Source organism: Balaenoptera borealis (genome assembly GCF_965194805.1).
Source record: "Balaenoptera borealis genome assembly, chromosome: 1".
NCBI classification, from domain to species: Eukaryota; Metazoa; Chordata; class Mammalia; order Artiodactyla; family Balaenopteridae; genus Balaenoptera; species Balaenoptera borealis.
In genome coordinates this window covers 181,526,647-181,665,320 of record NC_138860.1, presented here as the reverse complement: position 1 = coordinate 181,665,320, position 138,674 = coordinate 181,526,647, and the positions used below count along the sequence as shown (strand labels likewise).

The 138,674-nt window shown below is 51.7% G+C and overlaps 5 protein-coding genes across 24 annotated transcripts in view; 3 read left to right on the top strand and 2 right to left on the bottom strand.

Moving 5' to 3' along the window:
• Window positions 1–12,571, top strand: part of SZRD1 (SUZ RNA binding domain containing 1) — a 27,002-nt gene extending 14,431 nt beyond the window's left edge. For 2 of the 6 annotated variants that reach the window (XM_082393725.1, XM_082393727.1), the window contains 3 exons: window positions 5,675–5,724; window positions 7,476–7,727; window positions 9,363–12,571. In XM_082393725.1, the coding sequence (XP_082249851.1) occupies window positions 5,675–5,724; window positions 7,476–7,727; window positions 9,363–9,465 (405 nt within the window). In that variant the 3' untranslated portion in view covers window positions 9,466–12,571. Of the gene's footprint in view, window positions 1–5,674; window positions 5,725–7,472; window positions 7,728–9,362 lie in introns of all 6 variants that reach the window. The other 4 variants (XM_082393724.1, XM_082393726.1, XM_082393728.1 and 1 more) reach the window with 3 other exon arrangements.
• Window positions 9,899–47,458, bottom strand: SPATA21 (spermatogenesis associated 21). The gene is made up of 15 exons (XM_082353618.1): window positions 46,447–47,458; window positions 44,643–44,783; window positions 43,158–43,164; window positions 42,818–43,062; window positions 42,236–42,682; window positions 38,233–38,528; window positions 37,799–37,847; window positions 35,158–35,624; window positions 34,323–34,411; window positions 31,156–31,293; window positions 28,864–28,935; window positions 28,628–28,745; window positions 14,845–15,020; window positions 13,851–14,028; window positions 9,899–13,334 (listed from the first exon to the last, which is right to left on the bottom strand). The coding sequence occupies exons 1-15, from the start codon at window positions 46,573–46,575 to the stop codon at window positions 13,277–13,279; spliced, it is 2,610 nt and encodes an 869-aa protein (XP_082209744.1). The 5' UTR covers window positions 46,576–47,458; the 3' UTR covers window positions 9,899–13,276.
• Window positions 47,459–55,244: 7,786 nt separating this feature from the next.
• On the top strand, window positions 55,245–69,418 carry NECAP2 (NECAP endocytosis associated 2). 3 transcript variants are annotated; one of them, XM_082393702.1, is made up of 8 exons: window positions 55,245–55,400; window positions 57,981–58,081; window positions 60,356–60,460; window positions 60,546–60,627; window positions 61,585–61,693; window positions 63,912–64,089; window positions 67,266–67,350; window positions 69,169–69,418. In XM_082393702.1, exons 1-8 carry the CDS (start codon window positions 55,309–55,311, stop codon window positions 69,179–69,181), a joined length of 765 nt encoding a protein of 254 aa, XP_082249828.1. In that variant the 5' UTR covers window positions 55,245–55,308; the 3' UTR covers window positions 69,182–69,418. The 3 variants fall into 3 exon arrangements, with proteins under 3 accessions (XP_082249828.1, XP_082249827.1, XP_082249829.1); XM_082393701.1 differs by having other exon boundaries at window positions 68,169–69,418; XM_082393703.1 differs by lacking the exon at window positions 67,266–67,350.
• Window positions 69,419–85,421: 16,003 nt separating this feature from the next.
• Window positions 85,422–128,680, top strand: CROCC (ciliary rootlet coiled-coil, rootletin). 9 transcript variants are annotated; one of them, XM_082402590.1, is made up of 38 exons: window positions 85,425–85,565; window positions 86,164–86,305; window positions 86,926–87,080; window positions 87,676–87,728; window positions 92,520–92,733; window positions 92,832–92,915; window positions 92,991–93,052; window positions 93,149–93,314; window positions 93,906–94,012; window positions 96,747–96,983; window positions 97,424–97,520; window positions 98,210–98,293; window positions 98,743–98,976; window positions 99,578–99,777; window positions 101,536–101,718; window positions 103,120–103,264; window positions 103,937–104,083; window positions 104,462–104,692; window positions 105,425–105,618; window positions 105,890–106,017; window positions 107,105–107,274; window positions 109,152–109,331; window positions 110,099–110,233; window positions 110,627–110,770; window positions 111,558–111,796; window positions 112,259–112,418; window positions 114,434–114,601; window positions 115,802–116,174; window positions 121,466–121,635; window positions 121,744–121,864; window positions 122,153–122,316; window positions 123,760–123,975; window positions 124,630–124,854; window positions 125,285–125,434; window positions 125,758–125,958; window positions 126,166–126,297; window positions 127,022–127,177; window positions 128,033–128,680. In XM_082402590.1, exons 1-38 carry the CDS (start codon window positions 85,506–85,508, stop codon window positions 128,117–128,119), a joined length of 6,114 nt encoding a protein of 2,037 aa, XP_082258716.1. In that variant the 5' UTR covers window positions 85,425–85,505; the 3' UTR covers window positions 128,120–128,680. The 9 variants fall into 9 exon arrangements, with proteins under 9 accessions (XP_082258721.1, XP_082258716.1, XP_082258715.1 ...); XM_082402589.1 differs by having other exon boundaries at window positions 85,426–85,565; window positions 86,926–87,068; window positions 127,022–127,198; XM_082402587.1 differs by having other exon boundaries at window positions 85,426–85,565; window positions 127,022–127,198.
• Window positions 128,681–129,906: 1,226 nt separating this feature from the next.
• Window positions 129,907–135,988, bottom strand: MFAP2 (microfibril associated protein 2). 5 transcript variants are annotated; one of them, XM_082403111.1, is made up of 10 exons: window positions 135,846–135,988; window positions 135,328–135,405; window positions 133,482–133,559; window positions 132,371–132,460; window positions 132,167–132,193; window positions 131,970–132,056; window positions 131,800–131,844; window positions 130,959–131,046; window positions 130,674–130,747; window positions 129,907–130,426 (listed from the first exon to the last, which is right to left on the bottom strand). In XM_082403111.1, exons 3-10 carry the CDS (start codon window positions 133,516–133,518, stop codon window positions 130,323–130,325), a joined length of 552 nt encoding a protein of 183 aa, XP_082259237.1. In that variant the 5' UTR covers window positions 133,519–133,559; window positions 135,328–135,405; window positions 135,846–135,988; the 3' UTR covers window positions 129,907–130,322. The 5 variants fall into 5 exon arrangements, with proteins under 5 accessions (XP_082259237.1, XP_082259240.1, XP_082259236.1 ...); XM_082403114.1 differs by having other exon boundaries at window positions 132,371–132,457; XM_082403110.1 differs by lacking the exon at window positions 135,328–135,405 and having other exon boundaries at window positions 135,846–135,981.
• Window positions 135,989–138,674: the final 2,686 nt, after the last annotated feature.

The following is a 138,674-nucleotide window of genomic DNA, read 5'->3' as shown; positions in this document are numbered from 1 at the left end:
TTTGAACTTGACAGTGATCCTGAAGCATCACTGTAAAATCAAACCTGGGGTGGTATGACTTTGGGTGCTTTCCTCCCTGTTGTTAGTCGGGGGAGGTAGAATAAGCAGAAGCATTGGAGACGGCCAGCCCCACTGGGGCAGGACAGTGTCACTGCCATGCCACTGATGTAGAGAAACAAGGCAGGGATGAAGCACAGAGTTACACAAGTCGATATGAAGGTTGTTTGGAAAAGTCTCTATGGATTGCACATCTGGACTTGAAATGACCAGTGGTGCACTTTAAAAGATACAGAGACCTTTTTATCCGGTTTTAGACCAGATTTTGCTGGTTGTCCCCGTGAATTCTTTTTGCTTTATTCCTGAATGAAATTGAGGTCCTCATGGAAGGAGCCAGAATTCCATCCTTGTGTGTGGTATGGAGACACCAGTGCCTTTCTGGGGAGACTGCTCTCCAGGAGGCCCTGACACAGGCAGTCTTTTAGCCAGGGGAATGGGCCCTGATATCCTGCCCCAAACTTAAAAGAGATTAGGCCCCGCTTGGGCACTTCCTGCTATGGTTGGAGTTCGGGAGCCAGAACGTACTTGGAAGGTGGTCTCACCATCTACTCCTTGACAGCGTCTTCTCTTTGCTTTTCATCAGGACCTGTCAGGCTCTGGTTCTGAGAGAAACACTTGTACTTTCAGGACTCCTATCTCTTCAGATCCCCCCAGTGGTCTGCTTGTAGATGCATGCTCCCCAATTTGGGACAGCTGGACGAGACCAGATGAGCCTGTGGGGCATAGTGGTTCACAGGGAGCCCAAGACCAGTCATTATTCCTTGAATCTGAGAGGAAAATCAGAAAAGATCCTCTTCTGAAATGGAAACTGACAAAGAGAGACAAACTGTCCCGGAAAAGTCACTTAAATAGTAACTGTTGCTGATAAAAAGATGTTATTTCCTAACTCAGAGCCAAGATGTCTTAGACCTCCATTCAATACAAGATTACTTGGATTCTTTGGAGTTGTGTTGGCTGCATTGGTGACCAGAGGATCTGGGTTATCAGAGAGAGGGGTGCTGTGGTGGAGCAGGACACGGTGCGGTGGGGGCCCTGGGGAGCTGGTAGCAGGAGGTCAGGCTCCGGAAAGGACAAGACACCTCCCCCTGCCCCCCAGTGTAACAGATCAGGATTTGAGTTTGTTCACTCTCTCCTGCGAGTGTGGCTAGTATGAATCAGCTTCACCATCCCTAGGTGAGCTGATAAAGTCTGTTTTTTGAGACAGTAAGCTGTAATGGTGCTGTATTTGCTGTACTTTACACCGAGGCCCAGAATAACCTGTTTCTCTCTTCTGCCTTTTTTTCCTCACCTCTTACCTTCTCACTTTTCTTTTTTCCTTTCTCATCCGCCTCTTAGTGTTACAGGAGTGAGGCTCTCACTGTAGTCTGCCTGCCCTTGCACATACATCCTGGTCCTCTTTGTTGCTTCTGCTCCTTTTGAAGGTTGTGGCTGGGTCACGGCTTAGGCTGTTTGAGGCGTCTCCTCCCCTCCCATGCTTCCATTCCCAGCTCTCTGCTGGAGGTTCACGTGAGCATAACCATTACAAGACTAAGGGCCTCGGCAGCCAGTGAAGCTGTGCTGCTTCCCTGGGTGAGCTGAATTTGCAGATGTTGATGTCTTGTGTCGCTCACCCGGTGGCTGTGGCTGTGGCTGTGGCCTCCCCTCTGCCTCCCATGAGGACCAGCCCATCCAGAACCACCTTGCTCCCCACTGTGGCTCTTCATGACCTCCTGCCCCCATGCTTGCTTTCTTTATGGTTTCGCTTGTTCTCTCAGACCAAGAATCATGTACCTCATTTTTGTAGAGGGGTAGTTCCACAGGAGAAGTGATACCTGTGCTTGGTAACAAGAGATCTTTTGTTTAGGATTTTGACCCAAAGAGAGGAGGCCACCCCACTTAGCAGAGAACATCATCTTCTGGAGTCTCTTCACTGCTACTTGACAAAAAATAAAGAGCTTTTCTGGAAGGAGAAGCCATAGGAAATCAAACTTTCTTAGCACCTCCCCTCTGATTGCTTATGCCCTAAAACTTGCCTTGTGCCCCGGTGACACTTCCTCACTCAGAGCTGAGTTATGAAGTGATGAGCTTATGGGTTTCTTTCACTAACACAGAAGTCCTTGGTCCTCTAACACAGGAGCCTTGACCTTGGGCCGGGCCTCTGTGCATCCTTTTAAAAAGAGAAGGTGCCCTTAGATAACTAGACTCTTCGTTGGGGCCCACACCTAGATGCTTCCTCACACATTCTGAGGCCTGTTTAATTCCTTTGGGCTATTGCATCTCTGGAGGAGACAAGCATTCTCCTTGTAGTGCACCCTGTAGGAAAGTTTCCACTTGGTCCAGCTCTTCAGAGCATGAGTCTGAGAGCAGATTGATCGCAAAGCCTTGTCCAAGGAGAGAATGGACTGACTCATGATACCTGGACACACTCCATAGTGAGATGCAGTGCCCTCTCCAGCTGCTGGCAGAGCACCCCTCTCCTGCTTGGACGGCTCTGAGCGTGCTGCTGTACAGCTGGCCATCTGGAGATGGCCAGGATCCGCGCTCCACCAGAGAGCTGTTGGGTTTATATCTTGTCCTCTCATCTGATGGAAGAATTCCTCAACTCTGATAAACCATCCTGTCTGACGCGATGGAGATTCATGGGAGTATTAGTTATTGGAGTGCCAGGGAGCAGTGTAGGATTCAGGGGCTATATGGAAGAGGGGATCAATATCTAATGGCTTTAGCAGCATTTCCAAGGGTTTGAGCACTCGTGGGGGTGTGGCAGCACGGGACAGGGCCTCCAGAGGCCGTAGTTCTAGGGCTGCCTCCATGATGTACTACCTTGTGACCTTGGCTAAGTTCCTTAACCTCCCTGAGCAACTTGCCCTCATCTGACAGAGAGGGATACAAGCTACTTTGTTTATCAAACACGGTTGGTATGCCAGTAAATGAGTGTTTGGGAGTGTATTGACAGCCATTAAGCATTATAGTCCATATGCCCTCTTGAAGGGCTTCTTTCCACCCAAGCTGTATTTGCTAGGCTTGGGCAGATTCCCCGTCTTCCCTAAGACCCTAGAGAAAGAAGGAAGCGGTTTGCCTTCCTGAGAGGAAACCCGGATGGGACCTCTCAAATTCAGCCACTGTAATGTGTATTTTTCCACAGTGTTTTAAAAAATCAGCTAACGTATTAGGCCCATTTGCCTCTTATGTCTTATTTGGCCCTTACGGAGATATGAAAGCCAGAGTTCATGTAATGACGTTTAAAAATTTAGAGTTTTCCTATAAAAATCTCCTAAAATAGCAGCTCTGGCCCTGTCATCCAGGGCTTGGCTGCCTGTCTGTAGGGGGAACGAGTGTTCTTTGGTACCTCATAGTCCCCTCACCTCCTCACTGTGCTCCCTGCATATGGAGTTTGGTTCCTTGCCCGCCTGTGGAAGCATTTGATTTTGACCCTGTTTGAAGACACCTAAATCCCACAGATGTGAAACCTTGCACTTATGATGGAGAAACTTGAATAGGAAGTCTCATCTTCAGATTGGAGCAAAATGATAGTGTGGAATTTTAAAACTGCAAGTTATTTGTGAAAAGCCCGTAAAAGGTAGTGGGCATTAGACTAATGTGAAACATAGTATTTCCTCAGGCAGTAACACTGTTATTAATACAAAAATTTAGAAGAATTACATTACTGACTGTGCTGTGGGCATAGATTCTCTTTGAGTGCATGTCTGTCTGTTCACAGAAAACATCTAGGTCATTCTCTTACCCTCCGTGCACCATTTCTATTCAGTCATTAAACAGCCATTGGGTGCCAACTTGTGTTCCATGCTTGAGTGAGAGGTTTTTGTTCTTGTGGCTTCCTACCCCCTCCCTAGAGTTGATGGTGCCCTCAGAATACAGTTTGTTGTGCTTGCCTAAATATACTTTGGGTCTTTCATAAAAACGAAAAATTTTAAACACAACTCAGCATCAATCATAATGAGTGTCAGTGTCAGACTCGATTTAAATTCAGCTTCATATGGTTAGGCTAGCTTCATCTTGCTTACAGGAAACAAAAATAAGGACATGGAGAGACAAGAAGTAAGAGAGGAAAATATATTCCAGGGGATACTAACCAAAAAAAAAAAAAAAAAAACTGGCATAGCTTTATTAATGTGAAATAATAGAGTTTAAGGCAAAGAAAATGACTTCACAATGATAAACTTTAATGTATTAGAAGGAATAATTCTTGATTCTTTCTGTAGTCCATAGGTCAAACCAATCAGTAAGAATGTAGAAGATTTGAATAATATGGTTAACCAGCTTGAACTGCACAGGAAATACAGAGCATTTGTGAAAACTAGCTACACGCTGGGCTCTGAGATGGAACTCAGCAAATTTCAAAAACTTTTTACTAAGGTAGTCATTCTTAACATTTTGCAAGTAACAGACTCCTTTGAAAATCCCATCCATCTTATAAGTCAGGGTTTCTCAGCCTTGTCACTGTTGACATTTGGGGCTAGATAATTCTTTGCTGTGGGGCTATTCTGTGCATTGTAGGATTTTAGTGGCATCCCTGGACTCAACCCACTAGGTGCCAGTAGCAGCTCCCCTCCAGTAATGACAACTAAAAATGTCTCCAGACGTTGCCACACGTACTGATGGGCAAAGTCACCCCTGGTTGAGAACCACTGTTATAGATCTACTCTCCAGAGAAATACATAATTTTGCATAATCCAGTAGCTGGGTGGTCTTGCCCTTGCTGGTTGGTGGAATGTTTTTTAAGAAAAAGCAGTGGGACAGCCAAGGAGCCTGGAGGTTTGGGCTGTGCTCTGCGCACAGCTTCCCTGTCCCGTGCATGGAGGCTCGTACACTAGGCTGTGGAGGAGTTCCTGGTGCTGAGGGCCTGAGGACTCTGACTTCCATTCACTTCCACAGATGTTAGCCTTCTGTTTTGTTCTAGGCCTTTTGCTAGGTGCTACTCACAGAGTTCAATCCATACGAGTAAGAAAAATAGATCATAAAATATGTGACACATATGATCATGAGGGAATGTGAAAGGGAGAGCTTATGTCTGAGGAGCAGGTGATTAACTATGGGATCAAAGAAGACTTCAGAAAGAAGAGGTGGACATTCAAGCTGGGTTTTGCAGGATAAATGGGAGTTTGCAAGGGGGCAGAGATTGCAGGCAGGCGGATCAGCACGCTGGGTTCTGGGGGTTGCCACAGTTCGGTTTTGCTGTGGTGTAGCACAGGAACAGGGAATGTGTGGGCGAGGCATGCTTAGGAGCTTGGACTGGATCCGGCAAACAGTTGAAGTGTTTTAAGTGGGGAAGTGACACAGTCAGACTTAATGTTTGGAAAGTTGATACAGGTGGCTCTGTGAAGGACTGATTGGTGACCAGACCAGGAGACTAGTTGGAGGCCATGCAAAGAACCCAGCTGAATGATGAGGTCTAGAACTCTCACCGCAGCCACGGGGATGGAGGGAGATGAACCTGCAGGGAGTCAGGGCCCCAAATCCCAGAGTCTCATAAAGGGAGGGCTGCATCCCTTACTTCAAAGGACACAGTAATGTCCCTGGTCAGAAAGGATACTGCCCTTAGCTCTGAAAATAAAGACGTAAGTTTTTATTTGAGAGAGATTTTTTTCCACTTTTTATATACATTTTTTTCCTCTAGGAAATAGACAGACGGTTGGAAAAAAAACTGAAGATCACACAAAAGGAGAGGTAAGGCTGCTGTCTGGTCTGAGGGCTCATGCTCTCTGCCATGAGAGCTGGGCAGTCAGTGGTGTTCTCCAGCTGGCCGTTAGATACCGGCAGGTCAGGCTCCTGGGCAGCGAACCCTTCCCTTAGGGACACGGTGGCTGCGGCTTTGGCAGTGAGGCTGGAGTGTTGCACCTGCCTCCTGCCTTAGTGGGCACCCTGTGTGAGGTGGGGGGTGACAAGTCAGAAGGCTTGGGCTTGAGGCCTGACTCTGAGGTTTGGAGCAAGTTGTTTCCCTTTTTGGACATCACTTTCTCTCTCTGTGACACGAGGAGGTTGGACAGAAGATTTCCCTGGGCCCTCCGTGACTTGGTGGCTTGGGGCATTACGAGGGTATCCTGGAAGAAAAGATTCTGGGGAATTCTTCAAGACCTTTAAGGATAGCTTTTTTCTCCCACCCAGGCAGCAGAGGAAGTGGGTTTCCGAAGCAGGTGAAAGTTGACTTCAGCAGTCTGTCTTTGCCCTGGTAACCTGTCAGCTTCCCGCAGGGACAGGCGGCAGGGAGGAGGAGGAGGGGAGGGCCTCTCTGGACTTGCCTGATGGGCTGCACAGCCGTCCCCAGGGAACTGGGGGTGCCCTGCCCGTCCGCTGACTTTTCCTGGCTCCCTGCCTCTGTGATCCGAGTGCTGGCTCCTTATGTGTCTGCTTATCTCAGCAACCACACTAGCGCCTGGTTGCAGCCCCCTGGCCATGCTGTCCTGTCCCACCCAAGACCTGTTCCAGCTCCCGTGGCAGCAGCCCTCCAGTACCTACTCCTCCTGACAACCACGGCTCTGAAAACAGGCCCCTGAGCGCTGTTTGGTTTTGAAGAGAAGCTAGTTGACTGCTCTGGGGAGGGTCTTTGTGGCTGTTGAGGGGTGGCCGTTCCTGCCTGGATCCCTTGTTCTCCTGTGGCTTTTGTTTCTTTCCCTTCCTGTGTCGTTTTCCTCCTCCCCTTGTGGACACATTGCCCGATGTGCACATCTACCAGCCTTGGACAGTGCTTTTCCTTTGAGCACTGCCAAGCACTGTTTCCAGGGTCGTCCTTGACCCCAGCCCCGCCGCGTCCAGCAGACCGGAGAGCCCTGGTGAGGGAGGGGTCTCTGCTCAGAAGCTCTTCTGAAGAGACCATCCAGTGTCTGGAGTAGCTTGTCTCTGGGAGGCACAGGACACTCACCAGAGGCTGAGGCAGTTTGGTAAATCCTGTCTTGATGCCAGGCAGGGACGGCGGAGCTGGCTCCTTTGAGTGTTCGGTCTGAGCGCATGTCGTGGGACCTTGACTGGGAGTGAACACTTTGCTGATCCCCAAGCTAAGGGGCTCCCACCGCACCGGCCTGTTACACGCGGGTCTGTGTAGGGAAGCTGGGGTTTTAACTGAGGCCATTGGATTCTGGACAAGAAGTGTTTTGCCACAGAGGCCCAACAGTGGTTGATGTGACTTTGACGAACACGGGGATAGAAGTCCCAGAATGAGGTGATGTTCCTGCCCCCCTTGCCTGGGGTTCGGTCTGAGGAGCAGACCTGTGGGCTGCGTGAGCTTAATGGGCAAGGTTGCTCTTTTGAGAAACCCTTCTTGAAGAGTGAGAATTTTGATGTCTGGTCAGAGGCCAGAGAATAACGAATAGAATTCGGAGGGGGAGGGAGAGAAAAGTGGTGAGGGGTGGGTGTGGGACATGGATGGGGCCTCTGTAGTCAAGGGTAGGACTTGTGAAGCTGTGTTTGCTCTTTGTCAGCAGGAAATCCAAATCTCCTCCCAAAGTGCCCATTGTGATTCAGGACGATAGCCTTCCCACGGGGCCCCCTCCACAGATTCGCATCCTCAAGAGGCCCACCAGCAACGGTGTGGTCAGCAGCCCCAACTCCACCAGCAGGCCAGCCCTTCCCGTCAAGTCCCTAGCGCAGCGGGAGGCAGAGTACGCGGAGGCCCGGAAGCGGATCCTGGGCAGCGCCAGCCCCGAGGAGGAGCAAGAGAAACCCATCCTCGACCGGTGAGTGTAGCTGGCAGGGGTGACCTGCCAGCCAGACCTGACCACTCCATCAGGCCACCTTGAGGAGGAGGAGGAGAGTGGCCTGGCTGCCTGCAGAGTAGTGAGAAGCAGGCAGAATCAGGGCTGGAACCATCGTGGCTGCAGCTGCCCACCCCGGCTGGTAGGGCTGGTTTGTTGTCTGCACTGGCTCGGGGACTGCTCTGAAAGCTTTGCTGGCATGCTGCCTCTACAGGCACCAGGGGGCAGTGTGGCATACAGGGTAAAGGCATGGACTTTGAGTCAAAATCAGCCAGTTTGAGCCCATCTCTGCCACTTAACTTCTTTTTTTTTTTTTTAATATAAATTTATTTATTTATTTATTCACTTATTGGCTGCGTTGGGTCTTCGTTGCCGCGTGCGGGCTTTCTCTAGTTGTGGTGAGTGGGGGCCACTCTTAATTGCAGTGTGCGGGCTTCTCATTTCAGCGGCTTCTCTTTGTTGTGGAGCACGGACTCTAGGCATGTGGGCTTCAGTAGTTGTGGCACGCGGGCTCAGTAGTTGTGGCTCGAGGGCTCTAGAGCGCAGGCTCAGTAGTTGTGGTGCACAGGCTTAGTTGCTCCGCGGCATGTGGGATCTTCCCAGACCAGGGCTCGAACCTGTGTCCCCTGCATTGACAGGCGGATTCTTAACCACTGCGCCACAGAGGGAAAGTCCCTCTCTGCCACTTAACTTCTGCTTAACTTAGACCTACTTAACCCCTCTGTGCCCTCGTAGCCTAGTCTGAAAAATGGGATAATGATCGTACCTGCCTCGTCCATTTGTTGTGCAATTAAATAAGTGGGTTCTGGATGTTATCTTTTGGGTCTTACAGTGGCCCACTGTGATGTTTCTGTGAATTTTCTAAATTCTTTTTTATTCCTGGCATTTTTTATCTTTGCAGTCCTAGAGGTTGTATTATGTAAGTTTGTCACCTCCTGGTAAAGCAGTATTTGTTGAAACAGCCTCTTTCTAACTTTGAGAATCCTCCTTGGAGGATTCTCAGCCTCGGTATATTCTGGGACTTGAAGTGCTAATCTGTACCTTATTTCTACGCCTTCATTATTTTGATGGACTTCTGTTATCTCTCCTGTAAGCCTTCGTTTGGCAAAGTAGAAAAAGTCCATTTTCTTTTAGTTTTCCATAGTAATATGAGTCAACCATTAATCCCATGATTTGGAGAGAAGCAGGAGAGCAGCAGTGGCGGGTGCCAGGTCACTCTGATGAGCTCTTGATTAGAGGTCTTTACCTTGGCCCGACCTCTGGGAAGTCTGTGCCATGGAGTTCTGTGGAAGATATGCTATCCACGGTCACTGCCTCTGTACAGGATGGGCCCTTGAGCACTTCCTCTGCCTCCGGGTGAATGATGGCGAACCAGCCTGTGGGGAAGAGTGCTGCAGGCACTAGAGGTGAACATGGACCGTCCACCCCACCTGCTCTCAGGGGCTTTCCAGCTTGGAGCTGCACTGAGTCTGCTTGCCAAAGAAGCAGGCTCAGAGAGCCAGAGTTGGCTAATAGCCACTGTGACTTCTGCCGCAGGTGCAGAATTGGTTGATTTTAAGATTTGCGGGCCTCCTTTATACCCTTTTTCAGGCCTCACTCTGATCTTCTTCCCTTCAGGCCAACCAGGATCTCCCAACCCGAAGACAGCAGGCAGCCTAACAATGTGATCAGACAGCCTTTGGGTCCTGATGGGTCACAAGGCTTCAAACAGCGCAGATAAACGCGGGCAGGGAAGGATGCCGCCGCCACCGCCGTCACCACCTCCTGGGTCGTCCGCTGCGGGTCGCACTGCCGTGGCAGACAGCTGGACTTGAGCAGAGGGAACGACCTGACTTAACTTGCACTGTGATCCCCTTTGCTCCGCCCACTGTGACCTTGAACCCCATGCACTGTGACCTCCCTTCCCCCCCCTTCCCACTGTGATTGGCACGTCTACAAGGGCTGTCCCAAGTCAAGGGAAAGGGAAAGGGTGGGGGTTAGAGGAGGGTTGGGGGGACCCACCAAGGACTCAGAGTAGAGTCAGACAGTGCCACTTGGCCGCTTGGGGTGAAGCCAGTGCCAGCAATAACAGTTTATCATGCTCATTAATTTGGGATTTCAAACCACAAATGAGAACTCCCATCCACCCACCCTCAAGTGCATGTCTTCATCACTTAAAAGCAAGTTCCATTTTGAAAATATCCTTTCTTTTTTTTTTTTTTTTCTTTCCTTCCTATTTTTGTTTGTTTATACAAATATTTGATTTGCAAAAAAAAGTACCTGGGAGGGGTTTTAGCAGTTTAATGAATTTTTAATTGAGAAAGGGTAGTTTGGTAGTCTACTTAAAAATGTTTCTGGGCAATCCACTAGAAACATTAACCAATAGGATTTTGGTGAGCTTAGCTTCTGTATTCCTTCTGCCGCCGAGAAAAGGGGCAGGGCTCTGCAGCCCAGGACAGATGAGCACCCCATGCCTATACCTCCCTCCCACCAGCTAAGTCCCAGAGCATCTGGGCCCTACCTGGAGACTGGGCTAGCTCTATAGGCTCAGAGAGCCTGGGGAGGGTGCCAACCCCTCACCTTTAGTATTTTGGGAGATAGGGAAAGTGAACAGACTTTCCCTTCCAAAACCCCTCAGGGTGGTTCCCTACCAGCTGGGCTTACTACTTCTAGAAGAGGGCAGGGAGTGAGGCTGCACTCCCGGGCTTTAGGAGTGAGGCTGCGAGCCTTGCTCAGTATTTTGCTGTCAGCACAAGGAAAGCCAGGAGAGAGTCTGACTCCAGGACTCTGAGCCTCCTGCCGAGTGTGGTCAGAAGGTAGGTGGGTCCTCCCACTCCAGCAAGGCTTAGAACTCTCAAGGGTCTGTGGAGCGCCATCTCTGTTGATGGCATCAGCTCAGTAACTCTACCCGGTACATTTCCCTTGTGAAATCACTGCCTTGGGAGCAGACCATTCTGAATAACATTTGGGGAAAGACAAGCTGTGCATTGTAAAGATTGGTAATGACAGACTGGTTCCCCATAGGCCTAGGTTACCCTCGACCCCTTTTTCCAGAGCAAGGGCCTGGAATGAAGGCAGTTTCCCCTCTGTCTTTGGAGCCTGGAGATTTGCGTTGGCTCTTTGAGGTGGAAGAGGCTTAGGGGGCCCAGCCCAGAGCAGCTGTGTGTGTACAATCTGGCCCCTCTCAGGCTTTCTGATCTCTTCCGTTGCACTTCGCCTTATGTCCCTCAGCCAGCCAGATGGCCTCCTTGCTCAGCAGATGAGTTTTGGAGTGGTTGGTGTGACATTTGTGATTAGGGCAGCTCGCGGTGGCCAAGGTGGCAAGCTAGGTCTTGCAGGCTCACTCCGCCTTTGGTTTGCTGGCTCTCAGCCTTGCCCTGTGGGGATGTCAGCCGGGCCCAGCAAGCCTTGGCCCACTACATCTTCCCATTAGGAGGAAAGGTCAGCTGTCGGTTAAGTCAGTAATTAGTCCATAGCACAGGCTTATAACTGTGTGAAGCCAGGATATTGTCCGTGAGCAGAGCTGGAACAAAGCTTCAGTCAGTAAGAACCCGCAGAACGTTGAATGGTGCCCACATGCTGTTCTGAGGGGAAATGACCTCCAGGAGTGGGCAAGGGAGAAGGTTGCTGCTGTCTTTACAGTTCCACTGCCCTGACCAAGTTTCCGCATTCTAAACGGATAGTGTCCGTCCCTCATGTAATAGTGGTTTCTGGCCCAAGATGAGACTCTCCTTTTCAGCTGGAGAAGGTACAGAGGTGGGCCAGGTGGGAAGGCCAGAGTGCTGATTGCTCAGCTGTCGGGACCACCTGTTCTTGCTCCCCTCCTCTAGTGGGATCCAAGGGGAGGCTGGCTGATGGGTGTCTGTGGATCGAGGATGTAGTGGGGACTGATGCTCCCACCTCCCTCCGGCCAAAGATGGGGCTCTGCCCGCTGTGTGCCTGCCACCACCCATCAGCGGTCATGTCCTGGCTTCCCAGATGGAGATGTGACAGGCAAAATTTTAAAGAGAAAGAAATGAAAACAGGAAACTATTGTGTTGGGGGGAGGTGGGAGGGGAGATGAGAGAACGGTTTGGATTTTGTGTGTGTGTTTGTGGGTGTTTTGGGTTTTTTTTGTGGGGGGGGGTAGTTGTCTGTAACTTTCCTTAAGTGCTTTTTTTTTTTTTTTTTTTTTTTTTTAAGTTTTTAAAAGTAAGCTGCAGGCTTTGGCTTGGAAAACCCCAGGGGAGTGGGGGGCAGAAACCTGAGGCTGCTGCCCCTTTATCTGCCTTCACGGTACTGTCCCCTTCCCCCAGCTCCTCCCTGACTCTGTGAGCCAGGCCTCAGACCTTCCAGCTAACCGCTTCCCATGAGCCACTACTCTGATGTCAGCCTATAACCAAAGGAGCTGGGGGTCTGGGCCTGGTGACCAACCCTTCTCCGCCCACTCAGTCAGGGTGCTCCCCACCTGCAGGCAGGAGGCAACACCCTATCTGCTACCATCAGCCCCTTCCAGAGCCCACTGCCTCACCCCGCCCTGTCTAGCCCAGCCATACCCTGCTCTGCCCCATCTGGGGATGCTCTGCTCAGGGATGGGCCGGCAGGGCTGCCCCAGCCTCCCTGGTAGGCAGAGGCTCTGGAAACCTCTGGGGTCCTGTTTTCGGCCATGTGATCCTAGGGGTGCATATGGGCCCCTTGGGTATCTGAACAGAAGGGCATGGGAGGGAGGGCCGCACCCCTGCAGTCCTGCTCTGCTGGTCTAGCGGGTAGCTGCCCACCCTACCCCACCCCGCACCGCGGGCTCCTGAGTCGGCAGATTAAGCATTTTATAAATTGTATTTTAAATACATGTTTTAAACTTGTCAGAACCTTGTCCTCATTTCAGTTTCTGGCCTCCTAACCTCTTGCTCTGGCTGCTTGTTTAACCACTGGGAAGCTATCTCTGCTCAGTCCTAGGGAGGGGCTCTCTCTTTGAGTAATAGGACTGGGGTGGTGTATGGATTGGGGCCACAGACCCACATGCTTAGGCTCCAAGGGAAGGGCACCCCTGGGTCCTGGCCCTCTGTTGGTGAGAGTATGGCTGAGGCCCCTCCCGCCCTTCCACAGGGTCTGTCTGTTTTAGGGGCCAGGGTCTTTCCCAGGTACTTCCCTTATGTTCACCATTCCCTTCAAGCAAGTGGGAAAGAGAATTCCTGCCCTCATGGGGCTCCTAGTCCAAGGCGTGGAGACACCCATCTGAGGACAGTCCCAGTTCTGTGCTTTGAGAGTGCACAGGAGGTCAAGACTTTGAACCCAGGGCCACCTCTAGCAGGACTCCTGACCCTCGGCAGGGTTTTGAGGCGAGTCTTGCTTCAGAGGCGCTGAAGCCTGAGGGAGGCTGAGGCCCTCCGCTCTGAGAGCCGAGTGGAAGGGAGAAAGCCTGGGGCCTTCCCTGGCACCAGGCACAGGGGCTGAGGTTCTTGTTGTTTATTGGCTTACCAGGCCACAAAAGCAAAATCCAGCAGCAGTCCCTGCCTGATGACCCGTCCGTCTGCAGGCCCTGAACAGCTGCCCAGAGTCAGGATTCCGCAGGATCAGTGGGTTCGAGCCGGCACAGAACTGAGCCACTTTCGGCTGTCAGAGCTGGGTTCCCTAGGGAGAGAGGTGGAAGAGAAGGGTGGGAGGAAGTGAGCCACCCCATGTGCCCAAGGGGAGAGGAGTCCTTCCCAGGGAGGTGATGGGGCCAGCAGTCGGGCTCAGAGGCCTGATTCCAAGTCCAGTGTTCTTTTATCCCAGGATGCCTGGAAGAGGACTGCTGCAGGGGAAGCTTCCCTCCACCCAGCTGCTGAGCCTGTTTCCTACTACTCCTAACATGGAATCAGACTCGGGCAAAGGACTTAAACCCCCTGCATGAGAAAGGCAGGTAGTGCTACCGAGTCCCGGGCACAGAAAGGCGTAAGTACCCTGACTTAGGAACAGTCTACCTGGTACACAGACTCTCAAAGGTTAGTTTCTTCCCCCTTCCATCCTTTCCCCTTTTTCCTCCCTGGAACAACAGTCTCTGAGGCATCTCTTGGAAGGATGGATTCCCCTTGGGTTAGGCCAGGGACTTCATAAGGAAGGAGGTGGATGGGCCTGGGCTGGGGTCCCTGCCCTCTGGGTACCCACCTGCTTCTTTGAGATCCAGTCTGGAAGAAGAGGCTACGGGTGTCAGGGCCCAGGCTGGTGGGGGTACACAGCTCCAGCACATAGTGGCTGCCTTGCTTCCGGCGGACCGTATTCTTGTCCAGCCGCGGGCAGAGCGGGATGCAAGGCACCTGGGCATAGGGGCTTTGCAGGTTGGCAGCTGGCAAAGGTGGAAGAGGCAGGAGAGGGGAATGTTTCAGAGCACGTCCAGCCCTGGGAGGCACGCAGACCCATGTGAAATCCCAGCTTTGCCACATAACGACCTGGGTGGGTTTGGGCAAGTCACTTAACCTCTCTGAGCTTCTGCATAAGCTAGAGCTGATGGTGGTATCCACCTCAGAGTTGGTGATGAGGATTAAAGGGATAATATATGCAAAGCACTCAGCTAAATGCTGAGAACAGTGTAAGGGCTAATACCTGCTTAAAAAGGAGCACATGTCTTTGGGATGAGTCCTGGCAGAGTCTGATAGGCACACTCTAAAGACTCTGGAAAGCTTCTAGCCCATCACTTGGCACACAGTAGAAGTCTACTATTATGGGGAGGCAACCTTGCCCAGAGAAAAGGGCACAGGTTTTGCAGTCAGACCTGGGTATAAACTCCCCTTTCTGACACATGCTAGCTGTGGGGCCTTGGGCAAGTTGCTTAAACTTCAGCTTTCTCATCGTGAATACGTGGGGTAAATATGTGATTATAAGGATTAAATTCTAGCACGTCTGCAAAGGGCTTAGCACAGTGAGTGACCCCAGAGGGTGCTCAATAAATGATGAGGTGGGATTGCTAAGCACTCTTCCTTCTCAGTCCAGGCTCTTGGGACCAACCTGTGCTCAGGGCTAAGGCTCAGGGGAAAGAGTGTGCGAAAGGCTGGAGATGGGTGGTGATTATCAGCCAGCTGGCTGATGGCACACAGTTAAGCCCAAAGTGGGAAACCATGTCTCAGCTCCTGGGCCTGGCTGTGTGGGCACCCAGGGCCCTCACCATAGTTCTGCTGCTTCAGCTGGCTCAGGATCCTGAGGGCTCTTCGTTCTGGGACTTCCAAGGTGTCTGCCTGCTGCGGGTTGTAGGGAAGCTTCTTCCGGGACCGCAGCCGGCCAATGGCCGGTTCCATCTCTTGGGCCTTACAGGTGCCTTCCTTCAGCTTCTTCTGGTAATAGCTGGGGAGGCAGTGCCACCCAGCTCAGCCCGGCCGTGTTTAATTCACCCTCCTCCTCCCTTACTCTTCCTGAGCCCCTGTTCTGTCTGGCCAGCTCAAGAGCAGGGCCACAAGAGATCTGGGTTTTAGTCTTGGCTCAACCATTAACTTCCTGTGACTGTGGGCGAGTCACTGCCCTGCTCTGGGCCTCAGTCACCCCTATGTAAAGTGGGGGGAAATGGTTATCTCTCCCGGTCACTGGAAGTCACTTGACTTCTCTAAGCAGATCAGTCAACGTTTTTATAAGGTTAAAAACAAAGATTAAATAACAAGACCCATTAAGCATTCAGCAAATTGACTCAAGGAAAGAGCATGGTAAATGTTGCCCATGATTTCTGTCACTGGTATTTTTACTTAGATGTGCAAGTGCTTTGTAAGCCAGCTGTGCAGTTAACTTCTCCTCATCTTCCAGATTGCAGCTTAAGGGCCATCTCTTCCAGAAAGTCCTCTCTCCTCCAATAGACGAGTTAGGCTCCCACTATAGGCCCCCTGACAACTTGTACTTAACCCTATCACAGCCCACTTAATATTCTTAACTCATCACTACTTGCCTTTTCCCCACTAGACTGCAGCACCATTCATTCATTCATTCAAATATTTATTGAGTGTTTACTCTATGCTGGCCACTCACCTAAATGCTTGGGAAAGAGCAGTGCAGGAGATATTCATATAAGGTCCTTGTGTCATCTCTCAGCCCCACCTCTTACTCCAGCCACTGTCACAGCAACCACTTCTACGTGGGCCTCAACCAGCTCTGCACAGGGACAACCTGGCACAGTCTCACATCAGGTCTTACCTCCTGCTGCTTGCTCCAGAGCCTCTCTGACACATATGCGCCCCAGAAGTGCAGGGGAGTTAAACACCTGTGTGGGGCACCCTTGACAAAGGAACCAGCAGCTGAGGTATACAGGCTCCTCTCTCTTCCCCTGACGGTTCTGAGCCACCATTCATAGTCTCCTCAGAAGAGCCTGGGGATGGTTGACTCAGTAGTACATCATTGTACTGGCTTATCCTCCTTCTGTGTTCATGTCCCTTCCCTCACTTCTGCTCCCTGGTATCACTTTCTAAATCAACTACCTAGGCACATATCTAGTAGGAGAGTCAGACCATGAACAGGTAAATAAATTATGGTACCATGTGAGGAGTGATGGGTGTTCTGAGAGAAAGTAAAAGCTGAGTAGGAGGTAGTGATGAGCTATTTTGTCCACAGTAGTCAGTGAAAGTCTCGAGGTGGTGGCATTTGAGCAAAATGAGGGGAGGAAGCAAGCTAAGTGGATATTGGGAAGAAGCCTCTTTCAGGCAGAGGGAATGGCTTGTGAAAAGGCCAGGAGGTGCGAAAGAGCTTGGTGAGCTCTAGGAACAGAGGGGCTAGAGCTTGTGTGTGAGGGAGAAGGGGGTAGAAATGGGCAGCAAGATGGGAGGGCCAGACTACCTGGGACTTTGTAGGCAGTGATGAAGGGTAGGCATGCTACTCAGAGTGTCAGGAAGCCCTTAGGGCTTAAGCGGGGGGCTCTGCTAGGGCCTCTGCCTATCCCTGAAGCCTGGAATTTTGGGTTTTAATGAGCTTCACACAGAGAAAATAGAAAATGAATACCAGAGCCCTCAAATGGAGATTGGCTCTAGACCCCTGTGTAAAATTAGAACCTGAAAAGGCAACATCCTGAGTAAAAAGATGGATTAGAAAATAACTTCACCCCACAGGTGCCAACAGGACATGAGCAGAGTGTGTGTAACTTTCTCGGTCACAATTTTAAAGGAAATTGCTTGCTCTCTACTTCCTCTCCTTCCCCTTCTTGTGGGCTTGAATTTAGATGTGTTGCTGGTAAATTGGCTTAGGATTGACCTAGGGAATGGTGGAAGAATAAGTGGGAAAGAAACTGGGTGCTTGAGCAACCTTGCCTTCCTGCCTGCTTCCTCCAAGCCATCAATATGAGAGAAATAAACTATATTGTTTTAACTATAGTACATTGGGGTCTATTCCTTAATGAATACACTAATCTAGAATTCTATACCTAGCTAAACTATTCAGTAAGTGTGATGGTAGAATCAAACACTTTTGTAGACATACAAAATCTCAAAACTCTTGCCTTCCATGCATCCTTTCTCAAGAAGGTACTGGAGGGCATGTTCTTCCAAAATGAGGGCATAAACCAAAAAAGAAAAGGAAGATATACATACAGAAAATAAGAGATCTAACACAGGAGAAAGACAAAAGTTAAAGGAAGATGGTGAAGGGAGATCCCACAATGGCAGTGCAACTGCCATAGAGGACAACCAGTTTAGATTGGATCACTATAGCTTAAAAGACAGAAATTTCAAGGGCTGGCATTCCCATACCTGTCGCTGAATTACTGCCTTTCTAACCCCAAAAAGCTACTGGTGAAACATGCTTCCATTTTTTTTAAAGCAAATCAAACCAAGAAAGAGTAAGCAAACCAAGAAAAAGTAAGACATGTGATCCAGTAGACAGAATTCCAGAGGAAAGGAAGAAAGAATTCCTAGGATGACAACAAACTCCCAAGATGACGGCTCTGTAGCATGCCTAAGAAGAAATTAATCCAAAAATGAGAAGAATGGAATTACTTAGAAAATGCCTCCAAGGAAAACAAAGCTCTAGGAAGGTACAAGAATTGTCAATGAATACAAAGAAAAACAAAATCAAGGCAATTGTCAACTTTAAGGAAATAAAAAAAAAAACAAGAAAGGAAATGAAATCATTATATAAAAAATGCTCAGCTATGAATAATTGTGTAGCCATAATATTAGAAACCCCAAACATTTAGTAAAATTGATAATATATTTGAATGGGGAAGGAGGAGCTGAGGGGATAGTTGTATCAGACAGCTAAATTCTTACCATAACAAGAAGTCAGTAGATACAAGTCTAAAAATCATTAACCAAAATATTGTAGTACATCCATATTATGTAGAAGTAACTGCCAAAAATACCCAAGAAGAAAGAGAAAGCCTGGAGAGGGTGTGGAGAAAAGGGAACCCTCCTACGTTATTGGTGGGAACGTAAATTGGTGCAGCCACTATGAAAGACAGTATGGAGGTTCTTTTAAAAACTAAAAATAGAGTTACCATATGAACTAGCAATCCCACTCCTGGGCATATATCTGGAAAAGACGAAAGTTCTAATTTAAAAAGATACATGCACTCCAATGTTCATAGCAGAACTATTTACAATAGCCAAGACATGGAAGCAACCCAAATGTCCATCAACAGAGGACTGGATAAAGATGATAAAATATAAAATGGAATTAAAAAAGAATGAAATAATGCCTTTTGCAGCAACATGGGTGGACCTAGAGATAATCATACCAAGTGAAGTAAGTCAGAGAAAAGACAAATATATGATATCACCTATATGTAGAATATTAAAAAATGATATAAATGAACTTATTTACAAAACAGAAATAAACTCACATAGAACACAAACTAATTGGTACCAAAGGGGTAAGGGGGGGTGATAAATTAGGAGTTTGGGTTAAAATATACACACTACTATATAGAAAACAGATAAAGAACAAGGACCTACTGTATAGCACAGGGAAATATATTCAATATCTTGTAATAACCTATAGTGGAAAAGAATCTGAAAAAGAATATATGTATATATGTAACTGAATCACTTTGCTATACACCTGAAACATTGTAAATCAACTATACTTCAATTAAAACAAAACAAACAAAAAAACCTCCCCACAAAGAAAACAAGGTCCAAGCGGCTTCACTGTAAGTTCTATCAAACCTTTAGAGGAGACTGAATACCAAGATTTCATGAACTCTTTCAGGATATGAGAACACGTAACTCATTTTATGATGCCAGCATTATACTAACAGGAACGCTAGATATCACCCAAAAAGTAAGTTAACGACCAATATCTCCTTTGAACATAGGTGCCAAAATTCTTAACAAAATAGCAGGTTGAATCCAATAATATATTAAAAGGGTAATACATTACAACTAAGTGGAGTTTTTCCAAAGAATACATTTTACATTGAAAAATCAGTTTTATCTACTATATTAACAGAATGTAAGAGAAAAACCTTGTAATCATCTCAAGATGCAGAAAAAGCATTTGACAAAATTCAACTCCCATTCATAATAAAAACTCACAGCAAACTAGAAATAGAAAGGAACTTCCTCAACATGATAAAAGTATCTACAAAAATCCTATAGCTAAAATCAAGCTTAATGGCGAAAGATTGATTGCTTCCCCTATGATCAGGAACAAGGCAAAAATGTTTGCTGTCATCACTTTTGTTTTACTTAAGGTCTTAGCCGGTGTAATAAAACAAGAAAAAGGGGGCTTCCCTGGTGGCGCAGTGGTTGAGAATCTGCCTGCCAATGCAGGGGACACGGGTTCAAGCCCTGGTCTGGGAAGATCCCACATGCCGCAGAGCAACTAGGCCTGTGAGCCACAATTACTGAGCCTGCGCGTCTGGAGCCTGCGCTCCACAACAAGAGAGGCCGAGATAGTGAGAGGCCCGCGTACCGCAATGAAGAGTGGCCCTCACTTGCCGCAACTAGAGAAAGCCCTCGCACAGAAACGAAGACCCAACACAGCCATAAATAAATAAATAAATAAATAATTTTAAAAAATAGCCTTTATAATGAGAATTTGGTTAAAGAAGGGGTTTCAGCAGCTTTGGCTGTAAAAAAAATAAAAAACAAGAAAAAGGAATAAATGCTAATGGATTGGAAAGGAAGAAGTAAAGCTTTTTTCACAGATGACATCATTGTGTGTGTAAAAATCTTAAGAAATCTATTATAAAAAGCTACCAGCACTAATAAGTGAGTTTAGCAAGGTCATAGGATACAAGATCAATATACAACAATAAGCTATACTTCTATAATACCAGCAATGAGCAATTGGAAAATGGAAACATCTACAACAGTATAAAATATGAAATACTTATGGATATATATATATATATATATATTTTAAAGCTTCTTAACCATGAACTCTCATGCTTTGCAGAGGTCTTAACTCTCAGCACCTTATCACTACTCATGGATATATTCAACAAAACATGTAAAAGATCTACATCTTGAAAACTACCAAATCCTGCTGAAATTAGAGACTTAAATAAGTGAAGAGTTATACCATGTTCATGGACTGAAAGACTTGTTATTATTAAGATGTCATTTCTCCCAAAATGAACATATAGATTCAATGCAATCCCAACAAAATACCAGCAGGCTCTTTTATAGATTGACAAACTGATTCTAAAATTTATATAGAAATGCAAAGGACCTAGAATAGAACAGGATCTAGAACTCTTTGAAAAAGAACAACTTGGAGGACTTACTCTACCTGATTTGAATACTTACTATAAAGCTGCAGTAATCAAGACCTATGTGGTATTTGCAGAAATATAGACACAGGAAGAGAATAAAGAATCCAGAGGTAAACCCAAGTGTATATGGTCAATTAATTTGGGGGGGGTACCTTCTATTTATAGTGTATTTTTTTTTCTTAACTAAGTTTTTTTTGATAGACTTTTTTAGATTCACAGAAAATTGAGTAGCAAGTACAGAGAGTTCCCATATACCCGCTGCCCTTCCCCGACACACACCCACAGACTCCCCCATGATCAACATCTCCCACCAGAGTGGTACATTTGTTACAACTGATGAACTTACACTGACATATCATTATTACCATAAGGCCATAGTTTACCTTAGGGTTCGCTCATAGTGTTGTACATTGTATGAGTTGTGACAAATGTGAAACGACATGTATCTACCATTATGGTAATACAGAATAGTTCCATTGCTCTAAAAATCTGTGCTCCACTTCCCTCCCTCTCCCCTCACTCCAGTAAGCACTGATCTTTTTACTGTCTCCATTGTTTTGTCTTTTCCAGAATGTCACATAGTTGGAACTGTAAAGTATGTAGCCTTTTGAGATCAGTTTTTTTCACGTAGCAATATGCATTTAAGTTTCCTCTGTCTTTTCATGGTTTGATGGCCCTTATTAGTGCTGAATATTCCACTGTATAGGTGTAGCACAGTTAATTTTGTGTGGACTAAGTTTTCAATTCATTTGGGTAAATACCAAGGAGCACAATTGCTGGATCATATTGTAAGAGTTTGTTTAGTTTTGTAAGAAACCACCAAACTGGAACTTCCCTGATGGTACAGTGGTTAAGAATCCGCCTGCCAGTGCAGGGGACACGGGTTCGATCCCTGGTCCGGGAAGATCCCACATGCCGCAGAGCAACTAAGCCTGTGCCCCACAACTACTGAGCCTGTGCTCTAGAGCCCGCATGCCACAGCTACTGAAACCCACGCACCTAGAGCCCAAGCTCCACAACAAGAGAAGCCACCACAATGAGAAGCCCGCACACCGCAACTAGAGAAAGCCCATGTGCAGCAACGAAGTCCCAACGATGAAGACCCAATGCAGACAAAAATTAATTAATTAATTAATTAATTAAAAAAAAAAAACCCACCAAACTGTCTTCCAAAGTGGCTGTACCATTTTGCATTCCCACCAGAAATGAAACGAGTTCCTTTTTTTTAATAGATTTATTTTATTTATTTATTTATTTATTTTTGCTGCATTGGGTCTTGCATGTTTACGTATGCATATATATATATATATATATATATATAAATATGTATGTAATGCTTTTCTACTCCAGATGGTATTGATAAAAATTAACTTGTAAGAGAGCTGTATTTAATTGGCTTAAAGAAAGGGAAAAAAAGCTTATATAAATTAAGACTAGTTAAACAAGCATATGTTATCTCTACCAGATGTTTAACATTATAATGCTATGAATTCAACCTAAGAACAAAATGTACAATTAAAGTGCATTGTTTGATGTATGTCAACCATGACAGTAAATTAAAAGTAAAAAAGAATGGAGAGAGCCATATGTTTAACTTTCTAGGTTCTTTGTCTCTGTGATTTCTTTTTTTCTTTTTTAATTTTTATTTCTTTTTGTATTTTGTCCGCGCTGTGCAGCTTGTGGGATGGTTCCTGGACCAGGAATCGAACCCAAGCCTCCACAGTGAAAGCGCCAAATCCTAACCACTAGGCCACCAGGGAACCCTTTGTGATTTCTGATACTTTACTGATTTGTCCACAAAGAAACTAATATATATATATATATATATATATATATATATATATATACACACACACATACACACACACAGACTAATATATATATATACACACACTATTATATATATTAGTATGTGTATAGATCTGAATCACTTTGCTGTACACCTGAAACTAACACAACATTGTAAATCAACTACACTTCAATAACAAAAAAAGTTTTACAAACAAATTAGTCTTACTCTGATTATCCGATAAAAATGGAACTGATTGTGGAGAGAAAAATTCTATGTTTCAATAAAAACTATAACACACCTTTGTAGGTTGTTGAACAGTTCACTTACTTTGAGCTTTTTGTCCTCTTTATAAACTGGCTCCTGCCACTTTGTGTATTCACAAAGTGAATCAACGTTTCTAGTAATCAACATTTCTAGTAATCAACATTTCTAGTTTCCCCCCACCCTCCTGACCTGGCATCACTGAAAACTAGAACTGCCCTTTTCTCAATGCCCTGCAAGCTAAAGCGACTTAATGTAAACTTCAAAAAGAAAAAATCACTGCAACAGATCATGTATAACAACCCTGTATGCCTGCTGCTGCTGTTAGTTCACTGGAACACCCAATGCCATCACCAAAGACATTCAAACAGCAAGCCAGAAAATTCATCAGAGAGCCACCAGATAGCCTCACTCCACCATCTTTTTTTGGCCACTGTGCGGCATGCAGGATCCGAGTTCCCCAACCAGGGATCGAACACGTGCCCCCTGCAGTGGAAGCGCAGAGTTTCAACCACTGGACCGCCAGGGAAGTCCCTCAATCCACCATCTAAAGATGCTTTGAACCTGACATGTAAGAATCTCACAATTAACTGCCCTCTGGCCTCAAAAACTGAGTTTACAATTTATTCTAACCATTAACCCCTGTTTCTCTTTTGTTCCCAAAGAAATGCCCCTCATTAAATGCTTGCTAGCAGCTCACCATATAAAGGCCTAAGTTAGGTGGGTGCCCTACTCCCACCTGTACCATCGCCTCCTAAAATGAGCTCCGACTGTCACTGAACTGACCTGTTCTCAGGACTAAGCGATGGATCCAGGCAAATACAGGATCATGTGCTTAGATTTGTTCTTTTCTGCTTGTTGCGATCTATGTTTTCCTCCCCCTTTCACAGATCTCTTTGCAACTTCTAACCCGACTTTTTCTCCACGGCCACCAACTCAGCTTTTAATAGATGAAACTTCTAGGGAAGTGCCAGATGGAGGAAATGAAGGCGTTTAGGACATGCCACCCCAATATGTGCCACTTCGGCATGTTGGTTATTTTGAGTTAAAGGCACTTGAAAAACAGTAGATGCAAGAAGGGTCCACTGACTTTTTCTTTCTAAAAGCAGGAGACAAAAGTCCCAGGTGAAAGCTGCCCTCCCTGAACCAGGAGGAAGAAACATTCTTATCACAAGAGAAGAGGGAATTTCGCGGTGGTCCAGTGGTTAGGACTCCGCGCTTTCACTGCTGTGGGCCAGTGTATACGTGTGGTGTGGCCAAAGAAAAAAACAAAAAAAAGAAGAGTCCAGGCCAAGAGAACTCTACAAACAGACATGGTTAAAATAACTCTTATCTTCCTCATTCTGCATATATATATACATATATATTTTTTATTTTTTTTATTTTTTTATTTTTTGGCTGCGCTGGGTCTTCGTTGCTGCGTGCGGGCTTTCTCTAGTTGCAGTGAGCGGGGGCTACGCCTCGTTGCGGTGCGCGGGCTTCTTATTGCGGTGGCTTCTCTTGTTGCACAGCACAGGCCCTGGGTGCGCGGGCTTCAGTAGTTGTGGCACACAGGCTCAGTAGTTGTGGCTCGTGGGCTCTAGAGCACAGGTTCAGTAGTTGTGCCACACGGGCTTAGTTGCTACGCGGCATGTGGGATCTTCCTGGACCAGGGCTCGAACCCATGTCCCCTGAATTGGCAGGCGGAATCTTAACCACTGCGTCACCAGGGAAGCCCCTGCCCATATATTTTAGTTACTTTTCTACAGTTGCTGCTCATTTTTTAACCTTGTATGCAAGCCCCTTGGCCTTGTCAGTTCTTTGGGTCTTCATTATTCTTGTCAGGGCTCCCATGTGCGTGTAAGTTAAACTTGTATGCTTTTCTCCTGTTAGTCTGTCTTACATAAGTCCCAGCTGGAAGCTCTAAGAGGGTAAAGGAAAATTTTACCTCCCCTACACACTAAATGTCATTTTTTACTTGAAAAAAGGACAAACTATGGTTATGCAGCCTTGTGTATTTTGGCGGATATTTTCTTGAAAATGGATGAAGTTAGCCCATCCTTTCAAGGAAAACAACTGACAACATTTGTTACCTATGACAAAATTAAAGCTTTCAAGTAAAAAATTAGAATTTGGGAAAACAAATCCATTATCGTGGGACTTCCCTGGTGGTCCAGTGGTTAAGACTCCGAGCTCCCCATGTAGGGGTCCCAGGTTTGATACCTGGTCAGGGAACTCAGATCCCCACATACTGCAACTAAGCCCAAGTGCTCTAGAGCCCACACACTGCAACTAGAGAGCCCGTGCACCGCCACGAAGAGCCTGAGTGCCCACGTGCCACAATGAAGACCCAGTGCAGCCAAAATAATATAAATAATAAATAAAAATAAAATTTTAAAAAATCCATTATAATAAGCATGCATCATATGCATGTTCATACACAGAATAGTTTATAACAGTCAAATGAGTGAACTGTAGCCTCACACAACACTTCTAATATTTAAAAAAAAATTTTTTTAAAGCAAGGATGACTTTATTTTATTTATTTATTTATTTTTGGCCGTGCCACGTGGCTTGTGGAATCTTAGTTCCTCAACCAAGGATCCAACTTGGGCCCCAGCTGTGAGAGTGCCAAGTCCTAACCACTGGGCCGTCAGGTAATTCCATAAAGACTTTTCTGACATTAGGGGTGATATTAATAATTATACGTATAATATATAGAATAACTACAATGAAATGTGTCAACATTTAGAAGATACGCAATATGTTCTAAATGAACAATGCATGTTACAAAAGCCATTCATGGGAAAAGATCCATTTAAACTACAAAACAGACCAATAGATTTTTATTTAAAAGAGTACGAGGGTACTTCCCTGGCAGTGCAGTGGATAGGACTCTGCTCCCAATGTAGGGGACCTGGGTTCGATCCCTGGTCAGGGAACTAGATCCCACATGCATGCTGCAACTAAGAGTTCTCCTGCCACAACTAAGGAGCCCTGGAGCTGCAACTGAGGAGCCTGCTGGCCGCAACTAAGACCCCACGCAACCAAATAAATAAATATTTTTTTAAAAAAAGAGTACAACGAACAGTTCACAGATATGGCTTCAGATTCCATATTGCAACCAACTTTTAAGACACTACTGCTCGTCAAGTTTGGTGTACTATCAAAGAAAAATACCTCCATGATATGTGGGATATTAAGTGAAAAGGCTATTAAAATACTTTTTCCAATTACATATTTGTGTGAGGCCGGATTTCTTCATATACTTCAACCAAAACGACAGATTGCAACAGATTGAATGCAGAAGCATATAGGAAAATCCAGCCAACTTCTTTTGTTCCAGACACTGAAGAGATTCTCAATATTGTAAAGTAATGCCATTCTTCTCATTAACTTTCTTGTTTGTTTGTTTTGGAAAATATTGTTATTTTTTCATTTAAAATTAACATTAACATGTAATGGGATTATCTTTGTTAAATAAATTAATAGATATTTTTTAGATCTCTCAGTTTTAAGTTCATATATAGAAAATATTGACTGTTTCCTAGACCAAAAAGTTTTAAAACTGCTGCTCTGGAGAAACTCTTGCCCAGGTATCCTGGAGACATATACAAAATATTAACACTGTTTCTACCATGGCTGGAAACTGAACATAGACCTAATAATGTCCATCTGCAGAACAAATACATATATTGTGATGTAGTCATACCAGATAATAGTATGTAGCAGTGAAAATGATAAATGATCTACAGCTATGCATAAGAACATGGATGAGTCACAAATACATAACACTGAGAAGAAAAAGCAAGTAACAGAGGACTTATGAGTCCACTCCGATAGAGGTAAAAAATATGGAAAGCTAAACAATAAATTATTCAGGAATACAAACAAGTGTGAGTCAAAATTTAAAAGTGCCACTGCAGGGCTTTCCTGGTGGCACAGTGGTTAAGAATCCGCCTGCCAATGCAGGGGACACGGGTTCGAGCCCTGGTCCGGGAAGATCCCACATGCCACGGAGCAACTAAGCCCATGAGCCACAACTACTGAGCCTGTGCTCTAGGGCCCGTGTGCCACAACTACTGAGGCCACGTGCCACAGCTACTGAAGCCCATGTGCCTAGAGCCCGTGCTCCGCAACAAGAGAAGCCACTGCAATGAGTAGCCCGCACACCGCAACGAAGAGTAGCTCCCGTTCACCACAACTAGAGAAAGCCCGCGCGCAGCAACAAAGACCCAACGCAGCCAAAATAAATAAATAAATAAATATGTAAATAAAATTTATTAAAAAAAAAGTGCCACTGCATATCCACCAGACTGACTGAAACTAGCAAGACTGACAGTATGGATTTGCACAAGATGTGGAGCAACTGGAACTCTCATACATTGTTGATGTGAGTGTAAAATGGTAGAATCACTTAGATAAAAAAGTCTGGCGGTTTCTTGTAAGTAAAATACACCTATCCTATGACCCAGCAATTCCATTTCTGGGTATTTACCCAAGTAACAAAATATATGTCCACACAAAGACTTGTACAAAAATGTTAATAGCAGCTTTACTCATTATAACCCAAAACTGAAAACAGCTCAGAAATCTACCCATGAAAGGATGGATGAATGAACTGTGGTATATTCATCCAATGGGATACAATAATAAGGAGGAGTGAACCGTTGCTGCCCACAGCAACGTGGATGAATCTCAAAAGCATTATGCTGAGTGAAAGAAGCTAGACACTAATGACATATACGGTTTGTTTCCATTTATATGAAGTTGTCAGACAGGCAAAACCAATATGTAATGGAAAAAAAAAATTAGAAGAGTGATTGCCTCTGGGCGGGGGGGCAGTTCAGGGACCAACTGGGAAGGGTCATGAGGGCACTTTCTGGAATGATGGTAAAGTTCTGTATATCTTGAAAGGGGTTCAGGTTGCTGGGGTGTGGGCATGTGTTGAGACCCATTCAATGATACACTTAAGATCTGTGCATTTCACTGAATGTACATTATACCTCACAATATGCGGGGGGGGGGGGGAACTCTATACAAATATTGATCATTAGCTAATGCCATGTATGCTGAAGTATTTAGAGGGAAATAACTATCATTTACTTTGAAATGAATAAAAAATAATACAGATCGATGGATAGAGGGATAGAAGCATGGCAAAAGAAGTATAGTAAAATGGCAACAGTAGAATCTAGGTGGGTATATAAATGTTCACTGTAAAGTTCTTTTAACTTTGCCATATGTATGAAATTTTCAATAAACGATAAGGGAAGAAATAAGCAGTGAAATTTTAAAACAAAAAGCAAAGGAATAAGGGTTGGTTCTTGTTAGGGAGAAAGTACTTTGTGATTGGGGTAGGGCACACAAGGGCTTCAAGATTACTGGAATTATCTATTTTTAAACTGGAGAAATTGATAGCTGGGAATTTGTTTTATTGCTTTTAAAATTATACATTTGTCGTCTTCAGAGTTATATATGTTTAGTGATTTATAGATGCCGGGAGGAAGAAAGATCTCTTGTCTTTGGGGTTTGCTAGGTTGGTATTAGTGGAACAGCCTGCAGTCATTCTCCCTCCTCCAGCCCCTGCCGAAAAAGCCTGGTCTGTTGCAGGAGAAAATGATCCAACTTTCTGAGCGATAGGGACAAGCTTCTGTGTGCTGCAAGCGAGACCAGGTGGGCCATTCTGCCTTGACCCTCTGCTTCTAGCCCTCGAATGTTCATGTTGTTTTTGTACACAGCCGTCTCTTCCTTAGGTGAACCGCTAACCACCCACTAGCCCACTCTGGCAACGCGGGGAGGCTTCCACCTCGTGTTCTCTAGCCCTAGACAGGCCCTATCACATTCCCTTTCTGGGACTGCTGTATGAGTACTGCAAGAAGGTATTCCTCTTGCTGCTGAGGTTGCAAAACAAGGAGGGTATGAGTAGAGTAGAGGCTGCCGGTTGCCATCCTTCCCACTGTGGGAGGAGCCTCGCTGAGCTTGAAGCTAATGCAGAGATGAGCGGGAGAGATAAAGCCTGAATGGTATCATCTGGTCTCCTAGATCCAGCCATTCCTGAGGCCCTGAGAAGTGATGCGAGCCAGTACATTCCCCTGTTGTGTAAGCCAGTTTTATGTGGGTTTCACTGGCAACTGAGAGTCCTAATTATCGAAAGTCCTCAGCTGCCAAAACGCTAGGTGCCATTTCTGTGTCCGCAACCCTCCACTCCCAACAGCCAGTCCTACTCACCTGGTGATCTCCTCTAAGGCTGCCTCAGGTAAGGCCAGCATCTCCACCAGCAGGGACAGGATCTCAAAGAGCAGAGTGCGGGGGTTTGGGGGAGCCGTGTCCGTCAGGGCCTTCTCTTCTGGGGACGTGGGATGGTGGCTGCCGTTACCACTTAACAGCCCTGGATGCCTAACGGCCCCAGCAGCCACCTGGCCCCTACCCCCAGCTCTGAGTGCCCTGGGCTCACCCCTGCTCACCCACAGAGCAGAAGAAGCGCTTGGTGTCTGTCATCACAGCCAAGAAGTCTTTGAAGTTCACGTGGCCGTCTCCTGTGGAGGCCCGAAGAATACAGGGTGGCCAGGGGCCTTTCAGAGCAGGCTCGGGCATTGCGACCCAGGCACGGTTATTAGCATTTACTCATTGGGTTTGATTATAAAAGTAACGCATATTCAATGCAGAGAGCATGGTGCACACAGGAAAGTAGAAGGTGAAAATTAAAATCTCCTGGGTTAGAAGCTCCCAGAAGTTCCTGGAAGCAGCAGACTGGGTTCATGTCATAGGTGTACCACTTACTATCTTTGTGACCTTGGCAAAGTCTCTTAACCCCACTAAGCCCTAGTTTTCTCATCTATAGGGTGAGGATGACCATAACACCTTTCTCATGGGAGAGAAATTGAGGCAACGTGCTCAGAATAGGGCCATGCATATAATATACGCTCATTAAATGTCAGCAACTCTTATTACAGTGTGCTAGTCTCTGCATGACAACATATTTGTACCTACAATTTTCCCACTTCGGCCTTCAAAGCCCTGCTAGACCTGCCTGTTACCTGTCTCCAGCCTCACCTGGTACCAAACTCCTTAACGCTAACCTGCTCTCCCACCAGGGGCCACATTCTTCCCTGTTGCGGGCCTTTGCGCGTGCTGCTTCCTCTTCCTAGAATTCTCTCCACCACCCTCCAACTCTTTTTGTTTGTTTGTTTGTTTTTTGTTTGTTTGTTGTGGCCGTGCAGGATCTTAGTTCCCCAACCAGGGATTGAACCCGGGCCCCGGCAGTGAAAACGCAGAGTCGAAAACGCGGAGTCCTAACCACTGGACTGCCAAGGAATTCCCTCCAATTCATTCACTTAATGCTCCCCCTTGACCATCACTTCCTTAGGGAAGTCAGACCAGTGCAGGTCAGACCCCCTGTTGGACACTCTCATAGAACCCTAGTACTTGAACCACACACTCATAAGATCTGGGATTTAACTGAAGCTCTGGGAGACAGGAACTGGCTGTTTTGTTCTGCACTGTGTCTTCAGGGCTTAAGACAGAGAGGTGCTTGGCAAATGTTCTCTGAACTACTTGACAAATTAATGAGTGGTCTCTAATTCTTAAAGCCACCCTTGCGGGGGTGGGGGGTGGGCACCTAATACTCTTATCCCCATGTCACAGATGAGGCCTGAGGCATAGACAAAAGTAGGCTGTTGCCTGGGGTCATGTAGGGGCCGAGCTGAGGTGAATTCTTAGCTTGTGCCTGAGGATTCGAGCTCAGGCAGTGATGGAGGAAGCAGAGCTGACACTCAGAGGTCAGGAGCCCAGGCCCCCTACAGCTCCGCTGTGTTCCCTGCATCTAGCCAACCAAACCACATGTGATGCTTCTCACCCTGTGCCCTATTCCCTTTGTCCAGGTTATTTCTGCCACCAGCAATGCCCTTCTTCCTTCCTCTCTCCCTGCCTAACTCCTGCTTCATCTTTCACAATTTGGCTCAGGCATCACCTCCTCCAGGAAGCCTTCCTTCCTGATCCCTTCCTCCAAGCCACCTTAAGCGCTGCTTCCTTTGGCAACTCTTCCTTCTGTGTCATTGACTGTGTGAGCACCTCGAGGGCAGGTCTCATAGGTCTTACACATGTCTTTATTCCCAGTGCCCAGCACAGGAATGGACACACAGTAGGCAGTTAATAAATATTTAGTGAATGAATAATACCAGCAGTTAATGTCTCCCAGATGCATGCTGTGCACCAAGCGTTGTGCTCCATGCTTTGCCTAGATTATCTCATTTAATTATTTTAGCAGCCCAGTGAGATGGGTATTGCTGTAAGCCCCGTTTTACAGGTGGGGAAACTGAGACTTGGTGAACTTCAGTGATTTGTCCAAGGTCATACAGCTGGTAAAATGAGTGACCAAGCCATGGAGGAATGTCCGATGAAGCACACGTAAAGCTCCGGAAGGAGTGATCTCAGAGATCACCTACATCTTAGGTCAGGAAATAAGTCTTGGTCATCTCTGGGTCCCCAGAACCTGGCACTGAGTAGGTACTCAGGGAGCCCTAACTTTGGGGCCAGGGACCAGCTACATCATTTGTGGGGCCCAGTTCAAAATGAAAATGCAGAATAGGGCCCCTCTTTCAAAAATTATCAAGAATTTCTAGACTGTAACAGCAGCAGAGCATTAAACCAAAGTCAGGACCTTGTAAGCGCAGAGCCCTGTGTGACTGCACAGGTCTCATGCTGCCCATGAACCTGACCCTGCCTGGGGTTCAGGATGAAGCCTCCCCCCAACTCACCATCGATGTCAGCACTGCTCAGGGCATCCTCCACCTGGGCCGGCGTCAGGGAGATGCCCACGCGGAGCAGGATGTTCTCCAGGCTCTGTGCATCCACCTCGCCATGACCACTGACGATCTCAAAGTAGCTGCGGAAGGCTGGCGTGGGCAGTGGGGTTATGTTTCTACCATCCATCCCATCCGCTCCAACCAGCCCCTGTCCAGCCTTCTCTATCACCATGGCTGGGTGGAGGGACAAACTTAACTAAGAGTGAAAGCGGAGGGGTGTGGGCCCATTGACTCACTTCACTCTCTAGTACAAGGTCAGACCAAGGGCTCAGCTGGTGTGGCAAAAGCTAAGCTAGTTAGCCGCCTTCACCTTGCAGCAGAACATGCCCACTTTAGGGCACCCCTGCTGTGTGCCAGGCACTGTGCTAAGCTCTTTATAGCCATGTTCTCATTTAATTCTTACAGCAGCCTGGTACGAGTAGAATGCTTATTCCCTTGTAAAGATGGGGAAACTGAGGCTCAGAGGTTAGAGGACCAGGTAGATCTTTCTGACTCTGAGTCTGTGCCTTGGCTTTGGGGCTCTGCAGTTACTTATCTGGATAGACATAGGCTCTAAGACACCTTCATTTGTCTGGACCAGAGCAGAGGACCAGGAACAATGCTGGGAAAGTCCCAGAACAGCACCAATTGATAGAAAAGTCGTGTCCTGGTCATAACGTGTGTGGTGTCTGGTTTCACAGCCCACAGCAAAATCCAGGTTAGAATCAACAGACCTAGTGATAAGACGGGCTCTGCCATTTACTAAGAAGCTGGGTTGCTGTTACGAGCTAAATTGTGCCCGCTGCCTAAACTCATATGTTGAAACCCTAATACCAGCCCACCCCCATATCTTAGAATGTGATGATGTTTGGAGATAGGACCTTTAAAGAGGTGATTAAGTTAAAATGAGGCCATTGGGGTGGCCCCTAGTCCAACCTAACTGGTGTCCTTAAGAGAAGAGGAAACTTGGGCACACAAGAGACACCAGGGATGTGTGTGCACAGAGGAAAGACCATGTGAGGATACAGGGAGAAGGCAGACGTCTGCAAGCCAAGGAGAGAGGCCTCAGAAGAAACCAAACATACCAACACCCTGATCTTGGACTTCTAGCCTCCAGAACTATGAGAAAATAAATTTTAAGCCACTCATTTTGTGGTACTTCATTATGGCAGCCTGAGCAAGCTAATATAGTTGCCATGGGCAAGTCACTGTACTTCTCTGAGCCTCAATTTTCTTATCTGTAAGATGGACAGAACAACAGTACACCCTCCCAGAGAGGTTGTATTAATTCATTGCTTGGCACATCGTAGACTCAGTAAGTCTCTGATGAACAGAACTGAAATGCGGGGAAGAGGTAGGGCTGGGATTAGGGTTGGACTAAGTGGTGAGCTGCCACAGGCGGGCACGCTGAAAAAGGAAAACTGAACAGCTCTCAAAGGTGGTAAGATCATCCCAAATGCAGGGTGGTTTGGACCATCAGAGCAGGTAGCCAGCTCTTTCCTCACCAGACAGGGCTGAGTCTTGGGGACAATGCTGAGTCTCTAAGCCAAAGTGGCACGTTGTCCATGAACTCAGCTCAAGAAGATGGGGCAGTGGGCGCGGGACCTAGAAAAGCCCCTCCAAAAATGACTAGAGACTTTTCATGCTAAAAGGAGTGAACTTCAAGGATGGGGTCCTAGGGAGCCAGAGAGCGCATTCAGGGAAGGCAGAAGAAGGGGCCGCTCTGGCCCTTCCTGGGGCCCAGACTTTGGGGAAGAGCGGAGGGTGGAAGGAGGGCACACACCTCCTCATCCAGGGCCAGAGCCAGGTGTGGCTGGGTTGGCAGTGGATGTGGATGGCTGATTAGGCCACCTCCAGAGCCCAGAGGAAGTGGCAATCACTCCTCCTCAAAGCGCAGGTAAGTGGAATCACAGGGCCCAACCCCAAGGACGATGGGGAGCAAAGGGCACAGTGCCTCGCCCAGGGTGGATGTTCAGAACTTTTAAATTTTTTGGTGGAGGTGGGATGTGGTGGAAAGTGGGGACCTGTGTGTAACTGAGCAGGACCCTATGGGGTCTTCCTGGGACGGACCCCCCGCCACCTCCCATGTCCTCTGCCTGCCTCTTCTTGTTTGTAGAAAAACTTTAGCCTCCTAGGCCTTCCCCGAGTTCCAAAGAATGGATTTAATCAGGGAAGTGAGAAAATGCAGAAAGAAAGGAAAACAGTCAAACAAGACAAAATAATAATAGTTCAGACATTAAACAAAGTTAAAGAAAATAATAATAGTTCAGACATTAAACAAAGTCAAGGACATTTAGTTCCTCCTCAAGGGCTATAGATAATATTCTGAGCCATGTCCTTTGAGCTGTTTTGCAGATACTGAAACCCCTACCAAGTGGAAGAAGTTAACTGTATGCTGACCAAGAGCACGTAGACCCCAGGCTGGTTGGAACCAGGTTGATAATGTCAACTCTCAATTACCTCACCACCAACCAATCAGAAGAATGTCCGTGAGCTGATCACGCACCCCACAACCCTCTCTCTCACCCTCTCTTTAAACACCTTTCCCTGAAAGCCATCAGGGAGTTTGGGCCTTTTAAGCGCTGGCTGCCTGGACTCCTTGCTTGGAGCCTGCAATCAATGCTGCCCTTTCCTTCACCACAACCCGGTGTCAGTAGACTGACTTTACTGCGCGTGGGCAAGCAGACCCCAGTTTGGTTCAGTAACATGTCCAGGGCGGGTGGTCTTGTTAAATGGTGAGGGATGGTCTAGGACAGGTGGAGGCTCTGGAGCCCTGCGTCCCATCCAGGTGGCCTCTGCAGAGGACCAATAGCGTGGGCTCGGGTTGGGGTAGGCACAAACGTCTCCAAAAACGAAAGAGCTTTGCAGGGCTTGCTCCATTCATTCAGACAGGTGGCTCTGGAACAGGGAAGAGAACTGGACCCCAAGTGAGAGGACCCAGCAGGATTCTGGCTCCCCGACCCAGTGGTGTGTGAGAGTTTGGGTCAGCCTCCTACCCCACTAGCCAAGTGCAGGGCTGGGGTGGGTACCAGGGCAGCAGCATGATCAGCAACCCCATCTCCCACCCCGGGCTTATAAACCCAAGGACTGAGCGGTCTGCCTGCCCCGCAAGGGGCTCCCCTGGCCAGGCCCGCCCTCACCTTCCTCTTGCTTCAGTGCGAGGTGCTCTTCCGACCTCTCCTCCCAGGTCTGACGCACCTTCAGGAGGCAGTGTTCTTCCAGCTCCTGCCTGCAGAGGACAGAGCCCGGGCAAAGGGCACACATCTGGCCACCCACCCCGGCCCTGCACCAAAAGCTAGGGGCGGGTGAGGGGGAGCCGGGGCAGAGGGGGTCATGGGAGGAACCCTGGGGGAGGCTTTAAGAGGTCAGGAGAGTCTACGAGTGACCCAGAGGAGGAGCAAGGCAGAGGTATGGGGAGTCTAAAGGGGGTTAGAAAGAAAAAGGGGGTTGGCAATGAAGAAGGGGCCTAGGGGCTTCCCCGGTGGCACAGTGGTTGAGAATCTGCCTGCCAACGCAGGGGACACGGGTTCGAGCCCTGGTCTGGGAAAATCCCACATGCCGCGGAGCAACTAGGCCCGTGAGCCACAATTACTGAGCCTGCGCGTCTGGAGCCTGTGCTCCGCAACAAGAGAGGCCGCGATAGTGAGAGGCCCGCGCACTGCGATGAAGAGTGGCCCCCGCTTACCGCAACTGGAGAAAGTCCTCGCACAGAAACGAAGACCCAACACAGCCATAAATAAATAAATAAATAAATAAATAAATAAATTTTTTTTTAAAAAAAGAAAAAGGGGCCTAGATATGAAAGATCAAGAGCTGGGAAAGACAGAGAGGAGACAGAAGTGAGGGGAAATGGAGGGGGGACACATGGGAGGGAACAGACAGGTGCAGTGACAGGGACAAGAATCTGGAAGAGAGTAGCCAGGGGCCCTGGGACCAGGCCCTGATCCCAGACACCCTTTCTGGGATGGCTCCTACCGTGCCTTGGGGTAATTCAGGCTCCTCTCCCCGCTGTGGTGCAAAAGTTCTGTCCTTCTCCAGCCCAGGTCTGATGCAGGGACCGGCAGGACCGTGACGGGCACTGAAGCTGGGGCTCCCATGGGGGCAGGAAGTGGCCCAGGGGCTGGCGGTCGGGCCCAGCATGGGGCCATGGCAGGAGCCGAGGCAGGGGTCTGAGGCAGGGTCAGAGGCAGGATTGGGGCTGAGTTGCCAACCGGGGCAGAGACGAGCACGGGGGCCAGGGTCCTGGGGGACTTCCGGTTTGGCAGCGCACGGGCCTTGGTGACACTCCAACGTGTGGCCTCCTCCTCTTCCACCTCCAACAAGCACTTCATGAAGCCCGGCCGGGGGTTGCCAAGGTTCTGGGCCCCCGTGGCCCCCGCAGGCTCCTGAGGCTGCTTCTGAGTATGGTCCATCTCCCTCCTCTCTCCAATGTCCCTCGCCTCCTGGGAACAGGACCGGGGAGGGGATTTGGGAGGCCTCCGGCCAGCCAGATTGTCCCACAAAACTTCTCCCAGCCACCCACTCTGCAGCGGATCCTCACCCTGCCCCTCCCTCTCTGGGCCCCTGGGGAGGCCCACCTCTCTCCTGCAACCTACTAGGCTCCCACCCCATGTCCTCCCCCACCCCTGACCTGGGCTCTGCCCCCTCCTGGCTGTCTGAGCTGTGGTCTTGAGTGAGTTACTCCCCGTCTCACCACTTGTTTATTTGCTTCACTGCAATCAACACAATTTGCAATGGCCCTGCCCGTGCCTGTTGTTTGCCTGTCTGACCAGAAGTAAGTTTCCGGAGGGCAGGACCTCGTCTGCCTCTTTTATCCATATTGACCCAGCAGCCAGCTTGTGGTAGGCACTCGATAAATTCCCACTCGTTCATTCAGCAAATGCAGCACCTCCTGCATCCGTCCCTTTAGAGGGATGAGCTGTCCCCTGCCCACCTCCAACCAGGCCACACGCCACGCAGGCTCCAGCCCAGCCCTTTCTCTCGTTCAAAGATGTAGCTCTCACCACACACCCGCTCTTCCTAAAGTATCAGCACTACCCTCTCCACCAGGTAACTCCCGTCAGCATGGACACATGCTGTATTATCTTCCTTCTTTAAAAGAAAAAACTCTCCCGACAGTACAAAGCCTTCCAACTACCATCCCAGGTCTCTGCTCTTCCTTTAGAGCAAAATTCCTTGAAAGATTTGGCTGTACTCCATCTCCACTTTCCTCCTATCTCCAGTCCAGCTTCTGCCACCACGCCCCAACCAGACTCTTGCAAGGCGGTGGTCAGATCTCTGCCCTCCTCAGAGCCTACCACTGAGCGGTGATAGACCCAGATGACCACTCCATCCCTCTGGAAATGCCTTCTTCTCCAGACTCCCACTCAATCACCGGCTGGCTCCCTCCCTGAGTATTCGTCAGCCTCCTTTGCTGGCTATTCCTTGCTCTCGCTCCATTTCTTTTTTTTTTTTTAATGTATTTATTTATTTATTTATTTTTGGCCGCGTTGGGTCTTTGTTGCTGCACGTGGGCTTTGTCTAGTTGCGGCGAGCGGGGGCTACTCTTCGTTGCCATGCACAGCCTTCTCATTGCGGTGGCTTCTCTTATTGCGGAGCACAGGCTCTAGGCGCACAGGCTTCAGTAGTTGTGGCACAGGGGCTTCAGTAGTTGTGGCTCGTGGGCTTAGTTGCTCTGCAGCATGTGGGATCTTCCCGGACCAGGGCTTGAACCCGTGTCCCCTGCATTGGCAGGCAGATTCTTAACCACTGTGCCACCAGGGAAGTCCCTCCATTTCTAAATGTGGTAGAGACCCAGTGATTTGTCCTCAGATGCCTTCCTGCTCTATATTCACTCTCCTAGATGTTATCCCCATTTTTTTCACGTTTACATCTCCCATCCTGACTTCTCTGTCCTTCCTAACTCCAGACGTCCTCCTGGCATTTCTTTTTGGTGTCTAGAACATGACCAAAGCAGAACCTTAGGTTCTTCCTGTCTGCTCCTTCCCCAGTGTCACCACCTTGGTTAATGACACCACTTGTTGCTCAGGCCCCAAACCTAAAGCCTCTTTTTTTAAATTGAAGTATAGTTGATTTACAATATTATATTAGTTTCAAGCGTACAACATAGTGGTTCAATATTTTTGTAGATTATACTCCCTAAAGGCTCTTTTGATTCCTCTTTTTCCAACCTACCTTTCCACCAGGCAGACGATGACTGTATATTCACAGGTTGCCCAGTCAAACCAAAGAACCAGGAAGTGGCTGGGAGGGGGATGGGAGCCTCCCAGGTGTTCAGGGAAGCTTTGGGTTGTGTGCTGTGACTGAGAGCAAATGGGTGGAAGAAATCCGTGCTGATGTGGAAAAAGCCATGACCTGGGGTGAATCCAAGGACTCCAGAGTGTAAGAGCATCCTTGACACCCACCCAAGATGCACACACATGGGTACACACACGCACATGTGCAAACACACACATACACGCATGCACATACATGTGCACACTCATGCAAACACACAGGCACACGCTCACACCTTCCCCAGTTAGACTCCAAATACTGTCCCATTTCTGCCTCTGCCCGCTTCATCCTCCTGACCCCCACCCCACCCTGTCCCCGTCCCCGCTGTGGGTCTACTTACAGGTGGAGGAACAGGCCCCAGTGCTGCCTGGATCTCCACAGCCTTGTCCCTAAACAAGGGAGGAACTCCCAGGTGAGGGAGGGGCTCGGCTCAAGGCTTGCCCCTTGCACACTCCTTCTCTCAGCCCCCAGGACACTCAGGTCCACCACCCCAGCTTAGTTCCCCTGGCCTTCTAATCCCAGACGGGCTCCTCATACCCTCACATCCCCTGTGGGGACGTGGCTCTTGAAGAATAGGCCCATGGAACAAAGAATTCTGGTATTAGAGCTACTATACAGATGGGGAAATGGAGGCCCAGCAGGGCATGACTTGACCAAGTTCTACATCATATCAGGAGCTGTCAGGACTAGAATTCACCTCCCCTGTAGCTTAGCAGAAGAGCAGTCTTGTTGGGGTCAGGGAGCGGGGTGGGGGGCCATCAGAGGATGCCTTACCTTTCTTTGGGTGTGTTAGGTCTTGGCATAGATGGTGGGGAAGAGTGGGCCGTCTTTTCCTCCAGAGTTGCCGTGGGCATTAGGGACATTGCTTCCTGGGAACTGTCCTCATGTCCCCCTGAGCCAGGCTCTGGCAGAGCCCCCTGTGGCCTGATGGGTGGGGTGTCCACTTCCTTGGGGGGCTTGTCCCCCAGTTGCTGTCCACGGCTGTCCAAGGCGCAACAAGGCTCTGTTGGCTGCACTATGTCTGACTCATTGGCGGCCAGGTGACCTGGGAGGGGCTGACACTCTGGGTCCTGTCAAGGACAAGGACATCAAGATGGGGAGCCCCATCCTGGCTCTCAGGTGACCCTCAACACTCACCCAGAGACCAGCTGTCAAACCCTTACTCAAGCAAGCACTGCAAGCATTATCTTACTGAGTTCTCCCAGCACCCCTAGAAGGTTGCCCACTTTCCCTCATTTTGAGGGATGAGGACACTGAGGCCCAGAGGAGGCAGGGCCTGCCCAAAGTCATAATCCAGGCTTCTCTGTGCAGGTAGAATGGGAACCTGGAGAAAGTGAGATGATCCTCTTTAAATGGGATTTCCCAAGGGATGTTTCAAAGAACAAGAGTCCTTCACGGCACTCCCTACAAAGGGGACTTTTACACTAACTGATTTCAAGACTTTAGTAAGTTGCTATAATCAAGACAGTGTGGTGTTGGAATAAGGATAGACAAATAGATGAATGAAAAAAAGTAGAGAGATAGACTCACACATATGTGGTCAAGTGATTTTCGACAAAGGTGCACACTCAGCAGAGAAAGGATAGTCTTCAACAAATGGTGCTGGGATGGTTGGACAGCCATATGCAAAAAAATGAACCTCAACCCACCACTCAGACCATATGCAAAAAATTAACTCAAGGTGGATCATAAACCTAAATGTTAAACCTAAAACAATAAAACTTCTCAAAGAAAACATAGGAGAAAATCCTATGTGACTTCAGGTTGAGTAAAGATTTCTAAGAAATAATACCAAAAGCACAGCCATAAAGAAAAAGCTGATCAATTAGACTTCATCAAAATTAAGAACTTCTGTTCTTTGAAAGTCACTGTTAAGGACTTCCCTGGTGGCGCAGTGTTTAAGAATCCACCTGCCAATGCAGGGCACACGGGTTCTAGCCCTGGCCTGGGAAGATCCCACATGCCGCGGAGCAACTAAGCCCGTGCGCCACAACTACTGAGCCTGCGCTCTAGAGCCCACGAGCCACAACAACTGAAGCCCGTGTGCCACAACTACTGAAGCCCGTGCACCTAGAGCCTGTGCTCCACAACAAGAGAAGCCACTGCACTAAGAAGCCCGTGCACCGCAACGAAGAGTAGCCCCCGCTCACTGCAACTAGAGAAAGCCCGTGCGCAGCAACGAAGACACAAGGCAGCCAAAAATAAATAAATAAATAAATACATTTATTTAAAAAAAGAAAGTCACTGTTAAGAGAATGGAAAAGACAGCTCCCAGACTGGGAGAAAACATTTACAAATTAACATATATTATAAAGGACTTGTATTCAGAATATATAAGAACTCTCAAAACTCAAGAATAAAAAAACAACCCAGTTTTGTAAAAAAAGGCCAGAAAGTGAAATGACAATCCATAGAATGGAAGAAAAAATTTGTAAATCGTAGATCTGATAACAGTCTCGTATCCAGAATATATAAAGCGCTCTTACAACTCAACAATAAATTGACTAATTCAATTAAAATGATGGGCAAAGTATTTGAACAGACATTTCTCCAAAGATATACAAATGGCCCATAAGCGCATGAAAAGATGCTTGACATGATTAGTCATTAGGAAAATGAAAATAAAGACCACAGTGAGATTCAACTATACACCTATTAGAATGCTTAGAATTAAAAACTGACCATACCAAGTTTCCGGGAGGATGTGGAACAAGTGGAATTCTCATACATTGCTGATGGGAATGTAAAATGGTACAACCATCTTAGAGAAAAGTTTGGCAGTTTCTTAATAAGTTAAACATACAAATACCATACGGTCCATTCTACTCCTAGGTATTTATTTGCCCAAGAGAAATGAAAGTACATGTACATATAGACATGAATGTTTCTACAAGTCTTATTTGTAGTAGTCAAAAAGTTGAAACAGGGCTTCCCTGGTGGCGCAGTGGTTAAGAATCCGCCTGCCAATGCAGGGGACACGGGTTCGAGCCCTGGTCTGGGAGGATCCCACATGCCACGGAGCAACTAAGCCCATGCGCCACAACTACGGAGCCTGCGCTCTAGAGCCTGTGAGTCACAACTACTGAGCCCACGTGCCACAACTACTGAAGCCTGCGTGCCTACAGCCCGTGCTCCGCAACAAGAGAAGCCACCGCAATGAGAAGCCCGCGTACCGCAACAAAGAGTAGCCCCCGTTCACCGCAACTAGAGAAAGCCCGCGTGCAGCAACGAAGACCCAACACAGCCAAAAAATAAAAATAAATAAATAAATTTATTTAAAAAAAAAAAAAAAAAGTTGAAACAAACCAAACGTCCATCAATAGATGAAAGAATGAAGAAACTGGTTTTTGTTTATTTCCACTGTACAGCAAAGTGATTCAGTTATACATATATAAACATTCCTTTTCATATTCTTTTCCTATATGGTTTATCACAAGATACTGAATATAGTTCCCTGTGCTATACAGTAGGACAAGAAATTGTGACATATCCATACAATGGAATATTACTCAGCAATAAAAAGAATAAAGCATTCATCCACACAATAACATAGCTGGCTCTCAAAATAATCATGATAATTTAAAGGAGCCAGACTAAAAGAGTGGATACTGTATGCTTCTATTTATGGAAAATTTTGGGAAACACAAACAAATTTATAGCGACAGAATGCAGATCAGTGGTTGCCTGAGGCTGGGGGTGAATGGGAAGAGAGATGACAAAGGGGCACAGAAAATTTTGGGGGGTGACAGATGTGTTTGTTTTCTTGATTGTGGTGACGGTTTCGTGGGTATACACATGTGTCCAAAACATCAAATTGTACACTTGAAGTATGCGCAAGTGTATGTCAATTATACCTCACTGAAGCTGTTTTTTTTTTTAAAAAAAAAAAACTTAAATCTTAAAATAAAAATAAATTAAAGGATATTTTAGGGGCTTCCCTGGTGGCGCAGTGGTTGAGAATCTGCCTGCTAATGCAGGGGACACGAGTTCGAGCCCTGGTCTGAGAAGATCCCACATGCCGCGGAGCAACTAGGCCCATGAGCCACAACTACTGAGCCTGCGCGTCTGGAGCCTGTGCTCCGCAACAAGAGAGGCCACGACAGTGAGAGGCCCGCACACGGCGATGAAGAGTGGCCCCCGCTTGCCACAACTAGAGAAAGCCCTCGCACAGAAACGAAGACCCAACACAGCCAAAAATAAATAAATAAATAAATAAAGATATTTTACAGTCAAATAAGTTTGGAAAAGGCACCATACTCTAACCACGTCTTGCAGGGTCCCATAGTGCTCAGCAGCTAAGAAACAGATGCTAGAATATCCTAGCATTAAAAAAAAAAAAATTGAGCTTTGTTTTTGTTGTTGTTGTTGTTTTATAGTGAAAACTTTTATATTGAGAATTGGCCAGCTGGACTCAGTATAGATGATCCCAATTTTGTTGGCAACATCTAAAGCATCATAGTCAGGAGCCAGTCAAACATATTCCTTCTTCTCTCCATCAGGCCTGATCAGGGTGTGGACCTTAGCCACGTCAATGTCATAGAGCTTTTTCACAGTCTGTTTAAACTGGTGCTTGTTGGCCTTGACATCTGCAATGAACACCAGTGTGTTGTCGTCTTCTATTTTCTTTTCTTTTGTTTTCTTTTTATTTATTTATTTTTGGCTGCGTTGGGTCTTCGTTGCTGCGCGCAGGCTTTCTCTACTTGTGGCGAGCGGGGGCTACTCTTCGTTGCGGTGCGCGGGCTTTTCATTGCAGTGGCTTCTCTTGTAGAAGAGCTCGGGCTCTAGGCGCGTGGGCTTCAGTAGTTTGGCGCACAGGCTTAGTTGCTCCAAGGCATGTGGGACCAGGGCTCGAACCCGTGTCCCCTGCATTGGCAGGCGGATTCTTAACCACTCCGGCACTCCGACAAGGAAGGGAAGTCCCTTGTCGTCTTCTATTTTCTTCATGTCTGACTCGGTGGTGAGGGGAACTTGGTGGCACAGTGGTCAAGCTTGTTTCTCTTAGGGGGCTCTTCTGAGGATATTTGGGCTGCCTCCTGAGCCGCAGTGTTTTGGGCCATCGGAAGGTGAGTGACGTCCGGATCTTCTTTTGTGTGTGTGTGTGGCTATGGACGCCTTTCCACACTGCTTTCTTGGCCTTCAAAGCCTTTGCTCTGGCTTTGGCTTCGGGAGGGGCAGGGGCTTCCTTCTTTGCCTTCGGCGCCATCTTCGTGAAAAGCTGTCTGAGCTTTGTTAAACCCAGCATGTCCCGATTTTAATTTTACACAGAACCCCCCATCTCCTCCAACAATTCCCTGCTCCCTCACCTCCCCTGTGGGTCAGTCATTCCATACCCTCCTGCCCAGGTCTCCATGGACATTACCTGGCGGCTCTTGGGGAACTGACCCTCCACGGCCCCTAGGTTCTGCTGGCTCCCCTCTTGGTCCTCGGTCTCCTTCCATGAGCTCTGCTGCTGCAGCCTTTCCTGTGCTGCAGGGACCCTGGAGGGCAGCACCTCCAGCTCACTTCCTGGCGTGGCCTGATCCTGGCCTGCTTGCAGCTCCCCGGGCCCTTCCTGGGGGGCCAAAGATGACTGCTTCATCCTGGGGAGAACAGACAAAGGGACACCTCAGCTCCCAAACTGGGGCAGAGTTGTACATTCTTATATTTCTTCATAGTTCCCAGAGCACCTGCACAGGGCTTGGCACACCGTAGGTGCATACTTAATGCCTAGGAGAAAGAATAAAGGACTGACGTGAATTCCCCCAATCACAGACACTTTGATGTCAATGTTTAAGAGAGTTAGGATGTAATATTTTTATTATTACTTATTGCTTTTTAGAAAAAAAAAAAGAAAAATCAGGGAGAACTGAGATTCAGAGAGGTCAGAAGACTTGAGCCTCGGGTCATTAAACTGAAGTTGACAGGTCCGGATTTGAATCTGCACCTATCTGATCTCACTTTAATATTCTGGAGTATTTCCTGCAGGCTTCTTCCTAAGGATATACATACATATTTTTAATGGGGATTAATTTAAATACCATCTTCAATAATTACATAATTTTACCTAGTTATACCGCAAATACAATTTTGCAATCTTTTTTCAATTAACAGTATAATCTAAATTTTTCCCATGCCAATAATCTTTCATAAGCATGCTTTTTAATGAAAGTATAAAATTCTCTCTCTCTCTCTTTTTTTTACTTTTTGGCTGCACTGTGTGGCATGTGGGATCTTAGTTCCCTGACCAGGGATTGAACCTGCACCCCCTGCAGTGGAAGCGTGGAGTCTTAACTGCTGGACCGCCAGGGAAGTCCCCTAAAATTCTCTATTTTATAGATAATCGTAATTTACTTAACCATCCCCCTATTGTGAGCATTTAGTGCACACTGGCATTTCCAATTTTTTAGCATTTAAAATAATGTGGAAATCTTTGTGCATAAAACTTTGCCTGAATATGCACTTATTTCCTAGATATTTCTAGAAATAGATGAGGGTAAAGACAGTTTTAAAGCAGTTTAAACAAATTGCCAAGTTGTGTAAGCAGATGTGTGGAAATGGTTTCTATTTCCGCCAGCACGGTGCACAGCGCCTGTCTCAGGGGTGCTGACACCTGGCTTTGATTGATTCCCCTAACTTATCGTGTAGAAGAGATTATTTAGAGGTTTTTGGTTATAATCAAATTTAAATGATAAGCTGACCAGTCTCCCAAGTCTTTCACTTTGCCTCTCTCTGGCTCTCTCTCCATTTTCTCTTTTTAAAAATAGTATATTCTCACTGTAGACAAGCTTAAAGATATATACAATATTTAGAAAGTAATAACAATAATTCCACATAAATGTGTGTTTCTGTGTCTCTCAGCCTCTCTTTTGTTCATTCTTCCATGAATTCAGTGAATACGTATTTATTGCGCATCTACTACAGGCAGAGTCCCCGGCATGAGGGATGTGAGGTTAAACAAGACATAAATGCCCCTTGAACAAGACACATCACAGAAGTTTGTGGTCTAGTGGGGGAGCTCAGACGAAAGGTCAACATGAGTAATTATTTAGTGTGATTCGCGCTATGAAAGAGAAGCACAGGGGCTGTGACTGGGTGGATCCACCTTAGCCTGGAAGTTGCCCCTCCCCCACCACCACCAGGTGAGTCACAGGGGATTCTCTCCTGGAGCTGCTCTCTGGGAAGCCCCCGGCTCACCTTGGCCCCGCCGGAGGCATCTGCTCCTGGGTGCTGAGCTCCGGAGACCCCTCCTCTGATGCCCCTCTGTGTCTGGGCCCGTCCTCTGGCCCTCCTGGTGCTGATGAGGGCTGCTTCCCACTGTCTATCCCTTCAGCATCTGGAAACACAACCTAGAACGAAGATGCCCATGGCACTGGCTCAAGCGTTGGCCCATTCTGCAGGGATTCTCCCACTCTCTGGCATCATCCTGGCCTCAGGGACGGGGAGATCCCGTGCCTAACTGGGGAAGACACTGGAGAGAGGCAAGGAGGAGACAAAGGGCAGGGGGAGAGAGGCTCGGTCAGCACCGATGGCAACAGCGTGAACCTGGAGTCCAGAGTAGTACCTGGGCCAAGGAGATGCCACTGAGGACAACTAGACAGAGCACCCTGGGGGACTTCAGGACCCTCACAAGTTCCGAGAGAGGCTTCCACAATTTCCGCTACTTCAGAGCTCAGGCTCTGGAGCTGGGTTTTGATGCCCAGCACTCCCTAGTTGGGTGACCTTGAGTCAGTGACTTAGAGGCAGCTCCAAGTCTCGCCTGAGTCAGCAAACTCCAGGCAACCGGGCTCAATCGGTTGATAAAACAAGATTGCACTGTGAGCCAACACTAAGGGCATCTACCATGGGGCACGGCCAGTGTCAGGTGCCTCCAGGGACTTAACCCAGTTAATCCTCGACATGACACACATGAGCCCATGAGGCTCAAAGGGCTGCAGTGACATGCCCAAGGTCATACAGCTGGTTAAGTGGTGGCACTGAGACCCCATGACTATGTGCATTGAAAAAATAAATGGGCAGGTAAAGGAAGCCCTGAATGTTTACCCCAGCCTCCTTCCAAGACCCCCATTTCAGGCCCTCTCCGGGGGCCTAGGAGAAGCCATGATTTATAACAGAGGCTACACTGAGAGGGTGATACTTAATCCAAGGGAATGTTGACTTTTTTTATGGTGACATTTTTGGCTCTGGGGACACAGAAAGGAAGATCTTCTCTGTGCTCTTCAATTCATGCCACTTGGCACTTAAAAAAAAATTTTTTTTTTTTTTTATGGAAATAGGCCAAGAAGAGCAATGAGAGCTTAAGTTGCAGGCTAGGGGATGAGGAGGGTCATGGATGGAAGCTTTGAGCAGCTGTCAGGGGAATAAAGGATATAAGGGACAGGGAGGCTAAAGGCCATGGAAGTAAGTAGGCAATTCTTGTTTTGCTCACCCAGCCAGCATCTCTTTTGGTAACAAAGCCAACATTCTTTTATGGGAAAATTCCTGTCTCCATTCGGCCCATGCGGCTCAGCGGAGCCAGCTGAGTACCACCTCTGGTTCCATTATACCAAGAGATCCAGGCCACTCTGCCCTGCCATGGTGACTGGTTCAGGGATAAACATATGACTACAACCTGGGCCAATGACACTGATACCAGAGACTTTCTTCAACTATTGCAAAGAGGCTCTCCTCCTGTTGGGAATGCTAAGCCAGAGGATGTAAGATGGGAAGATTTAAGCCTGGAGTGGCCAGGGCAATTCTTGCCGTTTTGCAGAGAGAGCCTGCCTGGGAATGCCACAGAGGAAGGCAGAGCCAAGAGACACTCATTTAGCACCTTGATCCAGCCATACCTGAAGTCTACAGGTAGATTTGTCAGTTATGCAGGCTGATGTGTTCTCATTCCTGCCTAATCCAGTTTGAACTGAGTTTTGTGCCACTTGTAATAGAGGCTTAATTAAAGCAGTTGGGGAGGGAAGGAAACCTGGGCAGGGGAAAGGAAAGGTGGCTGCTGGGAGTAGAGATGCACGTCCCTACCTGTCTGACTTCTGATATGGTGGGCTCAACACCAGCCCTGTTGCTGGCAGTCCTCAGGCCAGGACTTGGCTGGGCCTCTGGAGCCTTGATCCTACACTCCACGTACATCTGGGTGTTTCTGTTGTCCATTGTGCCAGGGCCAATGAGGGTACCAAGTGAGGAGCATCAAATGCTGTGTTCCCAGAAAAGAAATCCAATCAAAGTTCCACCAAGCCCATTACCTAACTGCCTGTTCAGCAGCCCACGTGGAGTCTGTCATGCAGAGAGCCTGGCTCAGGGGAAGAGGCAGGGCCAGGCCTGGCACAGAAGAGGCATGCAGCAAGACCAGAGAGCTAGCCACATGCTTTACCCACATATTTTCCCCAATTCTCACAATGACTCTGGGGAAAAGGAGGCTCTGGGAAACAAAGTGACTTGCCCGAGGTCCAACACCAAATAGGTCACAGAGCAGGAATCAAACCATGGCCTATTGGGTCCCAAAACCCACACACTTTTCCCTACAGCAGCATTTCCTAACAGGTGTTCTTGGGGATATTGGTCCCATGAGGTACACCACAAAAAAAAGGGTTCTGAGGCCAAATGTGTCTGGAAAGTGCTGAGTTAAAATGAAATAGGCTCTTTCCTGCAGGATTTCTCAGAGCCCTTAATATCCTAAGGTGAATTTTAAAGAAAGCTCAAGAGGGAATTCCCTGGCGGTCCAGTGGTTAGGACTCTGCGATTCCACTGCAGGGGGAGCGGGTTCAATCCCTGGTCGGGGAAGTAAGATCCTGCATGCTGCACGGCGCAGCCGAAAACAAAACAAAACAAAAATAAAGAGAGCCCAAGAGTGTCACGGCTGCTGCTGCTATAGAGGAAAATCCCGTTCTTCTTGGAGCTAAGGAGTAGGAGTGGGGAACGTCTGTCTTGGGGGCCCTAAAGTCGCCAATGGCAATAGGTAGTTCACCAAAGCACCCCAACCCCCGCCCTGGACACATCCCTTTCTAAAGCCTTTCTTAGGGTCTCTACTTTTTTTTTCATATATATAAATTTTTTTATTTTATTTATTTATTTTTGGCTGTGTTGGGTCTTCGCTGCTGCGCGCAGGCTTTCTCTAGTTGCGGTGAGCGGGGGCTACTCTTCGTTGCGGTGTGCGGGCTTCTCATTGTGGTTGCTTGTCTTTTTGCAGAGCAGGGGCTCTAGGCGCGCGGGCTTCAGTAGTTGCAGCATGCGGGCTCAGTAGTTGTGGCTCACGGGCTCTAGAGCACAGGCTCAGTAGTTGTGGTGCACGGGCTTAGTTGCTCTGCGCCATGTGGGATCTTCCCGGACCAGGGATCGAACCCGTGTCCCCTGCATTGGCAGGCGGATTCTCAACCACTGAGCCACCAGGGAAGCCCTAGGGTCTCTGCTTTTGCTTCTCCTATCCAACCTCCTATTTGGCTGTACTGCCATACCCTACACAAACATTCTGTTTTAATCTGGGCAGACTCCTGCGATCCTAACCCTGCAGATCCCCCAGCCTCTCTGCTCGTTACCCACTTCTCTCTCTTTCTCCAGCACCTCCCACCCCATCCTTCAAGCTCCCACCTCTTCTCCAAGCTTCCAACCACCTTAGCCCTCTCTCTGGCCTCTGAATTCCTTTGAGGCAACATCAACACCCTTTCTACGGAGACGCCATGGACCTCTCTTCACTGTTAACTGGTTTCTAAGGGTAAATCCTACCCCCTCAGTGAGACCTTGAGGATCTTGATGTTGCTTCTTCCACTTTAAATCATGACAGGCCGGCCACCATCCACAGAGGAACCTTCTATTTGCTGGGCACGTTTGCCAACGGTATTCTAACCACTCTGTCCTTGAGGTCGGTGGGTTCAGCCCTGTTTTAAACATACGGAAACTGAGGCTCAGGGTAGCCCAGAGTCTTGTCCAATACCACACAGCAAATCTGCAGAGGAACCGGCTTCAAACCCAGGCCTGTGTGACTCCCAAGATTGCTTATCTCACCATATTATCTTGCCTCCAAAGAAGCTTAATTCATTCCCTCACTCACCCATGCAATCACCAATTGTTTAACAGACGTGTGACATCAGGCCTTGGGGATACACTGGGGGTCTGGTGGCTCTCACAGTTTACCAGGGGCACAGGGGAGGTGCCCTTAACAGCAGCTGACCCGAATCCCCTCTCCCTTCTCCTTTCCTCCCAACCTTGCCTACCCTCCAGTCCTACCCTCTGGGCCTGTATCCCCACAATGCAAACAAGCCTCCGCTCCCAGGTGACCCCCACTCCAGGTGCAGCTCCAGGCTCCCAAAGGACCTAGGCTCTCACCTGGCACAGAGAGGTCAGTGCTGTGACCGAGCCCCTCTCTCTTTCCTTGGAGTTCCTCCCTTCTCTCCCATTAGGGCTCCCTAAACCTTCTCCTTTCCTCTGAGCCTTCCTGCCCCAGGGGTAGATGACCCATCTGGGGGAAATCTGCCCCCCTCCCAGACCCCTCAAACACGCCCCCCATTGTCTCCACCTCAGAAAGCGCAGTCTCAACCTCAGAATTCTCAGACCCCAGTATTCCACAAGCTGGAGTTTTAAGGGGGCAGAGGCTCCAGAGGGGATCCAGCCCCCTCTCCATCCCCATCTGGAGCTTACAACCTCTGTGAGAATCTAGATGAGAAGAGGAAGCCCCAACCCTAGCAGAAAGGCATGGGATCTGAGGATAGAATTGAGGTGGGTGGGTGGCCAATAGAGACTCTGTCCCCCTTTCAGGGCACTTTCTTCCTCACAACTTCATTGAGATTTAATTCACGTATTGTACCACTCATCCACTTAAAGTGTACAATTCAATGGCTTTTATTATATTCACAGAATTGGACAATCCTCACTCCAATTTTAGAATATTTTCATCACCCCCAAAAGAAGCCCCATACCCCTTAGCCATCACCTCAGTCCTCCCACCCTAGCTGTAGGCAACCACTAATCTTTCTGTCCCTATAGACTTGCCTATTCTGGACATTTCATTTAAATGGAATCATACAATATGTGGTCCTTGGTGACTGGCTTTCACTTAGCAGATGTTTTCAAGGTTCATCTGTGTTGTAGCTTGTATCAGCCCTTCATTCTTTTTATGGCCAATATACTACATTTTTTTTTTTTTTTTGGCCGCACCGTGCACCTGGCGGGGTCTCGGTTCCCCAACCAGGGATTAAACCTGAGCCATGGCAGTGAAAGCCCAGAATCCTAACCACTAGGCCACCAGGGAATTCCCCATTTTGTACATCCATTCGTCAGTTGATAAACATTTGGGTTGTTTCCACTTTTTTGGATTATGAATAATGCTGTTATGAACGTTTGTGTACAAATTTTTGTGTGAAGATATATTTTCATTTCTCTTGGGTGTAGGAATGGAATTGCTGGGTTATATGGTAACCTTGTGTTTAGTCCCCTGAGTAATTGCCATACTGTTTTCTGAAGTGGCTGCATCATTTTACATTCCCACCAGCAATGTATGAGGGTTCCAATTTTTCCACATCCTCACCAACACTTACTATGTCTTTTTTTTTTTTTTTTTTTTTAAATTTTATTTATTTATTGATTGATTTATTTATGGCTGTGTTGGGTCTTCGTTTCTGTGCGAGGGCTTTCCCCAGTTGTGGCAAGCGGGGGCCACTCTTCATCGCGGCGCGCGGGCCTCTCACCATCGCGGCCTCTCCCGCTGCGGAGCACAGGCTCCAGACGCGCAGGCTCAGTAGTTGTGGCGCACGGGCCCATTTGCTCCGCGGCACGTGGGATTTTCCCAGATCAGGGCTCGAACCCGCGTCCCCTGCATGGGCAGGCAGACTCTCAACCACCGCGCCACCAGGGAAGCCCCTTTTTTTTTTTTTTTTTTTTTTTTTTATTCTAGTCATTCTAGTGGGTGTGGGTATAAAGTGGTGTCTCATGGTGGTTTTGATTTGCATTTCCCTGATGGCTAATGATGCTGGGCATCTTTTCATGTGCTTATTGGCTATTTGTGTATATTCTCTGGAAAAATGTCTATTCAGGTTCATTGTCCATTTATAAATTGTGTCATTTGTCTTTTTATTATTGAATGGTAAGAACTCTTTGTATATTCTAGATGCAAGTCTCTTTTCAGATATGTAATTTGCAAAATTTTTCTCACATTATGTGAATTGTACTTTCACTTTTTTGTCCTTTGAAGCACAAAGCTTTTAATTTTGTTAAAGTCCCATTTATCTATTTTTCTCTTTTGTTGCTTGCGCTTTTAGTGTCATATCTAAGAATCTATTAGATTCTTTTTATTATAACATAAATCCAAGGTCATAAAGATTTTTCTCTATGTTTTCTTCTAAGAGTTGTATAGTTTTAGCTCATACATTTAGGTCTATAGCCATTTTGAATGAATTTTTGTACATGGTGTGAGATAGGGGTCCAACTTCATTCTTTTGCATGTGGAATGTGGATATCTCATTCCAGCACCATTTGTTGAAAAGACAATTCTTTCTCAATCAAATTGTCTTGGCACACTTATGGAAAGTCAAGTGGCTGTAAATGTAAGGGTTTATTCTCAATTCTAGTCCATTGATCTATGGTCTATCCTTGTACCAGTACTATACTGTCTTGATTACTGTCCCTTTGTAGTAAGTATTGAAATTGGGACGTGTGAATCTCCCAACTTTTTTCTTTTTCAAGATTGTTTTGTTATCGAGTGCCCTTTTATAAGTGGTTTCCCCATCTGAGAAATGGGGGAATTTCGCTTAGAAATATCTATGATGGCAGGAAAATACAGCAGGGAAAGATGATAAGTGACCTATCATATATATTTCATGAAGCCACCCAGGAAACTGCTCATCTCAAACCCCCACCTTGGCCCTGGACCTACCAGAAAGCACCGGGATGAATCACAGCGAGATTTTGCACCGCTGTCGCCTCCTGCCACGTGAGATGGGCTCTGTCTGAGCCTATACTCTGCCTGTTGGGTTGAATTGAATTCGTTCGGCAAACAATGTCTTTAACCTGAGAGTAGCCAGTAGGCCCAATTATTCTCGGCAGCAGAGCCTTAGAAATGCATTTCAGGCATGTTTAGCCACGTGGCTGGGATTTGAGGATAAGGCAAGGGACCGTCTGACCTCCTGCAGCTAGAGGACAGTGTGGTCTCCCTGGGCTGGTCACTGTTTCAGTGGCTCCACTACACAATGAGGATAACAATCCTTGCTCCGCCTACCTCACAGGGATTATTGTGTCAAGGTAACCTCTTCTAGAGAGCCTTCCCTGACTGCCCCCAGGCTGAGTGGGGTCTCTCTTCTCTTCGCTCCCACACCCCCCTATGAGTTTCTTCTATCATAGCACTTTTCACTCCACATTTCTCTCTGTCTCCTCCTCTCTGTAGCTCCATGAAGGCAGGAGCTGGGTGAGCCTCATCTCTGTGGTCCCATCACCCAGCACCTGGGCTATAGTTGATGTTCAATGCCCATCTTTGTTAGACTGAACTGAACGGGAAGTGCTCTGAACACATTGTAAAACCTGGGTGCCCCCTGGCACAGAGTGAGCATTCCCTTCCAGATTCATGACAGGAAGGTGTCCTACCAGGGGCAGCTTCATGGGGAGGCCCAAAACAGTCACCGTGGGCTTCCCTGGTGACACAGTGGTTGAGAATCCGCCTGCCAAGACAGGGGACACAGATTCGAGCCCTGGTCCGGGAAGATCCCACATGCCATGGAGCAACTAAGCCCGTGCATCACAACTACTGAGCCTGCGCCCTGGAGCCTGCGAGCCACAACTACTGAGCCCACATGCCACAACTACTGAAGCCCACACACCTAGAGCCGGTGCTCCGCAACAAGAGAAGTCATGGCAATGAGAAGCCCGCACACCGGGCTTCTGCAACGAAGAGCAACCCCTGCTCGCCACAACTAGAGAAAGCCCGTGCGCAGCAACGAAGACCCAATGCTGCCATAAATAAATAAATAAATAAATAAATAAATAAATAAATAAATAAATAATGAAAAAAAAACAGTCACTGTGGGCCACTTTCACACTGCTTGGCTTCCAGAGAGGAAGTGATGGAACTTGGTGCTGATGGTGGATGCTATCCCAAAGTTTAGCTCTTAAGAGCTGGTCCTAGATGCTCTCCCAGCTGAAAGTTTCTCCAACTCAAAGGGTCCAGGTGCTTTACTCCTGGGATACCCTATTTTCCCCTGCTGTTGTGCAGCACATACTGATGCAAAGACAGTGTGAAAGAGGAAACACGGTGCCTCATCCCCAAATTGCCCCTTGGCTTTGGGATGTAAGCAAATGAACACACACACACACACACACACACACACACTCATTTACCCATTCATTCACTGAGCACTTACTCTGTACCAGACCCTGTGCTGCTGAATACAGGGGTTCACAAAGGCAGGGACAGGGTCCTGCATCCAAGAAGCTTGCAGTCTAGGCACTTCCCTGGCGGTCCAGTGGTTGAGACTTCGCCTTTCAATGCAGGGGGTGTAGGTTCAATCCCTGGTCGGGGAGCTAGGATCCCACATGCCTCGTGGCCAAAAGACCAAGACATAAAACAGAAGCAATGTTGTAACAAGTTCAATAAAGACTTTTAAAATGGTCCACATAAAATTTTTAAAAAACCTTTAAAAAAAAAAGAAGAAGCTTGCAGTCTAGTGGGAGAGCAGACATGTAAACAGAATGATGAGAATGTGAGGGGACAAGATTGTCAGTGTGAGAGTGTGCCCTCCCCTCCCATCTCAACATCCCTCCCCTCCAGCTTCTAAGGGGACTTCTGTCTCTGCCACTCCAGGACTTTAGGAAAATGAGATAGGAACAAAGAACTAGGAGGAAGAAAGCTCACTTCTCAATTTCTTCTTTGCTGTGCAGAATCAGGGTAATGAGCAAAGCTGAAATTAGAAGTTAAATCAATTCACGTAAAGAGAGGTTAACTTCATATCCACTGGGATGGCTATTATCAAAGGAAATGGAATATAAGTATTGGCAAGGATGTGGAAAACTGGGACTCTTGATGGTGGAAATGGAAAATGCAGCTGCTGTGGAAAACAGTTTGGTAGTTCCTCAAAAAGCTACACAGAGAATTACCATATGGGCCAGCAAGTCCACTTCTAGATATATACTCAAGAGAATTGAAAACAAGGACTTGAACAGGTATTATTCACCAATAATTCACAGCAGCGTTATTCACAATAGCCAAAAGGTGGAAACAACCCAAATGTCCATCAGCAGATGAATGGATAAACAAAATGTGGTGTATCCATTGTTGACCTGAAATAAATAGATCACCAGAATTTCTCCAGCAAAGATGGGTTTACATGAGATCAGCAGAGAATTGCAACTCAGAGTCTGCAACGATGGCCCACCATATTCAAGTTCTCTCAGGGCAAGGGAAGCAGAACTCTTTTATAGAGGGGGAAAGGAAGTTGGGAAAAAGAAGGATACAGTAAACAAAGAGTTCATGGCTTTTCAATGGCTGAATTCTTGCCAGGAAAGAAGAGGAGTCTTTCTTCTTCCTGTTGGGCTCTGCTATCATCCCAAGGTGTAAGAGCTCCCCATTCTGGTTTCTTATTTAATTGCGGTTTCTGTTTATTAATTTTTTTACACCATACAATGGAATATCATTTAGCCATTAAAAGGAATGAAATTCTGATACAGGCTATGACATGGATGAACCTTGAAAACATTATACTAAGTGAAATAAGCAGACACAGAGACAAATTCTGTATGATTCCACTTATATGAGGTATCTGGAATAGGTAAATTCATATACAGAAAGTAGAATAGAGATTACCAGGGGTGGGGAGTGGGTAGCAGGAAATGGGGTGTTATTGCTTAATGGGTATAGGGTCTGGGATGATGAAAAGTTCTAGAAATAGATAGTGGTGAATGTAGTTCATGTCACTGAATTGTACACTTAAAATGGTTAAAATGGTAAAGTTTATGTTATGTATATTTTACCACAATAATTTTTTTTTTAATTTAAGAGGGTAGATCAATCCTATAATAAAGAGCTTATGAAGACTGAGTGAAAGGAGAGAGAGAGAGGAGAGGGAAGAAGGAGGTGGAGAAAGTTTGGGAGCATTCAGTGAATTAGTGAATTTGGGATCAGCTGTGCCCCACAGATGACCTGGCACATTCTAAGCACTTAATTAAATATTTGTGTAATGAATGAGAGAATGGTAGAGGAGGAGAAGAGATTTTGAGAATTTGACTCTGGTTAGACATTTTTAACTCCTATAAGATTCTGTGAGAAATCCAAGTTAAGACTGGGATACTTTTAAAATTATTTATGTTATTACTAAACTTTGCTTCTTTGAATACAACCTTTTGCTGAGTCTAGGCAACAGGGGCCCTGGACCCACAATGGGTAAGGATAAGGGTGGCAGGGTAAGGACATCGCATTTAGCTAGTGGGACAGGTAAGGATTTCTCTAGGAGGAAAAGCCTCAGTCGCGTCTTACGAGTCAGGAGATGGCAGGACATTCAGGAAAAGCGGAGGGAAGCGGAGGCTGGAGGAGAGAGAGGCGTCAAGCTGAGCTAAGTAGCTACAGCTTTGAATCTCAGCCAACTGGACACCAGCTGTAAGTGTTGAGGCGATGGGGATGACCCACAACCAGACAATGGATTGCAGTGGGATCTGTATTAAATAAAGTTTTCTTTGCGGCCCGCGAGACCTTGTGGAAGAGAAAGCCCCCAGACAACCCCAGTCCGCATCAAATTGGCTCCTGGGTCCGTCCGCCGCATGTCTTGAGGCAGAGCCTCCAGCAGAGGGCGCGTGGGCGATGAGCGGCCGAGGCCCGCGAGATGCCGCTCTAGCCTGACGTGGGTCATAGAGTCGCGCGGCTTCCGCCCCGCGTCGGGGAAGGAGCCGGAAGTCCGGCGGGCTCCGGACGTCGAGATGGAGGAAGGCGAGTACGAGTCTGTTCTGTGTGTCAAGCCAGAGGTCCACGTCTACCGCATCCCGCCGCGGGCCACCAACCGTGGTTACAGGTGACCACCCGCCGCCGGGCCAGGCTAGCCACCACCTAACCCCTTCCCTGTCGCCCCCGACACGCCCACTGTGGGAGCTGAGGACGGCCCCGCCAGTTGACGGGCGAGGGGCAGGGAGCGGGGGGAGGTAATGCTGCGGTTTCTTCCAGTTCGAGGCCAGAGCAGGGAGGGGGACCCAGACTTTTCGCCTTTCTCAGTCTGACGCATGGGGCTCCCGGCAGCGGGGAAGGCGTGAAAGCCGAATCTAGCGCCGAGCGGGCTGCCGGGGACCCAGGTGGGCTGCCAGGGACCCTAAACGTGGTCAGGAGTGGTGGTGTCACAGACCTGTATTTTTCAGAGCGAACCGATGGCCTTGAAGGGATCCTTGAAAAGCCTTCGGGAAAGGCACTCTGTCACTGGCAGAAATCCCCGAGGGGCAGAAAGGGAGCCCAGAATCGGTCAAAAGAACCCGCCCCGGGGAGTTTTAAGCTGATGTTGAAAGGCCAGGGACCCCTCCCTGCCCAGCTTCCTTGGCACGAACTGCAGTCCTTATCACAGCCTGTGGCAGTTGGGAAGCATCCATCCGTACTTCGCTGGTGAAATGTTCACCTGAGAGGAATAAATACCCGTGTTTGTGAACGTAGAGTGTGTAGAAGGGAACACAGGAAACTACCCCACCAGAGGAAAATGGGGGTTGGAAGGAGACTTCCTTTGACTTGATATCTCCTTGTACTGTTTGCATTTTGTCATCATGTATCAAAGAAGAAAAATATTAAAAGAAAATAAGATGTACCTGACACAGACAACCTGGCCTATGGCTATTTGTGCCACCGGGGGTGGGGGGGCTCTTGAAAGCCATGTTTGTCCAAGTTAGTTGGAAATACAGGATTGGCCTGCGCCACAAGAATGGTGGAGTGTCCACATACCGGGCCTCTTGTTACTTTCCAATTGTGTTAATGTGGGCTTATAGCTGATTTTCTTTTCTTTTCTTTTCTTTTTTTTAAATTCATTAGTTAATTTTTGGCTGCATTGGGTCTTCGTTGCTGCACGCAGGCTTTCTCTAGTTGTGGCGAGCGGACCTCTCATTGCAGTGACTTCTCTTGTTGCGGAGCACAGGCTCTAGGCATGCGGGCTTCAGTAGTTGTGACACGTGGGCTTGGTAGTTGTCACTTGCAGGCTCAGTAGTTGTGGCTCGCAGGCTCTAGAGCACAGGCTCAGTAGTTGTGGTGCACGGGCTTAGTTGCTCTGCAGCATGTGGGATCTTCCCGGACCAGGGCTCGAACCTGTGTCCCTTGCCTTGGCAGGCGGGTTCTCAACCACTGTGCCACCAGGGAAGCCCTTATAGCTGATTCTCTAGTGAAAAAATATTTTATTGAACACCTACTACATCCATGACATAATTTTAAAATAATATGAAAGCAACAATAGTAATAATAACAAAAAAACATTCTGCTTTCTATCGTCAAACCGGAGATGGGCCATCAAACCAGAGGTGATCATCTGCCCCCATCCCCTTCAGTAGGATGAGTTTGATCCCTCTTGGTCCCAAGAGATCGAGGTTACCAAGTGTTAGGGCTTGCTAGGTTGGCATAGAGGAAACTGCCAATCCCTGCACTTCAGCCTCAGAACTCTGCTTATCTTGAGTCTAAGGCCTCCTACCGGGATAAGAGGAACTGAAACTGAGTCAGCTGACTTGTGAATCGAGAGTCTGCATTTGTGTGGCCTTCAAAACAATCTGCGTCCACAGTTAATGGTGTCTCTCCAAGTCCTGGCATATGCTAAGGGACTTCCAAGAAAAGCCTCTTGGAAACACCCAAGGTTTTTGCTTTTGGGGGGTTTTACTGAGCTGCTTCTTAGAACTAAAATATGAAGTTAATACTTTAAAAGAGCCAAAAGAGGCCATTGTGATAGGTCTGTGGTTTCCTGGGTTTATTTCTTCTTAGGATACCTTTGAGAATATATTTCTTGAATGCTCATTCATTTATCCCACATGTCCTGTTGCTCTCCTTTTCTCTTCTACTGATGATTGCTCCCCTCTCTCCTTTTCCTTCAAGGTGGTCTCAGCGGTCCCAAATGATTGCTCTGACCACTGCAGCCTAGCAGTGTCATAAACAAACCATGGGCCCTGGTAGCTGCTTTCTCTACAGAAAGAAAACTGGAATCCTACTTCAGAGACAGTCTCTATAATCTGGAACTGGGGTTGGCCAACTACGACCCACTGTGTTTTTCTTTGGCTCATAAGCTAAGAATGTTTTTTACATTTTTAAGTGATTGGGGAAAATTTGAAAGAATATTCCATAATGTGAAAATTATGTGAAATTCAGATTGTCCATAAAGTTTCACTGAAATACAGCCATGCTCAGTAGAAAATATTTGGTTAAAATAATTAAAGCACCCACATGCTCATGCACCATGACTACTTTCCCTCTGCAGCAGCAGAGTGAGTAGTTGGGACAGAGATCGTATGGCTCTTCTCTCAAAAGGTTTGCCAACCCTTGGTCTGGAGCAGGCAGCCCACATGCCCTTCCCATTCCCACCCCCAGCATTGGAGTAGTGGAGCAGGAACCTCTGGCAGAGGCGCAATGGTTTTTGTCCCTTTAGGGCTGCGGAATGGCAGCTGGACCAGCCATCATGGAGTGGCCGGCTGCGGATCACTGCAAAAGGGCAGGTGGCCTACATCAAGCTGGAGGACAGGACCTCAGGTAAAGGCAAGGGAGGTCTGCGTGGTACCATACCTCCCACTTTGTGAAGGGACGGGCGGCCCGGGCCTGGCCAAGCCACTCAGGGATCGTGGGACCCTGTCCTGGAAATCAAAGGCCCGGGTATACTTACAAGCCGCTTCCATTCCCCCAGCCTTTATTTTAAAAGGAAGTATTTCCTGTCAAGCACCTGTTCTTTTGGGCGTCCTTAAGAAAATACTAATTTTGGAGCCCAGGGAGAGAAGACCTGCAGGTTGGTCCCAAGTAGGAAGCCTCGGAGCTTGCCTGGAAGATAAGCCAAGTGAAGACGCATAGCCCTCTGCTGCTGAGCTCAGGTTCTTAATCAGGAATTCTGCTTATCGACCAAATGGTAACCTCCCAGACTGACCACACCCATTAACTGAAAGAACTGGAAACTGTCCTTTTCAGCTCTTTCTGTGGTGAGAGTACAAGCCAAGCTGGGCTGTGCTGGGGTCAGCTGGCAGTTGTCACCTTTGGTGAAATCTCTCTGGAAGTCCTGCACCACCGGGGCCTCTGGGTGAGCTGTGGAGGGCAGCGTGGCCTGGAATAGTGCCAGCCCCTGCACCCAGAGCCGGAATCGGGCTCAGTCAGATGCCCCGGCATTCGGTCATTTATTTTTTCTAACATGTAGAGATTTTCCTTGTGGGGCAAATAAAATGCAAAGATTCATAGGCAAAACTGGCTGCCTCTTCTCAGATCTGCATCGCTTTTGTCTGAACTGTGGGACCTTGGGCAAGCCACGTGACCTTTGGCACCTTGGCCTCCTTTTTAGTGAAATGGGGATCACATTAACTCCTACTTCACAAGGTTGTTGGAAATACGAAGTGAGCACATATTTATCCGAATGCTTTGTGAACTGCAAGGTGACCCAAAGCATTGATTTGTTTTGAGCATGACTGAGCATTGGTGGCAGAGGAGTTTGAAGGGACAGCTGCTGTGGCTAGGCCAGAGAACTCTGGCTGTCAGAGTTGCTGGGATGTCCCAGGTGGTGTCACAAGGGAATGGCAACACCTGTTCTCTAGGGGCCTTGGGAACTGACTTTAAGGTACACACCTGGTGTACCAGCCACTGCTCAAAGCTGAGCCTCACCTGCAGGACCCACCCCAGGATGCTCTTAGCTCGAGGTCATGCCCACTGGGTCGTGTTCGTCTCTCACTTTCCAATCACTCCAGGCCGGAGTGTCTCAGCCTCAGCACTAGTGACATTTGGGGCCAGCTGAGTGTTGTGGTCTAAGTCACATTTAAGATATTTAGCACCATCCCTGGCCTCTACCTACTAGATGCCAGTAGCACCCCCTAAGTTGTGGCAAACAAAAATGTCACCACATATTGCCAGATGTCCCTAGGTGGAAGGGAGGGACAAATCAGCCATGGTGGAGAACCACTGCTCTAGGCTGAAGGCATCCAGGTGAATCCCAGTCCCCAGGTACCAAACTAGAGAGGGCAGAGAAACTAACAAGAAGCTACAAACTCAGCCCACCGATTTGGATTCAGTTCAGCCTTAATTGCACAGTCACCTCTGAACCATAGGATTCAGTAGAAACTATTGGTTAAATACTTAAAACATCAACTGAGATCAGCACACGCAAAAAATGATGCCAGTCGCAAATGTTCACAGACGCTGTGAACTGCACTGCACCCTGGAGAGCCGTAGTTAATAAGGGGATGCGTTTCACGAGAGCGCCTTTTAAAAGCAATTGCTCTTTTGGCCTGAGATTAGTGTAAATCCACTGGCTTCAGATTCTTCTGTGAGTGCAAAAACCCTCCCCCCTTTCCACTGGGTTCACCTGCTCCTCTAAAGGCCTGCCTCAGGCACCAGGTTTTTTTTGAAGGTGTGATCTACCTGAGCCAGGGCCCTGGGGGTGCGGGCCATGGATGTGAATGGCTGAGGCGGGGGGGAATGAGTGGCCAGCAGCTCCAGCCCATCGTTCTCATGTAGAAATGGAGGCCCAGCGTTGCTAGAGCTTTTGATTTTAAGAGAAGCCAGACATGTGGATTATTTTACAAGTAATCTGATTTTGAAGTGTTTGGCAGTTAAATTGAAAATGCTGAAACTGTGAGCTGGATCTGACCTGTAAGCCACCTTTGACTTAAACCTCTCCTTGGTTATATTCCTCTGTTTTCCCTTTGGCCAAAGTGGATTTGACTTGAAACCCAGAGTCAGGTTTGCCCATCTGCCTCTCAGGAAAAGGCCCCAGTCATGTGATAGAAATAGTCTGGGGGGGTGTTCAAGGCTCACCCTCCCTTATGCTTTCAGGGGAGCTCTTTGCTCAGGCCCCGGTGGATCAGTTTCCAGGCACAGCTGTGGAGAGCGTGATGGATTCCAGCAGGTACTTCGTTATCCGCATCGAAGATGGAAACGGTACGCATGGGACTTGGAGCTTCCTCCTCTGAGAAGGGTTTTCTCTGCCTCTGGGAAGTGGGATTGATCGTGTGTTGTCCCCCAGGGCGACGGGCGTTTATTGGAATTGGCTTCGGGGACCGAGGTGATGCCTTTGACTTCAATGTTGCCTTGCAGGACCATTTCAAGTGAGTGGTTCCAGGAGACACATACTCATGCCTCCTCCCTCTTTCCCCGGACAGAATGGTCTCCCAGGTTAGGATACCCAGGTGGTTGTGTGTGGTATGTCTGCCAGCAGAGCCTCAGGAAAACTCACTTCTCCTTCGGGGCAGGTCACCTTCTCTGCGCCCTGCCAGTCCTCATCTCTGCTTTGAAGTCATTTCCTTTACCCGAGGCGCATCTCTGCCACCCCAGTCAGCTGGCCCAGCCTTTGAGGTGTCACATCTCTTCCCTCATCAGGCCCCTGAGCGGCCAGAGTCCTTGTCAGGCTCCTTTGGCCTTTCTGGGCCTGTCCCTCCATGCTGTGATAAGCGATGCTCGGATTCCCAGGCCACTCAGCACACACCCTCGTGGTCCTTTCTGAAGCTAAATGGGCAGGAAAGACTTCTCCCCTGCCATCTGCAGGCCTCCACCTCTGGCTGCGGGGAGTGTGAAGTGTGCGGCTGCTCTCGTGGGCCCCTCTAGCTCCTCGGCTCCGGGTGGCTGCTAAGAGGGGTGCTGTATGGAGGGTAGGAGACCTTTTTTGTTGCTTTCAGTGCTTTCTGGGCACTTGTCCTGTCTCAACCATCTACTTTTTAAGCCCCTGGGAGGTGTGTGGAGAACTTGTCTTAGTCTCCATGCCACATGCTGAGGACTAAAGACCAGTGTTAGGACTCTCTACGTAAGTGACCTCATGATTTTCATAGCAGTCTTTAAGGCATAGAGTTGTCATCCCATTTTGCTGATGAGGAAACTGACGTGCATGCAGCTGCTTATGCGTCAGAACTAGGATTTAAATTCACACCTAACTCCCAAGCTGCTCTCAGTTTCTACCCCGCTGCTGCAGTAAAAGCCTCGTCCTGGACTGGTGGCGGGTGTGAATGCAGCGAGTGCGTGAATGCAGGGCAGCTCGCCTCTTCCTCCCCTTTTCCTTCCTGTTCTCCCAGGTGGGTGAAGCAGCAGTGTGAATTTGCGAAACAAGCCGAGAACCCAGATCAAGGTCCCAAATTGGACCTAAGCTTCAAGGAGGGCCAGACCATCAAGCTCAACATTGCAGTGAGTCCCACCCTCACTTGGCTGTCACGGCCACCACACCAAGCCCAGTACAGAGCCCGTCACTCTTTTCTCACAGTTCAGCACATGTTTATTGAGCAGCTGCCCGGTGCCAGGTACTGTGCTGGGGGCAAACGAAAGGGCTCTGCTGTCATAGAGCTCAGAGTTGAGCTGAGATGGGGGGAGTCTGGGTGTGATTACAACATGGCGGGATGGTTCTACGACCTAGGGATGGATGTCTTCAGTGCCATGAGCTCCTAGAGGAGGAACGTGCAGTCCAGAGTTAGGGGGAACCAAGGAAGGCTTCCTGGCAGAAGCGACCTGTAAGCAAGGGAAGAGGGGTCAAAGGGTGGTTCAAGCAGAGGGAACGGCATGTGCCACGCCTCTGCTTTGAGGAACATCAGTCACTTGCTGCCAGAGCTGGTGTTTCTGTCCTGGCTTTTGGGGGACGGGGTGGGGTGTGGGGTCAGTGTGCTCATCCCAAGCTGTGTCTTGGTCTGAACCTTGAGGAATAGAAGATTTGGCAGCACTCTGGGCAGGAAAGCCTCAAGGGTGGGCACTGGGAGTCATGGGCAGCTTCTGCTGGTGGTGTTGTCCTGGCTCCCTGTGTCTTGTCCTGAGCTGCCCTACATCTGGCTTTCCCCCGTTAGCTCCTGTTGAGAAGAGGGAAAGGTCGAGCTGGGCTGGACAGCCAAGACTTGGCCTTTACCTGGCTGTGGGGGTGGAGATGAGTGATTCGGGGGAAGCAAGGACCCACTGGATTTGTTTTCTGAAGAAAGTCTGTAACCCTAAAATAACGCTCTTCCTCTTTACTTACTATCTCTTTCTCCTCTTTTCTGCTTCATGCTGGTGATGGTTTGGGACCCTTGAAGTTGGCCAGCTGGCCCTTAAGAGAAAATCCAGGTCATGTCCAGTGAACTGTTGGGGATGTGAATCTCTATCTTGCTGGGAGGAAACTAACATTTAATGAGCATCAGCTGTGTGCCAGGTAGTGTTTTTAGGTACTTCTCATGCGAATTAAACATCCTCCCCTTTTATAGGTGGGGAAATTGAGGTTTAGAGAGCTTGAGGGTCTTGCCCAGGGTCGTAGAGCTAGAAATAACTGGCACAGCTGGCCTCAGGCCCAGGTCTTTGAGGGCTTTTGCCTTCAGGCTGTGGTCTCAGCACATGATTAAGCTGCTGCTCTCCTGACAGGTGGGAACCACGTCGTCTTCACCTTTGAGCTGCTCTGGTTTCTGGTTCACCTGGGTGTTCAGGTTTTTGTTTTTCTTTTTTAAATGTTTTGTCGAAGTATAATATGCGTACAGAAAAGTGCACACATTATAAATGTAGAACTCAGTGAATTTTTAAAAACCAGGTTTACTCCTACAAACTAGCCCCCAGACCAAGAAGTGGACGATTATCAGCACTCTGGAAGCCCCTCTCCTGCTCTCTCCCACAGGATGGAGTGGCCACTATGCTGACTTTGAACACCCTAGGTTTTGTTTTCAGTGTTTTATTAATTGACTCATACACTTCATACCCTTTTGTGTATGACTCCTTTCCTTTACTCAGTGTAGTATTTGTGAGAGCATCCATATTGTTTTGTGTAGTTGCTTTATTCTCGTTGTGGCATGCTCCGTTATGAGAATGTATCCCAGTATCTACCCATTTAACTGATGGTGGACATTTAGGTAGTTTCCAGTTTGGGGCTATTGCAAGTAGTGCTGCTGTGAATGTTCAAATGTGTGTCTCTTGGTGCACATATGTATGCATTTCTGTTGGGTCCATGTAGGAGTGGAATGGCAGGGGCGTCAGTTCATACGTTCAGCTTTAAAGATCCTTTCAGTTTTTCAACGTGGTTTTCTCTGTTTACACTTCCACCAGCAGACTATGAGTGTTCTGGTTGCTCCATACCCTTGTCAGTGCTTGATATGCTACGTCTTAGCCGTCCTGGTGGGTGTGTGATGGTATAGCATTGTAGTTTGATTTGCATTTCCCTGATGATTAATGAAGTCGGGTGCTGAGTTTTTAAATTAAAAGCATTTGTGATAGCTTTAGAATTGTGATGCATTGAATATACCCCATAACAATGGAAGTGCTGGATGGATGGCTGTTGACCATCTTTTGGTGATACAGACGTTTGGGGCCCAGGGGTCACCTTGGGCCTCCTCTTGAAATTTTCTGATCGCAGAGGCACTCCAGCAGAACTGACTGATTCGCATTCCTCCCCTCTCTTTAGAACATGAAGAAGAAGGAAGGAGCAGCTGGGACTCCCCGAGCCCGGCCCGCCAGCACAGGAGGACTGAGCCTGCTTCCCCCTCCCCCAGGGGGGAAAACCTCCACCCTGATCCCTCCCCCTGGGGAGCAGTTGTCTGTGGGGGCGTCCATCGTCCAGCCAGCAGTTGCTCCCAGTTCAGGTCAGTGCTCGAGGGTGACTATTCTTGGTGCTAAACCTGCAGCCTTGGGTTCTTCTTCCTCTCTGGCAGTTGGGGCCCCATGGCTTTCCCTCCTTCGCTCACAGTTGTCACACTTAGTACCCGTGTGTGACAAACTGGAAGGTGGGTGCCACAAAGCTGGTCCTGTCCACACTGGGTAAGGGCTTCCTCTCTTCCCACCACTTACCCCTTCAGGGCGTCTGTCCCCCCTGATGGGCAGGGGCTACAACTCATTTGTTGCTGTGAAATCATCAGCATGTGGGTTCCTGGTTCTCAGAGGCTGCTCATTGAGTGAGTGAGTAAGTGATGGAGATATGGTCTCTGCTCACAGGGAGCTCAGTATAATAGGAGAGAGGAGTCATGGGCACAGAGACCAGACGTATGGGGACCAGACTAACTACCAGCTAGCATGATCTGGGGAGGCTTCATGGAAGAGGTGGCATTGAACTGGACCTTGAAGGAAGAAGATTGGGGCAGGGGACACTTGCCATTCCAGACAGAAGAAGAGCATGAATAAGGCTTAGACTTTTAATTTTTAAACACTGGGTGTGTTTAGGGAGATGAAAGCAGCATAAGTATTCCAAAGTGAGTGCTGGGAAATAAAATTGGAGATTTAGTTTGAAGCAAGCTCCTCAGTGAGGCTGTTGGGTGCTGGAAAGCTGAGAGGCAGCTCCCCCAGCAGGCTGCACTGGTGCTTGTTCCAGGGTGTAGGGAGTGCCTTTTGGAGACACTGGGATTCCAGAAGTTAGTGCCTAGTGCCAGCCTCTGGCAGTGCTGGGATGCCAGCCCAGTCCTTCAACGTCCCCACCCCGCCTGCCCAGCCCGGCTTGATGCTCCTGGCCTTCCCCAGGCTGGGTGACTGTCACCAGCCCACTTTCTCCACACAGCTCTCACCAGCATCTTGGGGGAATGGGGAGCAGGATCCAGACAAGAAGCCTGCTTTCTTTCCCTTTTAAGGGTCATGGACATTGGCTCCCCTATCTGGAGGTCAGGATTCAAACCTCAGCCCTGTGGGGAATATCTTAATCTAGGAGAGTGGCAGGAGTAGCAATCAGGGAGCACCCCTGCCTGGACCCTAGGAGTTATTCTCAGAGTGAGGTCAGAGGACCACTTGCCTTGGCATCACCAGGGACAGGGGCAGGACTCTGCATACTTAATGTTATTTGTGTGCTCACTAAGGTCTGAGAGCCACTGTCTTAGGCCATCCCTCCGTTGCTGGTGCATTTTTAATGGCCAGTATGGAGTTCCTGCTATGTGCCACGTAGTGTTTGAGGCCCTTTTGATACTACAGGTACAGCCCAAGTCCCTGCTCTCAAGGCCTTATGTTTTAATGTGTGAGACAGGCAGTTGGCATGTTTACAAACAAAATGGTGTCAGGTAATGAGAGTTGTGAATAGCTAACATTTTTTGAGCACTTACTCTATGTTCCAAAATCAGACTGGCTGAGTTCAAATTCAGCAAATTGCCTACTACTTTGTTCCTCAGTTTTCTTATCTGTAGGATGGGGGTAGTAATGATCCCTACAGTACAGGTTTCTTGTGCGGATCAGATGAGCCAATCCACGTACAGCACTCAGAACAACGCCTGGAACGTTGTAAGCACTCACGGAATGTCAGCTCTCATTTTAGTGATGTTGTCCTCATTATCATCACTGCTTGCTGGGCCTGTTCTCAGCCTTCCACGTATATTAACTTATTTAATCCTCAGACCAGTCAGTCTTATGAAGTAGTCACTGGTACTGTCTATTTTAGAGATAAGGAAACTGAGACTTAAGTAACCTGCATAAAGTCAAACAGCTGGTCCTGGCCTGTCTTCCTCCAGTGACTGTGATGAGGTTCAAATGAGATAATGTCCGTTGAGCACTTGGTGAACTGCAGAACTAAACTGTGGAGGGGGCCCTAGTTTTATCTGGTTTCCCAGCCCAGAGCACATTAGACATAGCAAAAAAAAAAAAAAATTTTTTTTTTTTTTTTTGCCACACCACGCGGCATGCAGGATCTTAGTTCCCTGACGAGGATCGAACCTGGGCGCCCTGCAGTGGAAGCGTGGAGTCTTAACCACTGGACCGCCAGGGAAGTCCCTAGACATAGCAAATTGGTGGGAAGGCGGAGGGTGGCAGGCACAGGGCCTTCAGAAAAGACAGCTGGCAGCACTGGGGGAGGTGCCAGAAAGAGAGAAAAGCAGGCACTGCTGTCCCATCATGCCACCCACCTCAGTGAAGAGATACACACAGCTGTATAACTAAAAATGGTAGCACTCTAGGCATTCTAAGCAGTAGATATGGAAAGACTGATAATGCTATCTGTAGCTTCCAGAACAGCCCAGGGATTAAAAAAAAAAAAAAGCTGAAAGGAATAAATTAAACTTTATCATTCTTATGAAAAGTAGGTAAATTAGAAAAGAAATTAAGCGAGGTAAACAGAAAATACAAAGTAAAATGGTAGAAACTAGTTCACATATTCAGTAAAAAGTATAAACTGGCAATATAACAAGAGAAATTGAGGGATCAAGTATAATAGTGGGAGAGGTCCAAAGGCCAAAAGCCTACAGTGCAGCCCTCAGCTCCCTAAAATACTGCACACACACACACTTGTTTAAAAAAAAAAAGAGATACACACAGATGCCCACTTCTTTGTTACTTCTGGAAGGCTCTCCCCAGCCCCTAACCAGTTTGGCTCCCAGGACTTGGTACTTGTCTAGCACAGAATTGTCTCAGCTTGTTGATGCAGACTCTGGACTGAGGACTTTATATAAAGACGACCTTGTGGTTTTGGTGGGCATTCTCCATCCAAGAGGTCAGGGCAGGAGACAGTAAATTTTAAACAGATTTCCAACGTAAACGGTTGAAACGAGGTCAGCCTCAGGTACGGGTGATGGCGTGTGACTCGGCCTTGCTGGTACCCCTCCCCTCCACCGGGTATGTGGCCTTCTGCTCTGTCTCCAGGAGCCCCTCAAGGGCTCGTAAGAAGACAGTGGAAATGTGGCTGCTTGTAGGTGTTTTGTTGCCCCAAAGCACGTCTCTCTGTGTGTGTCTTTCTCAGCCACCTGGAATCTTGAGTCTGATTTCGGGGTCACTGAGACAACCAGGCGGGGAGGTCTCTGACTCCTCTGTCTCCTTCTCTTCTCTCCCTTCCCTTCGGACTTGGGGACATCAATAGGAGGTGCCACTGTGTCCTGGCCGCAGCCCAAGCCTGCCGCTACTGCCACCGCCGACATCTGGGGAGACTTTACCAAATCCACAGGGTGAGGAGGGTCACATTCTCTGTGGGGGACTGGGGCCAAGGCTGTTTCTCTCAAAAACCTGGGAGCAACAGCTCTGATTCAGACATTTTCTGGCCAGCCAGAGGACAGAGCCCCAGAGTGCCCACTTTGGGAGGCATATTTCTCTCCGGGAAGGCTTTTTGCTGGTGTCCACTGCTGGGTGGCCTGGAGCCACCTTCTGCAACTCTTTCTGGTCTTTAAACCACCTCACCAAGTGCTTTGGCTTGTCACCAGTACCTCCCTCTTCCCCTCCTCCCCTGCAGCTACCCTAGGATACTGGGCTGAGAGTTAACCTGGGTTCTGGCCTTGGCCCATTGTCATGGGACCTCTGAGGCAGGCAGGGTCTCTTGCCTTTTTTGCTTCCTTAAAATTTCAAGCCTTTACTTGGCGTCAGGGTGAAGAGATGCTAAATACTAGTCACACAGTTGTTTATGTGGACAAGCTCTAGGACAGGAGTCAGCACGCATTTTCTATAAAGGACCAGGACGCAAATAGTTTAGACTATGCAGACCACGTGGTCTCTGTTCCAGCTACTCAGCACTGTTCTTGTAGCTCAAAAGCAGCCACCGACAGTATATAAATGAATGAGCATGGCTCTGTACCAATGAAACTTTACCTACTAAAACAGGCAGAGGACTAGATTTGGTCTAGTCCTGGGCTGTAGTTTGCTGACCCCTGTTCTAGAATATTCGGGGACTGGCCTTTTGGAGCTCCTTCTGCCCAGAAAGAAGTCACATTTTATCTGCTTTGTATTTTCAGATATCTGAAATCTCCCACCCCTCCCTATCTAACCTTTCCAGGTCGACCTCCAGCCAGACTCAGCCAGGCACAGGCTGGGTCCAGTTCTGACCTGAGCGCAACTCTTTTTCCTCATACAACTTCTGGAAAGGAGCTGCCTCGTCTGGGCGGAAGGAAGGAGGATGAAGCACTCCCTGGCCAGCCTCTGTTTGGAGCGTGACTCTCTCCTCTCCTCTTCCTTGCCTGGACTCTCCTGACAGACTGGGCGTGTTAGGCAGTAAATTGGCACCATGTCACACTGTTTCCTGGGATTCGAGTGTGCAGCCAGAACACAGGAGAAGAGTTCCAGGATCCCTATCCCTGTCTGTCCTCTTGACATGAGAGAGACTCTGAGACTTCTTCCATCACGAAGACTCGTATTAAACACAAGCCCCTGAAGCAAAAGAAGGGGTCGAGTGTGCTGCCTGGATTCAGATCAGCCCTTCTCGGGGGGGTTACAGGTGTCACGTGATCACTGGAGGGGGGCTTTCCTCACTCCCATTGGCTGTAGCCATTCCAGTCAGGTGCCTTAAGAGGAGGGATTCCTTCCTGATTTCTAGCAGGTTATAGGCTGCAGCTTGAACAGATAATCAGGAGGGAAATCAAGAGTATTAACCAGACTTTTAAGATTTTTTTGATACTTGCTTTGCTGACATGCTGATCTGCACTAACTCATTGTCTTTGCAAAAGGCTTGCTCCTGTAGTCTGCGCCCGCAGGGGCCTCTGAAAGCATTCCTCACTGTCAGTCGCAGGAGCTGCTCCGGGCCCCAGGAAGCAGTGTTCATCTCGGCTATGGGGCCTGGTTTCCGTGTTTGCCAGGCCGGGCAGGCGCTGGAAACCAGGTGCGACAGTGTTTGGGCTGGAAAGTGGCAGCTGTTCTCACGTAGGTGGGGCTTTGGCCTTCCCGTTCGCTGGCAGCTCTCTGGGCTCACAGTGCAGTTCCTGGCGGACTTGGGTTTTCTCCTGGGTGGTTTCTGAAGTGCCTTGTCTGCAGACAACCTCTTACTTTCTTTTCTCCTTCAGGGACTGTACATGACAGACAGAAGGAGTTCTGAAGCAACTGGAAGTCTAGGGTTGCCTGGTTTATAAGAAATAATTTTATAAGAAATAATTTTATCTGAGCACACCTCTAAAATTGCTTTTATCGACATACGTTACCTCTTAATTGAAAGATTTCCTTTTTGAAGGGTCAAGATGATGAACTGAAAAAAAGTGTTGGCCTCTTTGTGGGACCAGATTTCTAAGATAAAAAATAAATATTTCTACTCTGTCAGTGTACGTCAAAGATGGAAGTGTTTTTGGCGGCATGGCTGCCAAACCCTCCAGGATGCCTCAGCCACCTCTCGCCACTGAGCGTTTGTCCAGACTTAAAAGTCTGGGGCCACGGCGACAGATTGGCCACAGTAGGGGAATTTGGCCCTGTTGCCCTAAGGCAACCAGCAATTTCCCTTCTGCATAGAAGAGACAGTCTTTCTGCCATTCTGGGACATTCTGGGCTCCTTGCCTTCTAATGTGGGAGGAGAGTCCTGCCTCCCACCAAGACTTCCCCATAGAAGCATCTTCCTAAATAGTAAGGGTGTCCGGGCACACAGAGGCCAAAAAATAAGATAAAGGCCTCGGTGCTTGTCATGTCTGTGGGTTCTGTAAGAAAGATGCATTTTTGCTGTTGGTTATAGAAATGGCCGCTCTGGCTAATAAACTGTAAGGGAGGACAAAGAAAATTGGAATTGAGGATCCTCATGTCCTTTGAATAAGGAAAAGGAAATTGCAACCGGGGATTCTCAGGAGTAGTAAACTTCTTTGTGTCTGCTTCCCGTTACTCCCCATCTTATTTATAAGTGCTTAGAGGCTAGAAAAGAGGAAGCGTAGAGTTAGAGGAGACCCTTAACCAGAAGCATATACCATTGAAGGTAAGCCCTTGGGTCCTGCAGACAGACCTGGGCTTTGATCTAGGTTGTCTACTGGTAAATGTGTGACCACGGGCTCCTTAAGCCAAATGTCACTCAGATGAGGCATATAAAGCACTAGCAGGTGCCCATCCTATAATTTGACCTTAATCACCTTGATGTAGAATCAGGTAACACATCCAGAACCATTACTCATAATGGTGCTGATAAGGCAGCTGATGAAGAAACAGCAGTCAAAAAATCTAACCTGGGGCTTCCCTGGTGGCGCAGTGGTTGAGAATCTGCCTGCCAATGCAGGGGACACGGGTTCGAGCCCTGGTCTGGGAAGATCCCACATGCCGCGGAGCAACTAGGCCCGTGAGCCACAACTAGGCCCATGAGCCACAACTACTGAGCCTGCGCATCTGGAGCCTGTGCTCTGCAACAAGAGAGGCCACGGTAGTGAGAGGCCCGTGCATCGCGAAGAAGAGTGGCCCCCGCTTGCCGCAACTAGAGAAAGCCCTCGCACAGAAACGAAGACCCAACACAGCCAAAAATAAAAATAATAAATAAATAAAAATAAAAAAAAAAAACTAACCTGAAAAGCACTTTGAGGGGTCTCTGGGGGGCAGGGAATAGTCTGGTGCTCTCCATCACCAACTGGAATCCCAGCTATGGGACCTGGGTCCCCAGGAAAACTCCCAGTACCAAACCAGGCATCTCTTCACTTAACACCCTTGACTGGAGCTTCCAAATTGGTGGGGTGTGGGTAAGAGATGGGTGTTGGGTTTGGGGATTTTGAGACCTGAGCTGCTCTCTCTATAGCAGGAGAGGAGGACTTGGACATACTGAGGTGACAGGCAGACTACAAGATGTTTCCATGATTAAATGACATAACATTGCAACATCTGTCTTGCTGGCTTTAAAGAAACCAGCTGCCATGTATGAGTTGCCCTAATCCGAGGGTCACAGTGTCAAGGTGGCAAAAGTAGCCTCTGCCGACAGCCAACAAAAAGCTGAAGCTCTTAGGGCAGCGGTCTGCACGGAACCGGATGCTGCCAAAACCACCTGAGCTGGGAAGCAGAGCCTTCCTCAGTTGATCCTCAGGTGAGCCCCGCCTGCCAACACTGTGAGTGCAGCCTTACAGAGGACCCAGCCAAGCTGGGCCCAGACTCCTAACCCCTGGAAACTGAGTAAGTAAATGTGTTTCAAGCTGCCAAGATGGTGGTAATATCATTAGGCAGCAATAGATAACTAATACAAGAGGTGAGTGAAGGGCATTGGAGATGGGAGTCAGTGTGAGAGAAGAGTCTGGACAGGGACCTCCCTGGTTGCGCAGTGGTTAAGAATCCGCCTGCCAGTGCAGGGGACACGGGTTCGAGCCCTGGTCCGGGAAGATCCCACGTGCCGTGGAGCAACTAAGCCCGAGCGCCACAACTACTGAGCCTGCGCTCTAGAGCCTGTGAGCCACGACTACTGAGCCCATGTGCCACAACTACTGAAGCCCGCGCGCCTAGAGCCCGTGCTCTGCGACAAGAGAAACCACCACAATGAGAAGCCTGCACACCACAACAGAGTAGCCCCTGTTCACTGCAACCAGAGAAAAGCCTGCGCGCAGCAACGAAGACCCAACGCAGCAAAAAATAAGAAAAAATAAAAAGAATCCTCCTGCCAATGCAGGGGACACGGGTTCGAGCCCTGGTCTGGGAAGATCCAACATGCGATGGAGCAACTAAGCCCCTGCACCACAGCTACTGAGCCCGAGCACCACAGCTACTGAAGCCCGAGCGCCTAGAGCCCGTGCTCTGCAACAAGAGAAGCCACTGCAATGAGAAGCCCGCGCACCACAACGAAGAGTAGCCCCCACTCGCCGCAACTAGAGAAAGCCCGGGAACAGCAACGAAGACACAATGCAGCCAAAAATTAAAAAAAAAAAGAAAGTGGACAGATTTAATGGCTGTATGGCCTTGGGAGGTCACTTAACCTGCTCCTTGGGGGCCTCACTTTCCCTGTATGTGGACGGCAGCTATTGCTTATGTACTGCTTACTCTGCGCAAGGCACTGTTCTATGCACTTAACATAAAATTCATTTCAGGCGGTCCAGTGGTTAAGACTCCTCGTCCCCACCACAGGTGGCACGGGTTCGATCCCTGGTCAGAGAACTAAGATCCTGCATGCCGTGCGGCCAAAATAAATAAATAAATAAATTTTTAAAGATTCATTTCATTGTCACAACAGCCGTATGAGATAGGTACTCATCCCTGTTTTACAAGTGATGAGACTGAAGCACAGTGAGATTATGTAATTTGCCCAAAGTCACATAGCTGCTAAGTGGCAGAGCTGGGGTTGGAACCCAGGCAGCCTGGCTCTAGCATCCATGCTTTTAATCAGGTTGATCTTGAGTAGTGCTGCTGACAGGGCTGCCTAATACATGGACGTTCCCATTCCCTCATGTGGATTAAGAAAGCCCTAATATGGCAGGTATTCAATGACAGGCCAAGCGGTGGGGCTTTATTCCATAGGTAATTGGAAACCACTGAAATGCATCATAGACACACAGTAGGTGCTCAATATCTGTTGATTTCTCTGAGCAAGGAATGACAGGAAGATACCATCCTCTGTGGGCAGAGTAGACCTGATTATGGGTGTGTAATGCAATAAGAAAACAGAAAAACACAATATTAAGAAGCAAATGTAATATTATCATAGCAAAAGACTGGAAATAGCCTACATGTCTATATTAGTTATCTATTGCTGGGTAACAATCACCCCAAAACTTAGCTGAACACATTTCTTGTCTGACACCTGGACTGCAGCCTGTGAGGGGTGTGGAGACAGAGTACCCAGCTAAGCTGCACCTGGATTTCCCACCCACGGAAACTGAGACAATAAATGTGTTAAGCTGCTAAGTATTGGGGGTAAGGTGTAGACGTGCTCTCTTTTGCATAAAATGGGAAGGGGGAAATATACTTTATGTGCATAAAATATCTGGAAAGATATATAGGAAACAGCACCCCACAGGTTGCCTGCAGGGAGAGACTGGGTGACTAGGAGACAGGGATGGGAGGGATACTTACTTTTACTTTATAACGTTCTGTACTATTTGAATTTGAACCATGTAAATGTACCATCTTTTCGACAAAAGAAAATCTATGTTGAAGAGGTCGTCTGTCATCCTAACACCCAAAGATAGCACGGTTAACGTTTTAGTGTCTTCTCATGTTTTTCCTATTATATCTATATACAAGAAATATTTTTCGGGAATGCCCTGGTGGTCCACTGGTTAGGACTCGGCACTTTCACTGCTGTGGCCCAGGATCAATCCCTGGTCAGGGAACTAAGATCCCGCCAAAAAAAAAAAAAAAATTATTTTACAAACACGGGCTAATTCTGTCCTACTGTTCTGAAACTTTTCACTTAATATAACAATTTCTGGACTTCCCTGGTGGCGCAGTGGTTAAGAATCTGCCTGCCAATGCAGGGGACACGGGTTCAAGCCCTGGTCCGGGAAGATCCCACATGCCAGGGAGCAACTAAGCCCGTGCGCCACAAATACTGAGCCTGCGCTCTGGAGCCCACAAGCCACAACTACTGAGCCCGTGTGCCACAACTACTGAAGCCCGTGCACCTAGAGCCCATGCTCCACAACAAGAAAAGCCACTGCAGTGAGAAGCCTGAGCACTGCAACAAAGAGTAGCCCCCGCTCGCCGCAACTAGAGAAAGCCAGCAAGCAGCCATGAAGACCCAACACAGCCAAATAAATAAATACATACATACATACATAAAATTAAATATATATATATATATATATATATATATATATATATATATATATATATATAAAACAATTTCTCCAGTTGCTGAACGTTTTTTGTAACATTTGGAATGACTTCAAAGTATTCCGTTAAATGAACAACTTACATTGCGGGACATTTTGGTCTTTCTAATTTTTTGCTATTAAAGCCAGGCATTAAAAGGCATTGCAAATTAGCCTTAAGATATCTGGCAAATCCAGTTAACCAGAACATCTGTCCTCTAAGCCTCCCGGGTAATGTGGTTTTGCTGATGGTGGGCAGAGTCCAACCCAGCCTAGCACCCGGGTTCGGCAGGCACTTGGCCCCAGCAACCTGGGGTTGTTAAGTCCCAGTCACTTGTTTCCCAGTTACCTGAGTTGCAGATTTAGGACCCTCCACAGTGAGCAGGTGAGCACCCAACACAACTCCCTGCTGGTGGCTGGACCTTGGGGCCCTGGGCTGGGCACCACCTGGTTATGGAGCAGTGACCAGTGGGCAGCAGCCCTGGGGATTCAAATGCCTATACGCCAGGCTGAGCTGAGCAGAGTCACTGAGTCAGCACAGCAGGGGAGCTCAAGGCCTCTGGAGGAGGGTTGGTGTAAGTATGTGCCTCCCTGCAGCAGGATCCTGGGGCCCCCGGGGGTAGGGTCAAGGAGAGAGGAACTGTGTTTGCTGTCCCTCCCAAAATCTCACATTAGGCAGCATGGTGTAGAGGAAAGAGCATGGGTTTGGGGACTTCCCTGGTGGTACAGTGGTTAAGAATCTGCCTGCCAGTGCAGGGGACACGGGTTTCGAGCCCTGGTCCGGGAAGATCCCACATGCCACGGAGCAGCTAAGGCCGTGCACCACAACTACTGAGCCTGTGCTCTAGAGCCCGTGAGCCACAACTACTGAGCTTGCGAGCCACAACTACTTAGCCCATGAGCCACAACTACTGAAGCCCGTGTGCCTAGAGCCCGTGCTCTGCAACAAGAGAAGCCACCACAACGAGAAGCCCGTGCACCGCAACGAAGAGTAGTCCCCGCTCGCCACAACTAGAGAAAGCCCGCGCGCAGCAACAATAGCCAAAAATAAATAAATAAAATAAATAAATTTAAAAAAAAAAAGTTTTTTAAAAAACCCCCAAAAAGCCCAGGCTCCTCTTTGACAAAGATAAAACTCCCACTTATCCCCTCTGACTGATGGGGAAACCATTGGCTGTAGGCCTGCTGCTTTTCTTTCTGGATATTTACTTTTTTTCAAATGTAAAATCATAAAATTAAATATGCTTTTATAGACAAAACCCCCCTCCCTAAGCCCTAGAGATTCAGACCTGCATCCCCCTTTTGAGATGGATCCAATGCCTTCAAGAATGCAGGGAATGGACTTCCCTGGTGGCACAGTGGTTAAGAATCGCCTGCCAATGCAGGGGACACAGGTTCGAGCCCTGGTCCAGGAAGATCCCACAGGCCGCGGAGCAACTAAGCCAGTGTGCCACAACTGCTGAGCCTGCGCTCTAGAGCCCGCAAGACACAACTACTGACGCCCGCACGCCTAGAGCCTGTGCTCCACAACAAGAGAGGCCACTGCAATGAGAAGCCCGTGCACTGCAACAAAGAGTGGCCCCCGCTCACTGCAACTAGAGAAAGCCCACGCGCAGCAACTAAGACCCAATGCAGCCAATAAATAAATAAATAAATTTATTTAAAAAAAAAAGAATGCAGGGAAGTTGAGGCCAGGTGAGAGGATGGACATCTAACCTATTGTTAGAATAGACAGGACACATCTGTTTAGTTTCAAAAGCATGGTTTTCTCTATGGTCTCATCCCCATGCCATGTGGAGAAGGCACCTGAGCTTGTGAGAAGGAATGGGCAGCTCCACCATTTTACCGATGAACAAACTGAGGCCAGAGTGCCTCAACCAAGGTTGCAGGACAATCAGGAAAACAAAGACATTCTTCCTACAGGTCAAGTCATTGAGGTCTCACATGGCTTGGGCTCTGAAACAGGGCAGGCATGCCCCCTCAGTCTGGTTGGGCGACGGGTCAAGGCCAGAGCTTAGGAGTTTAAGGCCTTTTTTTTTTTTTTTTAACATTTTTATTGGAGTATAATTGCTTTACAATGTTGTATTAGTTTCTGCTGTACAACAAAGTGAATCAGCTGTATGTGTACATATATCCCCTTACGCCCTCCCTCTTGCATCTCCCTCCCATCCTCCATATCCTACCCCTCCAGGTAGTCACAAAGCATCCAGCTGATCTCCCTATGCTGTGCGGCTGCTTCCCACTAGCTATCTATTTTACATTTGGTAGTGTATATATGTCATTGCTACTCTCACTTTATCCCAGGTTACCCTTCCCCTCCCCGTGTCCTCAAGTCCATTCTCTACATCTATGTCTTTATTCCTGTCTTGCCCCTAGGTTCATCAGAACCATTTTTTTTTGAGTCTATATATATGTGTCAGCATACAGTATTTGTTTTTCTCTTTCTGACTTGCTTCACTCTGTATGACAGACTCTAGGTCCATCCACCTCACTACAGATAACTCAATTTTGTTTCTTTTTATGGCTGAGTAAAATTCCATTGTATGTATGTGCCACATCTTCTTTATCCATTCATCTGTCGATGGACACTTAGGTTGCTTCCATGTCCTGGCTATTGTAAATAGTGCTGCAATGAACATCGTGGTACATGTCTCTTTTTGAATTATGGTTTTCTCAGGGTATATGCCCAGTAGTGGGATTTCTGGGTCATATGGTAATTCTATTTTTAGTTTTTTAAGGAACCTCCATACTGTTCTCCATAGTGGCTGTATTAATTTACATTCCCACCAACAGTGCAAGAAGGTTCCCTTTTCTCCACACCCTCTCCATTGTTTATTGTTTGTAGATTTTTTGATGATGGCCACTCTGACCAATATGAGGTGATACCTCATTGTGGTTTTGATTTGCATTTCTCTCATGATTAGTGATGTTGAGCATCCTTTCATGTGTTTGTTGGCAATCCATATATCTTCTTTGGAGAAATGTCTATTAAGGTCTTCCACCCATTTTTGGATTGGGTTGTTTGTTTCTTTGACATTGAGCTGCATGAGTTGCTTGTATATTTTAGAGATTAATCCTTTGTCAGTTGCTTCATTTGCAAATATTTTCTCCCATTCTGAGGGTTGTCTTTTCGTCTTGTTTATGGTTTCCTTTGCTGTGCAAAAGCTTTGAAGTTTAATTAGGTCCCATTTGTTTAATTTTGTTTTTATTTCCATTTCTCTAGGAGGTGGGTCAAAAAGAATCTTGCTGTGATTTCTGTCATAGACTGTTCTGCCTATGTTTTCCTCTAAGAGTTTGATAGTGTCTGGCCTTACATTTAGGTCTTTAATCCATTTTGAGTTTATTTTTGTGTATGGTGTTAGGAAGTGCTCTGATTTCATTCTTTTACATGTAGCTGTCCAGTTTTCCCAGCACCACTTATTGAAGAGGCTGTCTTTTCTCCATTGTATTGTATATTCTCACCTCCTTTATCAAAGATGAGGTGACCATATATGCATGGGTTTATCTCTGGGCTTTCTATCCTGTTCCATTGATCTATATTTCTATTTTGGTGCCAGTACCATACTGTCTTGATTACTGTAGCTTTGTAGTGTAGTCTGAAGTCCAGGAGCCTGATTCCTCCAGCTCCGTTTTTCTTTCTCAACATTGCTTTGGCTATTCAGGGTCTTTTTTGTTTCCATACAAATTGTGAAATTTTTTGTTCTAGTTCTGTGAAAAATGCCTGTGGTAGTTTGATAGGGATTGCCTTGAATCTGTAGATTGCTTTGTGTAGTAGAGTCATTTTCACAATGTTGATTCTTCCAATCCAAGAACATGGTATATCTCTCCATCTGTTTGTATCATCTTTAATTTCTTTCATCAGTGTCATAGTTTTCTGCATACAGGTCTTTTGTCTCCTTAGGTAGGTTTATTCCTAGGTATTTTATTCTTTTTTTGCAATGGTAAATGGGAGTGTTTCCTTAATTTCTCTTTCATATTTTTCATTGTTAGTGTACAGGAATGCAAGAGATTTCTGTGCATTAATTTTGTATCCTGCTACTTTACCAGATTCATTGATTAGCTCTAGTAGTTTTCTGGTAGCATCTTTAGGATTCTCTATGTATAGTATCATGTCATCTGCAAACAGTGACAGTTTTACCTCTTCTTTTCTGATTTGGATTCCTTTTATTTCTTTTTCTTCTCTGATTTCTGTGGCTAAAACTTCCAAAACTATGTTGAATAATAGTGGTGAGAGTGGGCACCCTTGTCTTGTTCCTGATCTTAGAAGAAATGGTTTCAGTTTTTCACCATTGAGAAAGATGTTGGCTGTGGGTTTGTCATATATGGCCTTTATTATGTTGAGGTAAGTTCCCTCTATGCCTACTTTCTGGAGAGTTTTTATCATAAATTGGTGTTTAATTTTGTCAAAAGCTTCTTCTGCATCTATTGAGATTATCACATAGTTTTTATCCTTCAGTTTGTTAATATGGTGTATCACATTGATTGATTTGCAGATATTAAAGAATCCTTGCATTCCTGGGATAAACCCCACTTGATCATGGTGTATGATCCTTTTAATGTGCTGTTGGATTCTGTTTGCTAGTATTTTGTTGAGGATTTTTGCATCTATATTCATCAGTGATATTGGCCTATAGTTTTCTTTTTCTGTGACATCTTTGTCTGGTTTTGGTATCAGGGTGATGGTGGCCTCTTAGAATGAGTTTGGGAGTGTTCCTCCCTCTGCTATATTTTGGAAGAGTTTCAGAAGGATAGGTGTTAGCTCTTCTCTAAATGTTTGATAGAATTCACCTGTGAAGCCATCTGGTCCTGGGCTTTTGTTTGTTGGAAGATTTTTAATCACAGTTTCAATTTCAGTGCCTGTGATTGGTCTGTTCATATTTTCTATTTCTTCTTGGTTCAGTCTCAGAAAGTTGTACTTTTCTAAGAATTTGTCCATTTCTTCCAGGTCGTCCATTTTATTGCCATATAGTTGCTTGTAGTAATCTCTCATGATCCTTTGTATTTCTGCCGTGTCAGTTGTTCTCCTTTTTCATTTCTAATTCTGTTGATTTGAGTCTTCTCCCTTTTCTTCTTAATGAGTCTGGCTAACGGTTTATCAATTTTGTTTATCTTCTCAAAGAACCAGCTTTTAGTTTTATTGACCTTTGCTATTGTTTCCTTCATTTCTTTTTCATTTATTTCTGCTCTGATCTTTATGATTTCTTTCATTCTGCTAACTTTGGGGTTTTTTGGTTCTTCTTTCTCTAATTGTTTTAGGTATAAGGTTAGGTCGTTTTTTTGAGATTTTTCTTGTTTCTTGAGGTAGGATTGTATTGCTATAACCTTCCCTCTTAGAGCTGCCTTTGTGGCATCCCATAGGTTTTGGGTCATTGTGTTTTCATTGTCATTTGTCTCTAGTTTTTTTTTGTTTTTGGGGTTTTTTTTTGCTGTGTTGGGTCTTCGTTGCTGTGCACAGGCTTTCTCTAATTGCGGCGAGCAGTGGCTACTCTTCATTGTGGTGCACAGGCTTTCTCATTGCAGTGGCTTCTCTTGTTGCAGAGAACGGGCTCTAGGCGCACGGGCTTCAGTGGTTGTGGCATTTGGGCTCAGTAGTTGTGGCTCATGGGCTCTAGAGCGCAGGCTTCGTAGCTGTGGCGCAAGGGCTAAAATGCTTTGCAGCGTGTGTGTCTGTATTTTTTACAGTTTTTTTTCCTGTAACTGATATCTAGTCTCACAGCATTGTGGTCGGAAAAGATACTTGACACGATTTCAATTTTCTTAAATTTACTGAGGCTTGATTTGTGACCCAAGATATGATCTATCCTGGAGAATGTTCCATGAGCACTTGAGAAGAAAGTATATTCTGGTTTTTTTAGGATGGAATGTCCTGTAAATGTCAATTAAATCCATCTTGTCTAATGTGTCATTTAAAGCTTGTGTTTCTTATTTATTTTCATTTTGGATGATCTGTCCATTGGTGAAAGTGGGGTGTTAAGAGTTTAAGGCCTTCAAGGCTGGGCCAGGGAACACAAAGCCGAGACTGCAGCTGGGTCTTGGTTCCCAGTCGGCTCCGCCACCCTTCAGCGTCGAGACCCTGAGCAATTAGCTTAATCTTCACTTTCCCGTTTATGCATAAGGAGCTAATAATCCCTGTTTGCTGGGTTGTCCGGAGCAGTAAATGCGATCGTGTATGAAAAGCCCTCCACCTAGTGCGGCTCCCAGGTAAGCGCTCGTAGACTGAGGCCGCCGCACGCTCCCAGCGGCCGGCCCCGCCCCGGGCCCAGGGCGCACCCTCCACCCCAGGCGACGCGGGGACGCGGGCGGGTCGGGCGCGGGCTCCGCCCTCTGGCTTCGCCTGGCCCGGCCCGCTCGGCCTCGGCGGCAGCGGTGGTGTCGCGCGAAGGTAGGAGGCCCGCGGCGCGCGCTCCCGCGGGTCAGGGGCTCGGGCGCGCGGGGCGGGCTGCGGCGGGAGAAGGCCGCGGGGCCGAGATTGCGGCGCGCGCGGAGGGCGGGAAGGCGGGCGCGCGCCAGAGGGCGGGCTGGAGCCGCAGTCCCGGCCTTGGGGGCGCTCAGGGCGTACGCGCCGCACGCCCCGGCGCTGCCCGGCTCGGCCTCCTGGAGAGCGCGCCCGGGGCCTCTGCGGACATCCTGCCAGCCGTCCTGCTCCAAATCCTGCCCGGATTCCCGCGGGCTGGGGTAGGCGGCAGGGGACGGGGGCCTGCCCGGGCGCAGCGGCCTGCAGACAAGCGCCTCTCCGCCCCGGGGGTCCCCTCTTTCCAGGCTGAGCTGCGGTAGGAGGCTTTTCCCAATTGTCACCACCAGCAGCGATCGCTTACTGCGGCTTCCTGTGGGCCAGGCACCGTCCCTGCCCTCCTCGCTTGGGATAGTGTTTCAGTGCAACATACGGAGTCGAAAGTAGCTCCGCTTTACCGATGAGGAAACTGAGGCCCAGGGCAGTCAATTGAACTGCCCAAGATGGCACAGCCTGTGCAGGGATTTGGGGCCTCCTTGGGTTACTCAAAGTAGGGCCTGAGACCCCACCCTCGTGCCAGTCTCTGGGGTTGCCGTTACGAGCAAGCTCCCTTGTGATCTTTATGCCAACCCGAAAGGACAGTGCTCTGAGGCAATGTCTGCCCCCTTGGTGGCCAGTCTCCCCGGCTCCCTCTGGGACCTTGACTTGTCTGGGGGATTGGGACACTGGGGGAGGGGGCCACGAGGGTACCGTCAGTCTGTTTTCATCTGAGATTTCCTGTTTTCCTTAGCTAAGCTCACAGTAGGTGCTTAACAAACAAATCCTGTGGCCGGATCAGACCAGAGGCTAAGGCCAGGCTCCTCAGTCAGGAAAGACCTCAGGAGTTAGAACCCCTGGATCTTGGAGGTTTCCTTGACTTAGCTCCTCCTCTCTGGTCTTTCTCTCAAGCCCTGGGGATGGGGGTCAGCCCTCAGAGACTAGGTACCCCTCCCACCCAGGAGTCCCCTGTGGGGGACACTGCCCGGTTTTTACCTTGAACTCCTGTGAGGTGTTCGGGTGTTGGGTATGTGTTCGCTGGGGTCCTTCTGGGAACTCAGTCTGCAGGTCACATCGAACATGGCCAAGGCTTGCCGTGTGTGACCCCTGCTAAACCGTTTCTATTTTTTTTCATTTAATTTCCTATATTACTACTTGTCTCCTAGCATTCATTCATTCACTCAACAGCTGTTCATGGCGCTTTGGGCCTTAGGCCCTGTGGAGACAGCAGTAAACAAGGATGACTTGGTCCCTGACCTTGGAGCAGACAGACAACATACATGTAGGAGGAAACAGTGAACAGTTACTGGCAGGAACCACTTTGGCTGGGAGGTCAGGGTTCACAATCTCAGAAGGTGACGTTTTTGGCCAGGGTCTGGAGTCAGCCATGAAGAGAAGGGAGAAGAGCATTCCAGGCAGAGAAAATGACAGATGCAAAGGCCTTGAGGCCGGAGCATGCTTGGTGTGTTTGAGAATCAAGAAGGCCAGCATGGCTAGAGTGGACTAGCTGGGGGAGAGGGGAGATGAGGTGGAGAGGTAGACCTGGGCTAGATTGAGCAGGCCTTGTTCACTGTGGTAGGACTTTGAATTTTATTTTGAGTGTGATAGTAGCCAGCATGGGGGTTGAATAGAAGAGGGATGTGTGAGAATAGACTGGGCTGGGGGACAAGAGAGGAAGTAGGGAGACCCATGAGGAGCCATCTCAGCAGGCCAGGCAAGCAGTGGCAGTGGCTTATATAATATACATCAGAGACCTAGGGTGGCGCCTGGCATACAGTAAGCAATACATGTTGGTAGCCATTGTGTGATAGTTTAAAACTCTGGAACCAGGCATACTTCTCACCTGTGGCTTCAGCTCTTCATGGCTGGATGACTTTGAGCAAACCATTTAACTTCACCCAGCCTTAGTGTTGTCATCTGTAAAGTGGGTAGAACAGTACCAGCATCATGGGACTGTCAAGAAGGTTAAAATAGATATGGTACAGATGCAGAAATTGGGGCACAGAGCCTGGCTCATGGTTGGCTCAATATGTTTATTATAATTTCTAGTCAGCAACTGGAGAATAAAGAAAGGATAAGGGGGTGAGAGCAGCTGGTATGTTTGACTCATGAGTGGCCTTTGAGGGACTTTTTGGCTAGGGCCTGCAGCTGGACCTGGTAAATGGCAGCTTTGCAGGGTGGTCAAAGGACTAAGCAGGACTGGGGAGGGAGTGAGTGCAACGGGTGTCTCCTCTGTGTTTATTCGCCCAACCTGAGGGCTGAGGGTCTACTGTGTACCAGGCAGGGTTCTAGATTGGGTAGGGTGCTGGCTGAGGAAAGGCACAGAATAATTCAGTTCAGTTCACCAAGCACATTGGGTACTGGGAGGAGCCAATAATACTAGTGAAGATAACACTAATAATAGACAACACGTATGCACTATGTAACAGTGGGTAATCATTAAGGTAATTCTAGCTGATAACGATAGTGAAATCCTGAAATCTCAGTGGCTTAACACAACAGAAGTTTATTTCTCATTTGTGAAAAGTCCTGTTCGGTGGCTTTCTACATGGTGACCCATGGACCCAGACCCCTTCCAGCTTGTGGCTCTGGCATCCCCTAGGAACTCAGTGTTATTTCCTTCCAGCTGGGGGAAGGACAGAAGTCCTTGTGGGAGGTTTTTATGGGCCAGGTCCGAAGTGGCACACCTTCTTTCTGTCTTAATTCTGCTGGTAAGAACTTGATCACATGGCCATATCTGACTGCAGTGGAGTCTGGGAAATGACTTTGAGCCATATTCCTAAGAAGAATCAGAAATGTTTTTTGGTGAACACAGAGCAGTTTCTGTCACACCATATCCAGGCACATAGCTAAGCATAGATCATCTTATTTAATCCTCATAATAGAAGCAGGCACTGTTATTATCCCATTTTACAGAAAAGGAAACTGAGGCTCAGAGAGGCAAAGTCATTGGCCATTGGCCCAGGGTCACACAGCTTGTGGGGAGGTACAGCCAGATTGGATTCCTGGCAGTCAGACGCTGAAGCTATAACATCCAGATCTTTCCTATGAGGAATTCAATTGTTGTTCTGAGAATTGGACGGAAACTGCAGACATTAGAAAATGCACATACACACAGGGTTTAGATATGGTTTCTTGGGCTTTATAATAGAACCCAGAAGGACCGGAGGGGGAGAACTTTGTGGACAGAGCCAAGGGTTGGAATCACTCAGTGCAAAGGGTTCTGACATCCTGCTCCCTTCCCCCATCCCCTAGGGCACTGGGCACTGGCTGGGGAAAGGCACAGAATAATTCAGTTCAGTTCACCAAGCACATCTGGGGCCCCCTCTCTGCCAAGCTGGGCAAGCAGGTCTGGAGAGCCTGGCCTGCGGGTGTTTGTGGCCACCCCCTGCTCTGGTTATAGGTGTGCAGCCTGTAGAGGAGATTTCTGGAGGCTGTCTGGAGGTGGGAAAATGGAGTCCCAGGGTTTTGTAGTGACAGCTTCCTGCCTCTGGCTGAGTTTACTTTTGCCTAAATCTGGCCTCGGTTGCCATGGCAATGTGGAGGCACTTATTTTTTTGGCTCAGTGTGCCCTGTTTCCTGGTTTTCCATTTCCAGAGCAGATTCCCTAGTTGGGGGTGAGGGTTCCAGGCTCCGCTTGGACTGATGTACATTTATGCAGCACCTGCTGCATTCCTGGGTCTGACTTAGACACGGTTGGTAGAGCGTTGAAGTGCAAATGCCCCGGTCTTGCCTTGAGGCACCTATTGGGAGGCTGCCTGGCTTAAGTGGAAAGGACTTAGGGCTTCCCACTTCCCTGCAGCAGTGTGCCACTTTGAATAGGTAAGAGTCCCAACCTCTCTGTGTCCCGGCTTTCTCATCTGGAAAGGGGTTGAGGTGAGGATTTAATGAGATAACGTGAATGTGCCTCCTATGGGACATGGCATTAGAGCAGAGGGCACCCTGAGGCTGTGGGCCAAGAGGTAGCAGGAGCCCAGACACATGGTGCTAATGACAATAGGAAGAGCAGCCGCCATTTACTCACTGCTCACCATGTGCCAGCTGTGGTGCAAACCCCTTACACTGTTCAACCCATTTAATCTTCACAGTGACTCTATGTGGTAGGTGCTATCAGTTTCATTTTAGAGATGAGGAAACTGAGGCTCAGGGAGGTAACTTGTCCAAGGTCATACTGCCAACAAGTGGCAGAGCTGGGGCTCCGATGCGACCCCATATCTGACCCTGATTTCAGAGCTGACAGCCTAACCACTACATCACACAGCCTCCTTGCCTTAGGGAAGGAACAATGGCAGGCAGTGGGTGGACCTCTGAGCCCCAGGGTCCGGGGTACAGGGACTGTACATTTCGGATTTTCAGATGAATGAAATCAGTATTGATCACATGCTCACTCTGAGCCCGGTGCCCAGTCGTAAGCTCTCTATGCGCCCAGGTGACTCCATGGGATGGGTGCCAATATTCGCATCTTACACGAAGACGCTGGAGGCTCAGATAAGCAAAGTTGCTTTCCCTGGGGCACACAGCCAGTGGGGAGGGGTGGGGTTAGGAGTCGGAGAAGGGGGATTCAGTTCCTTGCCTGGACTGGGCAATTCCACAGCCTGCACCTGATGTGGGCAAACGTCATCCCAGCACCCTGTAAAGACATTCTTAGCAAACCCTGTGACCCCTTTTCTGGGTCAGTAAAGATGGTCTTGAAGACTGGCCTTTCCTGCCTCCTGCATGTTGACCCCACCCCCTGCGCTGGGAGAGGGTAGAGTGTGTGTGCATGTGTGTGTGTGTGTGTGTGTGTGTTTGTGTAGTGCGGGGCGGTCTTCACCTCCAGGTCCCTTCCCCCTTTCCCTCCCCCCTCCTCTCCATCCTTTCCCTCTTCTTTCCACTCCTTCCCTTTCTCCCCAACCTCCTCCCCTCTCTCCTCTCCTCCCCCTATTCGCCCTTCCTCCTCCGGTTCCCCTCTGCCCAGCTTCCCGCCCACCCTCTCCTTTCCCCTCCCCTCCCTTCCCCTCCCCTCCCCCTCAGCCCCGCCCACCTCCCTGATCACGTGGGGGCGCCGCCGGATTTAAGCCTAATCTGCCCAGCGCTCAGCACAGCAGTCTGGCTGTAGGGTGGGCGGGCTGTGTTGTTCTCCAGGGCCCTGGCGCAGGGCCTGGAGAGGGGTGCCCACGGCCTCCACCCCATGAACTTGGGGCTGGAGGGGTCGTTGGAGGCCCAGCTGGCACTGGAGGCGGTTATCCAGGTGGGTCCTGGGGGCTGTGCCCACCCTGTGCAGGGCAGGGGAGTGTGGGCCTAGCAGGAGTGGGAGGCGTGGGCACATCTTAGGGGTCCAGGGGTGGGAGAGCTGTGGTGGCGGGGTGCGCAGGGACCCCAGCTTGCAGCTCCCGGCCAGACTGGGGGTAGAGGGGTGCTCAGGGCTCAACTCCGTGGCTCCCTTATCCAGTGCCCCTCGAGTGCAGGGGAGTCCCTACTTCCAGATTTTAGGGTTGAGGTGACCTCTGCTGGAGCAGTGGGGTCATCACCCATCTAGGGCGGGAGCTGGATTGGAGCCCCCAGCGCTCTGTGCTGCCCTGGGAGGTTTGTGAGTGGGCCGTGGGCTTTGGTTTGCTTCTCTGGCCCCTGAGGGGGCCTCTTTCCCGGGGCAGGGGGCACACAGAGTGTCCTCCCATTGGGCTTTTTGTGACTCTCACTCCCAGGCTTCCTTCCCTTTGGGGATTTCCCGAGGGTCTCCTGGGCACCCACATCTTTGTTTGGTGTGGCAGGACTTTGTTTCTCTCCCACCCACGCCAGGGAGCCCAAGGTCCCAGGTCCCCCCGCAGACTCTCCCTCTTTCCCTGCAGACACCGGAGAGCAGCATCCTGGGGTCGGGCCAGGAGAAGGGCCTGAACGTACAGGACCGGGCCCAGGATACCCAGCCCACCTACCTGCCTGCCCGCATCAGGGAGATTGTCACCCACAACTTCTCCCAGCCTGAGAGCCCAGGTACCACTCCCCTTCACAGACACTGCCTGCATCTCACCTCTTCTCACATTCCCCTCCTCAACAGTCATAATGACGATAATGAGTGCAGCTTCCATTTCTTGAACAATCACTGTGAGGCAGGCACAAGCCTGTGATGGAGGGTCCCATTTTACAGATGAGGAAATGGAGGCTCAGAAGTATAATTTTCCCAGACTTGTTCTCCATGTGATGCTGCTGGAAGGCAGGGCTGAGCATCCCCTCCTTGCTTGCGGGCAGCCTGCTGCAAAGACTTAAACCCCAAACACCACATTCTCTCCCAGGGAAGGTGTGAGCTGGATGAACCCAGGATTAGAGGGGGAGGGCAGCTCAGCTTAGCTCAGGGCTTTGTAGAAGTATAAGGGGTGGCAGTGTCCATTCCCCACCCGGGCAGGAAGGCTGATGGGCCCCTGTTCCCCCTGGAGGGCGGCACCCACACCTCGTATGTGGGTTGAGAGAGTCTGGGAAGGGCCCCCTCAGCTACAGCTCCTCGTGGGCACCTGGTCCATCTTCCTGCCTCCAGGGATGGGTAGGGCACCTGTAGGGGGAGGCGGTCCCTCAGGATGCAGGTGGAAGCTAATTGTGTGCCCGCTGTCCCTCTCCAGCCCTGCTGCCGGCCACCGAGATGGCATCCATGCTGTCACTGCAGGAGGAGAACCAGCTTCTGCAGCAGGAGCTGTCCCGCGTGGAGGACCTGCTGGCCCAGAGCCGGGCTGAGCGCGATGAGCTGGCCATCAAGTACAACGCGGTCAGCGAGAGGGTGGGTGCTGCGGGGGGCTGAGAGCTGGGCTAGGGGCTCCCCTGCCACAGGGGTGGGGAGACAGCCAGGGCAGGCCCGCTTCCTGGGCAAAATGTGGGCCCTGGAGTCAGGCTGCCTCCATTCAGATTGTGGCTCTGCCCACCTGAGTGGCCTTGAGCAAATCACCCCGCTCTGCGAGCCTGCTTTCCATAGCGGGGACAGTAATGTGACATGGAGCTGTGGGGAATCAATGAGACAAGGGGATGAAGTGCCTGGAACCTGGGGTATTTCATTCCTGGCTGTCCCGAGCCTGCTTGGGGGGGTGGGGCACGGAGAACAAGACCCCTAGAGGCCCCTGCCACCCCTTGAGTCTCTGGGCATCTTCCTGCGCCCCAGTTACCTGGACCTTGGGGTCCACCCAACAGGCTGGGGTAGCCACAGACCTGCCCTGCTCCCTGTAGGGGTGAGGCCCAGCAAAGGAAGGAAGGAAGGAGAAGCCGGGCCTGCCTGCAAGTCCAGGCAGGATTCACATCCCCCGGGACCTGTGCTGTAGGGCCTGGGCAGGAGGTGGGTGTGAGTGGAGTACAGGTGGTTCTTAGTGCATTTTCTCCTTTAGGCCTCCAGGCTCGTGGGAGACGACCCTGGGGAGTTGATGGTGGCTGAAAGTTGGTGAGAGAGTTGCATGAGGGAGGGAGTGTGTGTGCGGATGGGAGATGTGTGGGTGGTAATAACACTCATTATAGTAGCTGCTGGTTACTGAGTGCCTACTGTGTGCCAAGCATGTGCTGGGTGCTTTACATTTAATGCACCAAGGTCGGGACCATTATGATGCTCATTTAACAGAGGAGATAACCGAGGCTCAGAGAGGGGAAGCACTCTACTTGGGGGTCACACAGCCGAGGGCTCTGTGTTACAGTTTTGTTTCCTGGGTATGGGAAGAGGCACCTGGCCTGGGAGTTCCAGGGGGCACCTGGCCCTGGGAAAGCTGGAAGGGCCTCAGACTTGACCCCTGATGTTACAGACGGAAGATTGAAGCTGGCCCAGGGTCCCCTGTGTGGGACTGGCAGAGCTAGGGATGGCTGAGGACCCCTGAGCCGGGCCTGTCCATGCAGGGGCTTGTATACCCGTGATGGGAAGAGGGATCTGTGTTCCTCTGTGTGGTTGTGGGATGTGCCCGTGTCCTGGCATCCGCCTGCCTGGACAAGCCCCTGACGTATTGGGACTTGCAGAAGAGCAGGATGGTCCCCGGCACTGGGGACCGTGCAGAGCTAGTTTTTCCAAGTTTGCAGGGGGTGTGGCAGGCGGGCTGGGCGGAGTCTGTATTGTTGGTGGTGGGCCCTGAGCCAGCCCCCTCCTGTTTAGGCTGGTCATCTTTTGGCCCCTGGCACAGTGTCAGGCCCCTGGGGGCTGCCTCTTTTACTTTTATTTATTTATTTATTTTTGGCTGCCTCTTTATTTATTTATTTATTTATTTTAAAAAAAATATTTATTTATTTATTTATTTGGCTGTGTTGGGTCTTCGTTTCTGTGCGAGGGCTTCCTCCAGCTGCGGCAAGCGGGGGCCACTCTTCATCGCGGTGCGTGGGCCTCTCACTATCGCGGCCTCTCTTGTTGCGGAGCACAGGCTCCAGACGCGCAGGCTCAGCAGTTGTGGCTCATGGGCCTAGTTGCTCCGCGGCACGTGGGATCTTCCCAGACCAGGGCCCGAACCCACGTCCCCTGCACTAGCAGGCAGACCCTCAACCACTGCGCCACCAGGGAATTGGCTGCCTCTTTTAAATGCCAACTTCTGACTGACAGTGAGGCTAGCACCGCCCCTCAGTCTGGCATGGGGAGGGAAGAAGAGGTGGAGGTAGCGGGTCCCTTTTCTGCTAGGACACAGCTGTGGGGCTGGGCCGGTTGGGGGAGCTGCTTTAGTCTAGAAAGTTTCCTTGTGTGGCTGGGGAGACCCCTGAATAGCATGTAGAGCGAGCCTGGCAGGAGACTGTCCTCTGTCTGAGATGGTGTGAGTGTGGCGCCCCCTGGAGGCAGGGGCTGCATGACAGTGAGCTTGAGGCCTTTCCTGGGGGTGGGTCCACAGGGAACCTCAGAGCCTGGAGATCACCTCATTAGAGATGGGGAAACAGGCCCAGGGAGGGGACATGACAGGCCCAAGGTCGTTGGTGGAGCTGGACCGAGACCCCTGGTCCGGGGCTCTGTGCTCCTGTGGCACGGTCACTCCCTGCTGCCCACTTGTCCCCGGGCTGCAGGTGACAGGGCCTGCCCTTGTGGCCATAACTGGTGCACGTGCGCTGGCTTAGAGGGCCAGTCAGTGAGGTTGTTCCGACCCCTTAAACCCCACAGCGTCCCTGGGAAAGGGGAGTGGAGGTGAGGTCAGGATCTCTGTCCTGTTGGCTACATGTAGGGAAACTGAGGCAGGGGCTCCCAGTGGCCACCTCCCAGGTCAGAGGGAGAACCTCAGGGTCCCAGTGGAAGCCCCTGCTTCTTCCTGTCCCTGATGAGCAGGCATTGGGCGAGGCAGCTGGGATGGCAGGGAGGGAGTCGGATCCACAGGCCAGGCCCCCTGCACCCCCCTACCCAGTGTCCATGGCAACCTGGACCAAGTGAATGGAGTGGCGGGGACTGGGGCAGCAGTTGCTAGAGGAGACAGTAAACTTCTTTCATCCCTGGCTTGGTAGCAGCCTCCTTCCCTCTTGAATTACAAGTAAAATTGAAAGGCTGCTTGGTGAGCAGCAAAGTTTGTGGAACGGGGTAGGGTGTGGCCAGGAGTGGCTTGGGTCTGGCCGTGAGCGATGGAGAAGCGGTGGAGCACCTGGCAGCTGCAGGAAGCCTTCTAAAGCCGAGAAGCAGACAGCATCTGGTTCACACAGATGTGCAAAATGCACACAACACAAGCCACAATCAGACCCTCCCCACACACCAACACAAACCCACCTCGGGGAGACGCTCAGATTCACAGGAGCTGCCCAGACAGCGCACAATCCGACCCACACGCACAGTCACACACCGTGGTATATCCGGCACACCCGCACCGCAGACAACACAACGTTGTCTCACAGCTCCTGGACACCTGCAGCCAGACAAAGGTACACACAAGTGCACAGACGCGTGCAGAGCCCAGCTTCGCTCCCCAGGTCCGCCCACTTGTGACTGTGCACACAGTCATACAGACACATGGACACGTGGGTGCACACGAAGACGTACCCATCGCCCGCAGCACAACGTAGACCTTGGACTGCAGCCGCCACCTCACCCGGTCCCTGTGAAGGCCCAGACCCAGAGACACACAGGGTCCCACATGGAGACAGATGACAAGACGCACCCCACCCACACCCAAGGAAGCGCCCGCATCCATGCACAACACACTCACAGCATCTCGGTGCCACCGTCACCACATGCAGATGTGGATGCTCTGCCCATCACCTGACTTAGGTGGACTTCGCGCAGATACTGGCCACGGGCCTGCAGCACACCCTCCAGGCGGAGACCACCTGCACCTTGCCTTCTCCTCCACCCTCAGACCGGATCCCCCCCACATAAGCTGAAGCCCCCAAGCAGCCTCTGTGGGCACAGTCACCCTGCCCGGCGCTGTCCCCGGGGGTGGGCGTGGTTTTGCCGAATATCGGCTTCCCTGTGCACCGAGGCCGAACAGAAATACGGAGACAGGGATTTTGGAGGAGAGAGATGGCTTTATTTTTCTGCCAGGCCGAAGGCAAGACACAGCAGGCTAGCGCCTCAAGAACTGTGCCCCCGCTCCTTGGGAATCAGGGAAGATTTTATATGTGGGGCTCGCAGTCCGGGGTATGTGATAAGGATCAGAGTAGTGAAGGTCTTGCATTTTTCCTTTCCTTTGCATTATTTCAAAACAGTCATAGCTGGCCTCAGGTCGCCCAGTAATTGGGGTCCGGCGGTCTGGTAATTGCGTCCGTTTGCCTCGTCCGTTTGCCTCTGGTTTATCAGCCGGCGACCTTGTTTCTGAAATGCAAAAACTATAGGGGGTGATTTGTTATCGAATGTTAAGTGCCGGGACAGAGTAAGGTTAGGGATTGAGAGGCAGGGGATGTAACTCGCAGAACTAGGTGTGATAGGTGCTGAATGTAAATTACATAGTGTCAGGGAGTGAGGTTAGCTTTGTCAAATTACTACAAATTAGTGACAGTTAAAGTAAAACAAGGAGTGATTGACTCTTTCAGGCCAGGTTATGTTTCTTCTCTAGCCTGTTCACTGTTCCCTTTATTCTCCTTGTTCTCAGGGGAGGGAAAACTTCATTTCTATATTTGCTGCAACAGGGTGGGAGTGGGGCTGGAGATGACTCTCAGCTTGGTGACTCACTGGGCCTCTCCTGCCATACTGCTTAACACAGGCCTGGGGGGCTGACCTGGCCTGGCCCCGTTACTAGCGTGGGGGAGAGTAGTTGCCCTTGCCGTTGGCTTCCCTGGGACCCAACGTGGGTGGGCGTGTGAATACCCTGCCCGGGCTTTTGCAGGCCAGGCACTGGGCTGGGCTCTCGTGCTGTTGGTTCTCCCTGGGCACTGTCGCTCCCCTGTTGGTCCTGCTTGTCCTCAGTGGCCTCCTCCCTCCTCCCTTTCCAAACAGCTGGAGGAGGCTGAGGGGCCCCCTGGGACCAGCGGGTACCTAAGGGTGTAAGGCGGTTCCAGGCTAGCGAGGCAGTCAGAGCCGGCAGGCATCCTGCCTCTGCCCCCAGGGTCTGATGATGAAGGGGCTGCAAGCTGCCTGTGGGTAGGGGAAGGGTGGTGACCACAGAGGCTTCTCATGAGGCGAGGGAGAGGAGGGAGCCCAAGGCTAGGCTGGGGCGAGAGGGCGTTAATAAACCACACCTTATATTAGAACACATGTGCGCACCTCTTACAAACCTGAGTGCTGTGTATGTGGGGAGTGGGGGCGGGGTGAGTTCATCTGTGTCACCCTGGGGGTGTTTTAGGTGGCCTGTGTGTGTTATGTGCGTGCATGTCTCTAGCTCAGATATGCATATGTGTATTGATGCCTGTGAATGTATTCACGTGTGCTCATGCTGTTAATTCATTAACATTGCTACTGCCACTGTTCTAAAATACAATGGGGAACAAAATCGAGGCTTTCCTGAGCTCACTTAGGGTGGGGGTGGGGAGACAGGGGCATGAATCCAATAATTATCCACCACAGGGGGTTGGGTGTCTTGGAGGAGAGGCTCACGGTGTACCCAGGGCCTTTAAGGTTTACCCCAGGTGCATCTTTGTGTTTTGCATGCATACGTTTGTGGGCCCACATGCATGTGTCCATGCACACCCAGTCTGTGTGTCCGTGCTTGCCCAGTCTGTGTGTCCATGCACGGCTGCATTACCCGTGCACACGTGCATTGCATCCTGGGATTGCCCACACGTGCCTGCAAGGCATTGTGGGTCCAGGTCCAACCTGGCGCCCCCTGCAGAGGCCTGTGACTGCCTTCCCGGGGGGGCCCAGGACTCTCACCCAGGGCCCTTCCCTGCAGCTGGAGCAGGCTGTGCGGCTGGAGTCTGGGGAGCTGGAAACACAGGAGCCCAGGGGGCTGGCACGGCAGAGCGTGGAGCTGCGGAGGCAGCTGCAGGAGGAGCAGGCCTCCTACCGGCGCAAGCTGCAGGCCTACCAGGAGGGCCAGCAGCGGCAGGCCCAGCTCGTGCAGCGGCTGCAGGCCAAGGTCAGGGCCACCCACTCCTGCTCCTGCCCACCCTTGCGCTCACTTGGCCCGGCCCCCATGCCCCTGGGGCTAACCGGCCACTCCCCACCCATCCCCAGATTCTCCAGTACAAGAAGAAGACCTCGGAGATGGAGGAGCAGCTTCTGGAGAGAGCCACGGAGCTGGAGCAGCGGCGGCTGAGGGTGGGTGCCGTGCTGGGGCAGGGCAGACGCTTCCCTCCACGTGCCCAGCCTGATGCCCCCGCTTCTCCCACCCAGGACACAGAGCACAGCCATGACCTAGAGAGCGCCCTCATCCGCCTGGAGGAGGAACAGCAGAGGTGGGACACAGTGGGGATAGCTGGCAGGGCTGGGGGATAGCTGGCAGGGCTGTCCTCTCTGGCCACGCACCCACTGGTCCCTTTTCCCCCACCCAGAAGCGCCAGCCTGGCCCAGGTGAACGCTATGCTCCGAGAGCAGCTGGACCAGGCGAACTCGGCCAACCAGGCTCTGAGTGAGGACATTCGCAAGGTGACCAGCGACTGGACACGCAGCCGCCAGGAGCTGGAGCAGCGGGAGGCAGCGTGGAGGCGCGAGGGAGAGGTGGGCACCGGGGAGGCCAGCAGGGCCAAGGCTCCACCCTGACCCGAGGGGAATGGCCTATGGGGGTGGGGGAGGGGAGGGGGAGGGGAGGGGAGGGGAGGGGGAGGAAGGGGAGGGGGAGGGAGGGCCCTGCTGGTCAGGTGAGCCCTTTAGTAGAGGTAAATGGTTGTCATAATAATAGCCTTGATTAGCACATACCACGTGCCAGTGCCAGGCGCGCGATTTCTCCTCTGTTCCTCATAGTGACCATATGTGGAAAGTGCCATCATCCTCCTTCTAAAGAGAGGTTGAATAGCTGCCCAATCATGCAGCTGGCTGGCAGCTGGGATGCAAACCTAGATGCCCGGCGCTTTCTGCCCTTCCTCGCTGCTGCTTGCAGTCTGTGGAGGCTTTGAAATCCAGCTCCCTTAGCCAGCGGGAGGCTTGAGCTGGTGACTGTACAGCTCCGACACAGCCCTGTGTGCGGGCCCAGAGCCGGCCCACTGGGAGGCCCACCCCCCCGGGCGACGGTGCCTCTGGGGTGGTCAGAGCTGGGGCAGGAAGTGGGCCGGCCCCCGCTCCAGCCCCTCACTCAGCCCCTCTGCCCTCCAGTCTTTCAACGCCTACTTCAGCCACGAGCACAGCCGCCTGCTTCTCCTGTGGAGGCAGGCTGTGGGGGCCCGACGGCTGCTCAGCGAGGTGAAGATGTCCACCGAGAGGTGAGGAGGCCTGGCCGGCGGAGGGGCGGCTCGGGGAGACGCTGCAGCAGCCTGGAGACAACCCTGCTTTTCACACTGAATTCAACGCAACTCAGTTGAACTTCGGTCAGACCCAAAACACCTACTGTGTGCAGGGCCCTACGGAGATGCAGAGGCAACTAGTAATAATTACCTCTTACCAAGATCATGGCAGTCACTTAGTATTTACTTAATGTACTTGCTAAATTGGCTATTTATGACCAAATGACTAAGGTTAAATACTAAATACTATTTGGTATTTACTAAATTTACTGTTTCCTAGTCATTACCAGTAAATAGTAAACGTTTACTAGGTGTTTGCTCTGAGCTAGGCTCTTTGTACATTTTATTTCATCTCATATCCACAGTGTCCCTGTGAGGTAGGAACTGGAATGATCCCCATTTTACAGATGAGGACACTGAGGCTCAGAGAGGTAGAGTGACCTTCCCAAGGTCACACAGCAGTAAGTAAGTGGCTGAATCAGGATTTGCAGTTCCTGCTTTTAATCTACTATGATATTCAGCTTCTGCTACCAAGGACCTCGCAACCTGTAGGGAATTCCCTGGCAGTCCAGCGGTTAGGACTCCACACTTTCACTGCCAAGGGCCAGGGTTCAATCCCTGGTGGGGGAACTAAGATCCCACAAGCCGTGTGGCATGGCAAAAAATTAAATTTAATTTAATTTAATTTTTTAAAAAAGGAACTTGCAACTTCTAGACTGAGGAAGTGAGTGGTCAGTGACGTGAAAGTGCAACAGAAAGGCTGTCCTGGATGCTCAGAGAACTGGGAGGGGTGGGGAGGTCAGAAAAATGCTTCATTGAGGAGGTGGAATTTGCTCTGACCCCAAGGGATGGCTGGGGTTTTAACTGGCAGAGCTGAGGGCACCCCAGGCAGAGGGAACAGCAGGAGCAAAGGCTTGGAGGTGCGAGAAAATGGCAGCCAGTGGGGTTGAAGCAAAAGGCAAGCGAAAGGAGGTCAGGTTGGAAAAGAGCCTCAAAGGCCTCCTGCCGCAGGGGACTTGGTCCTGCTTGATCTTTGGGCAGGTGAGGCTGCAGGGGGGCGAGCCTAGAGGCAGGCAGACCAATTTGTTTCCTTTTGTGCCTTAAACATTTGTTTGAGCGATGATCTTTTGTTGAGATCATCTACTATTCTCTCATATCCAAATTTCCAGTTGACTCATCAGTGTCACAGATGGTGTTTCTTCACTTTTTGTCTTTAAAATTGTTTGAATCAGGATCCATAGATGTTCACAAAGTGTGATTGGTTGATTTGTCTTCTAAGTCTCTTTTATTTGTTCAGGAAACCGGGACAGTTGTCGTTAGAGATTCCCACAGTCTGGATTCTGTGGTGTCCTTTACACCTTTGTCCCCTGTAAATTGGATGTTGGATTTAAGGCTTGATCAGATTCAGGTTCGGATTGTTGTGTTTTGCTTTGTTTTGTTTTGACAAGACTTCTTCATAAGCGCCGTGTGTACTCTGCCATCAGGAGCCTCTGTCTGTGCGTTAGCAGCCCTTGACGCTCAATGCCAAGGTCCAGACATTGGTCAGAGGTTGCAAAATCGTGATTGTCTCATTCTGTCACTTCTTCATGTATTAACTGGAATTCTTCTATAATAAGGCACTTCCTCTTCTTACTGTTAGGTACCCAGTGGTACAGTTCATTCAGGAAAGGGGAGGATTTAACCTGTTTGATATATTTAAAATACGTAATTTTTAATTAGCATTTAAAATGTTAACATCTTGCTTTTGAATAACTCACACATGCACAAGGTTCAAATTTCAAAAGGGTGTATGGTGAAAACTCTTCCTGCCGCCTCTGACCCAGACACTCAGGCTCATTTGATACAAGCAAATACAGCAGATTGTACATTTCCCCCTCAGACCCCACTTTTCTTTTATACACTCTTGGGAGAATTTCATCTTTGCAGTTCTTTTTTTTTGGGGGGGTGCACACCACGCAGCTTGTGGGAGTTCCCCAACCAGGGACTGAACCCATGCTCCTTGCATTGGAAACGCAGAGTCCTACCCACTGGACCACCAGGGAATTCCCTTTTTGCAGTTCTCGAAGATGCTTTGTTCACCCAATAGTTATAGCTGGGAAGTGGTTCCACATCAGGCTCTAAAGAGCTTCCCCATTAGTTTTTCTTGGCTCCAAAGTATTCCATTGAAGGGATGTATCATGATTTTTTTAATAGCAGCTCCCTGCCGAGTTCCCTGGTGGCCTAGTGGTTAGGATTCCAGGCTTTCACTGCCATGGCCCGTGTTCAATTCCTGGTCTGGGAACTGAGATCCTGCAAGCCACGCGGTGGCCAAAAGAAAAAAGAAAAGGCGATAGCAGCTCCCTTTCGATAGATATTTAGGTTGCCACCAGTATTTCTTACATGAGCAAGGCTGCAGTGGATCCCCTTATACACAGTCATTTTCCTTGCGTTGGGGCACATCTGTAGGATAAATTCTGAGCGATGGAGTCAGTGGGTCATAGAACCTATCCATTTATAATTTTCAGAGTTCTTCTAATTGCCCTCTGTGTGGTTACACTCACCCTCACACCAGGAGTGTAGGGAGAGCCTGTTTTCCCGCAGCCTCACCTACACTGCATTATGTGACTTTTTGTCCCCAGTCTGATAGCGACAAATGGCATCCCACTGTAGTTTTAATTTACACTTGGGAGCCCACCCCCCCCATCCCTTCCCCATCCTGTGTTCTCTCCACCAGGGACCTGCTGCAGCTGGGAGGGGAGCTGGCCCGGACCTCACGGGCTGTCCAGGAGGCGGGCCTGGGGCTGAGCACAGGCCTGCGGCTGGCCGAGAGCCGGGCCGAGGCGGCCCTGGAGAAGCAGGCCCTGCTGCAGGCCCAGCTAGAGGAGCAGCTGCGGAACAAGGTGCTCCAGGAGAAGGACCTGGCCCAGCTGCAGGTGCAAAGCAACCTGGACAAGGCTGACCTCAGTGCCAGGTGGGCGCCCGGAGGCACCACGCGAGGCAGACCTCCCCACAGAGTGTATGCCCAGAGATACGGGGAGGAGGGGGAGTCTGTTTAACAGGGACGGGCCCTTCCCCTGTGTGAGTTCAGCCAGTCTCCCCAGGCACCCCGTTTGGCAGAGGGGGGAGACGGAGGTTCAGAGGGCTCTTGCCCAGGGCACATCACGAGCAGTTCAGCCTCTGCTCCTGAGACCTAGACAAGTCCCACAGTGTTTTCCCGTGAGATAAAGCGGGTGGCCACCTCATTCTCATTTAGAGATGAGAAAGGAGAGTGACTTCAGGTCACATGGCAAGGGAGGCGAATCCTAGGTTCCCTGCCTCAGGTTTGGGGAAACATGAAGGACACAGAGCTGGTGGGTTTGAGCAGAAGCTGGGTGGGTCTCCCATTCACCTGTGTTGCTCCCCTACCTCCAGAGTGACTGAGCTGGCCCTGACAGTCGAGCGCCTTCAGAACCAGAATCTGGAAAAGGAGCGGCTCAACAAGGCCCTCACTGAGAAGCTTGAGGCCCTGGTGAGATGCAGGGCGGGGCGGGGGCACCGACCAGATCCATGGACACAGGCTGAGGGCTGGGTTGCTTGGGCCAACCCCAAGCATCCCACTCAGACTCAGTTTCACCCCCTCATTAATTGAGCACCTAGTGTGTGCCAGTTTAGTGTGAGCGCCTAGTGGGTGCCAGCTTTAGTGGTAAGCACATTCACCTCCTTTATCCCATTTCATCCTCTCAGCAGTTCTGTAGCATGATCCCCATTATACAGATGAGGAACTTGAGGCCCAAGGAGAAATACTTGTCCAGAGTCTCAGAGCCATTAAGCTGGGGAGTCAGGACTTGAACTCATGCCTGTGCCCTGCTAGCCCAGGGCTCTTTCTTTTGGAACTCAGCTGCCTCCCCACCAGAGGGACCCCTCTCAAGGGTACTGCCTGGGTTGGTCATCCTTCTGTGTGGGGTCTGGCCTGGGTTCTATGTCCAGCTCTCCTCCAATAGGCTGTGTGACCTGGGGCAGGACACCACACCTCTCTGGGCCTGGTCTGTTCAGTGAGGGCACTGGGGCCGCTGTGGGGTCTACCGAGCTGCTGGCCCCTGGGCATGGCCTTCGAGGCCAGCTGATTGGTGATAGTCCGGGGAGGGAGACGAAGGTGGGGTTTCTGACTAGGGTAGAGACCCTGACCGCTCTTTGCCTGTCTCCCCAACACCACTCTAGGAATCCCTGCGGCTCCAGGAGCAGGCGGCCCTGGAGACAGAGGATGGAGAGGGGCTGCAGCAGACCCTGAGGGACCTGGCACAGGTCCGGGAGCCGGGAGAGGCCAGAAGGGGTGGGAGCCCTGGGCAGGGCAAGGCAAGGCAGTCCTGGGCCACCACGTCCCCTGGTGGCCTTGAGCTGAACTGCAAGTGGTTGGGGGCCCTGGAAACCTAGGCTGCTGTTTAACACCCCTGCTAGCTCCGCCCAAACTCTGCCACCCCCTGCCCCCCACCCCGGGGGAGTTCCCTGTTGGAGAGGAGGCACTGCATGTTCCCTGCCCATCTGTGAGAAACGCTGAATCATGTCTCCCCAGTAAATGGGAGGCCTTACCTGGTGGGCTGAGGGCTGTGAGCTAGCGGAGGTGAGAAAGTGCTGCAGAGTTAGGGATGAAGCTAGACATGAGGACCCTGGTGGCCCCACTGCCTCCCGAAGCTTCTTGGCCCAACTAACACCGCAGCTCCCCTCCTCCTTCTGCCTCCCTAACCCACCCTCAGGCCGTCCTGTCAGACATGGAGAGCGGCGTCCAGTTAAGTGGCTCTGAGCGTACAGCGGCCGCATCGGACGGCAGCCTGCGGGGGCTCTCGGGGGCCCGGACCCCGTCCCCACCGAGGCGCTCCTCGCCCGGCCGTGGCCGTTCCCCCCGCCGAGGCCCATCCCCTGCCTGCTCGGACTCCTCCACACTAGCCCTGATTCACTCCGCTCTGCACAAGCGTCAGCTGCAGGTCCAGGTAGGAAGGGGCCTGAGTGTCCTGGGGCGGAGCTCGAGTCCAGCGGGGAGGGGCTTGGGCAACCTTGGTCAGAGCCAGGGTCTTAGGGGAGGAGCCTGAGCATTCAGGGTAGAGTCAGAGCCTTGAGAAACAGCAGCTGAGTCAGGACCCATGGAGGTGGCTGAGAGCACTGGAGGAATCTGAGTCTAGAGTGGGAGGGGCTTGAGCTGCTGGGGGCGGAGCCCGGGATGGAGTAAGGGTCCTGGTATAGGAAGGGAGATGGGGTTCCCACACAGAGCCAGAGAGCCTTGGTGTGTGTTTGGGGTGGGGGGAGTGGTCAGAAGTGGGGGAGGGGAAGGAGTGTGCTTGGCGGTTTGTCTGGTGTCCTGGGGACTTAGGTTGCCTGGGACCCCAGGGAGATGGAGGCTCAGAGCCCTTGCAGAGGTCTCAGAAGGGTGGTGAGGGCACGATGCAGGGGAGTGGAAACTGAGTCTGGGGGCTTAGCTCCACTCTCCTGCCCCAGGCCTGGACCCAGGCCTAGGCCGCAGCATAGGCTGGTGTGCGGAGAGCGGGGAGGGAGCTTCGCAGGGCTCCCCTACACTCAGTGATTCCCATGCCACAGGACATTCGGGGGCGCTATGAGGCCAGTCAGGACCTCCTGGGCACCCTGCGGAAGCAGCTTAGTGACAGCGAGGGTGAGCGCCGTGCCCTTGAGGAGCAGCTGCAGCGTCTTCGGGATAAGACCGACCGGGCTGCCCAGGCCCAGGAGGATGGGCAGCGCGAGGCCCAGCGCCTGCGCAGTGCCGTCGACCTCCTGAACAGGTGCCGGGAGGTCAGAGGTGGGGAGCCCAGAGAATAAGTCAGCGTCTGGGCCTAACGCCAGCCAAAGCCTGTGAACATGCGGATTTGCACTAATATGGTCATAACTAGCCGCATGTGTCTGTTCAAATGTAAACTAAGTAAACATTTACAAAAGTAAAAATTCGGTCCCTCAGTTGCATTAGCCACATTTCAAGAGCTAATAAGTAGGATATATGACTATAAAACATTTCCATCATCTCCAAGAGCTATATTGACACTGTTATTCTCGACTCTGTCTCTTGGAGATTTTGGAGACAAGAAATTATCCACTCTTAGCTGCCTGGTTGTTTTTGATTTTTTTGGTGCTTGTTTTTTGTTTTTTCTCTTTGTAAATGTAACCACGTAATAAAAAGTTTGAAAAATGGAGGGGAAATAAAAAGATGGGACCTCCTCACAGCTTCCCCTGCTCATCCTAACCCCTCTTAACGCACTGGCTTTGCTTCCAGTTGTGTTTCCTGACAGTCGGTTTGCAAACCTTTCCAGTATACCTACTATGTGCTAGGCTTATTGCCAAGTGCTTCCTGTGTATTATCTCAATTAGTCTTCCCATCAAACTCATGCAGTTCACAACTGTTACTGCCCCGAGGTTGAGAGACTTGTCCAAGGTCACACAGCGACGTGGCTGGGGTAGGAATTGGGATTCAGGTCCATCTGACAGCAAAACCACTGCTTCCCATGCCTTGGAAGGAAAGGGGCTTTTTATGTAGTTGCATTCCCAGCGAACACCTCATTTTGCATTCTACTATTTTTCTTAATTTCATGTCGAATGCTTTTTTTTTAAACTTGGATAGAGTTTGACCCCCACCCTTTTATTTTTTTTGAAATTTTAGTTATTTATTTTTGGCTGTGTTGGGTCTTTGTTGTGGTGCGTGGGCTTCTCATTGTGGTGGCTTGTTGCGGAGCATGGGCTCTAGGTGCGCAGGCTTCAGTAGTTGTGGCACGCGGGCTCAGTAGTTGTGGCGCACGGGCTTAGTTGCTCCGAGGCACGTGGGATCTTCCTGGACCAGGGCTCGAACCTGTGTCCCCTGCATTGGCAGGTGGATTCTTAACCACTGCACCACCAGGGAAGCCCATGTCGAATATTTTTTCCCACCTACCACCAGCCTTCGTATTTAATATATCAATATTTACAGGTTGCCACTTTGAGCGAAGGGTGGCAGCAGTGGAGGATATGATAGCGATCAGCCCTAAGCCTGAGCTAGAAACCCCTGCTTTGGAAGGAGCCTCCTCCCTCCCCTGCCCTGGCTACCATGTGCTGCTGGCCTGGACAGCAGGCAGTTGTTGTGGGATCGGGACAGACCCAGCTCTACTGGGCCTCCCAGAATTGAGGGGCATAGGGTGCTGTAGGGGGCATTTCCTGGCCATGTGGGCTAGCAGAGCTAGCAGCAAAATTGCCCACATGTCTCAGGAACCTAGCCTGGCATCTTCACCTGGTGGGGTAGTTGGAGATAATGCCAGTGCCTCCATCCATTCCACTGGGCCTCCAAGTGGGCTGGTTGGGGGAGAAGGAAAGCTGAGTGCCCTATGCCGGGAAGCGTCAGCTCCAGGGAGACGTGGATGAAATGAGTGGGCCATGCTTAGGGGCAGGAAGGCTTTCTAGAGGCCGGGGCCTCGGAGGATGGGAGGATGTGGCTCCTGGCTAGGACAGCAGCACGGCCGTCTTCCCCGGTGGGAGTGGCCTCTGCATCCCCTTCAGCTCCCCCTCCCCTTGTCCTGCAGGGAGAAGGACAGCCTAGCCCACAGCCTGCAGATGGCCCAGCAGCAGGCTGAGGAGCTACGGCAGGAGCGGGAGAAGCTGCACGCGGCCCAGGAGGCACTGCGGCGCCAGCGGGACCAGCTGGAGGAAGAGCGGGAGGACACAGCCCAGGACAGTGCATGGACACGCAGGGAGCTCGAGCGCAGGTGAGTAGCTTCTGGCTCCCTGCCAGGGCCGCTTGGATGGGCCATGGGGCTCCCGACTGTCCCTGGGGGCTAGGGAGTACTGACTGTGTCTTGGGCCTTCTACCGTCTCGAGGATCCTCATGGCACCCCTCTGCTATAGGGTCTTCTAACCAGACCCATTTCAGGAAACTGAGATTCAGGGAGGTTTAGTCATGTACCTGAGATCAGAGAACTGGTAGGAGGTAGAGTGTGGATGATGATAACAACTGGACTTGCCTGGCGGTCCAGTGGTTAAGGCTCCGCGCTTCCACTGCAGGGGGCGTGGGTTCGATCCCTGGTTGGGGAACTAAGATCCCACATGCCTCGTAGCACAGCCAAAAACCAAAACAAAACAAAACAAACTAATATAACAGTAGTTATATGAACTATATAGCATTAGTATTATTGTTCATTAAGTTAATGAACAATAATATTAATATAACATTAATATTTTTTAAATTTAAAGTTATAACAATAACATCAGTACTTATATTCCTAAGTACCAGGCATCATTTTAAGCACTTACATTCTCTTGTTTAACCTTCATGGTAACTCTGTGATGTGGGAGCTATTATTATCTCCATTTGGATGAGATGGATGGTGAAACTGAGGCACAGAGAGGTTATGTAACTTGCCCAAGGTCACACAGCTAGTTAGTGGAAGAGCCAGGATTTGAACCCAGTCATTGGGGCTTCAGAGTTAACCTCTTAACCATTTCACTATTTACTTCTCTGAGGCATTAGTAACAGTGATGTTTAGTACATTGTGGCAGTGGACATTATCCTTGTTTCTGAAGGCCCTTGGAGAGATATGTCAGGTACAATAAGGACACATATCCTTTTTTTTTTTTTTTAAGGTTTTATTTATTTTTGGCTGCGTTGGGTCTTCGTTGCTGTGCGTGGGCTTTCTCTAGTTGCGGCGAGCAGGGGCTACTCTTCGTTGCGGTGCATGGGCTTCTCATTGTGGTGGATTCTCTTGTTGCGGAGCACGGGCTCTAGGCGCATGGGCTTCAGTAGTTGCAGCACGCGGGCTCAGTAGTTGCGACGCATGGGCTCAGTAGTTGTGGCTCGCGGGCTTAGTTGCTCTGTGACATGAGGGATCTTCCCGGACCAGGGGTCGAACTCGTGTCCCCTGCATTGGCAGGCGGATTCTTAACCACTGTGCCACCAGGGAAGTCCCAGGACACATATCCTTTTCACAACGTCACGAGGCGAGCGTTACCGCATTTTGCAGATGTGAAAACAGGTCCAACAGTGGGCTTGGCTGTCCTTGTGGGTGAGGCTTCTGCCTTGGGCCTGGCCCCTGGCTGCTCCAGCATGTCTGGCTGTGGGAGACTCAGGGCAGGGGAGTGACATGGGGCACCCCCCACCCTCTGTCCCACAGCCATAGACAGCTAGAGCAGCTGGAAGTGAAGCGCTCAGGGCTGGCGAAGGAGCTGGTGGAGGTGAGGGAGGCGCTGAGCTGTACCACGCTGCAGCGGGACATGCTGCAGGCTGAGAAGGCCGAGGTGGCCGAGGCGCTGACCAAGGTGGGTCCCCGTTTGCCACACCGCCACAAACCCACCTCTACCCTAGGCCCCAGGCCTTCTCACTCTGGCCACAGACTGACCCCTATTTCAGGCTCACCTCTGACCCTGGCCACACACTGACCTCTGATCCCAGCCATAAGTGAACTGACCTTTAGGACTGGTCATATCCCTGCTTTTCCAGATGCTTCTGGGGCAGGGCCTGCAGCTCAGGTCATCCAGTCCCATCTCTGGACACAGGTCCTGGGGTCTGTGAGGGTTGGGGGCACAGTTCTTGGTCGGTGCCTGCCCTGCTGTCTGTGGTCTGGGCCCTGAGCAAGGCCGCCCTAGACCCCACTCTGGGGCACCCTCTGACCTCTGGCCGCGCCCCACAGTGGGAGCAGCTTCACTGGGCCTTGCACGGCTCTGGGTGCGCAGCAGCGTGGGCAGCAGGGCGTCTGCAGGGATTGTTTTTCTGTCTCATGTTCTATCTCCCTCCTCGTGTCCCCTGCCCTGTCTCTGGGGGCCCTGTCTCTCCGTGCCTCTTCTCGCCACCTCCCCACCTCCTGCCTCTCCCATTTCTCTGCCTTTCTCCCCATCTCTCCTTGTCTTTCCATGTCTCTGCACATCTTTTCCCATCTCTCTCCATCTCTCCCCGCCTGACCGTCTCTGGCCGCCCTGGTCCCGACCCTGCAGGCTGAGGCTGGCCGCGTGGAGCTTGAGCTCTCCATGACCAAGCTGAGGGCCGAGGAGGCCTCTCTGCGGGACTCCTTATCCAAGCTGAGCGCCCTGAACGAGAGTCTTGCCCAGGACAAGCTGGGTCTGAACCGCCTTGTCGCCCAGGTACGTTGTGTGCCAGCAGGCCCTCCTGCCTCGCCCATCTGTCCTGCCCGCTCAGAGACCCCGCGGAGGCACCCCCAGGCCCAGCCTAGGCCCACACCCCGACAGCTCCCTGTACACCTCTGTCCCTCTGTCTTGTTGTTCCTTCTGTCTGTCTGTCTTCTCTCTCATGGTCTGAGAGAAAAGAAGCTCCATGGGCCCTTCCTTCCCCTCCTCCCCAGGGTCCACATGCCCTAGGGCACCGCCCCTTACCCCCAGGGAGCCTCCCGCGGGCTGGCTGTGATAGGTGGGTGGAGAAGGCATCCTTGGTCCTAGGTGGGACCTCTTCGGCCCATGAGGGCCTGGGCTCATCCGGTCACTCACTCCCACCTGGCCCCCCAGCTAGAAGAGGAAAAGGCAGCCCTGCTGGGCCGGCAGCGGCAGGTGGAGCAGGCGGCCGCCTCCGCGCGGGAGGGGCAGGAACAGCTGGTGCAGCTGCGGCTGGAGCAGGAGGCGGAGCGGCAGGGCCTGGAGGGCTCCCTGCGGGCGGCAGAGCAGGCCCGCGAGGCCCTGGAGCGCCAGCTCCCTGACTTGCACCAGGAGCGCTGCCGGCTGCAGGAGCGCCTGGCCCAGGTGGGTGTGTGTGGGCTCTGGGGAGCAGGTGGGGAAGGGGTTCTAGGCTCCCGGCCTTTTGCATTCTGTCCTGGGGGACGTCACAGGCTCAGGAGCCCGCTTCCCGGCTGAAATCCAGCCGCACCTCTGCCAGCTGGGGGCCTTGAGCAAGCAACGCGACCTCCCCGTGCCTCAGTGGCCCCACCTGTAACGTGGGGCTAATAGTTCGTATCACAAAGCGTTGTTCTGAAGAGTATACGGGGTAAGCACTTACAGAAATGAATCACCACTCAGTAAAGAGTAATGATACGATAATCGGTAGCGAATTTTAGAATTGGAATCTTAGACTTGTTGGGAAATCATAGCTGGAAGGGACCTCAGGTGTCTGTCCTGGAGGGCCTGGCTTCGGGGAGGGGCCTCTAGGGAACAGACCACGCGGCGCCGGGAGCCAGGCTCTAGGTTCCCTTTCTGAGGCCTGCAGAGCCGCTCTCCTTTGGTTTGTTTTATACATTCAGCTTCTCTGGACATTTTGGGGTGCAGGAAGTGTTCAGTTGCTACGCAAACTAAGTGATGACCCTTACGTTTGCATGTGCGTGCGCTGCAGGTCCAGAGAAGGCGGTGATTTGTCCAGGTTCACACAGCACGTCAGGCTACAACCTGGGCTTGAACCTGGTCTCCTGCCTGCCAGGGCCGGGTCGGGCCCAGGGTTGGGGGATTCCGGGGGTGGTGCTCACGGTGCCTGGTGGGGGCCAGCTCTCCCGGCAGCTGAGCGGGCGGGAGCAGGAGCTGGAGCAGGCCCAGCGGGAGATGCAGCGGCAGACGGAGGCGTTGGAGCGGGCGGCCCGGGAGAAGGAGGCGCTGGCCAAGGAGCGGGCCGGCCTGGCGGTGCAGCTGGCAGCAGCCGAGCGCGAGGGCCGGACCCTGTCGGAGGAGGCCACACGCCTGCGGTAAGGCCTTGAGCTCTGCCCAGCCCACCCTGGGGGGTCTGGCGGAGCCACCCCGTGACAAGCCACGTCCCAGCACGGCCCTCAGGGGCAGTTGCTTAGGACCCAGGTCACCAGCTCATCTTAGCCGGGGCTCAGGCTTCCCCGGGGAGCGTGGGCATGGCTGGGCAGGTAGGCTGGCACCTGGCCCATGGCTGGCCACGCCCTGGGATTCACAGTGTCCTGGGGCCCGGGAGGCTGGGTCCCGGGGCCTCAGGGATCGTGCGTGCTGCAGCTTGGAGAAGGAAGCCCTGGAGAGCAGCCTGTTTGAGGTGCAGCGGCAGCTGGCGCAGCTCGAGGCCCGGCGGGAGCAGCTGGAAGCGGATGGGCAGGCCCTACTGCTGGCCAAGGAGACCCTGACCGGTAGGGGGGCCAGGGGTGAGGGGTGGGGAACCCCGGGCTCCAGCCCGGAGCTGGAGCTGTAACCTGTCGAGTTCTGGGGTCTCACCGAAGTTGGGATCACTGGCTTTGGGGTGCGGCTGACCTGGCTTCCAATCCAGCCGCTTTCCCAAGCCAGCCCCTTCCCTCTCTGGGCCACGGGTTCCTCATCTGACAGTTAGAGGTGATGAGGCCCACCTTCTGAGGCTTTGCCAGGATGAGGTGAGAAAAGCATGGCCTTGGCGCAGTGCCTGCCTCCGCAGCCAGCGGTGGCTGCTGTCTGTCGTCATCAGGGCGCTTAGAGACTTCTGCGTCTCCGCGGAGCCATCATCGCTGCTTTTCTGACGACTCTCATTCCCGCCCAGTCTCTGAACTCAGAGGTTTTTCTTGCTCAACAAACATTTACTAAGCACCTGCTTGGGCTGCGAAAATTAAGTTTTTCGTCCACGTCCACGTGAGCCAGACAGAACCAGGAAGGGAAATGCTGACAGTCTCTGGTGGACTTCCAACCCCGAGGATAGTTTTTAGATTGTCCCCTGTGGGGTGCACCCTCCCCCGGTCACATTAGTGCTGACAGTCCAGCAAGTATGCTTATGGCAGTCAGTCATTAAAGGTGATGCCTTATGGAAAGCTGTGCAGCCTTGGGAGGTTGCCTGTCTCCTCTGAGCCTCCGTTTCCTCATCTGTAAATTGGGGATAAGCTACATAGGTGTGATGTGAAGCTGTGTTGTGCTCAGCCAGGTGCCTGCCCGTAGTAAGCACTCAATCAGTGATGGGGGTTCTCATGTTTTTGCTGTCCTCTCCATTTGGGGGGCCCTCCTCATCAGTCACTTCATCCTTTAGATGCCATTCCAGGTAGGTAGGGAGGGGGACAGGGCCACTGGGCCCATGCAGTTGATGGGGAAACGGAGGCCCAGAGAGGGCAAGAACATTCTCCAAGGGAACTCAGCTAGATACCGGTGGGCCCTCTCCCCTCTGGGATTTTGCCCACTTAGCTCACCTGGCCTGAGTCTGTTGGCCCACTGGGAGCGTCCGACCCAAGCTTGTTGCTCCTTTCCATCCCTTCTGTGCAGGGGAGTTGGCGGGCTTGCGGCAGCAGATAACAACTACAGAGGAGAAGGTCGCTCTGGACAAGGAACTGATGGCCCAGAAGTTGGTGCAGGCTGAGCGGGAGGCCCAGGCCTCTCTGCGGGAGCAGCGGGCAGCCCACGAGGAGGACTTACAGCGACTCCAGCGAGAGAAGGTTCAGGCAGCTGGGTTGGGGCAGGCGGTGGGGTGGGGGAGGGCTCTGAACCACTGTCTCTGTCTCCTCTGGGACCTCAGGCGAGTCATCCTTCTCACTCTGCCTCAGTGAAATGGAACTTCATCTCTGTTTCAGAGGCTCTGGGGGCAGCTGGGAGGATCCATCGGGGACCACTCCTTATCAAACATGCAGATTCCCAGGCCCCAATCTGGTCCAGCCCTGGTGATCCTGGTGCAGGGGGTCCACAACCATATTTGGAAAATGCTGATCTAATGTAGAGTCGGAAAGCACTTTAATTTGCTAAGAAGTGCAGTTTGCATATGAAAGATCACTCGGGGGACCAGAGCACATAGAAAGGCGAGGGGCCAGGCCAGGTCACCAAAAGACAGAACAGAAGTACCTAAGAACACTGGCTCTGGAGTTACATTGCCTGAGTTTCAACCTGATCTTGGTCAAATGCTGGTTATGTTACCTAAGGTCTCTGTGCCTTCATTTCCCCATTAAAAAAAAAAAAAAAATTTTTATTTATTTGGCTGCACTGGGTTTTAGCTGCGGCATGCGGGATCTTCGTTGCCACATGTGGGATCTTTTTTTTTTTTTTTTTGAGTTGCAGCATGCGGAATCTTTAGTTGCGGCATGTGGGATCTAGTTCCCTGACCAGGGATCGAACCCAGGCCCCCTGCATTGGGAGCGCGGGGTCTTAGCCACTGGACCACCAGGGAAGTCCCCCATTTCCCCATCTTAACGATGGGGATAATGATAGTATAATTTATGAGGATGAGGTGAGATGATCCTTACAAAGAGCTTAACATAGAGACTGGCACTTTGTAAATGCTCCATAATTGCTGGTTGTCATTATTATTATTGTACTGAGATACTCTCCAGAGTGGGCCTCTGGCAGGGGACCTGAGTCACTCATCTTGGACGGGGCTGCCTCTGACAGAGGTTCAGGCTGTGGCTCCTGACACCAGGGGGCGCCATTCACCTTGTACGTAGTCTTCTTGGATTTGTGGATAGAATCACACTTCTCCAGCAGGTGGCGACAGAGCATTTGAAGCAGAGTATTTTCACACAGCTGTTAGGGACTAGTGCTGGGGCCAGGCACCTCCCTCAGACCCCAAGTGGGCTCTGCCTGTGGGTTGTACCCACCCAGTACCCAGGGAGCCAAACTCCTGTGCCTTCCCTCAGTCTCCCTGCACCAGCAGACTCAGCCTCTTAATGTCACCATACCTGTACTCTTCTCTCCAGCTATTCCGCCACCCCCAGACCCATGCCCTCTTATTGCTCACAGCCGACCCAACTCCCCTCTACCCCAACCCCCAATCCTGGTCCCTCTTCCGCAAGCTCTGAACAACCCGCTATTCTAAAATTCAGATTGCTCCTTGTCACTCTGGCTTGAGGCTCTGCCGTCCCAACTGTCCTGAAAATCAGGTCACCCCTCCCTAAAGCCCGCTGGTCTGGTCTGGCCTGGCTGCTGCCTGTGGCTCTGGCCCCGTCCTTCACCATGTGCCCCTCGTAGTCCAAGCTCCAGTGACCTTAAATATCACAGTTTCCCTGTTCGTCATGTTTCCTCTTTCCTCCGAGTCGTCTCCGGGGCTGTACTCTGGCCTGGGGTTCTTTTTCTTTTCTCTCTGCCTGACTGACGGCTGCTTGTTTCCTCCAGGAAACATTCTCTGACCCCTTACCCTCCTCCCCCCGCCCACCCAAAGGCCAGGCCGTTGCTGCTCCTGGCATGTCCCCATCACGGCCCTCATTATCACCCACCCCACCTTGTAGTTCCCTGATCACCTGCCCCGCGGCCCTTGCTGCCCCGAGGTTGGTGAGGGGCTGTCTGGGCCCAGCCTCGTGGGTCACATGCACCTGGGCCTGGCCCCCAGGAGGCGGCATGGCGGGAGCTGGAGGCAGAGCGGGCCCAACTGCAGAGTCAGCTGCAGCGGGAGCGGGAGGAGCTGCTGGCCCGGCTGGAGGCCGAGAAGGAAGAGCTGAGCGAGGAGATCGCCGCCCTGCAGCAGGAGCGTGACGAGGGGCTCCTCCTGGCCGAGAGCGAGAAGCAGCAGGTTCGTGAGCCCTGGTGTGGCCTCCACTGCTGCCTGAGGGGCCCCTGTTCTGGGGCTGGTCCCCGCTCAGCCACCCAGCAGCTAGGAGCTAGGAGTCCTTTTCTGGGCCTCGGTTTCCTCGCCTTCAGGATGGGGGAGTTCAAGGGGTGTTTGTGAAGCGTCGCTGAGACCCCTGCCCAGCGAGCGGGCCCGGCACGTGGTGGGAGCTTACTGAGTGGCAGCCACAGTCATGACACCGTGAGCGTTGTTCCAGAAAAGCTGACCCACATTCTCCCATCCCTCCTCCCACCCCAGGCTGGGCATGGCGTCCCCATGACCGCCTCTGAGCAGTCCCCGCGAAGCCCACATGCAGCAGCTGACCCTCCTCAGAAAGAACTAACTCCTGACTTTCCCATAATGTAATGGAGACAGGGCAGACTGCGTCCATCTCCTCTCCTCACCTGCTGCGTCACCCTGGGCAAGTCACTTTACCTCTTTGAGCCTCAATAGCCTCATCTGTAAAATGGGAATAATGAAAGGCCCTGCTTCAGGATGTGAGATGTCTGAGTTGTGTCTGTGTCCAGGTTATTGTTACTGCTGTTGTACCCTTTCCTGGGGCTGCCGAGGGGGTGAGCCTGCACCTCTGCCCTGGCTCCACCTGTGGTGGCCCAGTCAGGTCCCCGAGCCCCCAGTGGGCACATTTCTGAGGCCAGCGTGGGGGAAAGGCCCAAGCATGCCCCCCAAGACCGCCCAACACCCCGAGCCCTTTGCTCCCTGCCTCTGCCCAGGCCCTGTCCCTGAAGGAGTCCGAGAAGACGGCGCTGTCGGAGAAGTTGATGGGGACACGGCACAGCCTGGCCGCCATCTCCCTGGAGATGGAGCGACAGAAGCGCGACGCTCAGAGCCGGCAGGAGCAGGACCGGGTAGGCCAGGCGGGGCGGGCGGGCCTCCATCTGAGCCGGGGTTGGGGATGGGGGGGACACAGCCCTGCCCGAGGGGGAGACGTGGCTCTGCCCTGGGGGCAGCGTCCAGGCTGTCGGCGGAGCTTCACCCTTCCTTGGGAGTCCCCATTGGAGGGAGGTGGCACAGCTCTGCCCTGTGAATCCCCTAGTCTGAGGGAGAGACCGGCTACGTGCATAGCACTTGCCAGGCGTCAAGGGATCAGTAGAGGGCCCGGCAGGCCAGCGTGAGGGGCCGAGTCTAGAGCCGCAAATGGACAGTTCAGTTGGTGCAGCTGGGATCAGTGGCGGTGGGGGTTGGGAGTGCGGTGGAGGAGGACACGGCAGTGCCAAGTCTCAGGAGCCCGTGTGTCCTAGAGCACCGTGAATGCCCTGATGTCTGAGCTGCGGGACCTGCGGGCCCAGCTTGAGGAGGCTGCCGCGGCCCATGCGCAGGAGGTGAAGAGGCTGCAGGAACAGGCCCGAGACCTGGGCCGGCAGCGGGAGTCCTGCCTGCGTGAGGTGAGCCGCCTGCCCGTCCACCCACCCGCTTCCTCCTAGGCAGTGCAGCCTAGACGCCGCTGGGGACCCAGAAGCGTGCATTCGAGGACAAAGGAATGCATGAAAGGAAGCAGGCAGCAGGCGTTTATTAAGTACCTGCTGGGTATGTGTGGGACTTGGGCTCTCACAGAGAGGCTGGGCTGGGCGTCCCTGCCCTCTTGAGGTTGATCCACAGGATGATCTTTTTATTTATTTTATTTTATTTATTTATTTTCTGGCTGTATTGGGTCTTCATTGCTGTGCACAGGCTTTCTCTAGTTGCGGCGAGCGGGGGCTGCTCTTTGTTGTGGTGCGCGGGCTTCTCACTGCGGTGGCTTCTCTTGTTGAGGAGCACGGGCTCTAGGCAGGCGGGCTTCAGTAGTTGCAGCATGCAGGCTCAGTAGTTGTGGCTTGTGGGCTCTAAGAGCGCAGGCTCAGTAGTTGTGGCGCGCCAGCTCAGTTGCTCCGTGGCGTGTGGGATCTTCCCGGCCCAGGGCTTGAACCCCTGTCCCCTGAATTGGCAGGCGGATTCTTAACCACTGCGCCACCAGGGAAGTCCCACAGGATGATCTTGATTGATGTTTATTTCAGGCCAGAGCACCGCTGACTCCAATATGCTTTGCCCCAAATCATAACTCACACCTGCAGTCCGAGCCGCTGCAGAGGGATGGGGCAGGTGCCCCGTGGCCAGGGAGACGGGAGTGGGCTCCTTTCCACCCAGCTTGAGTGGGGCCCGACCCCCATATGTGGACCCCCGCTGTCCTCACAGGCAGAAGAGCTTCGGACCCAGCTGCGCCTGCTGGAGGATGCCCGCGACGGGCTGCGGCGGGAGCTGCTGGAGGCCCAGCGCAAGGTGCGTGAGAGCCAGGACGGCTGTGAGGCCCAGCGCCAGGAGGCGGGCGAGCTGCGGCGCAGCCTGGGCGAGGGGGCGAAGGAGCTCGAGGCCCTGAGGCGGTCCAACGAGGAGCTGCGGGTGGCCGTGAAGAAGGCGGAGAGCGAGCGGATCAGGTGGGGTGACACGGGGGGCCCAGCCCCCAGCCCTTCACCGAGCCTCATCCTTCATTCGCGCTGAATCTCATCCCAGGAACTAACTTCACCCCGCAAGGTTCTGGGGAAATCGCACAGATGGGGAGTCTCTGCCCTCGAACCAAGCCCAGACTTGGTTTGTTTTAGGTGACTGTCCTACCTGAAGGAAGGGGAATGGTGGTTGCAGGCAGCGTTGGGTCCAGACTCTGACCTCACCCACTGGCATCACCCTGGAGACTAGCGTGTGTCGCTGGTCCACCTCTCTCAGCTGAGGTCCCCAGCTCAGGAGAGGGCCACTTTGCAGGCAGCACTTGGGGCACCTCTAGGCCAAGAGCCTGCCAGACCCACTCCGGGAATCAGGGGAAGGGACCTTTGTGTAGGGCCACTCACCTACTCTTCCAGGACCTGGGGCTACCTCTGCCCTCTGCCCTCTGCCCCCTCCAGCCTGAAGCTTGCCAATGACGACAAGGAGCAGAAGCTGGTGCTCCTGGAGGAGGCTCGGGTGGCTGTGGGCAAGGAGGCTGGCGAGCTGCGGGCCGGGCTGCAGGAGGTGGAGCGCTCACGGCTGGAGGCTCGGAGGGAGCTGCAGGAGCTCCGGCGGCAGGTACCCCGCTGGGCCACAGCACCCCCTTTCAGGAGCTGAGGTCTCTCATAGGTAAAACCAGGGCCTTGAACTATAACAAGGCTTGTTACCTAACCTTGGTATTAATGGATGGGCTTTGAGGAATCCTCAAACCCTGAAACCGTGTGTTTGTGTGTGCGTGTGTGGATACAGTTGTGTTCACACTCGCTCACATTTCTCCAAAGACTGGGTCTGGAGCTCTTATCCAATTCTCAAAGGAATCTGTGAACAACAAGAGGTGCAGATCCCGTGAACTAGGTCAGGAGCTGGCAACCTTTTTTTGTAAAGCGCCCAGTAGTAAATATTTCTAGCTTTATGGGCCTTACGGTCTCTGTTGCAGCCACTCAACTCTGCCATCATAGGGAGGAAGCAGGTCTGGACGGTACCTACATGAGTGGAGTGTGTTCCATTAAAACTTTGCTTATGGACATTGAAATTTGAATTTTATATACTTTTTTTATGATTTAAAAAAATTATTTAGGCTGCATTGGGTCTTCACTGCTGCGTGCGGGCTTTCTCTAGTTGTGGCGAGCAGGGGCTACTCTTCGTTGCGGTGCGTGGGCTTCTCATTGCGGTGGCTTCTCTTGTTGTGGAGCACGGGCCCTAGGCGCGTGGGCTTCAGTAGTTGTGGCACGTGGGCTCAGTAGTTGTGGCTCGCGGGCTCTAGAGTGCAGGCTCAGTAGTTGTGGCGCACGGGCTTAGTTGCTCCGTGGCATGTGGGGTCTTCTTGGACCAGGGCTCGAACCTGTGTCCCCTGCATTGGCAGGCGGATTCTTAACCACTGTGCTACCAGGGAAGTCCCCTGAATTTTATATACTTTTCATGTGTCAAAAATATTCTTATTTTACTTTTCTTTCAACCATGTAAAAATGAGCCATTTTCAACTATTTAAAAATGTACAAACCATCCTTAGTTCAAGCCCTTACAGAAGCAGATGACTGGTGGAATTTGGCCTGCAGGATTTTGGCCTGCAGTTTGCAGAGCCCTGAACTAGATGATTTCCAAGCCCATCAATAACAGCAAGCATTTAACAAGTGCCTGCTGTATACTGGGCACTGCCCGGGAGACTGAGGGCTCAGGCTTTCCCGCTCTAGAAGACCGGCAGAACAGGAAACAGCCCCCTTTGGCACCCAGGCCCTGCCTCCCCAGAGATATTGCAGCCTGAATAACAAATCCCCTCCACCTCCCACCAATGTACCCCTCTACCTGGGCCCCCTCCCGTTGGGCTGAAGTCCTGGGAAACATCAAGAATCCCTGAAAGGAACTGTGTGCCAGGCTCTTGCTGGGTGTTTTGCGTGCTATAGCATGTTTTCATATTCCCTTTGCTGTAGCACTGTGGGGTAAGTAGGCCTCACGCCCCCCACCTGCTCCTGTGGGGAAATAGGGGCCTAGAAACATACCTTTGATTCTGCTTGTCTGAGATCAAATCCCAGTCTGCTGCTTATGAGCTGTGTGACTTTGGGCAAGTCTCTTCACCTCTCTAAGCTTTCGTCTTCATGTCTGTTAAAGAGGGATAATGTTAGTACCTACCCCGTATCAATGAGTTAATATGAGCGAAGTGCTTGGAACAGAGCTAGACACATGGTAAACACTCCATAAAAGTTAGGCATCATCGTAGAGGTGAAAAGTGACCCAGAGTTCCTGCCCTGCAGAACTCCTAGGAGCTCAACACCCCTTACCCCTACTCTCCATGATAGGTAGTTAGGATTAGGTGGTACGTTGAGGTCATCGGTGCCCAGGCGCCTGGCGTGGCTCAACCAGGGTGGAGTTATCAGGGGCAGGCTCCCAGTGGATTGGGGTGCTGTTCAATGTATGTGTCCCTAGAGAGTGGGTCCCAAGTACCTTCTGTGCCCGGTTTGGACTGGGCAGGGTATAGGGGCAGAGCTGAAAAGGCTGCCATTGGAGCCTGCGGGCAGTCTCCAATACCCTGGGCTAGAAGGGGCTGTGGGTGCTGAGAATGGGTCCTAGGTCCCGCCTGTGTCCACTCTTTCTCACAGATGAAGATGCTGGACAGTGAGAACGCCAGGCTGGGTCGGGAGCTGGTGGAGCTGCAGGGCCGCGTGGCACTGGGCGAGAGAGCAGAGAAGGAGGGCAGATGGGAGGCCCTGGGCCTCCGACAGAAGCTGCTGAAGGGCGAAGCCAACCTGGAGGCTGTGCGGCAGGAGGTAACTAGATGGTGGGCAGACTGCCTGGAGGAGGAGGATCCTCGGAGGCAGTCAGGCTGCCCTGGGCCTTCTCCAGTGAGAAGCAGGCGGGGACTCCAATGCTGGAGTCATTCTGCGAGATCACTGCCTAGGACTGGTGTCTGTTCCCCACTCCTTGAGATTCTTCCCCAGGTATAATAACAACAATAATAACAACTGCAAGAACTGTGTAGTGGGGGTGGGGGGAACTTTGTAGACAGAATCTTGTTTGATTCTCCCAGCAGCCTCATGATGTGTAGGTATGATTAGCCCCGGTTTACAGAGAGAACCAGACACTGGGGCTCAGAGAGGTCAAGGGATCTACTCAAGGTCACACAGCCACCCAGGTCTGTCAGACTCCAAAGCCTACACTCTTTTCACTCTGTGTTTTCTGGCAGTGAATCTACTGTGTGACCTTGACTAAATCACTCAGCCTCTCTGTGCTTTAGAGCATTCATGGGATAGGGGCTAGTACAGCAGGGGATGTATACCAGGTCCCTGTGTAGGTCTTGTCATCCAGGAGGTGTTCCATAGATGGTTTCCAGTGAAACTGATGACCGTGAGAGGTTGACTCATTCTCTGAGCCAGAGGGGTATGTGTGAGTGTGTGTGACCATGCACTTCACTGGTAAATAATTTTTTAGTACCTCCCCTCATTGTGTGATTTATTGATAAATTATGTGTACTGAGAGGCAGTGTGGCCTAGTGGTTAAGAGAAAAGGCTCTGGAGCCAGGGTGCCTGGCTTTGAATCCTAGCTCTCAGTTTACTAGCTGTGTGGCCTCCAGCAAGTTACATAACTGCCCTGTGCTCAGTTTCCTTATCTGTAAATTGGAGATGATTTATAGTGGTAATTAGAGTTGATTTTTTTGAGGGGAAGGTACTTAGTGCCTGGCACTAATAATTCCTATCTATGTAAACATTAGCTGTTAGCATATTACTAATAAACTGTGTACACTTCAAGGCATATACACAGAAGGAAGAGGTAAACAAATTCTAATAGTTTCTTTCCATACTCTCGTGATGTTCCTGCATCTCCTGCCTGGGTGGAGACCATTAACGAAACAGGAGTTCTGCACGCCACTTTTGGGCCCGTGGGCTCCAGGCTGAGCCTGGGAGGGTGGGTGTTGGGTTGAGGGGTGGCCTTGCTGACCCCCACCTCTCGGCCTTGCCCCCTCGCCCCAGCTCCAGGGAGCCCAGCGGAAGCTGCAGGAGCAAGAGGGCGAGTTCCGGACCCGCGAGCGAGGCCTGCTGGGCTCCCTGGAGGAGGCGCGCAGCGCCCAGAAACAGCAGTTGGACCATGCCCGCAGCCTGGAACTGAAGCTGGAGGCCGCCCGGGCCGAGGCTGCGGAGCTGGGGCTGCGACTGAGCGCGGCCGAGGGCCGGGCTCAAGGCCTGGAGGCCGAGCTGGCCCGCGTGGAGACGCAACGGCGCGCAGCGGAGGCCCAGCTGGGGGGCCTGCGCTCAGCCCTGCGCCGGGGCCTGGGCCTCGGTGGTGTGTCCAGCCCTGCCCCGCGGCCCGCGCCCGTCTCTCCTAACCGGAGCGCGCCTGTTGGAGGTGAGAGAGCTCGGTGGAGAAGGGGAGGGTCAGTGGAAGGGCCTCGCAGAGCCTCCGCCCCTACTCTCCGCCCCCATGTCCAGTTCTGTCCCGCCTACGAGGCCGCCCTTGGCCTGGCCCGCCCCGCCCCTCTTTTGATGACCAGTCTCGAACCCCGCCCCTTCAGCTAGTTCCTTGCTGAGACCCGCCTACCTGCGCCCCCCACCCCCCTTACATCACTTTCTGGCCCTCCACTGGGCCACGCCCCTCTTGAGCCCAGTCTCAGTCCTGCCACTCACCCAGGCTGATCTGCACATACCGTAGCTTGCTTCTTTTTAAAGGGAGTAGAGGGTGCCGCTTTTTTTTTTCCATTGAATTATAGTTGATTTACAATGTGGTAATTTCTGCTGTATTGCAAAGTGATTCATTTATACATGTATATACATTTTTAAAATATCCTGTTCCATTATGGTTTATCACAGAATATTGAATATAGTTCCCGGTGCTACAGTAGGACCTTGTTGTTTATCCATTCTATACATAATAGTTTGCATTTGCTAATCCCAAACTCCCACTCAATTCCTCTCCCACCCCTCTTTCCCCTTGTCAACCACAAGTCTGTTCTCTGTGTCTGTGAGTCTGTTTGTTTCATAAAAGTTCATTTGTGTCATATTTTAGATTCCACATTTAAGTGATTATCATATGGTATTTGTCTTTCTCTTTCTGACTTACTTCACTTAGTATGATAATCTCTAGGTCCATCCATGTTGCTGCAAATGGCATTATTTTGTTCTTTTTTTATGACTGAGTAGTATTCCATTGTATGTGTGTACCACATCATCTTTTTTTTAAAAAAAATATTTATTTATTTATTTGGTTGCAGTGGGTCTTAGTTGCGGCTTGCCAGCTCCTTAGTTGCGGCAGGTGGGCTCCTTAGTTGTGGCTCCAGGGCTCCTTAGTTGCGGCTCACTGGCTCCTTAGTTGTGGCATACGAACTCTTAGTTGTGGGATGCGTGTGGGATCTAGTTCCCTCACAAGGGATTGAACCCAGGCCCCCTGCATTGGTAGCGTGGAGTCTCATCCACTGTGCCACCAGGTAAGTCGCTGTACCACATCTTCTTTATCCATTCATCTGTCGATGGACATTTAGGTTGTTTCCATGTCTTGGCTATTGTGATTATGTGCTGCTATGAACATAGGAGTGCATGTATCTTTTTGAATTATATTTTTGTCTGGATATATGCCCAGGAGTGGGATTGCTGGATCATATGGCAACTCTATTTTTAGTTTTTTGAGGACCCTCCATACTGTTTTCCATAGTGGCTGAGGGTGCTGCTTCTTTTTTTTTTTTTTTAAAGTTTTTATTTATTTATTTATTTATTTATTTATGGCTGTGTTGGGTCTTTGTTTCTGTGCGAGGGCTTTCTCTAGTTGTGGCAAGTGGGGGCCACTCTTCATCACGGTGCGCGGGCCTCTCACTATCGCGGCCTCTCCCTTTGCTGAGCACAGGCTCCAGACGCGCAGGCTCAGTAATTGTGGCTCACGGGCCTAGTTGCTCCGCGGCATGTGGGATCTTCCCAAACCAGGGCTCGAACCCGTGTCCCCTGCATTGGCAGGCAGATTCTCAACCACTGCGCCACCAGGGAAGCCCGGTGCTGCTTCTTAATGCCCATAACTCCTCTGAGTCTTCGAGTCTCCACCCTTTCTAATTGACCCCTGCTCTCTCTCCATCAGCACCTCATCCTCTTCATTCTCCTGTCGCTGGCTCCACACCCCTCCATACCAGACCTATGACCCCCATATCTACCCCAGAAACATACACACTCAGCCCAACCCCCCTTCCAGGAACTTCTTCAGAAGAGATCCTCCCACCCGCACCTGCTCCCAAGGCCCAGGGGATGACTCTGGGAAAATCAGCACTGTGTTTCAGCGGGTGCAAGCAGCCTTTTAGGGAGCATTCATCTTGTCTCGGCCTGACCCCAATCTCACCTTGATTCCTAGGGCCTAGAATAGAACCTGTGGAATCTTAGAATGGTGGGAAATTCACTATGAGATATTGAGTTGTTGCCTCTTCAAATCCACAGATTTAGCCCCAGGATTGCATTCATTCATTCAGTTCCGCTATTTATTAAGCACATACTATGTGCCAAATACAGTTGAAGCACTGGGGATGGAGTGGTAAACAAAACTGACAAGCATTTCTGCTTTTATGGAGCTTATGGTCTAGGTATGGGAGTAGCAGACAATAAAAGTGCTATATATAAATTAAATATAGAATGTATTGGGTGGTGGTATGAGCTGGAAAATAGGTAAGGAAAAATAAGTCAAGGGATATTGCTGGTGAGAATGTAAAATGGTGCAACCACTTTGGAAAATAGTTTAGCAGTTCCTCAAAAAACTAAAACTTAGAATTACCGTATGACCCAACAATTCCACTCCTAGGTATATACCCAAAAGAATAGGCACTTGAATAGATATTGTCCACCAGTGTTCATTGTAGCATTATTCACAGTAGCCAAAATGTGGAAACAACCAAAGTGTGAGTCGGCAGGTGAATTGATAATGTGATACCATTATTATTCAACCTTGAAAAGGAGTGACATTTTGATACGTGTTACAACATGGGTAAACTTTGACAACATTATGCTAAGTGAAATAAGCTACTCACAAAAGGACAAATATAGTATGATTTTACTTATGTGAAATATTTAGAATAGACATTCATGGAGACAGAAAGAGTTTAGAGTTTACCAGGGGGTGTGAGGAGGGGAGAATTAAGAGTTATTGCTTACTGGTTACAGAGTTTGGGGTTGTATTAGTCTGTCAAGGCTGCTGTAACAAAGTACCACAAACTGAGTGGCTTAAACAACAGAAATTTATGTCTCACGGTTCTGGAGCCAGAAGCCCAAGGTCAGGGTGTCGACAGGGCCATGCTTCCCCTAAAGGCATTAGGGGAGAATTTGTTCCAGGTTTCCTGGTAGTTCCTTGACTTATGGCAGCATAACCCCAGTCTTTACACGGAGTTCTCCTTGAGTGTGTGTCTCAATTCCCCCTTTTTATAAGGACACCGATCATACTGGATTAGGGTCCACCCTACTCCAGTATGACCTCGTCTTAACTCATGACATCCATAACCCTATTTCCAAATAAGGTCACATTCTGGGTATGGCAGTTAGGACTTCAACATACGAATTTTGAGGAGATGCAATTCAACCCATAATAGGGGTGATGGAAAAGATTTAGAAACAGTGGTGATGTTCACACAACAGCTTGAGTATAATTAATGCCACTTAAAGGTGGTGAGAAAGGTATATTTTGTTATATATATCTTATCACAGTAAAATTTTTTTTTTTAATAAATTTATTTATTTATTTTTGGCCGCACTGGGTCTTCGTTGCAGCGTGCGGGCTTTCTCTAGTTGCGGCGAGCGGGGGCTACTCTTTGTTGCGGTGCACCGGCTTCTCATTGCGGTGGCTTCTCTTGCTGCGGAGCACAGGCTCCAGTTGTTGTGGTGCGCGGGCTCAGTAGTTGTGGCGCACGGACTCTAGAATGCAGGCTCAGTAGTTGTGGTGCACAGGCTTCGTTGCTCTGCGGCATGTGGGATCTTCCCAGACCAGGGCTCGAACCCATGTCCCCTGCATTGGCAGGCGGATTCTCAACCACTGCGCCACCAGGGAAGCCCCAGTAAAATTGTTTTTGAAGCTAAGGCCAGGACGGGGGCTAAGGTGTCCCTGTGGGAGGCAGGGAGAGCCCTGCTGAGGAGGTGGGGAAGGGAAGGGTGGGAGAAGAGACTGAGGGCAAGTGGAGAAGTCCTGAGTAGCAGTACCCCTGTTGTGTGAACAGCAAGGGCCGCAGCGCTTCCGGAGTGTAGCGAACAGGGTGGAGAGGTGTGGGATGTGAGGCCGTGGGACACCAGACCTGCTCAAGCGGTCCTTGCAGGCCGCCATGAGGGTACCAGCTTCACTCTGAGGGTAGGGAGGCAGTGGATAGACGTCCCGCTCTGGGTCCTTTGGGTGCTGATGGAGCCGTGGGGCAGGTTGGGTGTCACTGCTAAGGCCGACCTCCGTCCTGCAGTTCTCATTATTGACCTCCAGGTGCTGTCCCGTCTCTGTCCGCCCTGTCCCCTCCCACCTCGTCATTGCCCGTCATCTCCCAAGCACAGTTCAAATTTTTCTGCTGGGAAATAGGGGCGCCTGGGTTCAAATCCCGGCTCTGGATCTTCCGAGCTTTGAGACCAAGCAAATCACTTAACTGCTCTGAGCCTGCCCAGCCTGTGAAGGGGGGAAGTTGGTCCTTACCTCTCAGAGAGTTACTGTGAGGATGAAACGAGATGATGTAGGGAAAGCATTGGCCCAGTGCCTGGCACATAGTAAGCGCTCGTTACAGGGAGGTGTTGAGGGGATGGAGTGTCCACCCTTGGACTGGGCCCAGGGGATGCAGCCCTCATGCACTTGTGGTCTGGGTGGGAGAGGCAGACATCGGACCCCCTTGAGGGTGGGATGAGCTCACCCCAACCCAGCCTGGGGTCAGGGAGGCCTCTGAGAAGTGTTCTTTTTTTTTTTTTTTTTTTTATAAATTTATTTATTTATTCATTTATTTAATTTTTGGCTGCATTGGGTCTTCGCTGCTGCAAGTGGGTTTTCTCTAGTTGCGGCGAGCGGGGGCTACTCTTTGTTGCGGTGCACGGGCTTCTCATTGCGGTGGCTTCTCGTTGTGGAGCGTGGGCTCTAGGCGCACGGGCTTCAGTAGTTGTGGCTCGCGGGCTCTAGAGCGCAGGCGCAGTAGTTGTGGCGCACGGGCTTAGTTGCTCCACGGCATGTGGGATCTTCCCGGACCAGGGCTCGAGCCCGTGTCCCCTGCATTGGCAGGCGGGTTCTTAACCACTGCACCACCAGGGAAGCCCCTGAGGGGTGTTCTTTACACGTAGGCCTAAAGGAATGGGCCAGGCAAAGAGAAGCCACTGAGAGAGAAGGCAACAGCAGGTACAAAGGCCCAGGTGCCTTTGTGAGAGGGAATGTTCTAGAACATGGGAGCTGTGGGTGATGTGAAGTGGCCAGCTTGTCAAGGGAGAGGGTGATACTGGCGGGGGTGAGCGACAGGTGATGGCAAGGAAGCTGGGCTTGGTTCTGAGGGTTGGGAGGGCTGGTCAAAGGTTAAGCAAGAGGCTGAGGGGACCCAGTTTGTGCTGTGGGGAGCTCACTGGGCTGCCGGGCTCAGCAGGGATGGGCGAGATGCACTGGGAGCCTGCAGGCACCAACCAGGCAGGAGAGGCCAGTGGCTCCTGCATCCCCGAGCGTGTCTCCTTCTCTAGGAAGTGGGGAAGGGCTCAGCAGCCCCAAGCCCTTGGAACGCAGCCCTGGGTCCCAGCCACCATCCCCAGGACCTGCCACCTCCCCGGCATCTCCAGACCTGGACCCGGAAGCAGTGCGGGGGGCCCTCCGGGAGTTCCTGCAGGAGCTGCGGAGCGCCCAGAGAGAACGGGTGAGGTGGGGCGTGAGTGGCTGCAGGGGGAGCCCCTGGCTCAGGGCCCTGGAGGGGCTGCAGGTCGTCAGAGCGGGTCTTCCCTTCCCCCCGACATTGGGGTTGCAGGATGAGCTTCGGGCCCAGACGAGTACCCTGAGTCGCCAGCTGGCTGAGGTGGAGGCCGAGAGGGACGGTGCGGCCTCACGGGCAAGGCAGCTGCAGAAGGCGGTGGCTGAGAGTGAGGAGGGTGAGTCTAGCCCTCGGGGTCCTTGCTTTGCTCTCTTGTGCTCTTAGCAGCTGAGGTGGGAGGCTGTGGGCTTGGCCTGAGCCACTCCTGCATCCCTGCCCTGGCCACCGTGGCCTGAGCGGGCTGTCTCCTCTGGGGGCCCCTCCCTGGTCAGCCTCACCCCGTGTCCAGACCCACGGACCCCCAAGGGCTCAGAGAGGCAAGCCCTGCAGTGGGTGGAGGGCGAGCCTGATTCAGGTCTCAGGCTGCGTGCCTGACGGGCCTGACGGGGCTGGGCGGGGGCCGCAGCCCGGCGCAGCGTGGACGGGCGGCTGAGCGGGGCCCAGGCCGAGCTGGCGCTGCAGGAGGAGAGCGCGCGGCACAGCGAGCGGGAGCGCCGGGCTGTGCTGGACCAGGTGGCTGCCCTGGAGAGGGGCCTGCAGGCCACCGAGAGCGAGCTCCGGGCCAGCCAGGTAGGCAGGAGCTGAGGGCCCGTGGGAGAGGGCGGCGGGGTGCGGGGATCTGTGTGCGCCCGAATGGACGTCTGTAAGTCCTCCTGTGCGCATCTCTGTTCTGTCTGCCTGGGTCTGTCAGACCAGCCTGCGACTTTCTCCAAAAGCACATTCAGATTTCATCATCTTGTTCCATATGAGGTCATTAGGCTGCAGAAGAAAGAGCCTGGGCTTTTGAAGCTCACAGGACTTGGGTTCAGGTTCTTGCCCTGCTGCGTGATTCTCGCTTTCCTCATCTATAAAAGGGGGAGAACGGTAACTCTCTCCCAGAGACAATGCACGTGCACTCTTAACACATAGACAGTGCTCAGGGGACCTGTTTCCTTCATCTCTGTATAGCCGGTTTTATGTGTGTTTGGGAGACATCTGTATATACGCGCGCGCGCGCGCGCGCGCGCGCGCGTGCGTGCGTGTGTGTGTGTGTGTGTGTGTGTGTGTGTGTGTGTCTGGGGCAGGAAGCACAGGCCCTGGTGGTGACGGTCTAGGCCGCCGAAGCCTTGAACCCTTCTTGCAGCCACAGATTCCCCCCCCTCCCCTTTCCTCCTCTGGCCCTCCGTGCCTGTCCCCACAGCCCACCCCAGGCCTCTGGCTCCAGGCCGAGCTTGAGCTGGATTGTTGTGTCTGCGGCTCCGGCTCTGGCCTTGGGCCCAGCCGCAGGGGCCGCGGGAGGAGGCCAGGAACAAAGCTGGGCAGGAGCCAGAGTGGGGCTGCTGGGCCCAGACATGGCAGGGTTGGGGCTCTGAGCAGGGTGGAAGCGGGGCAGGCCTGGGCGCTGTTGTAATAACACCTCCTTGCCCCTCCCTGTCTCTAGGATGGTGACAGGAAGAGAAGGACCCCTGTCTGTCTTCCTGCCCTATCCCCACTCCCCAAGTCTTCACCAGCTGACCCCGCATAGGGAAGGGAGGAGTATCATCCCCTAAAATCTGGAAGGGCCCAGGGCTCCTGCCCGACTCAGCTCAGGTCCCACATGCAGCTCTGGGCCCGCCTCTGGAGAGCGATGCAGCAGAGCAGGGAAGCCCTGGAATCTGCATTTTTACACCTTCCACCCTCACCGCCCTGGGGCTCTGTAAACACCCAGGTTGTGGCGTCCCTGGCCCAATCCGGTCCCCTGACCACACAGAGATGAAATAGGGCCAGAGAGCAGGGACGGAGCGATGAGCCTGGATCACACAGCCTGTGAGACTTAGGCAAAACTGGAAAGTGCTCTGGGATCCTCAAGTCACCCTGTGAACATACGGGGAGACTGAGGCCCCAAGAGGGTCAGGGGCTGGCCCTGGGTCACCCAGCAAGTGGTGTCTGTGACCACTTCCAGGCTGCTCCCCACTTTCTCCTAAGGGCCCTGAGGGATGTGGGAGGCGTGGGGTGGGCTGCACAGCTGGGGCCTGAGCCCTGCCCCACCCACAGGAGAAGATCAGCAAGATGAAGGCCAACGAGGTGAAGCTGGAGAGCGACAAGCGGCGTCTGAAGGAGGTGCTGGATGCCTCCGAGAGCCGCAGCGTCAAGCTGGAGCTGCAGCGGCGCTCGCTCGAGGGGGAGCTGCAGCGCAGCCGCCTGGGCCTGAGCGACCGGGAGGCCCAGGCCCAGGCCCTCCAGGAGCGGGTAGACTCCCTGCAGAGGCAGGTGGGTCCCCTCCCCCGACCTCAGGCCCCTCTTCTGCCTGCCCTGTGCCAAGTACGTTATGGGGACTCTGTTTGATCCTCCGAACTACCCTGCGAGGCAGGTATTATCATCACCCCATTTCACGGATGGGCGGATGGAAGCTCACGGAGGTGACGTCATTGCCCAAGATCACATAGCTAATACGAGGCAGGGCCAAAATGAGAATTCAGGACTGTTTGTTGACGGAGTCTGCACTCAAAGGAGGCACGTGGGACCAGTTAGAGACATAGATTTCACTCATTTTCTTTTTTTGCCTTGGCCGCCGGGAAGCTGAGCTCTAACTGGAACGTTCAGTAGCTCTGCTAGCCCTACACTGTCACCCGCCTAAGTCAAGAACACAGAAAATGTCAGGGTTGTGGTGGTTACCCTTTCCTTCTCCATAACAGGGAGGAAAGGGGCATGAGAACAGGCGGAAGACCACGGAGTCTGGGACAGCCAGGTTGATGGCACTCTGTGTGAGGGTAGTTAACTGGCGGTGCGACCGGGCCCAGGTTGTAGTCACCTGAGCCAGTGGGAATGCATGGGAACAGTGAGTATCGGTGAGAAAGGCCTAGAGAGAGGTGGCAGGGGCTTGGGTTAGGCACACCTGGACCATCCTGTCTGTCTTCCCACCAGGTGGCAGACGGTGAGGTGAAGGCGGGGACTCTGCAGCTGACGGTCGAGCGGCTGAGTGGGGCCCTGGCCAAGGTGGAAGAGAGCGAGGGGGTCCTGCGGGACAAGGTGCAGGGCCTGATGGAGGCTCTGACCCAAAGCAGCACCAGCCTCACCAGCACCCAGGACAAGAACCTGCACATGCAGAAGGCCCTGACTGCCTGTGAACATGACCGCCAAGTGCTCCAAGTATGGGAGTTCCAGGGTCTGGCTTCGGGCGGGCCCAGTGAGAGTTAGCCTACAAAGGCAGGCTTGGGGGCCCTGGTGGAGAGCTGACCCCTGGGATGGTCAATAAGAGCTGCCTTTGGGGGAGGGGTGGGCCCAGTAAGAGCATCAGCCAATGAGGGGAGGCTCTGGGGGGGAGGTGGGATCAAGCCTACTAGGACAGGCTGCAGGACCCAGGGGCAGGGTAAGGGAAGAGCTGGGGTCTGAGGGCTTCCCCACCTTGTGCAGGTCAGTGGCTAGGCTGTGGGCCAGGCCTGCTGTCTGGCTTACTCTCCAGGTGAGAGGACTACCTGTTTAAGGGGCTGTGAACCTGGCCCGGAGGTACCGAGTAGAGAGGAGCCCTTTGCCTCAGGGCTCCCAGGACGGCCTGGCACCATCAGCCCTTGTCCTGCAGGAACGGCTGGAGGCCACGCGGCAGGCGTTATCCGAGGCGAGGAAGCAGAGCAGCTCCCTGGGCGAGCAGGTGCAGACCATGCGGGGCGACCTAGCGGACCTGGAGCTGCAGCGGGCGGAGGCCGAGGGCCAGCTGAAACAGCTGCAGGAGGTGAGGGCCTGGCGGGCCCTTCTGCCCCCAGGACCGTGAGGCCCTCGGCGTCGGGACCTTCTCACCTATCTCCACCTTATCCCAAACCTAGGCCCAGCCTCCTGTGAGGAAGCATGGTTCACTCAGTCCATATCCCCATTATACAGATGGAGAAACTGAGGCCCAGACAGAACTGTCTGGCCTCAGGTGACCATTCCCTGATGTGGGCCTCATAATAGCCTTGCCTAGCAAGTGGGCCTGGCAGGCTGGCATCATCATCTCCAAGCTTCCGATGCACACCCTGAGGCCCAGAGGGATTAGGGACTCGCTGGCTTCCGCTGCAGGCACTGCGGCAACGGCAAGAAGGTGAGGCTGCGGCCCTGCAGACGGTCCAGAAGCTGCAGGATGAGCGGCGGCTGCTGCAGGAGCGCCTGGGGAGCCTGCAGCGCGCCGTGGCTCAGCTGGAGGCCGAGAAGCGGGAGGTGGAGCGCTCAGCCCTGCGGCTGGAGAAGGACCGGGTGGCCCTCAAGAGGATGCTGGACAAGGTGGGCTGTGTCCCTAGGGCCCTCCCTTCACTTCCTCTGGGTCCCAGCCCTGGTTGGTCCCAGCTGCGTGTCCCCAGGGTGTGGGGGCCGCAAGTCCCCCCCGGCCCTGCTACCTGTAACCCAACACCCCTTTCTGAGCTGCTCCCACTTCCTGGGACCTCCCTCCTTCCCCAGGCACCCTGATCCCCTCCCGCTCTCCCCACCTAGGTGGAACGGGAGAAGCTTCGCAGTCACGAGGACACGGTGCGGCTGAGCGCAGAGAAGGGCCGCCTGGACCGCACGCTCACGGGGGCTGAGCTGGAGCTGGCCGAGGCCCAGAGGCAGATCCAGCTGCTGGAGGTCTAGCCCCTGCCCACCCAGCCCTGGACACGCTTTCTCTCCCCAGCCCTGGACCCAACTCCACCCCCACAGTCCACGAGCCCAGAGCCTTGGAGGGGCGGCCCAGAGCCAGGTCCCAGAGGGAGGGGTCCTCCCCAGAGTGGACAGGAAAGAGACCTGTCAGCACACGCGCCTGTGTGCTCACATTGGTTGTGGACGTGAAGAGCTATGAGTGTATGTGAGAGTATTCCTGCACATGTAGCACGAATCTTGTGCATGGATGTGGCATATCTAAGTATTAGGGATATATTATATCTGTATCTTTGTGTACAGGTCTCTTCTTGTATGTAGATGTATGTAAGAGTATTGGGCTTTTGCACATATGCATGCATCCATGTGAACACAGGTTTTTACATGCTTGCTTCTATCTATCTTATCTATCTATATCTGTATACACATATGGGCTTGTCTCTTGTGTTTGAATATGTCTGTGTGTGTGTTTGTGTGCCTGAGGGCGGGTCACTAAGTACCCTGACCCAGGATTTGCAGGCCAGGAGGGCTGGGGGGTGGGAGAAAAACAAGGGTCTCTCCTACATCCCCTGCTTTGCCCCAAGGGGCCCTCAGGCTCCCACCCCAGGGAGGTGCCTGACACCCTTTCACACACATGTGCGTGCGCACACGCGCACACACACACACACACACACACACACACGGCCAGAGGCCTGACCCATGGTCCCTCCTGCAGGCCCAGGTGGCAGCGCTGGAGCAGAACCACAGCCCAGCGCGGCTGGAGGCGGATGAGCAGCAGCTGGAGCTGCAGCAGGAAGTGGCGCGCCTGCGCAGCGCCCAGGTGCAGACGGAGCGCACCCTGGAGGCGCGGGAGCGGGCCCACCGGCAGCGGGTGCGTGGCCTGGAGGAGCAGGTACTCAGGCCTGGTGGGCTCTGGCCCTTCCCCAGGGGGTGGCAGCATCAGCAGGACTCCCCCTTCAGGAGGCTGGGCCGGGACGGAAGTGTGGAGCTGGGGGAAGTGGGAGGAGGAGGAGGAGGAGGGGGCGAGGGAGAGGAAGAAGTGGCGGCAGGGAGAGGGCTGGTAGTAACCTCTTGGGTATAAGCGGTCAGTGGCACCCATAACTGAAATGGTCCGGGTGGATCTATGCTGGTATCAGCCATGGCTGGACACAGGGGCTCAAGTGATGTCATTGGAACTCAGTCCCCTTGCCACGGCTCCATGCCTGGGCAGGCCGTCTCCCTGGGTGGCACAGGTGGCCTCAGCAGCTCCAGCCTCTGGTTATCCTAACAACCCATGATCCCAGAGGAGAGAGGGGCCCTCTTCCCCGAGAGCAACAGCAGAAGTCCCAAGGATGATCCTCATTGGCCAGCTGAGATCGCAGGCCCCCTCGTGACCATCTCTGCCCTGATCATGTCTGCAGGGCAAGGCTGCTTTGGTAGGCCAGGCCTGGGTCACAGGTCCACCCCTGGAGTCCAGCTAGCGCCAGGCCTGGCCTAGTGGTGAGAGTGGGGATGGGTGGCCCCCAAAGAGAGGCCAAGCAGTCTGGAGACGCCCCACTGCTCCATGGAGCAAAATGAGAAGGGGAGGAAATACCCTGGCTCTTAATGACACCTGGTTTTTCTGAAACAGGCAGCACCGGGTCCCTTCTGGTGTCCTTCCATCAGTCACACCCCACCCCCGCCGCCCCGCTTTCTCTGAAACCAGGCTGGGGTCCTGGGCTGGCCCTACCTCCTCTTTCTTCTCCAGGTGTCCACACTGAAGGGACAGTTGCAGCAGGAGCTTCGAAGGGGCTCAGCTTCTTTCTCCCCCTCCTCCGGCCCCCCAGAGAAGTGAGCACCTTGCTGGCTGGCATCCTGGAGAGCAGCCCCGTGGCGGGGGCGGCACAGGGGAGGGGGGACTCTCAGCACAGTCCACCCCCCGAGTTCAGCTGGGGGTGAGGAGGAGCAGGGGTGGCAGTGCCAGGGGAGGGGGGACTCCGGCACCAGGCCAGACCCGGCAGCGCCCTCCCAGCCTCGTCAGAGCCAACCACCCTCTGTGGGCTCCCCCCTCAGTCCAGCCCCTCTCCCCCAGGATAAGCCCGTATGAGGTCCCCCAGGACCAGTTTGAGGTCCTCCCTGAGTGGCTGAGCCAAAGCCAGGGGTTGGAGAGACCCCCCTTGTCTCTGGCCGACCCTGGAGCACAGGTTCACGGGAAAGAGAAGGGATGTCCAGGCCTGGGGCAGGGGACCTTCTCTGGCTTCCCAGAGATCTCTTTGCCTTAGTTCAGAATATTTGTCAGGAAATTCCTCAGAGTTCAGAGTCCCTGTATTTTTATACCTTTTTACACTGTTAACTGTTCAGAACTGTTGTGTTTTTTGTAACAAGATGACCCCACTTAAAAAAAAAATGGTTTGTACAGATGTGTCCCTTTACTATTAATGTGCCTTCTCCACCTGGGAGACAGGAGGGGGGACAGGAGGGCCCTGGGGCCAGAGGGATGGGGTCCCCTAGTGGGTGCTCAGGGAGATGGGGGCAGCTTTTGAAAGGCCTGTGACGAAAGGTAAGGAACTCACCAACCTCACAGGATGTCGGGATGGGGAGGCCTCCAGGGTCCTGGGCCACCCACCCCGTTTAACAGACGGAGCTGTTGAGGTTTGGGATGGGACCCGACCTGTGCAGCTCGACTCTTTCCAGCTGAAGCTTTCTGCCCTTTTCTCTGGCTCCTCCTCAGGACAGGGCCTGCCCTCTGGACAGTAACAGGCATTCCAGGCGGTGTGGTAAACAAGTGCAGGCCTGGGAGTGGACGTGGGGTCTTGCCTTGGCTCCGCTGGGTGATCCTGGGCAAAGCTGCTTAACCTGTCAGAGCCTCAGTTTGCTCCTCTGTAAAATGGGAACCTGCCTCCCAGGGTGGTTATGAGGAAGTACACACAGAAGATGCTCAGTCAGTGTTTCCAAGGAGAACTTCCATTCATCTCATGGAGTCCAGTGGAGTCAGGTTCCGCCCCAGCCCTGCCACTTACCACTGTGGACCCTTGGGTGGCTTACGTAATCTAGGCTTAGTTTCCCTGTCTCTAAGATGCGAATATTAACTCTACCCATCACATCGGCCTGGTTGGAGGGTTAAATAGGGCTGTGTGCTGAGCCTTCAGACAGAGCCTGGTCTCCATATGCTGGTCAGAGGGAGGTGCTGTAACAGCTTGCCCTGTTGCCGCCCTCTGAACTGCACCAGCCTTCCCTCCTGCCAAAGCCCTTGATATCAAGAGTGCACCAACCTTGACCTCCTGCCTTCCACCCTATATGCTTCCACATGGGCGGCCTCTCATCTTGCCTTGCACCCTTCTCTGGTGATGGGGCACTCACAGACTCACCAAGCAGCCCTGACAATGAGGAAGCTATATTCCTGAACCTTCTATTTCTGATACAACCCCCTGCCACACACACACACACCCACACACCCCTGGGGGTGGGGGGCAGTTGTCATGGCCCATCTCTCTGGGCAGGTCAGAGCTGAAGCGGGTGGATGAGGAGGCAGAGGCAAGGCCACAGGTCACCTGAACCTTCCCTTCTCCTGAAGGGGCCGGGTAGTCTCTCGGCACCTGGCCATCTCCTCTGTGCTCTCAACCGAAAAAGTGACTCTGAATCTTTTGTAAAAACCTGTTTTTAATTTTGTATAAAACAAAGGTGGTCTATGCCCAGGGGCTGTAGGAAATCCAAGCAGACCAGCTGGGTGAGGGTCATAGCCTACCTTGGGGGTGGGGCTGGAGTGGGGGGGGTCTGTCCTCAGAGGGATGGAGAAGGCACATCAGGGGCCCAGGTCCCATAGAGAGGCCTGGGATGTCTCCCACCTGGGGGCGGAGACTGGACACTGGGGAGCCCCCTTTGTGCCCCAAGGGTGGCCACAGGCTGGGGGAAGGGCCTGAGGCAACCCCCGGCGCCGCAGCCACTAACTTTTTACGGGATAAAAGGAATGTCTGGCTGGGGAGAAAAGCACCAGGTCAGGCAGAGCCTGAGGGCCCCAGATCCGAGGAGGGTCCAGGGCTCGGGGTGCCAGTGCCACCCTAGCAGCCCCCGCAGCTCCTGGCACAGGAGGCTGCCACAGATTGGCACAGGCCGCTGCTGGCCATCACGCCACATTTGGAGAACTTGTCACGACACAGGTCAGCTGTTGGGGGTGGCAGGAAGGAGTGGGGGTCAGGGTGCGGCTAGGTGATGGGAACTGCTACCCCCTCCCCAACCGTGGTGATGGGGGATGTTCTGAGGATAAAAAGCAGCCGGGAGGGGAGCTCAGGATTCCCCGGAAGTGGCCCTGGATTGAACACATGTTTAATAAACATCAGCTGGGTGGACGCGTGGATGGACGATAAGCGGGCATGGGGGCAGGGGGAAGAGGAGGGTGGAGGCCTTCCTACCTCGCAGGAGCTCCTCGTGGGCACAGACCGTGCGGACACAGATTTCCTTGTTGATGACATACACACGGCGGAGGCTGAGGGCGACGGGGCCAGGGGAAATGTCAGCCCCATCCTCATCCTGCCCCACCGGAGAGCCTGAGACCCAGCCCCTAGGCCTGGGCTTAACCAGAGTTGAGCTCCACCTTGGGATTCACTAGCTTTCCCCACTCCCACGTTGCTGGCTGGAGCTGTGGTCCCCCTCACCCCCCTGCCACCCCCGTCCCCCCAGTCCCTGCCTGCGCTCACCTGTAGAAGCAGACCTCGTTGAGACACTGTTTGCAAGGCTTGTGTATGGAGTAGAGGCGGGTACACGGGTACTGCTCCTCGCGGCAGTCTGAGTGACAGGTGGGATCAGACTTGGGGGGGCTGCAGCTGGGGGCTTAGAGCTGGGTGGCAGCCCCCAACCGCACCCATGGGAGACTGGCTCTCAGGGCCTAGGTACCCCTGCACCCTCAGGCTCAGCCTAGACACGTGTGCACACACCAACACACGCACACACGAGCAGTGTTGGACCTTGCGAGGCTGCCCAATTTTATCCAGTATATTTATACATATACAAATTCACAACCACGCTTGGAAGCATACATTCAAACACAGATCTATCCCCACACACAGTCACAAAAGTCCACAGCAGCCTCACAGGAGGTCCGCACACTCACATGCTGAGCTGTGAGACAGGGTCCCTCACACACAGGCTGGCTCTCGGGCTCTTGGCCAGGGGAGGCCCGCTGAGCCGGCCTGGGCTTCCTGCCCCATCCTCGCCTCGCCTGCCATGAGCACCACCCCGTCCTGCCGCCGGCATGCTCCCGCCCCGCCCCAGTGTCTGGGAGTAGAGGCCCCTCCTGAGGCTGCAGCCAACTCGGCCTCCAGCTGGGCCCAGGGGGCAGGGGGATCGCCCAGAGCTGCCTCGGGGGGCCCTGGAGTTGCCAGCCTAAAGCAGGGGCACCTCTGCAAGCCCCTCACCCCACCACCTACCCCAGCGAGAGCAAGAGGCCTGGCTGTCTCTGTCCTCCCAGTGCCGCACCCCACTGCACCCTAACTTCCGGGGCCATGCCTCTGTCCCTCCAGTTGTCAGGAAGGTTCTTACCCAGAGGCCCAGGCTCCGTGGGCTCCGTCTCTACAGTTCCTGGTTCTGGTGTTGGGGGAGAGGCAGGCAGAGATCACTGGGACGGGTCTATTCAGGGCAGGGTGAGGTCACCTCTCCCAGCCCCGGACAGACCTCCCCACTCCCAGGGCTGGCTGGAGCTGGTGGCCTACCTAAGGTGGGAGCTGGGATGACTTCCTGTTGGACTTGCTGCTGGGACTGGAACTGAAACTGCTCCTGTGGGGGCCGAGGAGTCACCTCTGCAACGAGAGATGACAAAAGGGTCTGCTCCCTACTCCCGTCGCCCGCAGGTCTCTGTGGACCCCCCACCCAGCTGCCTGCCCATCCTATCCTGCCCTCAGCCCTTTACCTTGATAATCATAGTAGTCCGGGTTGTCTGAAAATAAAGATGAACGTGGAATTGGTGGGCTAGCCCCCAGCCCCAGGTCACAACTGAGCCAGGGACCATACCCCGAGATTCCCACCGCCCTACCACCCCACCTGATCCCTGGCTGAGCCATGCAGATCTAGGGAGCAGGGCTGGGGGAGGCCTGGGGGCGGACAAGGTGCTTACCGATCTGGTCGCTATAGTGAGTGTACTGGACGTGGTCTGGGAACGGAGGCAGCGGATCCAGGTCGTACTGGCCCTGAGCCAGCAGGCCTGCTGTGGGGAGGCAAAGCTGAGGGGACGCCCAGCAGGGAAGGGCAGCAGAGGCCCCAAAGCACTTCTGGGGAGGGTAGGTAGAGGTCCCTAGGGCAGGCCTGTAAGACCCTAAGATCCTCAACAGACTCTTAGAGCCATAGGATGCAAACGCCTTCCTTGACCATAAAGGCCCTTATACTCCCTGGTCCTGTGTCACCTCACTGATCATATCCTGCCCCTCTCCCCCATGCTGGCCTCTTGGCTGTTCCTGGAACTCAGCATGCTCCTGCCTGCCCCAAGTCCTTTGCACTTGACTCTCCCTGGGCCTGTGATCCTGATTAGCTTCTCCTCCTTCAAGTCTCAACTGAAATTTCAGCTCTGCTAAGAGGCCCTCGCTGGCCCACCCACACTCTCCATCTCATTCTCCTGTTTATTTCCATCATAGCACTCAACGTAATCTGACACTTATCACCTCTCCCTTCCCTAGACGGGCAAGCAACACCATGAGGGCAGGGGTCTGTCTGCCTGGTTCATCACTGGGTTCCCGGGGCCTAGCCCAGTGCCTGGCACAAAGCGGGAGCTCCACAAATATCTGTTAAATGAATGAATGTTAGACCTGGCAGGGCCTTTGGGGTCCCCACTGATAACTCCTCATTTTGACTAACAGGGACTTCTCCAAGGTCAAGATTGTATAGGTTAGTTGGGCCCCAAAGGGGCCTAGAACGCAGGCCTTCAGACTCCCTGCCTTAGAGGCCTCCATTCCTGCACCTCAGCTCCTGGGAGGGTCAGTAAGTAAGAAGAAAAATGTGGATCCTGGTGTCCGGGCCCACTCTCCAGAATCCTGCCAGTCTGCTGCTGTGGAGGGTTGAGGAGGGGCCCAGGAGACGCCTCTAGTCTTTGGGAGGGGGTGCCAGCCCAGTCTGTGGCCCAAGAGGTAGACAGCCCTGGGAGCGATGGAGCTGAGTTCTGGCCATAGGACACGACAAAAGCTTACTGCCAGCTCCCTCCCCCTGCAAACCCCACCTGCCTAGGTGCCACTTACCAGGCAGGAACAGCAGGAAGAGGTAGGCAGCTCTCATGGTTACACAATGAGGCGGGCTGGGCTGGAGTCAGGGGACAGCTGGAGGAAGAGGAGGGGGCAAGCTGCATCCTGGGCCACTACCCCAGGGCTGCAGAGCCCACTTCTCTCCCCCGAATTCAGCCTGGAGAAGGAGGGATTCGGGACAAAAGCCAGGCAGGTGGAGGGTCATGGAGTCTGGGCCCAGGGGGAGGGGACTACTTTGGAGGGACATCCTCTGTCCCTGATGGCCCACTGGGTTTTCAGGTCCTGAGGGACTCGGCCTCCAACCTGGCTCCAGAGCTGATCTTGACAAACAGACTCTACCCTGCCCTGCTCACTAAATGGACATTTCTAATCCTCTATCAGCCCTGCCCCTGCTCTCCTTGCCACACCCATGCCCACCCTCTGGTTCAGCACTTCCCCAGGTGTCTAATGCACTGATCCTGACCCCAGGCCCCTCCTCGGGACCCCAGCCCTACCCAGCCAACATCGCAGCCCAGACTCAGCAGGAAACCACATGTGTGCCTGGGCCTCAGGGGCCCCTGGGACAGCCAGGCCTGGGCAGGACTCCCACCCCTAGAAGATTCCTCTCCTGCCAGGCCTCCAGGCCTCCCAAGACCTGGCTGACTTCATCGCACACTCACGAGACTGAGACAGACTGAGGTCTACTTGTCTGCTGGAGCAGGAAGCACTTAGGGTGGAGTCTGAAAAGCGCCTCTCTGGATCTTAGAGGGTAGCGCTGAAGGGGACCGTGATGTCCCCCAACTTGACACTGTATGACAAGTGTTATGTGTGTAGTTTTTGGGGAGAGGGCCGTGGTCCTTAGCTTTCACCGGACTCTTGAAGTTCAAGAACTCCTGGTTGAGTCCAGCCTCCAGTCTTTGACCCCACAGTGGACTTGGCAGAATCTACAGGTCCTCTTGTCCAGTCCCAGCTCAGTGCGGGGCAGCGCCAAGGCTGTCAGTAGAAACTAGGAGGGCTGGGAGAGAGTCCCCGGGCTCACCCATCCAGAGGACCCCCGCCCTGCCACAACAAAAGGAGTTCTTCCCGACAGCTGAATGGAAACCTAAATTTGCCCCACTGTGCCTCGCCCAGGGAGTCGAGGGAGAGGGGGAGGGAAGGGGCAGAAACATGGGCATCTTTCCCTGCTTCTGCCCAGTCCTGATGCTTTCGTGACCTGCTGCCTGTCTCATACATTCAATCTCTCACTCCCTCCTCAACCCTTACTGCAGTCGATGGGGTGGGTGGGGATGAGGTGGGGTGGCGGAGGAGAGACCTATGACTCAAGCTGCCCCACTGGCCGGGGACATCTGGCTCCCACATCCCCATTCTGAGCGCGCTTGGCCTCCTCCTGGTGGAGGACTAAAAGGCCTGGAGCTCCCCACAAGGCCTCACTGTCCCCTACTTGCCCCCAGGCTGGTGGCAGGCAGGCTAGCTGGAGCTGTCACCACTCAGGAGAAGACCCCGAGCTGGGGAGGTTGGTTGGGGGGCAAGGGGTTCTGTCGGTCCCCAAAGCCCCTCCTAGGCCTCTCAGCCCCCTGCAAGGAGTCTTTCCTCCCCTCAGAGGTTGAGCACCCAGGCCCAGGCTTATTGGGGGAAGGAGGGCTGGGCTGTAAAGAGGAGCGTACCTGTGGCAGAAGCGGGTCCCTCCAGGGGACCACACCTCCAAGCACATCTAGACGACAGGAGGCCAGGACCTGCCTAGGAGGCCTGTTCCCCGACCCTGGCCCCTTCCACCGCTGGGATGCCCCCTACGCTCTGTGCCTGGCGAGGAGGGGCACTAGCGGGGCCTCCTCTGGGCCCCCTGCCCCCACGCTCACTGACTCACTCTGCTGGAGGCTCTGTCTGCTCCAGAGGCCGGGCTGGGGTCCGGCTGGAGGAAACCAGATGTTGCAGCGCCGCACAGCTGGGAACAATCAACCGCGGAAACTTGCTCTGGCGACTTGCTCTGGCGCGCTCCCTCGCGCTCTCTCGGTCTCTGATCTCTCTTTGTCTCTCCGCGTCTCTGTCCCCGCCGCTCCCGCCGGACACCCACACCCCAGCCGCCGCATTCCAACCTCCCAGGGAGAACAAAAGCCTCCCCATCCCCGACGCCCCCCAAATCAGGCTCCCCTCCCTTCCCAACTCGCGTCTTCCCCTCCAAACGACCCCAAACTTTCCAAGTGCCCTCTTAGCATCTGCTCAGACGGCCCCGGGTTCAGGGATCCCGAAAGGAAAGCCGCTCCCAGGATCGGGGACCCGCAGAGCCCCACACCCTCAGTACCTGGGGGCCCTCCGACGTCGCGGCCCACGACCCAGTCCCCCCTTGCGCCCCTGGCCCGGTCAGGCCGCCAGGCCCGTGCCTACCTGGCCGGGTCACTCCGCGGCCCGCTCCGAGTCCGCCCGCCGGAGCCGCCCCTTTGCCCGCTCCGAACCCCCCTCCGGGCCCCCGACGGGGCCGGCGCCCGCCCTCCAGCCTGGATCCGCTGGGTCCTAACGCGAGCGCCGCCGCCGCCGCCGCCGGGGCCGCCACGCCGCGACCTCGGGTCTTCAACCCTCTTCTGGAAGCAGCCCCGCGGGGAGGAGGCGCCCGCGGAGCCAGCCTTACGTCCGTTCAGCACTTGTCGCTGTGCAAAATGCTTTCTCCTCACGGCCTTATCACAGCCAGAGCGCAAAGTGGTGAGATGGGTGAGGTGAGCCTGCTGCCCCCATTTTACAGAGGAGGCTCATAAAGATGATTCGCCCACCGCTGCTCAGCGGGAAATAAGCCTTGCCCTCCCTTTTGGCTTCTCCCAGCTTCCAGGACACCCTTCCTGGCCTGGTTTTCCTTCTGCCTCTCTGGTGCCTTCCGGATCTCCCTAGCCAGCTCCTGGCCACAGCTGCCTTCCATAACCAGCATTTCTTTGAAACCACAGTCTACAGGCTACCGGGCCTGGCCACACGAATGTCCCCAAGGCACATCCAATTCAACAGGATCCAAGTCCAAATTCACAACATCCCGACCTTCCCCAGACCTGGCCCTTGAAGGTGTTCCCATGCAGGGAATGAGCCCACCATCCTTCCCTTACCCGGCTAACCGTAACTCCCCTGCGCTCAACCCCTGCAGCCAATCCAGCTCCCACCACTAATTCTGACTCTAATACCTCCAATCTAGGCCTTCCCAAACGGGCCCTGCCCTCACCCACTCACCTCAGACAGGGTGGGGGGCAGGGAGGCTTCTACCTAAAGCCTGTCACTGGTTTCCCAAGGTACCCCCCGGGAACAAGGCTAAACTCCCCTGGGGAGTTTAAGACCCTACCTTTCATCACAGTCTGGCTCTGCCTCCTCATTCCCTCTGCCTGGTCTCCCAAAAGCCTCAATGGCTTTTTGGCTGATTCTCATTAAACCCCTCCCTTCCTCCACCTGCCACCAGGCCTTTGCTCAAGATGTTTCTTCCTTCTGGAACACTGGTGAGGTTTTCCTCCTTCTGATTATAGATCAAACCCTCCCTTCCTCAGAGGCGGCTTCCCTTTCTCCCTGTTAGAGCTCTTAAGCATCTTCTGCTTTACCGGTCACAGCTGTTGCCCTATGTGACCATGTGAATCCTGCCCCTCTCCCCCATGAGCCTGTCAGCCACGTGAAGACAGGGACAAGGTCTGCTTTTGCTCATCCTCAGTTTTTGCTCACTAGGCACAGTGCCAGGCTCAGAGCAGCTGTTCAGTAAACATTTGTGGAATGAATAAGTGAATGTACAGTGGATTCTCCTGGGAGGCTGGCCGGGTGTGGGGTTGCAGGTCTCCTGCCTCTGGGGCAGTCCTGCCTGGTCTCGGGAATCTAGGCCTGGGGCAGGGGGCTCAGGCTGGGAGGGGGATCAAGATGCCCCTTGATTCAGGCCCTCACCTTCAGGTCTCCTGGGCTCCCCTTAGGCTGCGTGTCCCTTAGATACTGAATCCTGTTAGGCAGGGACTGACTATGTCCCGTGCATCGTTTGTTCCCCAGTGCTGGTCTGTCAAGTGAATGGATGAATGAATAACTATCTGCCACCCCGCTCCCCTCCCCGCTCCAGTGTCTATGGCAGAATAGCAGGGATTTTTGTCACTTGGAGCACTATGGGCCCCGGGGCCCAGCCTGGCCCTCTCTGCCCTTCCTCAGCCCTTCACTGCTGCCAGATGCAATCCCACTAGCGTAGGAGAGTAAACCGCCTGGCAGAACTGCTGTCCCCTATGCTTGACCAAAAGGGGAAACTGAAGCCCCAAAGCTGCCACCTCTAGCGTCCTGGCTCCCAGATCCTCTGCTGCTTCTACCCACTCCTCTGGCTCTAAGGACCCAAGCACAGGTGGCAGCTATCCGGGGAGGGAGTAGCAGGTGTGGGGACTCTTCTCCCAGTGTTCTTGGAGATTTGCTCCTTCCCCGCTCGCCTCTCACACCACGTTATAAGCTGCACCCAGGCAGAGGTCATGTTTTTTGTTCACCGCTGTAGCCCCTGTGCCTGGCACATGACTGCCCAACAAATGCATGAATAATCAGCTAGGGGTAGAGGCGGGATTCAAACCCAGGCCTCGCCGTGTCCTCCAGCCTCCCTTTGAACAGCATCTGCCACCCTGAACCGTTGCTGTCTGATGACTCAGTGCCCAGTGCAGAGGGTCTGTGGATGTGCCTGGTGTCACAGGTTACCTCTTCACGCCCCCCATCCTTGTCCTCAGTTTGATTCAACATCCGCTGAGCTCCTACTAGGGTGGGCTGGGGGTGGTGCCGGAGCTTCCAGTAATGAGGTTGGCGGGGGCTTTTCTTTCCTGTTGTCCCCTGCCCAGCACAGATGGACCAGATGACGGAGCTGCATCTCTAGAGCAGGGCTTGGCGAGGGTCCCACTGGTGGGATGAGGTCAGAAGCACCCACCCTTCCCCGGGAGATGGTGCACGTGGTTCTGGCTGGGAAACGTGGGCTCAGAGCCTGGATTGCATCTGAGGGAAGAACTGGACCATAAACACATCCCAGGATGCGGGAGGTGGGGAAAGCAGGGAACTGCCCCAGTTAAATGCCTTGTAGGTGCTGGCACTTGTTTGAGTCAAGCCCATTCTCTCCTGCCCCTGCAGGAGGGTAGTACGGTCAAGAGTGTGGACTCTGGAGTCAAAGCAACCTGGTCCCAGCTCTGACTACCTGCGTGACCTCTAAGCCTCAGTTTCCATATCTGTAAAAGGGGGACTGGGGATTCCCTG

Coding starts and splice junctions, on each gene's coding strand:
- CROCC (XM_082402587.1), top strand. CDS start 85,506: ATGAACTTGGGGCTGGAGGGGTCGTTGGAGGCCCAGCTGGCACTGGAG. Junction 96,984..97,423: donor AAGGCTGACCTCAGTGCCAG/GTGGGCGCCCGG, acceptor CCCTACCTCCAG/AGTGACTGAGCTGGCCCTGA. Junction 127,199..128,032: donor TGCGTGGCCTGGAGGAGCAG/GTACTCAGGCCT, acceptor TTTCTTCTCCAG/GTGTCCACACTGAAGGGACA.
- SPATA21 (XM_082353618.1), bottom strand. CDS start 46,575: ATGGACAACAGAAACACCCAGATGTACGTGGAGTGTAGGATCAAGGCT. Junction 38,529..42,235: donor AAGCCCACGCGCCTAGAGCC/CGAGCTCTTCTA, acceptor TGTCCTTGACAG/GACCCAGAGTGTCAGCCCCT. Junction 15,021..28,627: donor GCCTTAGAGGAGATCACCAG/GTGAGTAGGACT, acceptor CTGCCTCCCCAG/CTATTACCAGAAGAAGCTGA.
- NECAP2 (XM_082393701.1), top strand. CDS start 55,309: ATGGAGGAAGGCGAGTACGAGTCTGTTCTGTGTGTCAAGCCAGAGGTC. Junction 60,461..60,545: donor CCGCATCGAAGATGGAAACG/GTACGCATGGGA, acceptor GTTGTCCCCCAG/GGCGACGGGCGTTTATTGGA. Junction 64,090..67,265: donor AGCAGTTGCTCCCAGTTCAG/GTCAGTGCTCGA, acceptor GGACATCAATAG/GAGGTGCCACTGTGTCCTGG.
- MFAP2 (XM_082403111.1), bottom strand. CDS start 133,518: ATGAGAGCTGCCTACCTCTTCCTGCTGTTCCTGCCTG. Junction 131,047..131,799: donor CACGGAGCCTGGGCCTCTGG/GTAAGAACCTTC, acceptor CCTGTCACTCAG/ACTGCCGCGAGGAGCAGTAC. Junction 130,748..130,958: donor AACGAGGTCTGCTTCTACAG/GTGAGCGCAGGC, acceptor CGTCGCCCTCAG/CCTCCGCCGTGTGTATGTCA.